Raw genomic sequence first — 144,179 nt, 5'->3', positions numbered from 1 at the left:
TAGTATTTCCCCAATGAGAGGCTATACGTGTATAAAATGCACATTTGGGAATATTTTGGATCGCAAAGCAACATGTGCCCAGAGTAAATAATCACTACGATACGTATAATGATGTGATTCAGTGTGGAATAGACAGGAGAGGCAGTATGAGATAGATAAAGAGCTTTTTGAACATTAAAGCATGGAAACATGTCACACTAGAGACACAAAATACTCATTAAACCTTGAAAATTAGCAGAATATCCTTTTTAAGTGAAAAATGTGTTATCAATGTTGCCGAAATGAAAACAAATGTGTCCAGGTGTTAAAAGCTTTAGTTTAAATCACACATAATGCTCCTAAAATGTGTCTAGACCTGTTTCCTACCATCACTGCGCAGGAACATTTGAATGACCTATTAAGCCATATTGATCCCATGTGTTTTTAGATCAAACTTAATGAACCTGTAATCCAATAAGATCTGATAATCACATTACTTTCATGTTAAATCAATTAAGGCAAAGTGCAACAACCATTTAAGGATATCTTCTTGATGAAATCATTATTTATGTTATATTAAAACCCCCAAAAAAGATATGTTTTGTCCAACAACACCCGAGTACATCCAGTTTACGACATAATACAGGGACAATTCAAACTGGTACTTTAAAGGAATGGTATGCTCATGACACTCATTTTTAAATAATTATCATCCGATAAAACAGACCAGTCTCTGTCAGTCTTTTCTTTTTTATCCGATGACATTATCAGTGATTTTAAACTGATTAATTACCGAAATAACATCAACACTGTGGGCGGCGCCATTTTACCGGACGTGACGTAAACCATGTTTCGAGGACACGTTGATGTTCATGTTCTTTACTGTAGTTACTCTCTTCAAATATGCCTCATTGTATCGCGAAACATTGCCACAATTCTGATAGGAACAATCCACGGAATGCTCGGTTCCATCTGTTGCCAAAAGGTAAGCGTAGGAAGTACGTTCGGAGGCAGTGGCTAGCGAAATGTGGCCGGCCCGAACCGAAAGATCCACAGGCGCATGTATGCAGCGAACATTTCAAGTTTCCGGACGACTACTCTGAGAGTATGATAAAACATAACATGGGATTTATTGAACAACCATTACTTAATGGAGATGCAGTACCATCGGTCTTTCTGGTGTCATCACCGACCAGGACACCAGTTCGGCCAGTTGAGAAATCGCCCTCTGCAAGTGTGAAGCGACGGAGGACCAGAAGTAGTGCTCGGAGTAAGAATAAGGTATGTTATAGCGCATTTCCATTACAGCGGGTAGCCCCGTTTAAACGTCCTTTATCGTCCAGGCCAGTTTTTGGTGGCCTTTCCATATAGCGTAGTACCGGCTAGTGGGTATTTCCCCCCAGTTTTTCCGGCCCCATAAAATCGTGGTTCTAGGGCCAGGGACAACGAGGTTGAGTATGCTAAACTAGAGAGGGAATCGCTAGCAAGGGTGGTACTACATGCATACATATCTAGTAATCAAAATCATTGTATCTACTAAGTAGTACTAAGTAGGCTCGAACCTGTATGGCTGAATTCCCCCTTCCAATCTCTTCATATTGCTCAAAACTTCTTCCTCGGCCGACGAGTCCGAACTCAAATACTCCATGTTTTCGTGTGTTTACAAAGTGAACGCATGGATGACGTCACGACCATCACGTGACTACTGAAAATGGGCAAAATGGGCAGCGGCCCTGACGGAATATACAGGTTTTGATAAAAAAGAGCTATAAAATCATTATTTACCGGGAATATCGCTGATTTCTTCAGGGTATGGTTTAAACATAATGTTTCACTAAATACTGAAGTTTTGATTAATTATCTAATGAGTGGAGCATTCCTTTAACTTGAAAGATGACTTAAATATTATAATTGAATATCACAATTACTTTAATGGATCCATTGGCTCATTATCTCTAGACATTTCTGCACCCTATTTACAAAATGAAAGCCATGCCACCACCTGTTGACTACATATGAAGCTATTTGTATCCGCCCGTGCACACGCCTGTTTGGACGTGGTTTGAGGACAATCTAGGGTTGCATTCAGGGTGTTGATGTGGACATTTTCCGACAACAGCCGTCCGACCACTTCTCCACTTCCTCCCGCTCCACTCCTCAGCGATCAGGAGAGCGAGAGGAATTAGTGTTCAGCAGGCCCGAGGGAGAGGAGGGAAAAAAACTATTTTCATTAGGAGTCGCCTCGTGGAGAGTCGCCTCCCTTCTCTTCGTGCCGACAGAGTGGGAGAGTTCCGAAAGTTGACCCTTAATGTCAAGTCATGTAGCCGAGTGAAATGCCTTAATGTGGTGACAATAAGATGCTTATTCACAACATTAGCAGGATTAGTGTCGTAAAGGATCTGATGTTATCTCTTCTCCGTGAGCTGATCTGTAGGAGAATACTTTCAGAGTGAATCTTCTCCTGCCTGAATCTGCTTCATGGTTTTCACTTTCTTTGCTCCGTGTGTTCTGGTTTAATTCAGCAGGTGAACCTATATGTTCATAAAGTAGTGTGTGTGAGCTTCACTGTGTGTGTTCAAACTAAAATGTCTATTTCTGCTTAAACTGTAATATTTAAACTAGTCTGTCCTCATGTGTTTCACGGTTGGTGTATAGGCTGAATATGCTTCTTGAAAGGCAGGTTTTCCTATCAATAAAACCATGTTTGATCCTCAATATCTTGGCGTCTTCTTTCTAAGGTCACACTGCTCTGTTGTCTTACATAATACACAAACACATCTCCATTTTGTCTCTATTTGCATGTTGGATATTGAGGTACAGCCCCAGTGAAGCGGTGCGTCTGTAATGTTTCTCTCTTTGGCGTTGATTGGCATGAGATTCCCCGCTGCTGTGGTTATTTCCTCCAGCTCTCCTCCTCCACTCTGAGCGGGGGGGGTCTGACCTCAGTGGAGAGCACCCATGGGGCCGCTGGAATGCCTCTGTGATTATCGGGGGGGGGGAATCAAAAACTATATGCATGTTATGACCAATTTTGGAGGCCTTGGGACTCCCTTCCATGAAAATGGTATGAAAATATTGAAGCACACCATTTTATTTTTGGACTCTTATTAGCAAAACTATTTAGACATAACACTACAGCCAACAAACCAATCACAAATTGAAAGTAAAACACTGCAGGGATGTGGAAGGACTCTTACTTTCGCAATATGCTATTAAATCGTTGTGTTTTAGACATTTGGAAATATGTTTGTTGTTGCCAGGGAAAACATGCCGGGCCACTTTGGCTTCAGTTTGGGAATGCCTTGACTTGGCTGATTGAATTGGAGTGACGAAATACAATGTGTTCATTCATTAAGCGGCTTTACTTTTGTCAAGTACGTCAGATAATGAGCCCTTATGTTTAGATCAACATTGTTCTCTTTCATTTTCCTTTCTCCGATAAATTCTGGGACATTTTCATTCATTAAAATGCAATTAGAGGCGACCCTCACATTATGTAAAACCGACTTTAGTTGTGTGTAAGCGGCAGTATAAAGCCAAGCAATATCATGGACTAGAGGTGCGTGTGTGCAATAATAAAGTATCTGTGTGTTTATAGCTGTTTCTAGGAACAGAAACACTGACTTAAGGAATCGTACAAACGAGATTAACAGCGTACATTTTTGATGGTCTCTCCCTCGTGAGTAAAGTGTGGGAGGAGGCGAATACAGGATTAATATGAATCTCTCTTTCTCTCCCGAGACTCATGTTCCCTGTGTTACGCCACCATTTCAGCTACCAAACTAAATCCCTGAACGATGCACTCATATTCCTCCTGAAATGATCCCGTGCACACATATTCCAATGCGCTTGGAAACATTACAGAAGCTGGAAATGCTCCAGCTGTCATTTCTGTGTCTCCAAGTTTCCATATACAGAAAACAGGACTGAGAACAAACATTTTAAGCTCCTCCTCTCCTGGGATTATGATCCGATTACAAGCCCTCGGTGCCATCATCCATCGTTTAAAAACAGTGCCAGGACAAACTCCTAAAGCAAGGCCACCACGGCAAAAAGAAACTGGGAATGGGCATTAAACGATTATCAGTATATGCAGACACACCAGGGAATCCCAACTGACGAGTGGTCAATCAAAAACAGATCATTTTGATAGGATTGATAATCTCACAAAATGCTTTTTTAATGTGCCTGTTCTGCAGATCAGAGCAACAGGACTTATGGGCAGACAGGAGGCGAGTCATGTTGGCTGGACCAAAGTTGTTGCTTGCTTTGGGTCAAGTGAACTCAGCGTCCCAGAATATGCATCAAACGGTCCCAAACCGAGAGGCAGATGACTGGAATATACAACTCAAGGCCATTTGGAGTCCGTCTTCCCATTATAAACTGTTGTTTACACTTTGTCTGCAGTAGAGTTCAGCTGCAATGCATGTTCTTGTAAAAGGTTACAGCATCCATTTACTGACTCACGTCTCTTATGACTCACAAGGGGTAGATTTCAAGAGGAATTACAGGAAAATATAGCATTTGCAGACTTTATTGCTGCAAAGAGAATTGAAGCAGAAGATGTTGAATCCGAATCCTTCCTTTTAGGGCGATATTCACATGGCCTCTTGTGCATTTGCGGTTTTCCTAAGCTTCCCATGCTGTCCTCTACCAGGTCTTCGGACTGACTGGCCGGCTCTGTTGTGATTGGTCAACCGCTTGGATGTACCCCCCCCCTACTGTATATGATGCACTACAGGAGAAGGAAAACCCTAAAAAGCAAAAAAGGTCTTCTCTAACCTACAAACACTGAGTCACGCTTGAGCCTTACTTGTTTGATCCTACACATATTTATCTAATATATCCATTTGATATTGTTTATAAGTAATAAAGTTCACCAGGATTTGTTTTTGAAAGCATTCTACACTGCGGCAATTAAATTAAAGCCTGTTATTTGTGATGAGGGTCAATCAAAATTATTTGTATAGCCCCAATATCACAAAAGTGGCCTTCACAAACAACAACATTGTATAGATGGAGTTACAGCAAAATGAGAAGACAAGACCGTGTGTGGAATACAAAGAGAAATATAAGAAAAAGAAAAATCCCCCAAAAACATTCAAATTAATTACCATAAGAATAAAAGAAATACCATAAAATGCCAGGTCTAACCGAAGGCTAAACCATTATCTCCAAACACATCCGTCGAAGACTCATATGTTTGTTACTGCAGAGATGAGGACATGACGAAACACAGCCAGAGTGGCGCGAGTCACCCTCTTCTCGGGGTGTTTATACGGTGTGAGGCCCCCGGGTTATTGAATCAGCTCTGCAGCAGCCGGAGAGCAACAACATGGAGAAGGAACAGGAAGTGGGTTCCAGATACTGTACAAGACACCTTGGGTATATTGGAGGCAACGTAGAAAACACAACTTAGATGGGATTTAATTGATGTTACTATTTGTATTATTGCATTTAATTGGGGTTAATTTGTTTCCCTTCCTGGTTGTGGCACTTTTTTTTTAAAGACCGAGGGTCATGGGTGAGAAACATAACTCAATGCGTTTCCCATGCTGTTTTACGTAAGGAAAGCCTGTCTTGGGATAAGAACAGGTTCCAGGAACCAGTGTGTGTGTGTGTGTGTGTGTGTGTGGTGTGTGGTGTGTGTGTGTGTGTGTGTGTGTGTGTGGTGTGTGTGTGTGTGTGTGTGTGTGTGTGTGTGTGTGTGTGTGTGTGTGGTGTGTGTGTGTGTGTGTGTGTGTGTGTGTGTGTAACTGTCTTTTGCACACCACCCCGAGTTTCACAAGAACAAAACAATGCAGCCGTACGCACAAAGAATTCACTTGACATTTAATGGAGAATGACACCGCAAGAGCAGTAAAATGCATTTCACTTAACAGACCTATACTGACGCCGCGCTGCTACCACACAAGACACTTAGAATAAACAACATTAGACACATTTATTTGTTTACGCCTCTTGTAATCTCTGTCGGATTTTCATGACAAACATCTTTAATACACAGACTAAACCGTCACAGCAACATATTTACTGCCTTGCTTGGAGGCAGCATTACCTCTTCCTCTGTTATCTCGTCAATAAACTGAACCGTAAGAAAAGCAAATGGGTTCTATATGACAGCCTAAGTGTTTTATTAAATTAAAATGCATCCAGATAAACCTCATAGGACTGGAAGGAAGTACAATTGACTCCTTCTACCCTCCAAAGATCTAATAAAAGAGCTCAAAATATTCATGGGAGAGGTTACACTAAAGGAAAGGCCTCCCTCAGCATCCCCCTCAGTGTTTTCCCATCCCTCTCTGTGTGTCGATGTAAAAGGCAACCTTGGGCTCAGACTTTTAAACAATGTGACTCTTAGGAGGCCCGTTGCAGGCCTTCCTCCCCAATCTCTCGGACGCTTCCTGTTTGTATAAAAGATGTTGTTGTCTTTGCCATATCTGCTCTGTTAGCTCCGATCAAGAGGAGTGTGGCGGCTACATCATTTTACATCTTGACGGTCACCCTGTGGGTCACTGATTTCCGTGACAGTAAACAGGAATTAAAGGACAAAGGTCAATCTATAACCAGTGTTGCTTACAGGTTGTGCTACACGTATTCCTGACTTCTTCCACAAAACAGTTTATGTGAGAAAAAAAAACACGCCTTTGTCCTGCTGCCACACTCTAGTTTTTTTTAGTCAGGCTGGCAACCACGCTAACAAGGCAGGTCCATTCAGTGTGAGGGACTGCAGTAAATATTTTCAGAGCCTTGACGGCCACGGTTGGAGCTAGAGCTGTCCTTGACACCTACGCAGCACACTGAGAAAATACAAAAGCTTGTTAAAGTCACATTGAGCGGGGTCCCTGCGGGGGCCATCTGAGGTGATTGGACTGTCAGGAAACAAAGGAATAAGTCCTGTATGTTTGTTATGTCAACATAAAGCGTTGAGAGTCCATTCATTTTCACATGTTATATTATTTAACATCCTGAACCCACTATGCTCCCCTTAATGAAAAAATCTTTACTACGAGGCTCATATACTGTATGTATTCTAACATTATTGTATAATAAATGCAATATCTTAAGCATAGCTATTTTATTTAATTAGGCGCCTAATTCAATTGATAAATGTCTTCATAAACATACAGTTCAGCAGGGTTGATTGGTATACTGTATTATGCTTTTTAAGTACAGTTCAGTTTTTCATTAATATCAGGGTTTTTTTATGGAAAAGAGCTTCAGATCCTTAATGTACAAGAATGTATCCACACATATCTGATACACATGATAATATAGTGGTTTGCACATTAGCCTACATTAGCCTACTACTGCATATATGTCAGGCCATTAATCATTATTATTCTGGGGAAGGTTCATATGATATTGAGTTGATATTTGTAGCAGCAGCAGAAACCACAAAGCAGGACTTCAGCTATAAAATTAAGAATAATTCAGCAAGCTGACACATAAGAGAGTTATAACAAATTAATATAACACAGGCCCTGTTTAATCCTCAATGAAACCAACACTACAATGTATGAAATAGCAAGTCCCTGGTTACATCGCAAACTATCCACAATCCTCCCTACAGCAAGAGGATATAGCCAATATCCAAAATACCAAAAAAGTAAACACAAGATTATTCATATTTTACAAAAACATAATTTTAAGCATCACAATTAGCATGCAAATATACCTAATAGATCAGCCACATCTAAATATTATAGCATTTCACAACTTGCAAACACTGCATGTCATCAAGAGCCAAGGCCACGAACACATCTGAAGGGAAGCAACCGAGAGCCTGTCAGCCAAACAGCTTACAATTAAGCACAAGAAGCTAGCTCCTACCTTAATGCAGCTTCGCGGGGATACACACAGACATGAAGAAGTTCCAATGGCCCTGAAGCAGCAGTTATTTTCTTTTGAAGACGTCCCTGAAGCAACGGAAAGACGGCGGTTAGTAAACGTTAGCTCATGAGATGCTTCATTAGCATTAAGTGTTGTGGCAGCTTGGAGTTAGCTTCATTGCTCCACATTGTTTTTATTGACCACATTATTGTGAAAAGGGAGATGTTCAATATATAAACATAAACTGTATGTTTAAATTATGTTACGGCAAAAAATAATGCACCCGTTAACTTGTTAGAGCCAGTATTCTTGTTTATAAAAAGGGCCACCTCACCGTGATTTCTGTAGTCAAGTACGTATAAAAGACTACAATTCCCAAGGCGCCTTCTCTAAAGAGACAGAGTGAGATGGGCAAACTGTCAGAAAAGACGCCCTCGAGGCACAGTTTTTAACCGTTAGTTACCGTGAAGTAGTGATGGGAATTCAGGCTCTTCTTGGTGAGCCGGATCATTTGGCTCGGCTCACCAAGAAGAGCCGGCTCTTTCGGCTCCCAAACGGCTCTCCAGTTTACCACATATTATACCTTTTAATTCAATCAAATGTAGCTCTGTTTTGACTAATGATTTATATGTGTACACATATATCACTTAAATTATTCAATACATCCTTTGTACTGAAGTATTCAAAAGTAAAAATTACATGTTTAATATAAATGATTTGCTGTGGCCAATTGTTTTCATTGCATTTACAGACCCGTGTAACTCTCTGATACCACCCAATGAATGCATTGACTTGCTTGTATAACCACGCTACACAAAACAGATAGCAACACCTATAAAAACTATTTTTAAAAAAGGGGCTACTGTATCGACCTATATAAAGTATATAAATATAGTTTTTTTTTCAAAATACCAAAAAGATCCTGCATTTTAGTCATGCCTCATTTCGCTCTATTTCCTCTTTCCAGCGCTGTTTTTGCAGGGGCTGATTCTGTGAGCTGCAGCTGACCACGCCGCCCTGCAGGAGAGGGGAGCGTGCTTTAGATCAGCTGCTGGGCTGTCAGAAGAGGGGGACAAAAAGAGATCTCCGTCCTCCGTGTTTTATTCTTATAGAAGTAAGAAGAGAAGTAATGGGGCAGAAACCCTCCTTTTTACGCAGCGGTCCAGACATAGACATCAAACGGCGACACATATGCAGTGTGCAGTTACTTTGGCATTAGGGCAGGGATATCTAGATACTTTCCAAGGTTTGACAAAATGAATTGTGCTACTTTTAAAGCAAGCAACGATGTTTTCAAATCTGTAATCAAAAAGCTCCTAAAAAACACTATCGAAGCAGTTCCTGCCGTTGGCAGTGCTTGAATTGGAATGAAAAAGGGTGCCAGTACTCTAAAATCAGCAACTTTTTCAAGTCAATTTTATATATACAGCCCACAAACAAGAATTTGGCTACTATAATGCTGGTGGGTTTGTCTCTTTACTACTGTATATTTTAGAAAGGTTCACTGTACTTAACATTTTTTATGATAGGCAGCGGATATGGCTAAAGCTCAGTAAGGTCAATATTAACTGAAAATATAGCAATCAAAGTCTAGATCTTCTGCTGAAGACACATGAAGCAGAGACCTTTCAGGTGAGAGCCCCTCTGGTGGTGTTCAACATTAATGACAAGGAAACAAAGCTCTGGTCAGAAGCATTTTTTATAAAAAGCTTTAACAAAATTAAGTATTTCTGTACATTTTGAATGCAATCTAACTTTCCAACTCAGAAAACGAAAAAACGAAAAAGTGCCAAAAGTCTTCTCACATGGCTGAGCTGCTTTGCAATATACTTCACCACTGAAGAATACAAATATGTATAAAGTAAACTATGATGCATCTAACTTTCCAACTCAGAAAAATGATAAAGAGCATGAACAAAGAACATGTAAAAACAAATGCAAAATTTGCACAATCTAAAATGAGAAACTGTAACTGCAAGTAACAAAGTCTGAGCCATGGTAAAGAGTTACATGAACACCAAGCTGATCAGATAAACTCCCTGGTTGGTCTGAAGTCCTTCTATCTCCAGGATCTGTACAAATCGGCACATTATGCCAAAAGTCTTCTCACTGGGTGAGCTGCTTTGCAATATACTTCACATTGTTAGAAAAGGCTCCAGAAGGCCTTGGGGACATCAGTATCAGGGGCTGGAGCTGGACAGGCTCTTTCATCAGCACTTCTCCTTCCCTTTGCCAGCCAGGACCTCACATACTGTTCCGGATTGAACTGTCCTAGTGATGGTCCATTACATTTAATGAAAACCAGGCTGGACAGTCGGCTGACAGAGAGAGCATTCCTTTTTGCAGTAAGGATATCGTTCTTTCAGTAGAGGCTCCATGGCAGCAGGTGTACGGGATGCCCTGGTTTCCTTGTATTCGCGAAAGCCCTGAACAGTCTCTCTTCTGTCCACTTTCAGCACTTCGCACAAACGTAGCACCTCTACGTCCCCATACTGTACGTCTAACTCCTCTTCAGGCCAACTTCCAGGATGGATAACTTTCATGTCCTGGATTAGCTGATTGTCCCGGGCCTCCCGGCCATGTAATGGGATTTCTCTTGTGCTGACATGAGAGGAGGTTGTGGAAGTCATTCTGTGTCTCAGATTCTCTACCATACTGCGGAAAAACTGACCTGCATGAATCTGTACAAGCCTGCCATTCTCACGCAGGGCAACACCCTTGAAGGACTTCTCAGCTAGAGCTGTATGAACTGTAATCATGTGTGGGCCAGGCATGGTGACCATGGATTCAAAAACTCGTATTTCTCGAGTTAAGAGCCTATCTGCTGTAGGCAGTGTCATCTCTCTTTTTTGGAGTTGCCGAGAGAGGTCGCTGAGCTCTGTGAGCGCATCGTACATCAGTCCCAGATTGCTGACAAACGTTTCAGATGTGAGCACATCATCCAGGCCCTTGTACTTTGCTCTGTCTCTGGAATCCCTGCTCGTGTCGTTTGCAGCATTGTGAAGTGATCATGAAGCACTCGGTAGTTTTCCCAGACTGCTCTGACGCTCCTTTCACTTGAAGCCACCCAGCGGATGGACAAAACACGCCCTATCACCAGGAGACGCTGTCCGACTGCTTGCGCACACTGCGCTAACTGCCTCTGATTTTTGGGGGAGGCATGGAACAAGGAATGGAGTTTGTCAAAAAAGATCTGGAAATGATTGAGCCCTGAGACCTCCTTGATCACATCCCCAACTGCCAGCTCTAGACGATGATTGGAGCAGTGCCACACAAACAGGCTTGGGAATTTACTACACAACTGGGGTAGCAAACGCCTGTTCTCTTCCCTAGCATGACTGAAGCCCCATCACATGCAAAAGAAACGAAACACTGACCTAAAAAGTCCTCGTTAAAATCTCTTCCAAGACACTCCATTAGCGCCTTGTGATGTCATCAGCCGTTGTTCCATCCAACTCGATCAGCTCCCAAAAAAACGTTTCGGGCTCAGCATCAGCTAATGCTGAGCGTAGACACACAACAAGCACCGTACCACTAATAGTGGTAGGTTCATCGACCAAAACACAGAGTTTTTCTTTGGTTTTCTGTAATGTCTTTTGCCATTTTTTTCTTCAGCTCATGAGCTATGTGGTCGATGATTTCGCCACAGGTTTTATTGGAGTGCAAAACCCTGCCCACGTTCAGCCCATTCAGTTTCTGTACATTCAAATCAATTGGCATGTCTGTGAATGGCCGGCTATGTTTGCCAATTTTATATGCCGTTCGAAAAACTCTGATAGTGGTGTCTAATTCAGATTTATGCATAGACTGCACTTGATGTTGAATAGTTTCACGTGAAGCAGATGTAAGGATGTCAGCAGCTTTTACATGGGCTTGTGATTCTTTATGTTCTTTGATTTTTTTTCTCAGGCTAGCTTGTTGTTTGCCCTTGTCAACACCGAAATGAGACACTGCACACTCACCCCATTCAGTTGACAGTTTCAGTCCATGTCCAGTGTGTATTCCCAAAGATTTGACATCTCTGCATATCCGACATCCTAGCTTCTTATCTTTAAGAAGGAGCCATGCATTGGTCTTGCAAAAATATTGCACCTGGTCCGTTGTCCAGCAGTCAGGTGCATCGGCTTTGCCCGGTGTTGGTGGTGGCAGTTGCGCCAGCAGCAGCTAACGTTAGAGGCTCTGGAGGAGGCGGCGGAGCTAGTGCTAATGCTAATGCACTAGAACTTGGAGCAGGGAGGATCAACCAAAGAAAGCTCCCCATCAGACACAATTTCCAACACAGGCACAGCATTCTCTGTATTTGAAGTTTCTTCCGGCGACAACCGCTGTCTTTTTGCACTTTTATTAATCCACGCTAACATTTTAGAAATGCTAATTTGTGACGTGACTTGCTTTCCTTCTCTCGGGGGCGTGCCTGCTCTGTTCTATCACTCTACATAGCCACCCACTGGGTGGGAGTTGCACTGCATAAACACAACACACGTGCATCTAGGTATGTAAATTGTAAAGCATTAAAACATGGTTTTACTAACAGTTTTCAGTATGTTGTTACTTCGGCATTATTATTATTATTATTATTTTGAAACGTGTATTACTATTAAATCACGGTCAAATAGGTTAATTTTGACATAGTCGTTTCCACGACAGTATTTACATGGAGAAGATAAGCCCCGCCCCCTCTCCAGCACGTTCTGTTTGAATGACAGGAGTAAACAGCTGACAGCCGCTGTGAAACTCCAGCGGTTAGAGCGATGAGAATGTCCGTTCGGCACCTCATGACGCATCTGAGTACCGGGCGGCTGTATATATATATATATGGATGTATAATAAGAACGGCGGGAGAGTGTTGAGTACTGGCACGGTGCATGAGTACCGGAGTACCGCCAGCATGCCGGTACTGAGCAAGAAGTGCCGGTACTCCTTGGCTGCTTCTCAGGTCGATTAAATGAAATCCTTGCTTCCCTCACTTGCGTCGTTTCCCTGCGTTTAGTCCCTCCCACCAGGGAAGCATGGAGGGACGCAAGGAAACCACGAGAAGCAGGGAAATTAGTTTTAAGAGCAATGGGACGTCCTTTCCTCCGGAGCGTCACGTGAAGCGACGTCCGTTTGTGATGACGCTGCACAGCTGATCGTCTGACAGCAGCCAGCTCTGTCCCCGTTATTTCCACACACACCCCCGCCTCTGTTAGTACACATTTACTGACACAAACATTTGTATCATCTGTTGTAGATCCCAATAAATAAAATAAAATAAGAACTCATTCTCAAAAAAGATAAACGCCATTCTTAAAATGTATAAACGAACAATAGTTAGATTAATATTGATTAGAGTGCACAAAAGAAATAAAATAATTGAGAGAAGAAAAATAGATATGTTATCTATCAAAACCCAGTTAGATTAACATTCATTGGATTGCACACTTTGTTTGTTTGGTTTGTTTGTTTGTTTGGATATGTAGCACATTAACATTTTAATAGCACTTAATGACTGACTGAATGGAAATGACAATAAATGAAAATGTAAAACGAAAAAAGCGATCATGAAAATGTTTCCAATAAATGAATAAAATGATTTTTGACCACTTTGTTGTTCAGATATATCACATATGTGTAACTAAATGAAACAGGGATTGAAACAAAACACGGTATAAACTGAGGAGTGAGTCCCGTGAGGTTCATGTGTTTTCTTCACTCCGCTGGGAAACGGCTCTCATGTCAAGAAGCATGAGATCAGTGCATGCACTGCATCGTCCAATCAGTGAGCGATACACAGTAAGGGGGCGGGGCGAGTATCTGAGGATTTCATCGGAGGATGGTCTGGTGGTTCCTCGATTATCGCTCCTCCATTATCGCTCCTCGCTCCTCGCTCCTCGATCCTCGGTCCTCCGGCAGAAATAAGAGCCATGGGACGGTACTCAAGATGGCGCAGGCAAATCAACTTCCGGTGAGGCCGAGGACCGAGGAGCGAGGAAATGAAAATAGTCGACCTGAGAAGCAGCCCATGGGTCAGAACCAGAAGTGCAGGTACTGCGTACCGGTGAGTACCGGCCCAATTCCAGCACTGTTGGTACGTTAGTTCAAACAGTAACAACGGACTATTTTTCTTAGCGGATGCATGTCAATTTAAATCAATACATAAAACTATTTTTAAAATCAATAAAATCATTTTCTAAATCCATAAAAGCATTTCAATCAGTGGCGGCTGGTGGGAAATATTTTTGTTGGGGCTGTTGATATAGTGAGTTAAAAAAAAATGTGTTGGGAGAAATGACCCCTTAAATTAGGACTTCTGTTGATGTAATGGTATGGAGGTTATTCCCTATCTTTATTCAAGAGCGTGGTATTTAAATTTGAGAGCATACTTTATGTATTTATTTCCCTCAAACCCTGTCCTCACACTCAAATAGTGCCTGCTTGCACTTAGATGTGCTCTGCTTCTGCTCAAACTGTACGCTTGCACTCAGATATATTGCTGCTTACATAATTGTTCTGCTCTCAGATTTATTCTGTGCGCGCTCGAAACTTTTGTGCAACAATCCTGTCAAAATCCCTCAACCAATAGGAGGCCAGGTGTCCTTGCGGGTGCGTTCGCTTTACTTATTACAGCGTCCCGTAAGGGCGGTTACTCTTTGGTTTATAAACTCCCGCCCTCCACGGCTTTATAACATAACATGTACTTCACTTCGCTGTACAACTTTTTTTGGGGGGGGGGGGTAAGCACACTTAGTATATGTTTATAAAACGGACAAGTCAAATCAAGCAATCTGATGTTTCTTAGCCGTGATATAATGAGCGTATATTCCGGGTATAATTGTAGTTACTTTTCACAAATCAGTATCCCTCCGCGTCTGAGAACCGTTACAACTGTTACATTACGTCCGTTATGAAACTAACTAACTAGGCTAACTAACAAAGCTTAAGATGGAAACATTTAAGGTTAACTTCGACCTCCGGGTGGCCTTACTATGGAGGAGTGGATTGAGAAGTGCCTATCTCCACAAAAAAAAAGCACCTAAACGACGTCTAATATGTTCTCTAGCTGTTATTGTTGTTGCATAGCAACCACCTCGCACTATGTTCTGTGCAGAAGGCAACGGAGGGACTATTTTATTTTGAACATCATTATTTAATAATAAAAACTATTAAATTGGAGTGTGTATTTTTCTTTCACATTGTCAGCCACACGTGGTAACCGTTTTATAAATGCAATAGCTCACTTCAGGCCGTGATATACGAATATCTATACAATATGGAGTTGTCGACACTCCGCTTCGCGTCGGGCCGAACCAAGCCGTAGCACAACAGTGCTGGAGCAGAACAACAGTCTGGAGGAAGAAGTGGGCCGGTCGGAAAATTCACTAGCAATCCCCCCTCCCCCCGTTGACAATTTACTAGCAATAACGAGGGCCGGTCGAGATTCCCGGGCTGATTTTTAGTCCCAGTACGCCACTGAACGTAGCTATTATGTAAGGTGCTGGTATATATATTAGGGCCGGGACTTTAACGCGTTAATTAATCACAAAAAAATTAACGCATTTTAATCGCACTTATTTTTGCACCGCGGAACGTTTCTCACTGGATGAGTTTCAGGCGTACCGATTATACTGGAGCACCAACTAACGTTCATGACTTCAGACAACAACACACCACAGTGAACAACAGTGGGAAATGTTGTTTTAAAAAACGGACGGATGGAAGCGTCGATAAGAGCACGGTTGTGTGCAAATTATGCAAAAAGGAATTCGCATATCACCGCAGCACATCAAGCCTCAAGTATCACCTCAATGCAAAACATATAGCAGCTAGCGTGGACATTAGCCTCTTTTATCGCGTTCACACCAAAAAGAGCCGGTACTAAAATTAGTTCATGAGAACCTTTTTACCCCCACGAAGTCCCTGCTAGAGAGCAGAGAGCTGCTAGAGAGCAGGGACTTTCGTACCGCTCTCTTGTGAGAAAAGAGCTATATTTCTGATTGGCTGGGTGGATTGCAAACCACGCCCCGTAAAACTCCCAAAAAGTTTTGTGAAGCCGCCATTTTATTATCCTCGCATTAGCATTATTAGCATTAGCCCAGCGCAAAAACGCAGAGAGACTAACTTATGGCAACACAAAATAAAACATGGGAGCGGTGGAGATGAGGAGGTGTCAGCGTTCTGGCGATTTACTCGGAAGGCTGCTGGGAGTCCCAGCAGCTTCTACTGAAGCCAGTCCCCAACTCCGGGGACTTTGGGCGGCAGTATACGCCGTGAAGTGGTTTGCGGCCTGCCAGTAAACCCAAAGCAGAAGAAGAAGAAGTGACGTCAGCGGCTTCATTTGCCTAATCCTCCCCCAGGTTCAAAGAGTTCTCATTAACTAAATTCTCATGAACCTTTGTGGGAAAAGTACTGCGGTGTGAATGCGCCTAATGGTATACTAAAATCCATGTGAAAAAAATTGCTTCTCACTGTTCTCAGTTCAAATATTTATATGTGATTAAAAATGCGATTAATTTCGATTAATTCATTACAAAGCCTCTAATTAATTAGATTAATTGTTTTAATCGAGTCCCGGCCCTAATATATATACTAACTGTGCTTCCCCCCCCCCCCCCCCCAAAAAAAGTTGTAAATCAAACAAGTGAAGTACATGCTATGTTATAAAGCCGTGGAGGGCTGGAGTTTATAAACCAAAGAGTAACCGCCCTTACGGGACGCTGTAATAAGTAAAGTGAACGCACCCGCAAGGACACCTGGCCTCCTATTGGTTGAGGGATTTTGACAGGATTGTAGCACAAAAGTTTCGAGCGCGCACAGAATAAATTTGAGAGCAGAAAAAATATGTAAGCAGCAATATATCTGAGTGCAAGCGTGCAGTTTGAGCACAAGCAGAGCACATCTAAGTGCAAGCAGGCACTATTTGAGTGTGAGGACAGGGTTTGAGGGAAATAAATACATAAAGTATGCTCTCAAATTTAAATACCACGCTCTTGAATAAAGATAGGGAATAACCCCCATATAATGGCGCGTTTCCAGTGCAGCGCGGAGCTCGCTTTAATGCTGCGTTCAGACCGGACGCGATGCGCATATTCGCTTCGCTCTAAACGCTCCTATCGCATCGCTCTTGTCGCTCGAGTTTCATCGCGGCTGCCAGCTGTGTTTACTCGCATCATTCAAACAAGACGCGCTGGCTCGGGAGCTACAACTACAACAAAATGAACATATTTTACCGTGATTAAATTGTAATACACGTTTCTAAATGATGCCGACGTAACAACATACTGATACCGGTTAGTAAAAACCATGAATTAATGCTTTGACAAGTCTGCAGACAGACGGCAGGCGAAAAACCCTTTTAAAATGCTTGTTTTCTGAATGGAGCTTGGCTAAGCTAACGTTGTATATGCTCCGACCGTCCACACTCACAACAACGGCCTATACAGACATAAATAAACCAGCGACTGTATTCTCCATGACACAGACAGTCTGTGGTTTGTACTTGTTTCACTTTGTCTAGTTTCTGAACAGATCGTATCTGTCCCCGGCTGTTTGAAGAGCAAGCATGGGAAACAAAAGATAGCATTTACCTGTTTGCTGTAGCAGCTACGGTGAGAAGCCTCGTTGATACGTTTTGTCTTTTTCACGAGCTTGCTGTGATATATACAAATCGGGTTGGTCCGGTCCAAGGTCTTTAAGTATCAATTTATCTCCCACACTTCTCCTTTCGAAAGGATTGGAGAGTAGCTCTTGCACGGAATTGGGTGCGGACAGAGGTCCGGCGACTCCACCTGCACACCATTCTCATCCAAATACTGCGTCACCTTGGTCACTCACGAGTCTAAAAAAACAACTCACGTCAACGCACGTAAGCAACGTGGGCGCCAACGTGAGCGCCCTCGTGACCAAAATATTTGACGGCGCTGATTGGCTGAAATTATGACTTATCAGTAACTTTAGACATCGTAACACAATTTTAAACGAGATTTTATTGTAGATTATACATTTTACTGATACCAATTGTATGATATTTACCTTGTTCATTAAAAATAAAAATATAAAATATATATTTTTTTTAAATATATATTTTTTTTAAATATGTTTTTAAATATATTTTTTTTGTATGTGGGAAGAGGTGGGGCGGCGCCCCTAGCGCCCCTATGGGCCGGCCGCCACTGATTTCAATTAATATTGGGAGTCATGTCGTTACTTTTTTGAGAATGTGGCCATGTAATAAGCGGGGAAATGTGCACATTGCACATTGCATAATGTTCCTTCATGCCGATCTAGATCCCTCCGCAAAAAAAACAAAAAAAACGGCTCGTTCGCGGGCGAGAGCCGGCTCCCGTCGTTCACTTAAAAGAGCCGGCTCTTTGAGCCGGCTCGTTCGCCACCGACACATCACTACCGTGAAGTTACCTTTTAAAGCTACAGAAGCGTATACGTAGAAAGAAATAAAGACTACCTAAGTTGTTTATTATTCTATTTGAGTTTTGCCTCCGTTTGATTTATTTTGATTATTGTAAAGGCCTGTTTGATTTGTTTTAGTGTAAAGGCCTGTTTTCTATGAATGTGTAAAAGGTTTATTATTTTATTTTCTGTAAATGCAAACACACATAAGTGGCTTGGATAGAAAGCAAGGAAGGAAACCACGACATAACTAATGTAGTAATGCTAGTAGTAAGCTAGCTTGACTGCATTATTTTTCAACGTATCTTTTCAAATTAGCATCATTGCTCACCTAGCCCCGGTTTGTGCCTCTCATGTAGTATCTTTACACTCTTATCAGACAGTCAAAAACCTCAGTAATACCCTAAAAGGTAAAGTTGGACTGCTAACATCTTTGTCCTGTCAAACACAGGTGTATCTAATGTCGCTAATTGCTGCATTTCATTACAGTGATTGCTGGAACATAATGGTTTTTAATCAGTTCCACCTGTGAGTTTCCTGCTATGACAAGAACAAATGTCTGCTGTTGAGAAATAATTCATTTGGGAGAAATTAAGCAATGTTTTATTTTATATTAGATATAAACATGTAAAAGATTGACATATTGTAGAGAGAAAACTGATGCTCATTAAAAACAACATGTCAAGCCTGCCTGCAGGTCACTGTCTTTTTACATTTGTGTCTTCTTATGTAAGAAGTTTGGCTACTTGCATTTCAAACAGTTACTAATGAATAACATGTGGGGAAGGAAACATGCACATCGTGTTCTTGATCATTTGTTTTAATTAAGTTGGCGCCTAGTTAAAAAATGTACATGTGGATTTTGATGTGAACCACACAGCGACATGTTGTTTATGTATAAGATATGACTCTCAATCAATACAGGTGAGCAGTTTACAGTCAAAGCTCAGCCATCTGACCTCACAGGGTATTGTCTTTCTTCAGCAGGTGGCTGTGTGATCGTGTGGCATTTAAGTGCCTGTTTTGCTGTGGTGTAAAAGGTCCGACGTTCCCTGCAGTGTTCTGTGCTGCCAGTAATTACCCCGCTCATCAATTCATTCTAACACAGCTTAAGTGCTAACAGCTTATCTTGTTAGAGTGATTTGATTAGAGGAAGCATTGCCCACTATCACATCTCCAGGGAATTAACACTTGAGATAAAGCCTTGTACTATTTCTCCTAACTCACCCAGAAATGATGTATTAGCCAATAGATGATACATGATTGTATTCCTTGGATTGTTACTACAGCTGCATAAGATTTCTAAGTATTGCATAACACTAAGAATGATCTTTTTTAATGTGTTTTGAATTTATTGCCAGGATATAAAGTTTTACTCTCTAAACTCCGCCGACCAGCAACCTGAATTAAACCTCACCCTGTCCATTTTAAAAAGCTCCCATAGGAAAACTTTATTTCCCATCTGCAGATCTCCATTTAAAAATAATCAACATCTGCTTTAGCTTGTTCTCGAGGAGTGTAAATCAACGTTTGCCGTGCGGGGTGTTGCAACAACATCCTGTCCCTACTGAGAATTATTTGTTTTGTGGAAAATGCAGTGCAGATTCGCCGCTTCATACATAACTCTCTCCTAACTTCCTGAGAGTTCCCGAGAGTCAGATATAGATTGTTGATAATTCTTGTAGCAGCGAGATCAAGACGATACAAGTGTCACCGTACGGGGGCTCGTTTGCTGTGACAGGATCACGCAACGAGATAACATTTGCCTAATGGATGATTCTTATCATTCACAGAAATTGAAGACATAATGGAGTCTGATCATAATCCCCTGGAGGGTGTAAATGACTCTGTTGCCTGAGCTTCAGGCAGAGAGAGATACTGTCCTTCTCCCTGCAACCCTCCCTTCCTGAAAAATGACAGGTTTAAAGTAGGGGTGTAACAGTAAACAAACATCTCGGTACCAGTTAGAACAGCGGGAAAACATTTCTGTTTATTTTCCTTTGTTTTGGACAAAGTGTAGTGTCAATCCTCTTGCTAGGGAATGGAGGTAGCATTTGGCTCACTGGCAACTTGTTAAATACAGAACAAAAATAATAATTAGCGGGTATAAGAAGTTGGACTTTGTGTTTTTGTCCCAGTGATATCTTTTTGGGGCAGCAGTAGCTCAGTCTGCAGGGACTCGGCTTGGGAACCGTAGGGTCGCCGGTTCAAGTCCCGAGTGTAGACTGGTTAGCCTCCACTGCTATCCAAAGGCGCCAAATGCTCCTGGGTGCAGGAATATTGCATGTCTATAGTTCATGTTTTGTGCATATTTTAAAAAAGGGCTCCTAATATTTGCAGTCAAATTTATTTCCTCAACCTACAATGGTGGAGCCTAACGAACACACCGTCCTTTTTCTTTACACAACTTCCTCTTCGTTGTTTTTGTTGCTTATCGGAAACACATAGGCAGGTTTTCTAGCTCCTGAGTTACCGTGCATAGTGTGACTGCATGTACTCCAATCAGCTAATTGTGCTAATCTTGAAACTTGCTGCTAACAGCATAAAAGTTATCAGGGAGATTGTGTGCTTGTGAAATACTATGTAACCAATGAACAGTGATACCCAAATGAAGATGGCCCGAATACACCTACCTTTACTAGAATAAAAACATAAGAGCATTTTCATGTCATGTATTTTCAGAAATGTTTTCCACGTTGTTCCTTTTGACCCCGTGTGACCGATATTCAGCTCAGTAAATGTGGGTGAAAGGACTGCGTGACACCTGAGTGGGTGAAAGCCACCAAACAGGACTCATCCCTACGTGTTTTGTTTTCCTTTCTTTCCTTGTTTGTCTTCTGTAACAGGTGATGGCTTTCTTTACCGTCAACACTGTGGACACAGAAACTGAGGGGGATTTAGAGAAGACAGCCACACCGACTCATCCATCACTATCCATGAGGCGGAGAGGTGAGGATGTGACCCACTTCTCAACACCTGTCAACACCTTGGGAAACAGAAGAATGGTGAGAAAGATATATCTTTAGCGCCAAGGAGTGTGTGATGGATGTTGCTAAAAATAGAAATCTATTACACAATATCAGGCTTCAAATTCCTCCCTTTCACACCAATCAAACTCTTTTATCGCACCTCTTTGGAGTACAGTTTGACCAAGAATTGATCATCCCTCACACACTGAAACAATGCCAGCTTGACTAGTGGAGCTGGGTCACCGTGACATACCTTCACAACAATACATCCAACGCAACAAAAGTTTGACAAAACAACTAAATCTGATTAGAAAACGGTAAATGTTCTCAACTGTCCGGCTCCACCACGCCAATCTCCCCTCTCTCCAAGCCCCTGATACTCCCAGGCCAAGGGCCAACTTCTGGCGGCTATTAATACAGCGTGTCAGCGACAGGTCTAATCACAATCAAAAGCCCTTTCATGCTGTGCAAAGGACAACAGACGAGGGATGAGAAGAGCAGAAGAAGAAGGGAGGTGGTTGAGATATTAAAGTTTAACCAAAGTGCTGCGTGGTTAATTAAACGGTAATGCTAAATTAAACGCCCTCGAAAGATTATGCAACAGGCCCCAGATTTGGCACTTTAATCAGCTCTACCTGTCAGATAATATCATATCAAAGATAGAGCGAGTGATTAAAAGGAGACATTAAGGAGAGAGGGTGGTGCTCGGGGAGTAAAGAGGAGTAAAGAGGAGGAGGGGTGGTATTGTGTAACATCTTGTGTGTGTGTGTGTGTGTGTGTGTGTGTGTGTGTGTGTGTGTGTGTGTGTGTGTGTGTGTGTGTGTGTGTGTGTGTGTGCGCACGGAGAGATGGGCCAGGACAATCTGACGATGTCATTCATTCATCATTGCAGTGTGTGTGTGTGAGAGAGAGAGTTGGGGGGGGTGTGTTTGTGTGTCAGATGGTATTCCTGCTCGTCTCGCTCCACCAGTTAAGTTAAATCAGAGGCAGCCTCTGGCACACCGCGGTGGTCTCTCTATCTCTGCGTCTGTCCCGCTCCGAAAGCATCGACAGCTTCCTGATTCAGCACCACAGGTAAGAGCTCACATTACCTCTCCCTCAGGAAGATGTTTTAACAACTTTTTAAACACATTTGTAAGTCTTTAAACTCTTAAAATGTGACTTTTTGTTATAGCTTCTCTCTCAGATTTGAGGGGTTTCCTATATTCAGTGTCTGTTATAATATCCCTTTTGTTGAGAATTGCTGATATAACCTCAGAAATACGCACACGAACAAATGCATGGAACAAAACGTCATATTATATTTTTTCACTGGCTTGATCTGTGCCACATGTTTGCCCAACTTGTTCATGTGAAAGTCCTGTGTGTGCAGAGCCTTTTAAACAAATCCTGCAGCACTGTGACTGGTAGAAAAGTCCAGAAGTTCATGTTTTTAAGACTATTCAAAAGAGAAGGATGGATTCCTTGGTGAAGTTTACTTTGTCTCATTTCCCCATAGAGGACTTCCTGATAAACAGTAGCTGTTTGCTCGCTTCATGAAGAATTTAATCTGGAGGTAGAGAGGAAAATGAGGAGATGGTGGAGAAAATGGTGGAAAAGCAGAGGAAGAAAAACAGTTGAGGTTTTAATGATCAGTCTTGGGGCTAACCATAGAAGAAGAAATAGAGTTATACTGCAGAATGGATGTTAGGAAAGGAGTAGTGGCTGCTCAACATCAGGGTCTTAAACCATAGGCTTTGTATAGGTTCTTACTTGACCCACTTAAGTTTGAGATAAATGTTCCTCTTGAGAGGCAGTAAACATGTTATTTAATATGACCTCAGGTTGTAGAGAACAAACTATCTCCATGATTGAAAATAAACGGGAGATCAAAGGATTTATCATTTGTGATTTTATGTCAACGCCGGCAGTGTGTTTCCTAAAATACAGTGCAGGAAGTTAGGTTAAAGGTTGTGCTGTTTAATTGTGGAAGGCACATCAGAGAGCAGTTTTATAAACAGATAAATACAGACATGGTTACTGATGCCAATGCTTCCATTAGCCCGTCTCTGGGAAGAATAAGTCTCCATTTAGACCATGGGCACTGTCACTGTCACACACACACACACACACACACACACATGCTTAATCACAATGTTATGCTTTTCTCTGAACATATTTGTTTAAAAAAACGTCAAGTTTGTTTGATTGATGCAATTTCACCTGGCACTATCAAATGTAAGAGTCATTTACAGAGAGTTTGCTCTTTGTCAAGTTGCCTACTTTAAAAACTCTTCATCTGAAGTGAGACGCCGTAAGATGAGACTGAGGAGGAAGTGAGTTGTAAGAGGCTACGTCCAAGATGCACTAAACCCATAGTATCACTCTATACATGAAGTATAACTGCACATTAGTCTTAGATTGCCACTTGTTGGTGGTAGCTAGGAATTAAACTGATATTCTTGAACTTATTCAAAGACGGAGTAGGGCGTACTTTTATTAGAGATGTGTATGTTGTCTGTTTTTGTTTTTAGAGTGTGTCAGGATGGATTTATCTGCAAACTAAATCTACATACGGGTACAAATAAAGAACCTGAACCTAAAGAGACTGGATATTAAGCATGCGCACATCGTTAAAGCGTTGTTTACATATCACTCCTGAAACGAGAGGATGATCACAAGGTGGGTGGCAGAGGTGATGTGTTCCCATTAAAATGAACCTCCCTTCATAATGGGTTGAGATAAATCATTAACTCCATCAAGAAGACATTTTAGTGGCTCTCTCTATGGGCAGCCAGATGGTGGTGCTCATTCCTCAGATAGCTCTGTTGATGGGGACTCCATCCAGTTCAACTCTGCTGTGGTTTAAGCTTTTAAAGAAATTCCCATGATTCCAGAAATGGGGTTGCATTCAAATACCCAGAGATAGGATTAGAAATAGAATGTCGCTAGCGTAGTATTCATAAAGGAGCCAGAATTGTCCCCAGATGTTATTGTACTATGTGTTTGCAAACAGTCCATTGTCTTGTGGGAGGATGCAGCTTGCACCTTGTGAAGTAGCTGTTTACCTTCCTGTCTGCAGTCACCCGGGGTTTATGGCTGTCATTCAGTAATGTGCCATCTTACTCCCGAGGCTGTAGCTCACTAAATCACCTGCGTCCGACTCACCTTCTGTCCGTGCCACCTCACCTTTATGACCGGGGCTCACTTACATATATAGGCCGCAATAACTTTCAGCCTTGTTTATATACACTCCCCACACACGTCCCCTCGCCATCATGGAAAAATACTGCTGTTTTACATGCCAGCCTTTCCAGTTATGGTAAAAGGCATGTGGTTCCCATTTGTGGTCATGAAAAATCTTCTTGAAAACAAGATTTAAAACTCTTATCTGCAGAATTGTCACATGAAAACACATGTACAGTATGCAATGACTGCTTTACCTACTTCTACGCACAGATATTTCATTACTCTGTTGCCCTTGGCTCTTACACGTCCTCCGAACTCACAATCCCCACATCTGCAAACGATAGGGTGGTTACTTTAGTTCACGCAGGGGTTTTCAAAGTCTTCATCCCTCTGAATCCTGCTGGAAAATGAGGAGATCTCGGACGGAGAGATAAAATACTTCTCTGGTCTCAAGACCGTCTTAACGCCGGCCTCAAGACCGTCTTAACGCCGGCCTCAAGACCGTCTTAACGCCGGCCTCAAGACCGTCTTAACGCCGGCCTCAAGACCGTCTTAACGCCGGCCTCAAGACAGTCTTAACGCCGGCCTCAAGACCGTCTTAACGCCGGCCTCAAGACCGTCTTAACGCCGGCCTCAAGACCGTCTTAACGCCGGCCTCAAGACCGTCTTAACGCCGGCCTCAAGACCGTCTTAACGCCGGCCTCAAGACCGTCTTAACGCCGGCCTCAAGACCGTCTTAACGCCGGCCTCAAGACCGTCTTAACGCCGGCCTCAAGACCGTCTTAACGCCGGCCTCAAGACCGTCTTAACGCCGGCCTCAAGACCGTCTTAACGCCGGCCTTAGGGCAATATGAATGCAGATAAGGAAGGATTTATAAAGTGCGTTCAAATATTAGTGCTGGATCTGTAACAGAAACAGCATGGCATGTTTTTTCAAATATGTTTTATAATTTCCAACATGATGTGTCAATTGAGAGTAAAGACCTTGAAGCTTGAATGCCATCTTGTGGCAAGACATCAGCTTTTGAGTGAAATTCCTAATCTGAGGATTTTCACATTTATTGTGAGAATTCTCATCTGTATTATAGGAAAAAAAGTCTGTTTTCTAAAAATACGTTTTTCTATCTGTATTTGTATGCGTTTGGGCTCCAAATTCAGTTTCCCCCCAAGCATCTGTGTGGTTTTAATGCTACCACAAACATGGTGTCATGTAATTAGTAACATAATTGTGCAGCTATAGTCATAGAATATGAGGATTATGCTAATATTACTTCATCAGGGCCACTAATGACACTCACTAAGCCGATTTGTTTTTATTCCCGTTTCACATTCTGCTGGTTCAAATGAAGCAAAAACTAGCCCGAGGCAAATTTCTCCCCAGCACGCAGGTTTGATTTTCTCACAGAGCAAAGTTTCCACCGAGCCGAATCCCTGCTGTCCTGTTTGTTTAGGTGTGTGCTGATTAGAATTTCTCATGCTGGGTACAATGTATCTCCGCACACCGAGGGTTTGAAACATGACATGTCTTTTACAGTGACTGGAGCCTCAACCCGCTCTTAGTACCTCAGTGTTTTAATGGCGCTGGTATCCAAGCTCGCACTCTACCATGCACTCTTCATTAACACAGGTCGTAACACGAGGCATAAACGTTCTCCTTCCGGGTCTGACGGTCCACCCAGATGGACGGGCCATTTCATAAACACTGTACTGTTTTACTGTTGCCGTTCATTAGCCCGGAGACAGTTTAAAGGAGGGCAGAATGCAGACTGTCTGATTAATGATGTACAAAGGGCATTTTTGGAATATTGAATAACATACAACATCTGTTTTTCATGGCTCCTTATTTTACAGAAATAACATAAAGCGTCAGGATGGCTTTAATGTGCAGGTCTTTAATGAGCTGGTGTAGGGTGAGCACTTTCATTGGTGCTTGTGTGGATTAGCGTTTATGGAGCGTGCCAGCGGTAATGACGGCTCTTCCAATAGACTGCCTGTGACATTTTTGTGTTTTTCTTTTATAGGACTCGCTGAGGCCCTCGCCCAAGGCCTGTATCAGTCACCACAGACGCCCCCTGCCGTCAGGGCCCCTCTGTTTAAAAAGTCCCAGGATCTGGCACTAAAAAGGGAAAATGAAGAATATAACAGCAGGGATAGATCTGACATGCGGCATGTCTGGAATCCGTCCATTCATCTTCACCCTGATACCCATCGTCTACGGCTGTAACTTTGTCATCGGCATCGTGGGGAACAGTATGGTTGTGGCTGTAATCTACTCCTACATGAAGCTCAAGACGGTGGCCAACATATTGGTGCTCAATCTCGCAATTTCTGACCTCATGTTCCTCATCACACTGCCCATGTGGGCCACCTACACCGCCACAGGCTACAACTGGCCCTTTGGGGGATTCCTGTGCAAGGCCATTGCCGGGCTGGCGACCTTTAACCTCTACACCAGCATCTTCATCCTCACGGCGCTCAGCATCGACCGCTACCTCGCCATCGTCCACCCGATGCGATCACGTATGCTGCGCACCGTAGTGTACGCTCGCATCACCTGTGTGGTGATCTGGCTCGTTGCCTTTCTGCTCAGCGTTCCCACGGCGCTGACCAGGGAGGTCCACGACTTCACAAACCACAGCCAAGTGTGTGGCGTTCTGCATCCTACGGAAAGGTCCTTGAGTATACAAGAGGCCCTGCTGGCCATCAGCCTGACGAAGAGCCTGCTGGGCTTCCTGGTGCCCTTCATCATCATCATCACGTGTTACTGCCTCATTGGCCGGGCGCTGGTGGGGGCGAGACACATCCAGAAGAGCTCCCGTTCCCGTGACGACGAGGTACTGCGCATGCTCGCTGCCGCTGTCCTGGCCTTCTTCCTGTGCTGGATGCCCCATCAGGTGTTTCACTTGATGCAGGTAATCAGCCAGCTGGCCCTGGTGGAGAACTGCACCATCCTGGAGATCATCGACACCGCCATACCCTTCACCATCTGCATCGCCTTCTTCAACAGCTGCGTTAACCCCATCGTGTACGGCTTTGTCGGGCGCAACTTCCGCAAAAACTTACTGCGTCTGCTGCGCTGCTCGCCCAGCGTCTCCACCGGGCAGCACCCCAGCATCAGCTCCAAGATGAGCGCCCTCTCTTTCCGGGCCTCCGAAAGACTGAGCCTCACGTCCAAAAGCAAGTCCTCCTCTGACGTTAAGTGACAAAAAGAAAAGAAAGTGGGTTCAAGTTCGCTCTCCCCGCTCTTCTGGTCTGTGGTTAAGGGGCCGGGGATGGAGACGTTCCATACTTCTCCAACCCCAACTGTACTCAAAAGCACTGAACCACGCAGAATGCTTTAAATGTTGTTTTCATGTCCCTCTGTAAGACATTTACTACTCGTCACATGTCACACAACACTCAAATGCTTCTCTACAAGCCTGTAAAACAAATGACACAGAAATCCAGGCATTCACTCTATGAAGGCTAGAAAAGACTATACATAATTACAGATGGCTTATCCCATTATTTATATAAGATATTCATGCACTGCAACATTTTGCCGCCTAACATATTTTAGTTTCTGTGTGCTCAGCAGGTTCACACGTTGGAGCAGTGATCAAGAGCTCAGCACAGATGCAAAAGCTTACAAAGAATAACCACCTTGCATACTCTGCCAGTAGCTGTGTATGGAACCATTGGTGTACAAAAATGTGATGTAAGTTTGATTACATACTGATTATGATAACTAAGTGTTTGCATAATGCTGAGATGTGGTCTAGCTTGGGAGAAATATGCTGTATAAAAACACAAACATTCCAGGCAATGTGATCATTGTCAATTTATTTTGGTGGTTGTCTTTGTGGTATTTAAACATGTTGAGTGTACAGTTTGTGAATATATGAATACAATGAAATAAATCCACAGTGCTCAGTTGTTGTTTTTCATTTCTAAACTAAGTATTTAGTAGGAATTCAATTCAAGTAACCCCCTAATCAGCACCTATTAATGATTGACTGTGCGTGATGCGGGCCCTCGTTCCTCCACGTAGCTCCTAACAGCAGCAGGTAGCTTTTTTGGGGTGGACGTGCTTCATCACAGATGGGGATTGGTGGATTGGCGGCAGGTCGGGGATATAAAATGCTGTGAAGCGACCTGTTCAACTTCACTGACAACATGAAGGTCCTCCTGCTTCTCGGATTGGTGGCTTTTGCCTTGGCTGACAACACTCGCTTCGAGGGGTAAATCGCTAGTGTTTTTTAAAGACAGAATATACTTTATGTCAGTTGTGTGTTACACTATTGCTATAAAAGGCTTATATGATAATGCCTTTCCATTAATCACGATGGCATACTGTCACGACCTGCTTTATAAGAGGATTTTAGCTAATCTCAACAAAGTAATGTAGACTCAATTATTTTTGAAAGTGTGCAAATTTCAGTTTTTTGGCCATTTGTAAAACATTAGATTTTTTATATTAAGAACGTTTTTCCTCACGCTAAATGACATATGCATTTCCCCCAAAGACACTTCAGCAGTTTTGTTTAAACAAGTAACCCTTAAAGTGCTTTAAGGCCTCCCAGAAACCCTTGGACTACTGTAGCTTCACGCTGGAGCAATTCAATGAACACAAACCAATTAGTGACATTTTTTGAAAATAGAAAGTGATTATGTGAAAATATTCACCCTCAAAGTGCCAGTTAATAAACCACTTACCAACAACCTCGTTCGTTCTTTTGGAAGGCCATTACCTTTTAGTTTCTACAGGTACAATGTCGTAAAGAGACTGCCCAGTGAAGTGAATCACATCTATGTATTTATTTCTCTCCCTTTTTGATCTGCAGAGAGAAAGTCTTCCGTCTGAAGCCCGTGCTTGACGAACATGTGACCCTCATTAAGGACCTGGCTAACAGCATCGAGGTGCACTTCCTCTCACACACCTCACACCTTACACCACTATCTTTACTCACTACAGGGGTTTAATTGGTTTTATAATGGCGCAAGAGGCTAAAGTGGACCTATTTTTGGGTCGATTCCACTTCAATCAAATACTGTCTGCCTTTAATGTCCCTTTACAATAAGAATGTCTTTCAATTTATCACAGTTGGTCAAAAGAAAGACTGACTGTTGAACCTTTTATCTGAATATCTCAACATACTCAAGTGTTTGACTTTGGCGCCATCTGCAGGTTGACTTCTGGAGGCCTGAGAACGCCGAGCTGGTGACCATCGACATCGATGTGGACATCCATGTTCCTGCCATGTACCTCGACATCGTGTCCACCATCCTGCACCAGAACGACATGGAGCACGAGTAGGTCACCGGATAGAGATGCAAAATACATTCATATCTGATTTCCATTGGACACATGTTTTAAAGGTCTCCTATTATATACTGTTTACATCAATATATCACAGGTCTCAGATATATACAGAACCTGTCTCTGATTGGCTGAAACACCAAACAGATGATTGCAGCATTACCCATAATCCCCTCTGTTTCAGCCCTGCTTCAAAAGTGCTGATTCTCTGTCTGTTACTTCAGATGAAAATAAGGAGCCCCTCCCCACGCCCCTCTGAGAGAGATTTGGTTACAAAGAACTCAATGGTGCTCTAGGAGGAGATTCAGGTGATAGGGGGGGGGGTTACCTTGGTTGCTGATTGGCTAATGGTTACACAAGACAAAACATCGTTATGACATCATAAAGTGGCCAAAATCTGATCAGCTCATTTTCAGACAGGTTTTTATAGAAATGGATCAAAAAGAGAGAGAATCTTTGTTCCTGAAACTTTCAGAGTCTCTTTCCACAGAGGGGACACATGTTGATGTAGAAGAGACTTGAAGAAGAGGGGACACATGTTGATGTAGAAGAGACATGAAGAAGAGGGGACACATGTTGATGTAGAAGAGACATGAAGAAGAGGGGACACATGTTGATGTAGAAGAGACATGAAGAAGAGGGGACACATGTTGATGTAGAAGAGACATGAAGAAGAGGGGACACATATGATGTAGAAGAGACATGAGAAGAGGGGACACATGTGATGTAGAAGAGACATGAAGAAGAGGGGGACACATGTTGATGTAGAAGAGACATGAAGAAGAGGGGACACATGTTGATGTAGAAGAGACATGAAGAAGAGGGGACACATGTTGATGTAGAAGAGACATGAAGAAGAGGGGACACATGTTGATGTAGAAGAGACGTGAAGAAGAGGGGACACATGTTGATGTAGAAGAGACGTGAAGAAGAGGGGACACATGTTGATGTAGAAGAGACATGAAGAAGAGGGGGACACATGTTGATGTAGAAGAGACATGAAGAAGAGGGGACACATGTTGATGTAGAAGAGACGTGAAGAAGAGGGGGACACATGTTGATGTAGAAGAGACGTGAAGAAGAGGGGACACATGTTGATGTAGAAGAGACATGAAGAAGAGGGGACACATGTTGATGTAGAAGAGACATGAAGAAGAGGGGACACATGTTGATGTAGAAGAGACATGAAGAAGAGGGGACACATGTTGATGTAGAAGAGACATGAAGAAGAGGGAATGATAGAAGAGACATGAAGAAGAGGGGACACATGTTGATGTAGAAGAGACATGAAGAAGAGGGGACACATGTTGATGTAGAGAGACATGAAGAAGAGGGGACACATGTGATGTAGAGAGAGACATGGAGAAGAGGGGACACATGTTGATGTAGAGAGAGACATGGAGAAGAGGGGGACACATGTTTGATGTAGAAGAGACATGAAGAAGAGAGGACACATGTTGATGTAGAAGAGACATGAAGAAGAGGGGACACATGTTGATGTAGAAGAGACATGGATAAGAGGGGACACATGTTGATGTAGAAGAGACGTGAAGAAGAGGGGACACATGTTGATGTAGAAGAGACATGAAGAAGAGGGACACATGTTGATGTAGAAGAGACATGAAGAAGAGGGGACACATGTTGATGTAGAAGAGACATGAAGAAGAGGGGACACATGTTGATGTAGAAGAGACATGGAGAGGAGGGGGACACATGTGATGTAGAAGAGACGTGAAGAAGAGGGGACACATGTTGATGTAGAAGAGACATGAAGAAGAGGGGACACATGTTGATGTAGAAGAGACATGAAGAAGAGGGGACACATGTTGATGTAGAAGAGACATGGAGAAGAGGGGACACATGTTGATGTAGAAGAGACATGAAGAAGAGGGGACACATGTTGATGTAGAAGAGACATGGAGAAGAGGGGACCATGTTGATGTAGAAGAGACATGAAGAAGAGGGGACACATGTTGATGTAGAAGAGACGTGAAGAAGAGGGGACACATGTTGATGTAGAAGAGACGTGAAGAAGAGGGGACACATGTTGATGTAGAAGAGACGTGGGTTTTGTATAATAAGTGACCTTAAACACATTTTATTTTTAGGGTCCTGATTGAGGATCTTCAGTCTGCTATTGAAGGCCAGATCGACAACAGACCTTCTCCCAGAACCCACAGCTACACCAAGTACAACAGCTTTGACAAAGTACGAGGACAAAATGATTAACCGTCCCAATCTCCACCACAACTAGACTTCCTGTTCTTATTTGCTTCCTCTTTTGATTTCAGGTCCAGTCCTGGATCAACTCCATGGCCTCCTCCAACTCTGATCTGATCAGCAAGCAGACGATTGGAAACAGCTACGAGGGACGTCCCATGACCCTCCTCAAGGTATTTCAGGACTTATCTGCTATATAAGTCTGTATGTAGTGTGCCAAGATATGAGTTATATTCGTATATTATAAAGTTTAGGGATGTATCAAGCTTGATAGCATTTAAAATTCAATGCCTACAAATAAATACCATGTTAAAAAAAAGGCTATTTTACAGGACCACATTTCCTTTGTGTTAGAACATGTCTAACACATATTGTACCATTACTTTTAACACCAACAGCTCGGTAAGAAGTCCAGCTCCGTCAAGCCCGCTATCTTCATGGATTGTGGTATCCACGCTAGAGAGTGGATCTCTCCTGCTTTCTGCCAGTGGTTCGTCAAGGAGGTAAGGAGGACACCTGGACGCACTATTGTGTCACTTGTACTACTTTCTTGCACCATTTTACATCTTCTTATGTCATGAATATATTGTATGTTGCATTGAAGGAGGACTTAAAGGTCACCTATTATGCAAAATCCTCTTCTTCATGTCTCTTCTACATCAACATGTGTCCCCTCTTCTTCATGTCTCTTCTACATCAACATGTGTCCCCTCTTCTTCATGTCTCTTCTACATCAACATGTGTCCCCTCTTCTTCATGTCTCTTCTACATCAACATGTGTCCCCTCTTCTTCATGTCTCTTCTACATCAGCATGTGTCCCCTCTTCTTCATGTCTCTTCTACATCAACATGTGTACCCTCTTCTTCATGTCTCTTCTACATCAACATGTGTCCCCTCTTCTTCATGTCTCTACATCAACATGTGTCCCCTCTTCTTCATGTCTCTTCTACATCAACATGTGTCCCCTCTTCTTCATGTCTCTTCTACATCAACATGTGTCCCCTCTTCTTCATGTCTCTTCTACATCAACATGTGTCCCCTCTTCTTCATGTCTCTTCTACATCAACATGTGTCCCCTCTTCTTCATGTCTCTTCTACATCAACATGTCCCCCCTCTTCTTCATGTCTCTTCTACATCAACATGTGTCCCCTCTTCTTCATGTCTCTTCCACATCAACATGTGTCCCCTCTTCTTCATGTCTCTTCTACATCAACATGTGTCCCCTCTTCTTCATGTCTCTTCTACATCAACATGTAGAAGAGGGGAATGCATGTTGATGTAGAAGAGACATGAAGAAGACCATTAGCCAATCACCAACCAAGGTAACCCCACCTCCCCCCTTATCACCTGAATCTCCTCCTAGAGCTCCATTGAGTTCTTTGTAACCAGATCTCTCTCAGAGGGGCGTGGGGAGGGGCTCCTTATCTTCATCTAAAGTAACAGACAGAGAATCAGCACTTTGGAAACAGGGCTGAAACAGAGGGGATTATGGGTAATGCTGCAATGATCTGTTTGGTGTTTCAGCCAATCAGAGTCAGGTTCTGGATATATCTGACACCTATAATATATTGATGAAAAACAGTATAATAGGATGTCTTTCATGTCTTTTATTGTTATCATTTAGGGTGTAGCTATTGTGAACATGTCAATAAAGCTTTTGAATATTGGATAACAGCATATATGTGTTCCACTCAGGCTCTGTCCACCTACGGCAGTGACTCTCAGATGACCAGCTTGCTGAACGAGATGGACGTCTATGTCCTGCCCGTCTTGAACGTCGATGGCTACGACTACACCCACAAGAGCGTAAGTTCCAAATCACGCTGCCTTGTTTATCTTAAGTAATTCCCTAATTTGTTAACTGCTTGTTTAACTAATGTATCTGTGTCCTCTGGTGGGCGATTTAGAACAGGATGTGGAGAAAGACTCGCTCCAGGAGATCTGGATCCAGCTGCATTGGTGCCGATCCCAACAGGAACTTCAATGCTGGCTGGTGCAGTAAGTGAAGCAAACACATGGATATACTGTATCTTAAAAGGGGCACTCATGTGACTTTTAATTCATATTTCATAACATAAGGTTAAGGGGTGTTTGTGGAACAGATTTATGTTTAAATGGCCGAAATCAAAGCACCACAGGCACAAGATATTTTGAATTGAAGCACCACACAATCAATACCTTTGAATCCTACATTTCCCATAATGCAACTCGGGAGAATCTTTAAGAAAACACCCACGTCTTTCAAATTCACAATTTGTAACGCAGTCATTTTGTTATAAATATGTGATCTCAAGCTGACACACCCTGATGACATGACTATGACAGACATTAACCAACAGGCTGTAAAATACTTCTCACGTAAATTCAACTTGTTGGGCCCTTTTTTAAATCACAATGCATTTATCTGAACACAGACTTGTAGGAATTTATTTTTGTATTTGTTTGACTTAATTCGTTTATTTTCACCCTGGAAATGGGTGTATGTATATGTGTACATAGAATTGTGTCTCCCACTACTCATTTAGGATGTATAAACTGTCTAATTGTTGAACTAGTTGAATAAATGTCCACATGTCATTTCTTTCACAGCCGTTGGAGCCTCCAGCAACCCCTGCAGCGACACCTACTGCGGGTCCAGAGCCGAGTCTGAGATCGAGGCCAAGAACGTGGCCGACTTCATCCGCAGGAACAAGTCCATCATCAAGGCGTACATCACGGTGCACTCCTACTCCCAGCTGCTGCTCTTCCCCTACTCCTACACCTTCGAGCTGGCTGCCACCCACAACGAGCTGGTGAGTCTCTATCTGCTTTAACTTCTCAAACTGCTTCTGTCATCCTGGTTATTTGAAAAGCATCACTTACTGATGGCAGTGATACTGATTGATGAAGTTGTTTGGCTTACTCTGCGTCATTTACTTAGAGTTCGCCAAACCGCAGATGGATACCATGTCGCTCTTCATTCTCATAGTTTCCAACCTCCTCTGTGTTCATAGGATCTATTTCTCTTTATACACACAATCTGTACTTCATAATACTTCACTGCTGAATAAGGGTTGACTATATTTACATGCTTGGTCAGTCGCAATGGCTCTATAATTATCCATCATGATAGTGTCACATGCATCGCTGTAGTGCGACAGCCTTTGCGTGTACAGTCTCTAGGAAAGCATTGGTAGTCCAATAGAGATCAGACACACTTTTAAAAGTAAAGTATGTATATTAATATTGACAACAAGTTATATATTACTTTATGTTACATCTATACACCCAATAGATTATGCATTAAAACATGTATTTGTGACCAGGATTTCCAGGAAGGTCTTAAAAAGAAAACATCATATCAAAAGAACAACAGGTGTTGTATGATATGAATATAATAGAAAATGTTTATTATACATCTTGTAAAGTGTTTCCAAAAGCTTAAAGAGTACATATTCAGGTGTATATCAGTATTTAGTGTCTCTACTTTAAAGAGTCCTCTCCTGCTGGTGTTCAGGTGTATATCAGTATGTAGTGTCTCTACTTTAAAGAGTCCTCTCCTGCTGGTGTTCAGGTGTATATCAGTATGTAGTGTCTCTACTTTAAAGAGTCCTCTCCTGCTGATGTTCAGGTGTATATCAGTATGTACTGTCTCTACTTTAAAGAGTCCTCTCCTGCTGATGTTCAGGTGTATATCAGTATGTAGTGTCTCTACTTTAAAGAGTCCTCTCCTGCTGATGTTCAGGTGTATATCAGTATGTAGTGTCTCTACTTTAAAGAGTCCTCTCCTGCTGATGTTCAGGTGTATATCAGTATTTAGTGTCTCTACTTTAAAGAGTCCTCTCCTGCTGATGTTCAGGTGTATATTAGTATGTAGTGTCTACTTTAAAGAGTCCTCTCCTGCTGATGTTCAGGTGTATATTAGTATGTAGTGTCTACTTTAAAGAGTCCTCTCCTGCTGATGTTCAGGTGTATATTAGTATGTAGTGTCTACTTTAAAGAGTCCTCTCCTGCTGATGTTCAGGTGTATATCAGTATGTAGTGTCTCTACTTTAAAGAGTCCTCCTGCTGATGTTCAGGTGTATATCAGTGTGTAGTGTCTCTACTTTAAAGAGTCCTCTCCTGCTGACGTTCAGGTGTATATCAGTATGTAGTGTCTCTACTTTAAAGAGTCCTCTCCTGCTGATGTTCAGGTGTACATCAGTATGTAGTGTCTCTACTTTAAAGAGTCCTCTCCTGCTGATGTTCAGGTGTATATCAGTATGTAGTGTCTCTACTTTAAAGAGTCCTCTCCTGCTGATGTTCAGGTGTATATCAGTATGTAGTGTCTCTACTTTAAAGAGTCCTCTCCTGCTGATGTTCTGGTGTATATCAGTATGTAGTGTCTCTACTTTAAAGAGTCCTCTCCTGCTGATGTTCTGGTGTATATCAGTATGTAGTGTCTCTACTTTAAAGAGTCCTCTCCTGCTGATGTTCAGGTGTATATCAGTATGTAGTGTCTCTACTTAAAGAGTCCTCTCCTGCTGATGTTCAGGTGTATATCAGTATGTAGTGTCTCTACTTTAAAGAGTCTCTCCTGCTGATGTTCAGGTGATATCAGTATGTAGTGTCTCTACTTTAAAGAGTCCTCTCCTGCTGATGTTCAGGTGTATATCAGTATGTAGTATCTCTACTTTAAAGAGTCCTCTCCTGCTGATGTTCAGGTGTATATCAGTATGTAGTGTCTCTACTTTAAAGAGTCCTCTCCTGCTGATGTTCAGGTTGTATATCAGTATGTAGTGTCTCTACCTTAAAGAGTTCTCTCCTGCTGATGTTCAGGTGTATATCAGTATGTAGTGTCTCTACTTTAAAGAGTCCTCTCCTGCTGATGTTCAGGTGTATATCAGTATGTAGTGTCTCTACTTTAAAGAGTCACTCTCCTTGCTGATGTTCAGGTGTATATCAGTAGTGTAGTGTCTCTACTTTAAAGAGTCCTCTCCTGCTGATGTTCAGTGTATATCAGTGTGTAGTGTCTCTACTTAAAGAGTCCTCTCCTGCTGATGTTCAGGTGTATATCAGTATGTAGTGTCTCTACTTTAAAGAGTCCTCTCCTGCTGATGTTCAGGTGTATATCAGTATGTAGTGTCTCTGCTTTAAAGAGTCCTCTCCTGCTGATGTTCAGGTGTATATCAGTATGTAGTGTCTCTACTTTAAAGAGTCCTCTCCTGCTGATGTTCAGGTGTATATCAGTATGTAGTGTCTCTACTTTAAAGAGTCCTCTCCTGCTGATGTTCAGGTGTATATCAGTATGTAGTGTCTCTACTTTAAAGAGTCCTCTCCTGCTGATGTTCAGGTGTATATCAGTATGTAGTGTCTCTACTTTAAAGAGTCCTCTCCTGCTGATGTTCAGGTGTATATCAGTATGTAGTGTCTCTACTTTAAAGAGTCCTCTCCTGCTGATGTTCAGGTGTATATCAGTATGTAGTGTCTCTACTTTAAAGAGTCCTCTCCTGCTGATGTTCAGGTGTATATCAGTATGTAGTGTCTCTACTTTAAAGAGTCCTCTCCTGCTGATGTTCAGGTATATCAGTATGTAGTGTCTCTACTTTAAAGAGTCCTCTCCTGCTGATGTTCAGGTGTATATCAGTATGTAGTGTCTCTACTTTAAAGAGTCCTCTCCTGCTGATGTGCAGCTGTATATCAGTATGTAGTGTCTCTACTTTAAAGAGTCCTCTCCTGCTGATGTTCAGGTATATCAGTATGTAGTGTCTCTACTTTAAAGAGTCCTCTCCTGCTGATGTTCAGGTGTATATCAGTATGTAGTCTCTACTTTAAAGAGTCCTCTCCTGCTGATGTTCAGGTGTATATCAGTATGTAGTGTCTCTACTTTAAAGAGTCCTCTCCTGCTGATGTTCAGGTGTATATCAGTATGTAGTGTCTCTACTTTAAAGAGTCCTCTCCTGCTGATGTTCAGGTGTATATCAGTATGTAGTGTCTCTACTTTAAAGAGTCCTCTACTGCTGATGTTCAGGTGTATATCAGTATGTAGTGTCTCTACTTTAAAGAGTCCTCTCCTGCTGATGTTCAGGTGTATATCAGTATGTAGTGTCTCTACTTTAAAGAGTTCTCTCCTGCTGATGTTCAGGTGTATATCAGTATGTAGTGTCTCTACTTTAAAGAGTCCTCTCCTGCTGATGTTCAAGTGTATATCAGTATGTTGTGTCTCTACTTTAAAGAGTCCTCTCCTGCTGATGTTCAGGTGTATATCAGTATGTAGTGTCTCTACTTTAAAGAGTCCCTCTCCTGCTGATGTTCAGGTATATCAGTATGTAGTGTCTCTACTTTAAAGAGTCCTCTCCTGCTGATGTTCAGGTGTATATCAGTATGTAGTGTCTCTACTTTAAAGAGTCCTCTCCTGCTGATGTGCAGCTGTATATCAGTATGTAGTGTCTCTACTTTAAAGAGTCCTCTCCTGCTGATGTTCAGGTATATCAGTATGTAGTGTCTCTACTTTAAAGAGTCCTCTCCTGCTGATGTTCAGGTGTATATCAGTATGTAGTCTCTACTTTAAGAGTCCTCTCCTGCTGATGTTCAGGTGTATATCAGTATGTAGTGTCTCTACTTTAAAGAGTCCTCTCCTGCTGATGTTCAGGTGTATATCAGTATGTAGTGTCTCTACTTTAAAGAGTCCTCTCTTGCTGATGTTCAGGTATATCAGTATGTAGTGTCTCTACTTTAAAGAGTCCTCTCCTGCTGATGTTCAGGTGTATATCAGTATGTAGTGTCTCTACTTTTAAAGAGTCCTCTCCTGCTGATGTTCAGGTATATCAGTATGTAGTGTCTCTACTTTAAAGAGTCCTCTCCTGCTGATGTTCAGGTGTATATCAGTATGTAGTGTCTCTACTTTAAAGAGTCCTCTCCTGCTGATGTGCAGCTGTATATCAGTATGTAGTGTCTCTACTTTAAAGAGTCCTCTCCTGCTGATGTTCAGGTATATCAGTATGTAGTGTCTCTACTTTAAAGAGTCCTCTCCTGCTGATGTTCAGGTGTATATCAGTATGTAGTCTCTACTTTAAAGAGTCCTCTCCTGCTGATGTTCAGGTGTATATCAGTATGTAGTGTCTCTACTTTAAAGAGTCCTCTCCTGCTGATGTTCAGGTGTATATCAGTATGTAGTGTCTCTACTTTAAAGAGTCCTCTCCTGCTGATGTTCAGGTGTATATCAGTATGTAGTGTCTCTACTTTAAAGAGTCCTCTACTGCTGATGTTCAGGTGTATATCAGTATGTAGTGTCTCTACTTTAAAGAGTCCTCTCCTGCTGATGTTCAGGTGTATATCAGTATGTAGTGTCTCTACTTTAAAGAGTTCTCTCCTGCTGATGTTCAGGTGTATATCAGTATGTAGTGTCTCTACTTTAAAGAGTCCTCTCCTGCTGATGTTCAAGTGTATATCAGTATGTTGTGTCTCTACTTTAAAGAGTCCTCTCCTGCTGATGTTCAGGTGTATATCAGTATGTAGTGTCTCTACTTTAAAGAGTCCTCTCCTGCTGATGTTCAGGTGTTTATCAGTATGCAGTGTCTCTACTTTAAAGAGTCCTCTCCTGCTGATGTTCAGGTGTATATCAGTATGTAGTGTCTCTACTTTAAAGAGTCCTCTCCTGCTGATGTTCAGGTGTATATCAGTATGTAGTGTCTCTACTTTAAAGAGTCCTCTCCTGCTGATGTTCAGGTGTATATCAGTATGTAGTGTCTCTACTTTAAAGAGTCCTCTCCTGCTGATGTTCAGGTGTATATCAGTATGTAGTGTCTCTACTTTAAAGAGTCCTCTCCTGCTGATGTTCAGGTGTATATCAGTATGTAGTGTCTGTACTTTAAAGAGTCCTCTCCTGCTGATGTTCAGGTGTATATCAGTATGTAGTGTCTCTACTTTAAAGAGTCCTCTCCTGCTGATGTTCAGGTGTATATCAGTATGTAGTGTCCTCTACTTTAAAGAGTCCTCTCCTGCTGATGTTCAGGTGTATATCAGTATGTAGTGTCTCTACTTTAAAGAGTCCTCTCCTGCTGATGTTCAGGTGTATATCAGTATGTAGTGTCTCTACTTTAAAGAGTCCTCTCCTGCTGATATTCAAGTGTATATCAGTGTGTAGTGTCTCTACTTTAAAGAGTCCTCTCCTGCTAATGTTCAGGTGTATATTAGTATGTAGTGTCTCTACTTTAAAGAGTCCTCTCCTGCTGATGTTCAGGTGTATATCAGTATGTAGTGTCTCTACTTTAAAGAGTCCTCTCCTGCTGATGTTCAGGTGTATATCAGTATGTAGTGTCTCTACTTTAAAGAGTCCTCTCCTGATGATGTTCAGGTGTATATCAGTATGTAGTGTCTCTACTTTAAAGAGTCCTCTCCTGCTGATGTTCAGGTGTATATCAGTATGTAGTGTCTCTACTTTAAAGAGTCCTCTCCTGCTGATGTTCAGGTGTATATCAGTATGTAGTGTCTCTACTTTAAAGAGTCCTCTCCTGATGATGTTCAGGTATATCAGTATGTAGTGTCTCTACTTTAAAGAGTCCTCTCCTGCTGATGTTCAGGTGTATATCAGTATGTAGTGTCTCTACTTTAAAGAGTCCTCTCCTGCTGATGTGCAGCTGTATATCAGTATGTAGTGTCTCTACTTTAAAGAGTCCTCTCCTGCTGATGTTCAGGTATATCAGTATGTAGTGTCTCTACTTTAAAGAGTCCTCTCCTGCTGATGTTCAGGTGTATATCAGTATGTAGTCTCTACTTTAAAGAGTCCTCTCCTGCTGATGTTCAGGTGTATATCAGTATGTAGTGTCTCTACTTTAAAGAGTCCTCTCCTGCTGATGTTCAGGTGTATATCAGTATGTAGTGTCTCTACTTTAAAGAGTCCTCTCCTGCTGATGTTCAGGTGTATATCAGTATGTAGTTGTCTCTACTTTAAAGAGTCCTCTACTGCTGATGTTCAGGTGTATATCAGTATGTAGTGTCTCTACTTGTAAAGAGTCCTCTCCTGCTGATGTTCAGGTGTATATCAGTATGTAGTGTCTCTACTTTAAAGAGTTCTCTCCTGCTGATGTTCAGGTGTATATCAGTATGTAGTGTCTCTACTTTAAAGAGTCCTCTCCTGCTGATGTTCAAGTGTATATCAGTATGTTGTGTCTCTACTTTAAAGAGTCCTCTCCTGCTGATGTTCAGGTGTATATCAGTATGTAGTGTCTCTACTTTAAAGAGTCCTCTCCTGCTGATGTTCAGGTATATCAGTATGTAGTGTCTCTACTTTAAAGAGTCCTCTCCTGCTGATGTTCAGGTGTATATCAGTATGTAGTGTCTCTACTTTAAAGAGTCCTCTCCTGCTGATGTGCAGCTGTATATCAGTATGTAGTGTCTCTACTTTAAAGAGTCCTCTCCTGCTGATGTTCAGGTATATCAGTATGTAGTGTCTCTACTTTAAAGAGTCCTCTCCTGCTGATGTTCAGGTGTATATCAGTATGTAGTCTCTACTTTAAAGAGTCCTCTCCTGCTGATGTTCAGGTGTATATCAGTATGTAGTGTCTCTACTTTAAAGAGTCCTCTCCTGCTGATGTTCAGGTGTATATCAGTATGTAGTGTCTCTACTTTAAAGAGTCCTCTCTTGCTGATGTTCAGGTATATCAGTATGTAGTGTCTCTACTTTAAAGAGTCCTCTCCTGCTGATGTTCAGGTGTATATCAGTATGTAGTGGTCTCTACTTTAAAGAGTCCTCTCCTGCTGATGTTCAGGTATATCAGTATGTAGTGTCTCTACTTTAAAGAGTCCTCTCCTGCTGATGTTCAGGTGTATATCAGTATGTAGTGTCTCTACTTTAAAGAGTCCTCTCCTGCTGATGTGCAGCTGTATATCAGTATGTAGTGTCTCTACTTTAAAGAGTCCTCTCCTGCTGATGTTCAGGTATATCAGTATGTAGTGTCTCTACTTTAAAGAGTCCTCTCCTGCTGATGTTCAGGTGTATATCAGTATGTAGTGTCTCTACTTTAAAGAGTCCTCTCCTGCTGATGTTCAGGTGTATATCAGTATGTAGTGTCTCTACTTTAAAGAGTCCTCTCCTGCTGATGTTCAGGTGTATATCAGTATGTAGTGTCTCTACTTTAAAGAGTCCTCTCCTGCTGATGTTCAGGTGTATATCAGTATGTAGTGTCTCTACTTTAAAGAGTCCTCTACTGCTGATGTTCAGGTGTATATCAGTATGTAGTGTCTCTACTTTAAAGAGTCCTCTCCTGCTGATGTTCAGGTGTATATCATTATGTAGTGTCTCTACTTTAAAGAGTTCTCTCCTGCTGATGTTCAGGTGTATATCAGTATGTAGTGTCTCTACTTTAAAGAGTCCTCTCCTGCTGATGTTCAAGTGTATATCAGTATGTTGTGTCTCTACTTTAAAGAGTCCTCTCCTGCTGATATTCAGGTGTATATCAGTATGTAGTGTCTCTACTTTAAAGAGTCCTCTCCTGCTGATGTTCAGGTGTTTATCAGTATGCAGTGTCTCTACTTTAAAGAGTCCTCTCCTGCTGATGTTCAGGTGTATATCAGTATGTAGTGTCTCTACTTTAAAGAGTCCTCTCCTGCTGATGTTCAGGTGTATATCAGTATGTAGTGTCTCTACTTTAAAGAGTCCTCTCCTGCTGATGTTCAGGTGATAATCAGTATGTAGTGTCTCTACTTTAAAGAGTCCTCTCCTGCTGATGTTCAGGTGTATATCAGTATGTAGTGTCTGTACTTTAAAGAGTCCTCTCCTGCTGATGTTCAGGTGTATATCAGTATGTAGTGTCTCTACTTTAAAGAGTCCTCTCCTGCTGATGTTCAGGTGTTTATCAGTATGCAGTGTCTCTACTTTAAAGAGTCCTCTCCTGCTGATGTTCAGGTGTATATCAGTATGTAGTGTCTCTACTTTAAAGAGTCCTCTCCTGCTGATGTTCAGCTTAGAGATGTCCCGCCCCTTTAGCCTATCACGTACAATGTGTTGGAGAGCTAGCCGATAGAAGCGCACGTGTTACATAGAGATGTCACTATGTTCTGAAAGTAAACAAAGGAGACCAATGGAGGCTTTTTAGGGAGGGGGAGCCTTAGCAGACAATTTGCATGCACCAAAACCGATATAACACACTACAAAAAGCATAATAGGGCCTCTTTAAGCACGGATATAAGTGACATTCTGACTCTCACCTAAAGGCCACACTTAGCTGCTGCAAATCCCCCCTCCCCTCCACATGCCTGGTTCTCATGGCTCTTTTAGCTCTCACAGTTAACACTCACACCCCAGCTCCAGCTCTCACACTATCACACATCTCTGCCTCTCTATTACTCGCTCATAATTTAAAGCTGTCTTCTGACACTTCACAGAACAAAGGAACTCCGGGGATCTGTCATAACTCATCTGTTCCTCCAGAGATATCATTTCCTGCCTGGGCATTTCTCTGGGGGTTTCATTTCCTGTTCAAACTCACCGAAGCTTTTTACTATTTTCTGTAATATCAGCGTGTTTTGATCAAGACATGGATAGTGGATGCTGCAGGGCAAAAAACATATATGTAATGTTCTTATACCAGCTGTATTTTAATAGTTGTTTGGTCCTTTATTAGATCTATCATTCCACTTAAATCCGGACCTTTAATTGAAACGATATGAAACGTACTTTTTCTCAATTTATTACCTTACTTGGTCATGTTGGAGCATCTGCTTAACCAATCCAATCAGACTTTATTTATATAATAATAATAGATTTAATTTGTTAGCGCTTTTACAGGTGCTCAAAGACGCTTTACAGATATAGTGAAGAGAAAAGAAAAGGAAGGAATAACAAATAAATATATAGTTAAAGTTAAAGTCAAATAATACAAAAACAATCACGCATTAAAAGCCAGATTGAAGAGGTGAGTTTTTGTGAGTGTTTTGAAGGTGGTGAGGTCAGTGCCGTCTCTGATGGGTTGGGGGAGTGAGTTCCAGAGGGAGGGGGCAGCGACGGAGAAGGCTCTGTCCCCCCAGGTCCGGTGATTGGTGCAATATATAGAAAAGCAGCATAAATACATTTAGACAAAACCGATAAAAGAAACTAATGTAAAAGCACGAGACAATAAAACCATACTTATAGCCACAGACTGAAAACTCTCATACATGATGTCAAAACATTTTAAAACACAACAAAATAGTAAATAGAAAACCCCAATTTAGAAACACAGACTGATACGTCTTATACGTGGTCTGCAAAAGCACGGGAGAACAAGTAGGTCTTTAAACGAGATTTAAAAACAGGCTTGTGGTGGCTAATGTTAGCTAACATTAGAGTTCAATATGTTCCATGTGATCTGATGCTGTCTGAGTGTAGTTCAGAGCTTTATCAAAGTATTCCGCAACATATTAGGTTCATATCTAAGCTTTTAAACCTTCTCATGATCTATTTTAAACATCTGTTCCTTCTCTGTGTTGTAGATGAAGGTTGCTGAGGGAGCTTCTGCGGCTCTGCGCAGTCTGTACGGGACGCGCTACACCAGCGGACCTGGTGCTACAACCATCTGTAAGTCCTGCACACGCGCCAGCTGCATGGGGGAACAGGGCATCAGTAGGGCTGCTCAATTAATCGTATTTTAATCGCAATTACGATTTTGGCTTGCAACGATTATCAAAACAACATAATCGAAATAAAACGATTTTTTTATTGGTTTTTCAGTTTAATTATAATGGGTTTCATTTATAAAGCACTTCATATTTGATTTCAAATCCCGAAGTGCTACAAGCAGTGAGCATGAACAGTATAAATAAACATTACACAGCACGGTAGAATTAATAAAAGGGTGGTAAAAAGGTAAAAAAGGTCTACTCATCTAGTCACCTACTGAAAAGAGTGTGTGTGGTGTGTGTGTGTGTGTGTGTGTGTGTGTGTGTGTGTGTGTGTGTGTGTGTGTGTGTGTGTGTGTGTGTGTGTGTGTGTGTGTGTGTGTGTGTGTGTGTGTGTGTGTTTTCAATAAATGGATGTTTTCAAAGTAAATGGATAATCGTTTATAATAATCGTGATATCAATTATTGACCCAAATAATCGAGATTATGATTTTTGCCATAATCGAGCAGCCCTAGGTATCAGTAACATATTCTATTTCTCACCTATAATGATATGCATTATGACATCTTCAGGATGCACAAACCTCTTTCTGGTGAGAGGCCTCTTAAGGCAATCGTGAGAGAAACTAGCAAACAAAGGATTTCATGTTTGGCAGTATTTGTATTAAAACACATCCTAACCTGGAACCCCTTACTGTTGTTTATAAATGACCTCACTGACCCTGACACTGACGCGGAGAGAGAGTCCCATACTTTTATTTATTCCGGTTTCATATTGACCAATACTCTGTGTATCAAATCAAATCAAGTTTTATTTATATAGCACATTTTAAAAACGATTTTTGGTCGAGCCAGAGTGCTGTACATGCAATAAAAATCACTTTACTGCGATAGCAAATAGAAGACAATAAGTTACAAATATAAAAATCAAACACAGGGAAATGTCAGGAGTCGTGCTCCGCTCTGACTAGAAGGCCAGGGAGAAGAAGTGAGTCTTTAGAGTAGATTTAAAAACCCCTAGGGTCTGGGCCGACCTCACATGGAGGGGCAGAGTGTTCCAGAGCCTGGGGCCAGCTGCTGCGAAGGCTCGTGACCTCGGCTTTTGAGCCTGGTCTTGGGCAGCAGCTGGTCAGCCGACCTTAAAGCTCTGGCTGGGGTGTAGCGCTGGAGGAGTTCTGCTATATAGGCCGGAGCCAGCCCATTTAGTGCTTTGAAAACAAATTGTATTCCTGCTACCTGTGACTTTGTGATGTGAGTTATTTATTGTATTGTATTTATTATTTTATTTATTTGTATTATTATAATTGTTTCTGTGACCATGACCTAATGGGGATAGGCGATATTTCTTTCCTTTAGCTGACAAATTGTTCTGTGCTTTGTTTCATGTGCTGAAAGTGCCATGTCTGCAAACAACCAAATAAAAAGATTTTGAAAACACATCCTAAATCATCATCCCTCTAAATAATCCCCTTCTCTGTGTCTGCCCTCAGACCCCGCTGCCGGCGGCTCTGACGACTGGGCCTACGACCTGGGAGTGAAGTATTCCTACACCTTCGAGTTGCGCGACACCGGTCGTTACGGCTTCCTGCTGCCCGAGTCTCAGATCAAGCCCACATGCGAGGAGACCATGCTGGCCGTCAAGTACATCGCCGCCTACGTGCAGAAGAACCTCTATTAGAGCGGGACCCCTGCCAACAAGCAGCAGCCCCCAACCCTGCAACCTCTCAGCCATCCCCAGCCTGTATCCATGGATACGGCCACCTCCCGCCATGTTTCCTCGCTGTGCCTGACAGAATGTCAAGATGAGTGCAAACAATAAAATCAATGATCCATTCCCACATGCTGAATCCTTTTTTTTTTATGTGTGTATGATTATATAGGGTCTGATGAAAGAGGAAATTGTATTTATGGTGAGTAAAATAATGCTTTGCAATCTACAATTTGCTCATTCATGGACCAAGAAAACCTCTTAAGAGACCACATGTTAACATTTCAAATCATCCAAGTAACACAAGTAACCAAACCATTGTCTGATCCAATGTGTCTGATTGACTCAGCATTTGAAACAGAACATTTTATATATGGTGTGTAAAATAATGCTTACACTTTGCAGCCTATTAATGACAAGAAAAACTACAATTTGCTCATTCATGGACCAAGAAAACCTCTTAAGAGACCATGTGTTAACATTTCAAAGCATCCAGAATGTTGCACACAAGAAACCAAACCATTGTCTGATCCAATGTGTCAGACCCCTTGAACCTTGGTGGTACTTCTTGCTCTGCTGGCACTGATCCAGAGAGGGAGGCGGGGGAGGGATGGGGTCTCAGTCAGATTTGAGTCCAGCAGCACAGCACGTGACTCCCACAGAGAAACTCCTTGGCAGCGTCTCCACTCTGCCAAGCATTTGCCTGAGTGGAGAAAATAAAGGAGCCAAAGATCAGCAGGGAGTGTAACTGCACTGGCACACATCTCTGAAGCAGAAGGCGTTATTTCACTCATCGCTTTTGTTACATTATGACAATTGTGAAAGAAAGGATTAATATTATCAGTGTTGCAGTTCAAGAGGACATATTCTGCATTTTAAAGTTAATATCGGTAGTGTCTCTACTGTGACATGTCTCCATGCTTTAGTGTTCAAAAAGCTCTTTATTTTTCTCATACCTCACCCTCTGTCTGAAACCAGAGCCCAGTCTGCTCTGATTGGTTAGCTGGTCGGCTCTGTTGTGATTGGTCAACTGCTCAGAGATGTCCCGCCTCTTAGACTATTGCATAAAATGTGTTTGAAAGTTAAAAAAAAGAAATAACTTTGGGATTGTAGCCTTTGCAGACCATTTACATGCACTAAAACCTATAGAACACACTACAGGACAGGGAAGCCCCAACATGTATAATAGGGCCTCTTTAAGAGAACATCCCATATGTGAATCACCTCAATTGTCTTCGGTTGAACTCAGATAATATACTTGATTCTCCTCTTAGTATAACATCCATGTCCAGCACACCACTTGATCCCAGATTAACTTTAGAGCTCTGCTGGGACCACTAAAAATAATTCTCTGTTGTGTAACACAGCACAAAGAGCTGCTGCCCCCGTTTGTCCCCTCGCTGTCCTGCTGTTCTGCCTTTTCTCCACAAGATGGCAACAAAACACCAAATCTAAAATATGGAACATGTTGTTTCTGATCTCAGCCTCTCGTTACAGCATCACCAACATCTCATCATTGTCATCGAGAGTAAAGATGACACCAGGCAAGGGAGCAGTTGTCTGAAAGGTTAAGGCTGCAGAAAGAAAGGAATGTTAATTATGTAAAAGCAAAGGTTAGTTTTAGGGGATTTTTTTCCACTTTTACTCCACTTGAAAACACTACTTACACTTCCAACACGTGCTCAAGAAGAATTTAAAGTGTTTTAACTCTTAAAAAATGATGCATGTGTCTGAATACTTTGTGAATCTGTGAATAGTTGAACCCCCTGACCTGCCGGGGGGCGAGCAGGCTTGTTTTGGAGCAGGTGGGTGTGTCACATGACGCTGCTCCATGCTGGTATAAATCCACCTCTGTGTATTCACTCTGCCTTTTTTCCTCCACGTTAAGCAGCTGTGTGCTCGAGTCCAGGCTACAAAGTAGCTTCGACCTCTCCGTCATGGCTGGTATGTAACATTTAAACATTTCAGAGCCGCTACTGTGTGTTTTCGTGAAGCTAACTTGATGCTAAAACGTGTTTCTGTGAAGTTGTTCAAAGCCTGTCCCACTTTGGTTGTGTTTAAAATCAGCGTGTAGCTTTGTGGAAAAGTCTGTCGGTCGATAAATGTGTGTTTGGTTGTAATGTTTGTGCAGCAGCTGCCCATGGAAGTTGGCAGAGTTTCAATGTGCAAAAGTACATTGTGTCTCCATCTGTGTGTCAAAGCGACCAGCTGACTGCCAGGCGTGAAGCTGTCGGCCATATATGAAACATGTAATCAGATATGACAGCTATTAATGACTAATTGTGTTGTCATGTCAGATAAAAAGAGTAGCATGTTTTAAAGTCATATGAAACGTGTCTGAAAACGAACAAAACTGTTGGCTTGCATCTTTAACTTTGAATGAATGACAACAAGTAAAGATAACTCATGTTGTCGGGGTCTATTTGGATCCATTTCAGTCCCTGGACATCAGTTTTGGAAACCCTGTGCTCCTGTGTCGGGATTCTGCCCGTGGTGTAAACTTCTAGCCCACTACCATTACATCATGTTCTTTTACTCCACTACATGTACGTTTCTAAAAGTAAATTCACAAGCTAGCCTGCAGTGTACAGTCATTCAAACTAGCTGCACCTTTGAGAACACTTTAATGATCAATCACTATAAAACATATCATATATATTATTCTGAAATGGACCAATCTGCACAATGACTACTTTTACTTTAACTATACTTTGATGCTAATCATTTTCTACTTTTACTTTAGTAACATTTTGAATGCAGGACTTTTACTATAACAGAGTATTCATACACCTTACTTCTACTTTAACTCAAGTAGAAGATCTGAGTACTCTGTAGCCTAAATCCCATTCGTGGCGTTACTGCAGGAAATGGAGGGGTGTGTGCATCCACTCATCCTATAGGCTATGGTTGAGCTTTTTGTTTAATGATTCATGTCAGGCTACAGGCATTTACACTGCAGCCTGTTGTGCCAATTGAAAAGGGGGTGTGAGAGAAAGGGGGTGTGGTGCTGTGTACAGAGCAACATTTGTATACTGTACATACTGTCTTACTTACTTTGCCCGTTATTGGCAGTACAATAACTGATCCATGGTTGATATACAATCCAAGTGGGATTGATGTTGGCTCGCATGCTAAAGTCACACAAGCTCTCCAGCTGCCGAGCACATTTCATCATTGGATTTTAATATGTCGTCTCACAGGCGAGTCATTGTTCTGAGTTGGCAGGTAGCTGACACATTTCTTTCCTCCCAGCCGAGGTGGAGGCACTGAGTCGGGAACACACTGCAAATAAAATTCACCGAATGAGACTTTTAATCTGGGACTGTTTGTACTGAAAAAAAATCTTTCAAGAAGTGAGAAATCTCACATTTAGGGGAGAATATGTCAAGCTTGTTTTTGAGTCCTTGAAATGGTAGTTGTCATTAATCTTGTGAACCTTTTGGGAATTTAAATTTCAGGCCAAACATTGAAGATGTGAAATAATTGCTATTTGCTCAACTGGATCTCGATATATCTCAATTTGGGACTTGCATGCTGTACCTTTTGAATCTTGTTTGTTGGGTTTTGTAAAAATATTTGCAAATTCCCCAAGAAGACAGCGCAAAAACATCAGTAGTTAGAAAATCCTTAAACTGGACCCACTTTTCTAAGATGAGAGAATTCTACCATCTGAATATCTTGTAATATTTAAATGACCGTCAAAAGATGCAGCCAAAACTATATTTCAAACCTTTTTTGAACATTTAATCTAACATTTATTTTTACTTCAATAACCATCAGTTGCTTATGATAATAACCCCCTCCTCTTCTTGCCTCTGCAGACCAGGCTTTTGTGACGTTGGCTACCAATGACAACTATGCTCGTGGAGCCATGGTTTTGGGAAAGTCCCTCCGCAACCACAACACATCCAAGAAGCTGGTGGCTCTCATCGGTCCACAGATGTCAGAGCCTTGCAAGTGAGAAACTTAACCTCTAGCCATTGGTGCAATATCTCTAAATCCCACGCAGTGCCTTGTTTCCCACCTGGACCTTTGATGGAGATTAATTCTGTTGTGTTGTGAATCATCAGGGCGGTGCTGAAGAGGATCTATGACGAGGTGAGGGAGGTGGACGTTCTGGACAGCGGAGACACGGCACACCTGGCCATGATGAAGAGGCCCGACCTGGGCGTCACCTTGACCAAACTGCACTGCTGGACCCTCACACACTACTCCAAGTGTGTGTTCATGGACGCAGACACACTGGTGAGGCTCACACTGAACCTTCCTTAAAGGTCCCCTATTATACTGTTTACCATCAATATAGGCTAGGTCTCAGATATATACAAAACATGTCTCTGAAGTGTTTGACCCCAAATACCAAACAGGTCATTGCAGCATTACCCATAATCCCCTCTGTTTCAGCCCTGTTTCCAAAGTGCTGATTCTCTGTCTGTTACTTTAGATGAAAATAAGGAGCCCCTCCCCACGCCCCTCTGAGAGACATTTGGTTACAAAGAACTCAATGGTGCTCTAGGAGGAGATTCAGGTGATAAGGGGGGGGGGGGGTACCTTGGTTGCTGATTGGCTAATGGTTACACAAGACAAAACATCGTTATGACATCATAAAGTGGCCAAAATCTGATCAGCTCATTTTCAGGTTTTTATAGAAATGAATCAAAAAGAGAGAAAGTCTTTGTTCCTGAAACTTTCAGAGTCTCTTTCCACAGAGGGGACACATGTTGATGAAGAAGAGACATGAAGAAGAGGGGACACATGTTGATGTAGAAGAGACATGAAGAAGAGGGGACACATGTTGATGTAGAAGAGACATGAAGAAGAGGGGACACATGTTGATGTAGAAGAGACATGTTGATGTAGAAGAGACATGGAGAAGAGGGGACACATGTTGATGTAGAAGAGACATGAAGAAGAGGGGACACATGTTGATGTAGAAGAGACATGAAGAAGAGGGGACACATGTTGATGTAGAAGAGACATGTTGATGTAGAAGAGACATGAAGAAGAGGGGACACATGTTGATGTAGAAGAGACATGAAGAAGAGGGGACACATGTTGATGTAGAAGAGACATGAAGAAGAGGGGACACATGTTGATGTAGAAGAGACATGAAGAAGAGGGGACACATGTTGATGTAGAAGAGACATGGAGAAGAGGGGACACATGTTGATGTAGAAGAGACATGAAGAAGAGGGGACACATGTTGATGTAGAAGAGGGGACACGTGTTGATGAAGAAGAGACATGAAGAAGAGGGGACACATGTTGATGTAGAAGAGGGGACACGTGTTGATGAAGAAGAGACATGAAGAAGAGAGGACACATGTTGATGGAGAAGAGACATGAAGAAGAGGGGACACATGTTGATGTGGAAGAGACATGGAGAAGAGGGGACACATGTTGTTGTAGAAGAGACATGAAGAAGAGGGGACACATGTTGATGTAGAAGAGACATGAAGAAGAGGGGACACATGTTGATGTAGAAGAGGGGACACATGTTGATGTAGAAGAGACATGAAGAAGAGGGGACACATGTTGATGTAGAAGAGACATGAAGAAGAGGGGACACATGTTGATGTAGAAGAGACATGAAGAAGAGGGGACACATGTTGATGTAGAAGAGACATGAAGAAGAGGGGACACATGTTGATATAGAAGAGACATGAAGAAGAGGATTTTGTATAATAGGTGACCTTTAAGCGAGACGAATTCAAGGTGTTGTACTGCTACTATTTATTGTCTGTTTGCATCCTAGGTGCTCTCAAATATCGATGAGCTGTTCAACAGAGAGGAGCTGTCGGCGGCTCCTGACCCCGGCTGGCCCGACTGCTTCAACTCCGGTGTGTTTGTTTTCCGTCCTTCTCTGGAGACCTACGGCAAACTGCTCCAGCACTGTACAGACCACGGCAGCTTCGACGGTGAGTCCAGAAGACTTTTCACATGACGCGATGTTTGGGAAAAACGGCTCATTAAAGAGGCCATTTCTGCTTTTAAGGGGGTTTCACATTTCCTGTAGTGTGTTTTTTATATAGGTTTTACTGCAAAGGCTTAAATTCAAAGGTTTCTTTCTCTCACACTCCCCCCTGCCTGAAACACCTCCATTTGACTTTGTTTACTTCCATAACAGTGACATCACTATGTAACACACGCTTCTATTGGCTAGCAACACGTGATAGGCTAAGGGGCGGGACATCTCTAAGCGGTCGACCAATCACAGACTGAACTAGGAATTGAAAATACTCGGTATATGTAGTTTAATCAGTTATATGGAGAAGTTGCATCCCTACTTCACTTTAAATTAGGATCGATTATAATATCCATGAAAGTGCTGACTAAAAATCCCCCCTTAGAAAAGGATAACCTGACTTTTCTATTGGCTTTTGTATGAATTTAACTAACAAAATGTATGTGTGCTGATTGGTCGGTTTAATTTTAACCTTGGCTAACTACGCTCGCTGTTTCCAGCCATTTTCAAAAGATATTTCCAACCTCTTTTTAAATGGATCTACCCATTTTCAGTTATCCTTAAAACTTGTTCTGCTTGTTGGTATTGGGTAAGACAAATATTTGTGGCATTTCAAGTTTCTCTTAAAAAAGACTAATCGCATTTTTTGCTTGGAATGGCAGCTATTTCTGGTTTACCACCACTTTGAAGTCTTTTTTCAGTGCTCACACATTGAGGGTCTGACCAGCCTTGGGTAACATTGAGTTCTTGGTATCATGAAGTTAAACGGAGCTTATTTATCTTGCTTTAAGTACGTCTTTTTATCGAGCCCAGACACAAGGCCCTCCTGTCACTGACTGTCCCTCTCGGAGTTATTCTCAGGGGCTCGGTGAGGGGTGGGGGTGCAAGCTAAATTTGAGAGGCCTGGTTTTGCACAGGGACTGTTTGACATTCAGCAGCTCCTCTCCAAGAGGCGTACTGTAACTGAATTGTGGTCTTCCCCTTGGCTTCATGTCAGGTTCACTGTTCAGCCCCTGGAAAGATAATTAGGTCATACGTGTGGGGCTGCTGTTCTTATATAATGCAGATTTATCACCTTGGATTAACAGGAAAAGTCCAACTCGTTTTTGCACTTTACATAAAACAGCTGGAATCTTCACACTTGATTCAGCCATTGCCAGTTTTGGAAGAAGAATCTTTTTCCATGAGGACATGTATTCACATTAAGCTTCATTAAACACTTCTAATAATTACGTCACCTTAGCTGAGAATAGTAAGAACTTCAGTACGAAGCTCAACCAAAAATTGGGACATGATAACTCCACGAATAGATATTAGATTTATTATGTTTGTAAAAGTATGAATAGTTTACTACTCTGCCTGAACTCTAAGCGCAGCTCTGCTTCTGTAATGCCATTTTAACAAAGTGTTTTTAAAGGAGAAATGTAGTAAATTACTTTTTGTTTTAAAGAGTTTAACCACAAATTAAGGGCATGATTTTGTTACCAAACCGTCGTACTTGATGCTGATTGGACGAGAACAACGGATAACTCCATTCAGCGTTAGAGAGCGTGAGATGTGGACGTCTGGACTCGGACCAAAGTCATTGTTTGCTCAGGGCGCTGAAACAAAGGAAATGAATGGAACAGGATGAGACTCAAAGCGGGCTCGTCCTTGTTGGAGGCTGTGAAGCTTTTTTAACATTAAATGACAAGCTGTTTTGTTTACTGACACTTTTAAAAGCAAGCCGTCAGCGAGAGTCCATCGGAGAACCAATTAGTTTGCGCAATCGTTGCCAACGCTTTCAAGTGCCGAATTATCCTGGCTAACATAAGCGTTGTTTTTTTTCAAACACAACCCCAGACAAAAGACATTGTTTGTAGTTCTTTGGCAATTACAAAATACACACTCTTTTTTTATATTTAAATTCATTTATATCTCCATTTCCTATATTTTGAATCCAGACCGATAAGGATGTAACTTATAATACACACAATCGCAGACAAAAGACATTGTTGCATCATTTTTTTTTTCAGGATAGAGAAGCATCAAACACTCAAACCAGTGTCATTATAACTATTGGAACTCTTTGGCATTCTGTTTTCCAACTCTCTGTACCAAACATGTCCAGATAATGACTTCCATTTCCCCAAAATACACACTTAATACCTCTTCCTTTAATCTCCATTTCCTATTATGAGTCTAGGGTACAGATAAGGATGTCAACTTAACTGGATCCAGTAACCATCCGTGAGGCGGTAATTGTGGTTTAATTTCAGTTTTAGCATCCAGAATGTCTGTAGGATGTAAGCGTCTGCGCCTGTGGCATGCGAGCTGTCTTATTTATAGCCGTGACGGTCTTTCATGTGCACTGGGCCATGAGTTGAAGTCGCTCTGACCTTTAGCATTTCATTTCCACTCTGCCATAAGGAAGACACGGGCAGCTCTCTCGATGATATTGAAAAATAGTTGAGGAAAGACAACAGGAAAATAATTTCAGAGGTTGAACCCGGAGGCTCTGGAGTTCGCCGCTGCCAACACAAGCTGGCTCGGTCACATGCACATTCTTTCAGAGCCCTGCTCATCCCCTCAAAACGAAGCCTCGTTTAAAGTCTGAAATCTCCCCGCAGAGGTTGTGGGTTCAGAGAAACACCATCTATGAGTGTTATTTAAAACTGCTGCAGCGTGCGGTTTCGCAAACTGCAGTTCTGTGCTTTTTAGGAACTACATGTTTTATCAAAGGACAGCGTCTCGTCGTGTGCCAGTATCAATCCAAGGACTTTAGGACCAATGAATGAGTCTGTTTCTTAGTCGGTTCCAGATTTGAAACTCTATTCAATCTGGATTTAACTCGCTTAAACTTCATTACAACTGGCAATATACAAGTCCCAACCTTCAGGGTCCACCGCCCCAGAACAGGGGTTTCACTGCTTAGTAATGGAGGAGAATAATAACATTAATTCCACACATTGTGAGTATTGACTTCCAACAGCAGAGGGCAGAATTGTCTTCATTATTTCTTTTATCTAGGAGACATGCTGTACCAGGATCACATACTTTCCAGCCCTAGTGCGTCCTCTGCTACAGCTCTTCATAGAGGTTTTGACTACTAGACCATGTAGTATGTATGTTGGTGATACATTTAATGTGCAAATCCACAGTTCTCTTACTGTACTGCATGTTGAGCAACACATTTGAGCTGTGTTGCTATAAAGGTAGGGTAGGTAAGAGTGGAGAAACCAGCTCGAGTGCGCTAGAAGTACGCAGCCGAAAGAAATCTGCCCCTTCCTTCAGACTTCCTCACAGAGCCCCTCCTCCAACACACGAACGCGCACATGACCAATGAGGGCACTAGGTAAGTTTGTGCACAGATGGAAGGCTGACAGGCAGGTAGGCCATCCAGTTACTTTAGCCGGGCCGGCTCAGTTGATTGGTCGTGCTTTTTACAGCGCCACGGCTTCCACAGATGAGATATTTTGTATTTATTGTCAAAGCATTTAATGTATTCCTTGCTATCGGGATGTTAAGAGCATTCCATGGAATATAACAAAAGTGTTTCTGAGGTGAATTACCTAGCCCACCTTTAGGATGTATGTGCACAATAGAGGATGTGACACTACAACTGTAAAGGTTTTTGGTGTCTCTTTGCAGACTTTGACTTTGAGCACATAGCAGGCATCAATCTTTGTCAAATATAAGATAACCCCTCACCCCTGTGGTGGATCAGCCAGAGAACCTACGCTTTCTATATACATGCGTTATATACAGGCACTCCACCAACACGATGATCCGTGGTATTTTTCCTCCAGAGGAGTGTCAACACTAACTCACATGTGTCAGGCGTGTTCAGCACATCCTGCCCTTAACGCTCTGTACAGACACTACGATCAATGTACCTACACTGTACTGGAAGGCGTCATATGATAGGGTTGTGAAGGGAAACGTATTCAGTTCTTACTCTACTACTAAGTCAGATACTTTTTAAATGACCCCAGCAGTAGTAGACCTATATGTTCTGAATGTGTGGGAGCATTTCTCTCCCAGCATGTCTGGACTGGTTTTAGAAATCTGCTGACTAATGGCGCGGCGTCGGCGGAAGCTCTAATGAATCTGGCCGTCGAAGGAGCACAGATAATTTCACTAAAGTCTCTCACAGCTTTTCAAAGGAGCCATCCAGTCATGTGCTAAAACCTGTCAGACACTTGAGATGCATTTCTAAAGAGACCTGTTGCCACCATCGTAGACTTTTCCCAACATGTTCACACTACGGATAAAGACTTGCAGTATTTGGGATGTGAAACCTTCCTGAAACTGCTCACTGAGTTTGTGCATAGGAACAAGCGTCGCATGCAGCCCAATATCTGCGTCTCAAATAGCACATAATGCTTTAATGTGCTCTACATATTTGAAACTCATTTGAAACTGCAGATTGAACGGATTACTCCTGTTGGTTTCACTAGCTTTTGACTGTTAGCGGATGTTTTCTGTGAAAAAGCTCTGATAAACGGACTGTATGCTACCTGTCCAGCAATGTGTGCAGTGACAGAAAGTTAGCAAGTTAAAGGAGACCTACCATGCTATATTTGAATAATATATTGTTGGGCCATACGAATATACGGTGTATTTATAAGTTCTTTTTCAAAATACCAAACAGATCATGCCTTTTAGCCATGCCTCATTTTGCTCTCCTCCACCCTGTCTTTGCATGCGCTGCAGCTGACCACGCCCCCCTGCAAACGAGGGGGCGAGTGAGCGTCATGTTACCATGCTGTTACCATGCCACGGCAACCTCTCATTCCCCTGATTGGTGGAGAGTTGGCCATATAGGCGGAGCTCCTCGTCACTGACGTCACACTATTTATCAGATCCATTAAAGCCCCGTTTTTAGAGATGTGGGTATGGAGGAAAAGAGAGGGTTGTGTTTTCTGGCACTTGGTGAGTTCCCTGGAACACCGGGGACACATATTCAAGTATAAAAGATGTACAAAGGTGCATTTTGCATGATAGGTCCCCTTTATGGTGATTCATTTAGCTGCTGCTGTGCAGAGAGACTAAAACTACACTAACGAAAAAGCTGATGTACTTGTATTTTAGAGGTTTTTACATTAGTTGTGCAAATCCATTTTATGTCACTGTACAGTTTGAACATTTAACTGCATTACTTGACACAACTATGATGGAGCAATTAAACTACATTAGCCATATATTTACAGGCTATGACACCACAGCCTGTTGAAAGGCTTCTGGTGTTACAAAGCAGAGTTTGTCTTTGCAACAAGCATAGTATCAGTCAGTGAGAAAATGGTAGGCATCAATCTTTGTCTATGAGAGGAATAACTCGTCACCCCTGTGGGGATTAGCCAGGGAAGTGTTAAGTACTCTCTGCATACTGTGTGTTGATGTTCCCCTCTCTCTCTCTCTCTCTCTCTCTCTCTCTCAGGAGGAGACCAGGGGGTTTTGAACAGCTTCTTCAACGACTGGTCAACAGCTGACATATCCAAACACCTCCCCTTCATCTACAACCTGAGCAGCATCGCCATCTACACCTACCTTCCAGCATTCAAGCAGTGAGTGTGTGTCTGCAGAGGCTGTGTTTGTAGTAAGAGCTGCTCCAGTGAGACGGCAGAGTCCGTCTGTGGCTGAAATCATGCTTAATGGATGCAAAGCCAATCGGTAAGTAGACACTGGATCACATGACGTCACATCATGACGTCATCAGCGAGATGAGCAGCGTCGCCCAGCAGGGCGCTGGGTCTGATATCCCCTCTGAGCTCCAACAGCTGAAACTAAATCCTAAAATAGAGCGGTGTATTTGGAGACCCTTTTTATGTCCCCCTCCTTCAGGATTGTGCACATTGTGCCTCTAAACCCTCCTTAGCAACAAACCTCACCAACAAGCTCTGAGTTTGACATGTCCTGGCATCCAAATGAAGGGCTGGTGAGCGTGTGCTTGTTTGTTGTCAACGATGGTAGTTAAAGGTCTGGCAAACGCAACAAAACAACCCTCCCAGGGCCTGATTCTGATGTATTCCTGTGCATGTGCAGTTTGCCAATCTATGAAGAAATGTGTATCTGTAAGTGTTGCGGGGTTTATAATAACAAGCAGGATAATACCAATACAAAAATACAACCTTAAAGGGTCGCTATTATGCTCTTAGTGTCTCTCCTGGGACATGTCTCCATGCTTTAATGTTCAAAAAGCTCTTTATTTTTCTCACCCTCTGTCTGAAACCAGAGCCCAGTCTGCTCTGATTGGTTAGCTGGCTGGCTCTGTTGTGATTGGTCAACCTGCCTCCTTAGACATCGTACAATGTGTAGTTTAAAAAAGAGTTTATCGTGTGTTGTTGAATTTCAGTTTCCAGAGTTAGAGAGAAAATGGTCTCTTTGCTAATTATCAGTAGATGTATTCATTTTAAGTTAGAGAATGCCAAGGTCAGAAGAAGTACAGAAAGGGCCTCAGGTTATAAATCAGTTAAGCCTTTGTTGGTTAAAGGTAGGGTATGTAAGTTTGAGAAACCGCTAATTGAAGTCAAAGGCGGTTCGAAAAGTTAGTCTTGTTTTAAGTGTGGGGCTGTTTTATTTGAAGTGACTGGATAATGTTTTCTGAATCAGAATTACTTGTATAGCTATCATCCAAACGTAATCCACAATAAAGAAACATCTCATTTCAGATATGGTGGCAATGCCAAGGTGGTGCATTTCCTGGGGAAGACCAAGCCGTGGAGCTACACGTACGACACCACATCCAGACAGATCACAGGCAGTGCGCACGACGCCACCACACACCCCACCTTCCTGCTGGACTGGTGGAGCCTGTACTCCCGCACCGTGGTGCCCATGCTGAAGGAGCAGCACGGAGACCAGCCCTTCTACTCCGGATGTGTGGAGGTGAAGGAAAATATACGTTTTAATGCTGTGTTGATGATGGGTGATGTGATGAGAAGTTGCCTTCACTTACACTGGAAAACATACTGCTCCAAAAACAAGTTAAACAATATTGAAATGAAGAAGTTTTCACTTGAAATGAGTCCAAAAATCTGCCAGTAGAACAAGTGAACATGTGCTTGGTAAGATGTCTTGAAATAAGAAGGGGTATTTAGATAAATCACATCTTGTGATTAGCTGGGAGAACTCATTTTGAACTATTTGACCAGAATCAGGAAATGTCGTAACAAAAATAAGCCACAAATACTCAGGTGTTCTGGGTCTGATGTTCGTTGGGGATTTCCTAATAAATATGCGTTTCATCTGAGAAACGACTCAAAATAAGATGTTTCTACATTGTCTAAAAACAAGACTTGATGTCTCTCTGCAGTGCTACTTCTGAAGTCAGTGTGTCTTATATCAGGAGTAGAGACACATTCTGATACTAGACACAGATACTTGGCAAGAGTTCGAGTTTTGTAGTGGAATCAGAATCAGGTTGATCACCAGGTCGGTCGACACGTACGAGGAATTTGACTTGGTGTCGTGGTGCATACATAAAAGTTAAACAAATAAAAAAAACACAGATGGGGAACTATAATAAGAACACTATAATAACATTACAAAAAATGAGTAAAATGAAGCAGTAATTTACATTGAAATAGAATGCAATGACATATCAAATATGTGCAGTAAGCAAACCAGATATTGTCAACATTGTAATGATCTTGATCTGAAACTGATTCTTATCAGCTTTAGATTATTTTCTGTAACAGCTTTCCACTTGGTTTCAATGTTATTAATTGTGACGCATTGTTTAAGGTTTTTACAATTTAGGGAAAGATGTATACTTAGTCTGCTGAGGTAAAGTGTGAGTCTCCGTATGGCTAGCTTGCAGGAAAATGAATAGATCTGTTATGTGTTGTTCAATGCGTGACCAAGTACACGCTAATAAGAACCAGAAAACAAAGGGATTGGGGATTTCCAAAGTGTTGCGTATCCAAATCTAACAGTTCAGCCCTTCTACCACGGTTTCCTGTTTGTCCAGCTCTATTGGAAACATGTGTTGCTTGCATAAAGGAAAAAGTGATACTATATTTGTTATGAGTTTTGTGTCATTTCCCCCCGTTTGATGTTAACTTTTGTATTTTGTTCTGGATGGTATACGTCTTCATCTCATAGTCCCAGCCCTGTGACATGATCACTATTGAGAGTGTGCAGGTATGGTGCTACTGATGGGTTTCTTCTTATGGACTAGCAGCCGATAACAGCTTTGGCTCCTGGTTGTAATGCCATTACCGTTCCTCCTCTAGAATCCCAGCCTCGTGTGTTTGGCTTTGGCTTTAATGTCGAAGCGCTTCAGTGCGTTTCAAAAGCTGCAAAGGTGGTGTTCTGTGCATGACATTTCATGCTCTTGGTTTCACTATTGTCTGTTTCTTTCTCAGGATGCGAGTCGCCCCGTAGTTGATCAAGCAATCCCACCGGGACTGTCCTCAGAAGAGCGGAAGCAGAAATGGGAGCAAGGCCAGGCGGACTACTTGGGAATGGACTCATTTGACAATATCAAGAAAAAGCTTGATTCTTTTCTCAAATAAAGAATAGAGCACTTGCAGTTTACTGTCAGCACAGGTCATTAAAAAAAACAAAAAAATACTGTAAAAGACCTCATCTGTTACGCATAGCTGTTTGTCGACCTGAATGAGTCTCTCGCTCCACCAGCATTACTACAACTGGGGGGGGGGGGGGTGAAATATGATTTACTGTCCATTTCCCTGCGACATGTATCTGTGCTGTTACACTGAAGAGAGGCAGGAAGGATCTACAGCTAAACATCCATTTGAAGGTACTTGCAATGTACATTTAGCAAAGTCTGTTGTCATGCTATTGTAGGACATGTTAACACTAGTTGAACTCGGCGTTTTGTATCTCAGCAGTCACTTATTCGTAATGATTTTCGTTCTTTTTTTACACCACGCAGACTCCTATTAATCTCCAGAGCATTAATTTCTCCTTCTCTCCCATTTGTTTTACCATGGAGGCATGGAAACACAAAGATATGTTTACAGCACGTCTGAAGGCCACAGGACGGTGGTTTAACCGTAGACTACTGTCTAATTACATCTGTTAAAAACACCTTTAAGATGAAACAATTGTATTAAATCTCATCTGGAATAAATAAAAACATTAAAGTTATGGCTTTGCTCAGGTGATAGGTTTCTACGGTGTGCATACCAAACATGTTCTGACACAGATTCTCTCTTAACCCTCAAATAGGCAAGCGCATGAAAGTACTTTGGAAAATGTATCGTTATACATGTATTAATGTATTTAGGCTAAAAAGACAATGTTATTTCTACTGATCCTCAGTGCCTTGTGTTTTGCTCTCTAATGCCGTCATCTCATCTTTTCTTGACTTTCAGCTTTTCTGTAGGACATAATGTTTTTTTAACTTTCCTGTGTTTTACTTGACCAGGGTGTTGGTTGTACCAATTAAAATCTCATCTGGAATAAATAAAAACATTACAAGTTATGGCTTTGCTCAGGTGATGTGTTTTACTCCTGGAGGTTTTGGGGGAACTGGAACCACAGCAGACGATCATTTGTTAGGGAATGGGCTTTTAGACCAGTGATTCTCAAATGGGGGTACGCGGACCCCTAGGGGTACGTTGGGGTACTGCAGGGGGTATGTGAAATGTAAAAAATAAATAAAAGTTAATAAAAAAAATACCATGCATGATTACAAAAATAATCTTGGTACAATAAGTTAAATAGAAAACACAATTGTATATAAAATATTCCTAGAACCACCAAGGGGGTCCTCATATAAACATGTCAAATGTGTGTATTTTATAGTTTTGCATAATATATAATTGTGTTCATTGGTTTGTTAAACAGATATTACTTCAGTTGAAAAACTCCTTGGAAAAATCAGTTTACATTTGTTTTCATGTTATTTTTTTTCATGCATAAAATGAAAATATCCTTAGTTTGTTGTAATGCATGCATGAAGGAGTTAATACATCACACACTGAGGGAACAACACTATATTGGAATTATTTGTATAGGCTTTTTCGATCAAAAATGTTCGGGGTAGGTCAGGGGGTACTCGGCTGAGAAAATGTTTCAAAGGGGGTACATGACTGAAAAAAGTTTGAGAAACACTGTTTTAGACACATACTAAACCCCTACGGTGTGCATACCAAACATGTTCTGACACAGATTCTCTCTTAACGCTCAAATAGGCAAGCAACTGAAAATACTTTGGAAAATATATTATCTTTTATACATGTATTTAGACTAAAACCACAAGTTTTAAAGCTTTTTTCTTTTTCTTATGTGACTTTTTTCAATCTTACACGCTGTATCTCACCATTTAGTGTCAACTTTTGTATTGAACCTATGAAACACCTATGTTACACCAATGGTACACACATTGTACTACCATATTGACATTACGTGCCTGTTGCTCACATATTTACACATATATTGCATCCACAGTACACCCATGTTAACTCTGTTACACCCATGTATTGCACTGCCATTACACCTTTTTATCTGTAGAGTATAGGCCTCAAAACACAAGTATATCTGTGAGATTATACCTGTTTTATACTTTATTTGGGCAATGTGTTCTCCAGGATACAGAAACTATTCAATGAGCTGCAGGCAGAGGCTGATTCAGAGGAAAGATTAAACGGTGTTTGTGCCCACTTTTAATCACATTTTGATCATTGGTAAGCATAAAGATGCTTGTATTAGCTGCAGTGCAAGATCATCTCGATAGGGGGCGATGCAGAGTCATTTAACGTTGCTATAGAAACGCATACACAACTGCCAGCTGTAGTTCACGACATTCCGGAAACAGCTGTTTCCACGTCTTTATGCAAATTTTAACCGAATTGCATATATTTTCAAAACAAACCCAGTATAGCTTCTTCTGTCAGAGTTCAGGTTATAAATATGTATGATTTTATTTAGCAAAGGAAGCCAAAAGGCTGCTATTCTGCAGCGTACAGGAGGGAACATAATTAATGCATAAAATCATTTGTAGATGTGTTTTTAAATGATGAATACACAGACACACGTACTTAACATAACAGGGAGTATGGAACTGATTTATTAAATCACATTATTTGTAGTCAGATCAGACACATTATTGCACAGTATTATGACTCAGATAGTTTCTGAGAGATGTTTCCATGCTGCGCACTTCCTGTTTGGCTCCAAATCCCATCAGTGAGACTTGTGCTTGCAAGTCTGGAATGTATACTATTACATCACACGGCTTATTTAGCAATATAAAGCATTTCCCTAATCGTCTTTCTTGCACACAGCTTACCCTATCTTAAGCAAGTTTCCTTTTTGTGTAGCGTTAGGCATTTTCTTGCATGCTTTTAAACTTTTTTTCCAAACACATTTTCCGGGAACGTAAACGCACCACCGGGTGACGTCACACAGGGGGCGTGGCCTGTCTGCATACATGGACTGCACTTCTTCCTCAGAAAGCATTAATTAAACCCATAGACTGTGGAACGATGGCTCCTCTCCCTGTGCTCAGAGCGGCTCTCCTGGTCTCGTTCTCCGTGCTCCTGACGGTGCTGCTGGGCTTCGGGCTGCCGGCTCTGCTGAACACCGGGACCCGGGTGCTGGGACTACCGGAGAGCAGCGTGACCGAGTGCATCGTGGGGCTCTATTTACTTTTTGTGTTGTACATGGCGACGCCTCGGATTCCAAGAGGATTGGTGGAGGTGATGTATAGAGTTATATTCCCAACAAGAAAATGAATGCTTGTCTTGTTGTAGGCAATAGATTCAAAACAATAATGCTCACACAGGTTTAATGATGTCAGATGTCACGGTAGGCTATGTCAAAACCTTTTTTAAAGTCATAGAATAGTATGTCGAAATACTTAAAGAAAGTAGTCCTGGTATGATGAAATATTATATAAAAAAATAATATATTGTGTGTTATCAGAGCTGCCCCTGGCCAACTTGGGGCCCTAAGCGAAATTGTGCCATGAGGCCCCCCGGGTCTGCACACAAGTAGTTAAGGGAGACCTATTATGCAAACACCACTTTTTCATGTATTTTATAAACACATGTTAAAAAATTACATCTGTTAAAAACACCTTTTTAAGGTGAAACAATTGTGTTAAATTTCATCTGGAATAAATAAAAACATTAAAGTTATGGCTTTGCTCAGGTGATAGGTTTCTACGGTGTGCATACCAAACATGTTCTGACACAGATTCTCTCTTAACCCTCAAATAGGCAAGCGCATGAAAGTACTTTGGAAAATGTATTAACGTTATATGTATTAATGTATTTAGGCTAAAAAGACAATGTTATTTTTTTTTTTTTTAGGTGACTTTCTTCCGTCTTACACTTTGTATCTCGTCCATTTAATGTCAACATTTGTATTGAACCTATGTAACACCCATGTTACACATGATATAGCTTACCATGTGATTACATGGTAAGCTATATCATGTGTGTTATTGCATTTCAGTTTCCAGAGTTAGAGAGAAAATGGTCTCTTTGCTAATTATCAGTAGATGTATTCATTTTAAGTGAGCGGATGCCAAGGTCAGAAGAAGTACAGAAAGGGCCTAAGGCAAGTAAGTTTGGCCGTGGGCCAAAAATTTTCTGAGCCGCAAGATGGCGGGCCAGAACATAATCAAAGCCTAATTCAAGGAATTGATTTTGGTAAGAGGGCGCAGCGCCCCTGTTCCCCGGTTCAGAAAAAACTCTGATATCGCTGATGACCCTCCCCATCAACACTCTGATGCGCAGTCAGATCCGCTGATTGGTTCACTGGTGATATAAGCGCCCAATCCAGAACCTCTGGCTAGAGCCGCCCAAAGGGAGGCTCGTCCTCTCTAGCCCCATTTCAGCCCCAAAGCCAAGGCTATTATCTGTATTTTAACAGACTTATCTTTTAAATTGAGGTGTATTTATTGTTCTCTTCAAAGTTTATTTTTCTCTGAAATTGTAGGGAGGATGGTCCTCCCTTTCCTCAATGGACGAGCCTCCACTGAGTAAAGTAGAGTTATTAACTAGATAGCAGTGTTATTTAACATACTTTTATAAGTATTGTCAAGTTCTCTGGGGTTTTGGCATTTATTTGAGTGTTTGCCCACATTTGAGAGGCTTGAGGGACAACTGGAATCCTTTTTCCTTTTCTTTATTTCAACTTTTCAAGGACACATTAGGATTCTTTCAGGTTGAAAACCTTTAAAAAAATACCAAAGGACAAAATAAATCAATTACAGCAGTTTTGCTTTGCAATTTCATATATTATAACCTAAATTAATCAGTAACCAAGTATTTTACTCAAACTCAATGTATTTAATAGTTAAATAAGTACTTGAATTGACCTGGTTCCCCACAACCACACATTTGCCATATGTGACCCGCTCTATCGAAATCAGTCGAAAGTCGCAACGGCTCATTTCAAAATAAACGTGGATTTGCGTAAAAAAATTGTTTTTCGGGGATCGGGTGTTTTGTTTGATTTTAAATAAACAAAGTCTTGGCTTTCAGAATATGATTTTTTTTTCCTCCAAAATCACACGATAAATACATGTTTGAAGCTTGTAAAGGGAAGATGACAGCTCTCCCTCCACTCTGCTCTTCCACAGCGCCGCTTCCCCTCCCTCCGCTGACATTATGAATGTAAGCGGATATGTCGGGACAGAATTTATTTTACCGGACAAATTTGAAACTTACCGGTCATGTTTCAATAATAATAATAATAATAAGAATGGTGTAGCAAAGTTTCCGTTAGCAGGTAATCACCGGACTAGGACCGGATATGCTGATGTTTAAAACTCAGTTAATGGGGCTCGTTTTTATATTGCTTCAGTTTATAATCGTTACAGATCGAAAAGTTCAGATTCATTTTTCTATAAATGATTCAACAAACATAATTATTACATTCAAACAAACTACTTGTAGTAGATGAAGTACATTATTCAAAAGTTTACATTAACTTTGAATACTAACACGGGAGAAACGGATGCTCTCTTTTCCCCTCTCCCTCCCTCTCTCTCCTGACAGCCCGTCAGTTTCTCATGCAGCTCCTGCAGCTCGCTAAACAGTGGGCGGGGCTTCAGGTGATCATGCAGAGCTGCGTGTCTCCATCAGACTCAGCAGCTGATCTGATCTCTCTCTCGGGTCCGGTTACACTTCACTCGCGTTTATGTCCATATCGATCAGATCCAGCTCTCCTGATCGGCCTTTATAGAGAGCACCGATCAAGCTATTAAGAGTGAATATCGGCCGATAATGACCGGCGGCCGATAATGACCGGCGGCTAACGGAAACCCTGATGTGTTGGTCCTATGTTGTAAAAAAAAAAATCAAAAAAAAAAAAAATCAAAATAATATTTTATTTTTGATTCTCAAAATTACGGGCCAAATATTATTGCTGGCGGGACAACAATGGCCCGCGGGCCGCCTGTTGCCGACCCATGGCCTAAGGTATATAACAGTTAAGCCTTTTGTTGGAGCTATATATCTCTTTATATTATTTAATAGTTTAACATTTATTTTCTTGCTGTTTTATAGTGTTTATTGTAAATGTATTCTTAGTCAGTGTCATAAGTTAAAGTAGTTTCTATGCTTTTATTTTTGAAGGCATGTTTTGGGCACTGGGTGATTAGAGCACCTGGTGTAATTGGAGACAGGTGGAAGTGGGAGCCAGAGCACTAGTTGGCAAACGGTTTTTTTATCAGGGTGTTTCAAGCCACACAAAGGAAAGGCTTAAGGAAAGGAGATATAGGAAACCTGTTCGTTGTACTTTGTTATCGGAATAAACTGCACAAATGGAGAATCTTGTCTGGACCTGGATCATTGCCCTGCGTAAGATCTGCTAACTATGTGCCTCAGCGGCTGTATTATATAAAGTTAATTATCTGTTTTATTTCTATATGATTTTGGCCGCTACAAAGTAAAAAACCGTGCCGTGAAAGCGGACTTGTTTTTTGAAGTTATTTTTCCTGGATTTTTGGATTGCCCGCGTTTGAAGTGGAGTATTGGATTTCACTTTAAAAGACACATCGGGCTCTGGACGGACTTCAACAATGGCACAGGAACATGGGCGGTATGTGAACATTTTCTCCAGTGGCTGTATAGGAAAACGGCCTCACTATTGGAGTGCTGGAGTCATTGTTTCGCCGCATATTAATGAACAGTGGAAAAAGTTTAAAGAATAGTTGGACCGTGGAACAGGTGCACACAGTAGGCTTGTTTGAGACAAGCAAGACCTGCGCAGTTGCGATCAACGTCTTGCTAGTGCGTTGCATGATGGTTAGTCATTTTTGTCCGACTTGCTCTGGAGGCCCGCCCACATGAGACTTTGAAATTTCGCGGGACAAAGACGCCCGCAGCCTTGAGAGCGAGGCGAGTTGGCGCAGTTCCTCTCCACGGGCTGCAGAAGCGAAATGCTTGATGGGGAAACGTCTCGCTGGTATCTCGAGCTGAGCGCTCATTGGTGGTTTTTACCACGTGCTGCTGATGAAACTCTCCAATTGGCTGGCAAAAGTTTGTTGTTGTTTTGTGTCAGTTTTACGTCGCCACATCCATTCCCATTTTTCATCATTGTTCCACAATATTTATCATCATTAAATTAATATCTATATATTTTATACTATACTGCTTACCGTTTTCATACTTTATATATCTTAGTATATTCATACACACTGTTCATACTGCTCACAGGCTGATATCTAGTGTATTCATACCCCTCACTGTTTATTCATCATTCAATTCATTTTTATTCTGTAGGTTGTGTACATTACTTTTCACTTTACTGCTTGTTGCACCTGGTTAGAAGCTAAACTGCATTTCGTTGTCTCAGTACCTGTAATATGTGCAATAACAATAAAGTTGAATCTAATCTTGAGCAGGAACACATGCATTTACTTAGTACATATCTGACATTAACGAATATACACATTTGTGCATTCTTTATAAATGCAAACTTGTCAAGACCACTGACGGAAGTAGTTTTGAAAAGTAATAAGTGGTTCTGTCTTTTACATGTATTCAACCCCCTTGTACTGATTTGTTTCAAAATGAACTGACACTTGAGTCATTCATTTGTAGTGATATAATTGTGGGATTTCTATTGCATCCACTTCATCTGCAACGAAAAACGCCAACGCAATTTCCGCCATTGCAAACCCAGCCAGTCAAGCCGACTCCGACTCCGAGCTGTCCGACTTAAGACGAGCTTTTTGACACCTCCCCCGGCTGCGATCGGCTACTCGTCTACTTTCGAGGCGAGCCGCAATGTGTCTCAAACAAGCCTACTGATTACGCACTCTGACGCGCAGGCACGCGCATGCATCTGCGTTTTCTCCTGTGGATTAAAATAACAAATTTGGATATTTAAATAACACCAATCAAAGAAAAACGATGCAAGACGCCACATCACAGGACAGAAGTGGATCTTCTGACGAGGTAAATCCTAAGGACATTGCACCACACATGTTATGTTTAAAGGACAATAATTCCAGACCACAGAAAGTAGTCAGATCATCTGCAATAATCGAAGCTGAAGCAGCAGTCCTTAAAGAACGCATGGCTGCATTGAAGAGGAAGCATGCATTGGAAGCCCAAGAGGAGGAGCTTAGAAAATAAAAGACAAAACTTGCTTTTGACCTAAAACTGACTGCACTCAATGCCAAACTTGACATCCTGAGAATCCACTCGAGGCGTGGATCGAAAGGATCTGTGGAAAATGTTAACAAACAGAAATCTGAAAAGATAAAGTTTCCTTCTGCCCCAAACTACAACTGTTTCTCTCCAACACAACCATCACTCACAGGATACATGTTCAAGCTTCAATATGAAAATACATAATGAGGAAACAAATTCCATAAAGGTGGATGGATCTAGTTGTTTGCCCTGCTGGTCACATAATCAAAGACTATTGGAGATATTTGAAGTGCAGTGTGTGTCACCAGAAGCAACGGTCAGCGCTTCACATTGAAGATGAGGACACGGGCACATCCTTCAACAAAGCACATGTCTCACCTGGACAGTCAGAGGCAAGTGTTCATACTGGGGCCGGTGGACAGGACAATGGATTCAGCTCTGGCTGCTCTGTTGTAGTAACCTCCCAGCTTGCAGTGGAACAACAAGAGAAGATGCTCATCAGCAGTGCCATGGGGAAAGCACACAGAGAGGAGCAGGGAAGAAACCACAAAGAGGAGACCAGCTCCAAGACATCAGTCAACAAAGTCATACACATCAGACCGAAACACAGGTTGAAGAAATGCTTTCCAACCTCCAGATAGATTGTGTGAACAGTGATGGAGACACAGAGGAGGAGCCTCCTTATGAAGAGGATTTGGATGACGGAGCGAGTGGAGAAGGCTCAGAAAATAATTTCCAACGGGAGATATGTTCTTCATTGCAAATACAAGTGGACCCTGGATGAAGGGAAGGACGGAAAAGGATTGGTCAGCTCTGTGAGCCCCAAATGAAGACCAGTGTCATGGAGAGACCTGTTTGAAGATCCGCCTGCTCCGGATGCAGCAGCGTAGCATCATGAACATGAATTCTTTGTTTCTTTAGACTATTTTTCTTTCTCTCCATTTCTTTTCCAGGAAGCTGTTGCCTGAAAACTATGCAGATGATTATTTGTATGTAGTATGGATAGGATAAAGATAGAGTATAGCTCCATTTATTTATATATATATATATATATATATATATATATATATATATATGTAATTGTGTGTTTACACTGGCCACAATTAGGGGCCGGAATGTTGGAGCTATATATCTCTTTATATTATTTAATAGTTTAACATTTATTTTCTTGCTGTTTTATAGTGTTTATTGTAAATGTATTCTTAGTTAATGTCATAAGTTAAAGTAGTTTCTATGCTTTTATTTTGAAGGCATGTTTGGGCACTGGGTGATTAGAGCACCTGGTGTAATTGTATATATTGGAGACAGACAGGTGGGAGCAGGGGCCACATGTCCGGCCACATGAAATGTCAAATGTTAGAAATCCGCTGTTTATTATTTAAAGTTTCTGATTCACTCCTTTTTTCCTCGCTGTACACAGCTCCAGTTTGATCATTGGCCTGTCATCACATTTCATTTTTAGTTGCTGCTGTAGCGGAAGTTTAGTACAATTATTTTTGATGAAATACTCCAAATCTCCACCCTCCAAAATTGCACTTGCTTGCTACTTTTTAAGGGCAGTGATGACCGTTACCAGGGGCGGACTGGCCATCGGGAATACCGGGAGTTTCCCCGGTGGGCCGGTGCTGTGGGTGGGCCGGAGGGCCAAAAATAAATAAAAGTTTATTTAAAAAAAATGAAAAACATTTTTTTTGCCTAAATCCTACCGGCCCACATTTGTAAGTGTTCCGGCCACTCCCTTTTTTTTTTGCTTACCTAAATCCTACCGGCCCACATTTGTAAGTGTTCCGGCCCAGCCCAGCACAGCCCAGTGGGATGTGGCCAGGGTTGGGTTGTAACGGAATACATGTAACGGTGTTACGTAATCAGAATACAAAAATCAAGTAACTGTATTCAGCTCGCGTTACATTTGAAAAACGAGTAATCTGATTACAGTTACTTTCGTAAACCTGAAGTGAATACATTTTGGATTACTTATTGGAATTATTGGTGGAAAGATTTCCTCACAACATTTAATATTCATTACTAAAGGTACAGCCGAATCATCACAGCGCACAAAACCGCAGATGGACCAAAAAGGGGAGCGTTTGAAAAAAATGTGCGGGTCCGCTCAGTGAAACAATAACAACGTAACATGGAGGAACAAAAGTCTGCGCTTAAATTGTGTGTGTGTGTGTGTGTGTGTGGTTAAAAAACATCAGCCACACTGCTCTTTGGCCTTTCTAATGATTCTGAAGGTAAACACAGTGAAGGCGGTGCGTGACAGGCACTGCGCGCTCCTCTTCTCAGAGGCTGAGTTAACCCTCCCGCTGCCGGTGCTGCAGAGATTTCATGAAGTGAAGGAGGTTTTCCTTCTATAAAACAGCTGCGGGCAGCAGATAATGTGAGAGTCACAGACATGAATACATAGATCAAGGCAGACTGGTGCACACACTCTCCTGTTTTTCCAATCCGGTGCTTAAACAAATATAGCTCTACACCCCTGGCCAAAATGTCCTTAAAATGAAGTCCGAGTTCGACATTTTAATTAATGTCCTGCCAACACTGGCAGGACAGAAGGCGACACGCCCTTTCTAAGCCATGTCCTCACATCCCAAGCTGCATCCCCAAAAAGTGTATTATGTTGTTACAACAGGGTTCAGGGGGAGTGGCTGTACGGCTATACCCGTAGGATAGAAAAGGGGGAAGTGACGTCTGACTCAGAGGTTGTGCGGCTGTGGAGAAGACCGTGTTGCCCACATTCTGTTACTGAGTTTAGGCTAGTTAGCTAACAGGTTTATTGTTTTGGGTGCAGTCACTTTTGCCTCCACTTGCTGTTCAAATAATTGTTGAAAGAAAAAGTTAATCTGTTTAAAGTTCTGTTTTATATGGGTGTTGAAGAAGAAGAAGAAGAATTGGGAGGGATGAAACCCTCTTTAATGGTCACACATGCAGAGCACACAGCACACACAGTGAAATGTGTTCTCTGCTTTTAACCCATCTTAGTACCAGGAGTCTAGTACTAGGAGCAGTGGGCAGCTATTGTACAGCGCCCGCGGAGCAATGGGAGTGAGGGGGGAAGGGGGATGTCCGGTGCCTTGCTCAAGGGCACCACGGCAGGAGGTGAACTGGGACCTCTCCAAGTAGAAGTCCACACTCCAAATGTAGGTCTGGTGGGGGACTTGAACCGGCGACCCTACGGCTCACAGTCCAAGCCCCTACTGACTGCCATAGATTTAGTCCCTAATTTTGCTCTCAAAATGGACCAGATTGATGCATTTAACTTCAACATTTAAAAAAAATCTTCCCGGGGGAGCTTGCCCCTGGACCCCCCTAGAGGAGGTGAGGTCCACCACCTGCCCACACCCCCTGTTAAATTGTCTCACCCACATTGAGGATGCTTCCTACGCCCATGTTTTATTCCATGTGTCAAGTCAGGCAAATTGGGTCAAAACGTTATTGCATCAATGATCTGTTAACATTAAAATCACTAAATATATGCCGTAACTATTTTGCTCTAGGCAACTCAAGGGCTCAGGTAATGTGATTACTATATGAATAATTGTCCAAAATAACATAAAATGCATAGGGTTTTTTGTTAAGTTACATACTTTCGTCGCCGGCCGGCCGATACATGCCGCGCATTAAGTGGGCCTGTCTGTCAATTAATCCCCGGGCCACTTGTTCCCCCCAGTCCGCCCCTGACCGTTACAGTACGAACTGAAGTTGATGCGATTTGATTGGATTGTGAGGCATGACGTGAGCCTCATCTGATTGGTCAATCCCTCCATTTTTTTTCACCAAAGGGAAGCTAATTTCGGCTGGCCTCCTCTCGCAACAGAGTGCAATCTACTGTTTCACCATAACATCTAGAGGGGCGCTGTTTCACTCTTTGTAAAATACTCAATGAGAATGGGGGAGAGACGGGCCGACAGAATAATTACCGAAACTAAACAAAGTGTTTTTATTTATTTATTAATATTATAACTACAATGCAAAAAAACAGGGGAAGACTGGCTTCCCTTGGCCTCCAGGAGAAAACGACACTGAGTTCAAGGGATAATTCTCACCCACCTCTTGCTCTTGCCCTGCACGTGTGCCGGTTGAGCTGGTTCTTCCAGCAGCTCAACTCTGTCCCTCATCATGAACGCTGGCTGTATATCTGAACTCGCGCCCACATCATTCTCTTCATCATCTTGCACTTGTTTTAAGCTGCTGATGATGATAGAGCTTGTAGCTGCGCTGCTGCCAAAAAGGTCTGTCAATTTGCGACATTTATATGCTCCACCTGCGAGTGACTTCACCTTTTTTTCTCTTGCCTTCTCGGCCCACCTTTTTCTTTTCGTTTTCTTTGATTTTTATTTTTTTAACCATGTTTTTTCATTCTCCCTGTCTGCCGCGGCGTCTAATCCCTTCTCTTCATGTGGCCGGTATTTTTTCTTCTTCGTGTGTGATTATTTGACATAAGAACCACACAACCGCATTATCGGCCGCTGTCGCCCTCTGTCGGCCGTCAGCGCAATTTAAATGATGACGTTAAACCTTTTTTTTTATGTAAGTGCCGGCCGCCAACGGCCCTTGACGACCGGCCGTTCTGTGGTTCTCCAGATTCTACAGATGGCCAGTCCGCCCCTGGGTGGGAGCCAGAGCACTAGCAGGCAAACGGTTTCTTACCAGGGTGTTTCAAGCCAGCAAAGGGAAAGCCATAGGAACGGCTTAAGGAAAAGGGATATAGGAAACGAGATATAGGAAACCTGTTCGTTGTACTTTGTTATCGGAATAAACTGCACAAATGGAGAATCTTGTCTGGACCTGGATCATTGCCCTGCGTAAGATCTGCTAACTAGTGCCTCAGCGGCTGTATTATTTTAAGTTAATTATCTGTTTTATTTCTATATGATTTTGGCCGCTACACATTTGTTAGTTGGTGGTACCTTTAATTACTCCTAAAGACGTCATGAGATGATGACCTTCTGATATCTAAAAACATATACAATACAAGTATGGCATTCAGAGGGAAGAATAAGTAGTGTGTGTGTTAGTTAATGTAAGAAAATGAGGGTGCGTCATTTTAGAATCCTATATATGTCTGTGTAAAACTTCTACTGGGTTGGAGCATTACTGTATTGTATGCAAGGTAATGTTTCCTCGTTATTATTGATTGTTGTACAACAAAATAATAATTGATCAACTCTTCTGTGTTTGTGTTTCATTCTCTTCCTGTTGTGAGTGCTAAATTACCACAACATTTGTTTTAAACATTGATACCAGCTGTTGTGACCTACTGAAATCACATCAACTCTTAAGTCCAACGTTACAATCTTTTCAATAAAAACAGTCCACTTCATCAGGGAGGATTGTTCAATATGTACAATGGCAATTTGACTCAAATTCATTAATTTCTAAGTTGTGATATGTTTACAACGTTTGTGTTTTCGAGATTATACCCATTCTCATTTTCCAGTATGTATTTTTTAACAGATCAAACCAAAATTACAATATAATTATTCCCTCCTGAGTAGTTTCTTTTTATTACATGATATACCAATTTAACTTCAGTGTTCATTGTGTCTTTTTGAATATTGTTATGGAAATCTTAGACCTAGCAAATACTGTGGAGATACACAAGTCAGAAAGATCAATCAATAAATGGTGAAACAGACAGAGTTGTCTTTTGGGTTATTTATTTGAGGCCTCAAAGACACAGGTCTCACAGAACACAAGGTATCCTGAGAGAGCGCGCCCCGAGTGAAAGATGCATGCAGGTTATATAGGATCTTGCCAGTTCAACAACATTCCGTCACTTATCAGGAGAGATAAGCTTTCCAAAGGAACTGAAACTGTCAATCACTAATAGATTGAACCAGGAACCCATTCAGCAAAAAGGGGAAGTGGGGAAACTTGTCAGCAACACATGGAGGGCTAAGAAATGGAGAACTTGATTATAAGACAGGGAAACTAACAGGAACTTGCCCATTGCCCTGTGCTTGGCACACAGCCCCCTCCTGAAGTTCAGACCTTAGGTGACCTTGAAATGTCACTCACAAAGCAGGCAAAGGACATGAACTGGAACACATCACCCAGACCTTACTCCGACGTTTTAAAAGGTCATGAGTCTCAATACATCATTACAGACACTGTTGATAATGCTGACAGAGGTTATAAGCTAAAATACATTATTATAGGAACTGCTGCAATTGATGTGTCCATGTAAGGTAACATATAAAGTCTGCACTATAAGAATGATAAACTACATGTATATAAAGTTTGCCATTACAATATCTTTATGTACCTCTTGTAGGGAAAATAACATAAGCCTTTTCATATTGTCTCCCTCTCTGCAGGTGAAGGGGAGAGCTGTGTTCGTCACAGGCTGTGATAGTGGATTCGGTCTTGCTCTTTCAAAACACCTGCACAAGCTTGGCTTCACAGTATATGCTGGATGTTTGCTTAAGGTACAAGGTTCAATGTTTTTTATTTTGCATACGAACATAGCTACAGTGTGTGTATTAGGGATGGGAATTCCGGCTTTAGTTTAGTGAGCCAGATCATTTTGCTCGGCTCACCAAGAAGAGAAACGGCTCTTCATTTGACCACATATACCTTTTTATAATTCAATCAAATGTAGCCCTGTTTTGACTCATGATTTATGTACAGTATACACATATCACTTCAATTATTCAATACATCCTTTGTACTGAAGTATTCAAAAGTAAAAATTACATTTTTAATATAAATGATTTGCTCTGGCCAATTGTTTCCATTGCATTTACAGACCCTTGTGACTCTCTGATACCACCCAATGAATGCACTGACTTGCTTGGAGAACAGATACAGATAGCCTGGTTCTCTATCGTCTGTCGGTGGGCTGTTGTCCACAAAGTTTCTGATGTGAAGAAGTTCCTCTCTGATGTATTGTATAGCAGAGTTGGTGCAAACGGCAAAAAGTTAATAAATACTAAAAAAATTGGGAAAAATGCAAAGTTGGAGAGGAGCCAAAAGACAAGGCGGCCATCTTCACCGGCGCAGTTGTTGTAACAAATAAAATAAAACATTCAGTGAGTACTCAAACAACGAAAGGGTTGCACTGAGGTACCATTGTTTCTCTGCAGGACAAAGGAGGAGAGGGTGCAAAGGAACTGGAGGAGTTTCATTCTGATCGCATGAAGGTGGTCCAGCTGGATGTCTGCAGCGAGGAGCAGGTGAACCAGGCCGTGGAATACATCAGAGAGAACCTGGAGGATGCCGACAGAGGTACTGGAAATCATTCAATAAGTCCTCTTTATACTGTTCTTCATCAATACCCTCCTGGGACCCAGCCCATTGAAAATGTCCACTGTAGTGGACATTTTGTTAACATGCATCTCCTTTTACTCTTTTGAGCTACTCTATCGATCCCTGATGTACTGCACAGAGGACATCCTGGGCTTTCCAGTGATATGTCACTGGTTAAAATTGCATGCTGGGAAGTTCCTCTTTCTTTTCATCCAATATGGCTGGCATACCAAGAACAAAATGTAATAGAAGCAGGAGGAGAAGTCAAATATTGTTGAATAATTGTAATTTTTACCATGAAAATCATATATTTTCTTGTTAACATGTGAGGAGCTATATAATTAGTTCTGAAAGCAATTCAATAATTCAAGTTTTCAAATAACAGCCCTTTTATAAATGTCCATTCTAGTGGACATCAGGACCGTCTTCATGGACTTTATGACTCAATATTGTTGCAGGAGACGGAACTGAAGCAGACATTTTCTGTACCAGAAAGTTCAGGGAGATTCAGATGTTGAGCTCTCAGATGATGAGAGAGATGAGGCTTTCACACCTGGGATAGAAGAGGGGCCAGAAGAAGAAGAGACAGATAGGGACGAGCTGGAAAGACATGGCTCCCTGTGGGCCAAGAGTAGCACGTATGTCTTGTTGTTTTTATTTTAAGTGGAGCCATGAAAAATGAGAATTGCCTCAGGAATGCAAGCTTTGTTTCTATGAGCAGGTCAAATGGAGACCACATCCATCAAACTAGTCAAGATGACCCTACAGCCCATGCTGACTGGAGTCAGTGAGGTACTTTTCCACTACATCAACTACAAAGTCTTTGAAGATCTGGAAAGATTCACCAAAAACAAGCTAGTTTTGTATTGACCAAATAAACGGCAATGTTCAGATCAATTACTTATTTAAATAAAGGTGAATGTATTATTGTATTAATATCACTCTATAACCATAATACGTTACATAGTCCATCTGTTAATTTTGGCTGTCTTTTCAAACTAATATGGTCCCGACGTCCTCTACAGTGGACATACTGTAACATTTTAAAATAAAATAGGTAGGTAGGTAGGAAATCACAAAAAAAAGAAAATTGGAAGACACTTTTTTTCCTCGGGTCCCATTATAGATCTCATATATCCAGAACCTGTCTCTGATTGGCTGAAACACCAGCATCCCATAATCCCCTCTGTTTCAGCCCTGTTTCCAAAGTGCTGATTCTCTGTCTGTTACTTTAGATGAAGGGTACCTTGGTTGCTGATTGGCTAATGGTTACACGAGCCAAAAAATCGTTATGACATCATAAAGTGGCCAAAATCTGATAAGCTCATTTTCAGACAGGTTTTTATATAAATGGATCAAAAAGAGAGAGAATCTTTGTTCCTGAAACTTTCAGAGTCTCTTTCCACACATGTTGATGTAGAAGAGACATGAAGAAGAGGGGACACATGTTGATGTAGAAGAGACATGAAGAAGAGGGGACACATGTTGATGTAGAGGAGACATGAAGAAGAGGGGACACATGTTGATGTAGAAGAGACATGAAGAAGAGGGGACACATGGTGATGTAGAAGAGACATGGAGAAGAGGGGACACATGTTGATGAAGAAGAGACATGAAGAAGAGCGGACACATGTTGATGTAGAAGAGACATGGAGAAGAGGGGACACATGTTGATGTAGAAGAGACATGAAGAAGAGGGGACACATGTTGATGTAGAAGAGACATGGAGAAGAGGGGACACATGTTGATGTAGAAGAGACATGGAGAAGAGGGGACACATGTTGATGTAGAAGAGACATGAAGAAGAGGGGACACATGTTGATGTAGAAGAGACATGAAGAAGAGGGGACACATGTTGATGTAGAAGAGACATGAAGAAGAGGGGACACATGTTGATGTAGAAGAGACATGGAGAAGAGGGGACACATGTTGATGTAGAAGAGACATGAAGAAGAGGGGACACATGTTGATGTAGAAGAGACATGGAGAAGAGGGGACACATGTTGATGTAGAAGAGACATGGAGAAGAGGGGACACATGTTGATGTAGAAGAGACATGAAGAAGAGGGGACACATGTTGATGTAGAAGAGACATGAAGAAGAGGGGACACATGTTGATGTAGAAGAGACATGAAGAAGAGGGGACACATGTTGATGTAGAAGAGACATGGAGAAGAGGGGACACATGTTGATGTAGAAGAGACATGGAGAAGAGGGGACACATGTTGATGTAGAAGAGACATGGAGAAGAGGGGACACATGTTGATGTAGAAGAGACATGAAGAAGAGGGGACACATGTTGATGTAGAAGAGACATGAAGAAGAGGGGACACATGTTGATGTAGAAGAGACATGAAGAAGAGGGGACACATGTTGATGTAGAAGAGACATGAAGAAGAGGGGACACATGTTGATGTAGAAGAGACATGAAGAAGAGGGGACACATGTTGATGTAGAAGAGACATGGAGAAGAGGGGACACATGTTGATGTAGAAGAGACATGAACGAGTGGATTTTGCATAATAGGTGACCTTTAAATCCTCTTTAACACCCTGTCTCCTGATCCAGGTCTGTGGGCTGTGGTCAACAACGCTGGTCTGTCAACATTTGGAGAAGTCGAGTTCACCTCCATGGACACCTACAGGAAGTTGTCAGAGGTCAACCTGTGGGGCTCCATCAGGGTCACCAAGGCTGTTCTGCCGCTGATCCGCAAGGCCAAAGGTCAGGGGAGACAACATCAGAGTGTACACTGACTGTATGGCACATTAACATGAGTTTTAAAACTGTCCAAAATGTTTGTTTAGCTGCCAACCAAACCATTTTCTCTATGGAGCATTATGAGCATTCTTAGAATTCCCCTTGGAAAGTAAACGGTGCGTAAGTTGTGTCCCGTGATTTCTGTGAGAAATCTAAGCCTGAGATGGAAAACAAAATGTTAAGGCAAGTTTATTTATATAGCACCTTTCAACACAAGGCAATTCAAAGTGCTTTACAAAAAACGAAAGACATTAAGAAAATGGTATTTAAAATCAGTCATTAAAAAGAAAAGATAATAAAATAAACATTAAAAGAAAAAATACATGGATAAAAGTTACAGTGCAGTTTAAGATGTGAATAGTTCAATTAAAAGCAGCGACAAAAAGAAAAGTCTTCAGTCTGGATTTAAAAGTAGTCAGAGTTGCAGCGGACCTGCAGGTTTCTGGGAGTTTGTTCCAGATATTTGGAGCATAATAACTAGGGATTCAACGACTGCATGATCGACTAACACACATCCTGGAGAGGACACCTGTAGACATCGAAGGGTTAGAGTTTGCGTGCCGTCAGGATTGTGTTCTATTAAGTGCTCTGGGCGACATAGTTGATGTAGGAGAGAACATTCTGTCTGCACTTGCAGACCTTAATACTCTCATCCAGCAGGAGAGAGAGAATGAACAGACATTTGTAACCCTGGAGTTGCAAAGAGGTTCTGGACGTGGGCGTCCACGATTTACATTGTCAGTAGAGACTCTGACAAATCTTATAGAACTAGGACTGTCATCACATTGCATTGCCAGACTTCTGGGTGTTTCTAGAGCAGGGGTAGCCAACACGGTGCCCTTAGCACTTAGTCGCCCGCAGGGGCAACGTGAGTCGCCCGCTGGGCATGTTCTAAAAATAGCTCGCCAAGCAAATCCAAAATGTAAAATACACAAAACAAAAAAGGAAATGTAATTGAAAGGATCTACCCAATGCATAAACGAAACCTAAATCATAGCGAACTCTATCTACTTACTACAACTCTATATCTATCTAACACCCCTCCTCCCCCCACCCCCACAATGAATATCGACCAATGACGTTCTTGCTTGATTTGCGAGCCGTCATCGCTCGGAGGAGCACACAGCCTCTAAGCAGTGGTTCTCAATTGGTCAGGCCTCAGTCAGGACCCACTTTTTCCTTAGTCAATAGATCGCGACCCGAAATTTTGAACCACTCAAATCTATTCAACAAAAAATCATGCAGTAAAATATACTCTTTTCAGCATACATTATTAATTAAAGTGAAGTACAGTGCATATATCCCTTATATCCCTTCACAGAACTAAAGTATGCTTTTAAATAAGGTTTAATGAGAGGATGGAATCAAAGCTGAACCGCATGCCCACATACTGAAAACCAAACCCTAGAAGGGGGGTCTGGGGGGATTCTCCCCCAGGAGATTTTTTGAAATACTAACATATAAACTACGCATTCTGGTACTCTGAGGAGAAAATAAATCTATTACTACCCGACATATTAATAATATTTTATGCCATTGTTTGTTTTTCACTTTGTTCTGACAGCTTGCTGCTCCTCACAGAGAGAAGAGCAAAGAGGAGATAGTCTGTGTGAATTACTTTGTGGGTAAGGGTAGATAGCCCCCATTGTTCTGTGACCTGTCAATCATCAAACTGGGGGTCATATTTCATTATGTGTTCATTTTTATCTGAAGTCGTACCCATGGATGTATAAAGAAGAGTTCTACCGCAAAGTTATTTTTCGTGGGGACTTCCGGCAACAATCTTGATTCTGATCAAAGGCCAGAAGACTTGGAAAAACATCAGCAAAGATGTTTTATTGAGAAGATGATCACTGCGTGACAGAAGTTTTCAAAACCGTTCATGGTCTCCGGTACTTCCAGTCCAACGCCTACTGCATGCACAGCGTTAGAAAATCGGGCCTTCAAAATAAAAATAAATGTTCTGGGTCATTCTAGAAAAGGTGGAATCTGGGTGATACAAATCTGCTGAAATATATTCCTTCTAAAAACATCTCAAACCTGTTAAATAGCAATAACTAACTCTTAACTTGATGAATCCACAACAAGTAGAGCTTAAAATATTTGTATTATTTGTATACTTTATACAAAGCTTATTTGTATAGGAATGTCACTGGTGTTACGTGTTACCAGGAAGAAGAGTAACACCAGTGACAATTTGGAGAAAACATGCATTTTAACAAAATGGCTGCCATGTGTCAGACCAAATACGGCTTCAGTCAATATCAAAATCGTTTAACTCTTCAATACAATACATTTTCCCATTCAAATGTTCACCCCTAGGGCTATGCAATGAGTAACACTAATGACAGACTTGAAAGACGCACGTACAATTTGAAGATAAAAGGACACCTTTAACAAACAAAGTAAGAAGTATCTGACTTTCCTTATGTCCACTGCACTGTCTCAAATGATCTCTTGTTACAGGAGGCACTTCAGAGACAGTACATTATTTCAAAAATAAAAGCGTTTTGTGTAGCAGTATAACACCAATGACGTAATTTTGGGTGACTGACATTTATTTGATATTATTAATAATAATTTGCGTTTTTTTTACCATTTCAGTGTTATATTTAATGCTTGTAATGTTATGTAAATATAAATTAGATTTATTTATTGAAAAAAAAATCTTTTAAATTAAAACCATAGGCTCCAATTCCATGTATGATCAAAGTGACAAGGCAGTTCCTTGAACTTGACATTTTAAATAAATTGCAATTTACGTATAAAACCATTTTTTATTTACTACCATTGCAAAGACAATCTCTATTTATTCAACATATATAATGAATGTGAGTATTAGGTCAACGTCATGTATTTTGGTGTCTGCAAAAGTAAGTGACAGCACTTCCACCTTTTCTGTAGAATGACCCTTCTAAAAAAAAAAAAAAATCTTCACTCACACATCTGCGACCCACTTGAAACGGGTCCGCGACCCACTTTTGGGTCGCGACCCACCACTGCTCTAGAGACTTCTCAATTCTTAAATTTCCCCTCCTCAACTCCCCTCCTCAAGACTTAGTCCCGCCCACAGAAGATACGAGCGGAGGACCGAGGAGGGGAACCGAGGAGAGAGGAGGGGAAGCAGCAGACGTTTAAAGAAATGAGAACTCCTCTTCTCTGAGCGGTCATATTAAAGCGACGTCCGTTCATTAATAATTAATAATAATTCCTTACATTTATTATAGGGCTTTTCCAGATGCTCAAAGCGCTTTACACAATACCCACAGGAGCAAGTTCAGGTGAAATGTCTTGCCCAAGGACACAACGGCTTTACAGACGCAGCAGCGGCGGGTTTCACCCCTTGATCTGATGATCATTGCACTGCGCCACACCGTTTACGCCTCGAAGTCCTCGAGGCGCTTTTACAAGTACACATTAGTATCATACATGTACTGTGGACATTACCCACAGGAGCAAATCCGGGTGAAGTGTCTTGCCCAAGGACACAATGGCCTGACGCAGTGGCGGCAGGAGCGGGTTGCGAACTGGAGTTCCCCAGCACTCCCCAGCTGCATCAGCTGTCGAGTGTTTTGTCATAGCCTGTATCTCTGTTAGATCAGCTGAACATTGTTCCCCCACATATTTACTTTGAATTCATTGAGAGTGCGGTATAATGAGACAATAACAGGCTACAGATGCGGACACACACACACAAATATATTTATATAAATATATACAATTTAAAGTATGAGAGCACTCTCATAATAACGTAACACTATCAGAGACTGGATATATCCCCCCCTCTCTCTGGTCGCTGAAATGGGGAATTGAAATTACCGGCCAAAAGTTGTATTTACAAGTATTAAAAGTAAGGACACCGTTAACTGAGACCCGTCTGTCCACCGCATCTACACACTGTACCACACACACACCTACACACTGTACCACACACACACACACCTACACACACACACACACACACACACACACACACACACACACACACACACACACACACACACACACACACACACACACACAGACACACACAGAGCTCCTAAAGCATAATCAGGCTACAGCCGTTGTGTATTTTATTATGTGGAGGACTAAATGGTTTTAGAAAAATATGGACTCTTTGTTTGTAGATATCTACTAAACTAAAGCAAATAAAGAGAGTAGGCCTGTTCTACTGAGTGACATATATTATACACACTGCTCTGCTTTCTGCACGGACCGTACAGCTGTTCTCTCTGGAAACATCACATAGCAGTTTCTAAAATAATAGAAGCCGTGGAGGAACCAGAGAGAGAGAATTCCAATGTGTATAGGAAAGTAAAAAAAACTGTTTAAAATGGGAGTGATTAGGTAACATAAGATAAGCATAAACCAGTTTAAATGATTTGTTGTTGGTTGTGATCATATTCTAAAGATGTTTGGATTATTGAAAAGTATACAGCTCCCTTTCATCCGAGTATTGAGAGCTGTATCCATAAATTCATGTTGTGCTCAAAGTGCACCAGATTGATGCTTTTCACTTCAACATTTAAAAACAAATCTTCCCGGGGGTGCATTCCCCCGGACCCCCAGAGGAGGTGAGGTCGCCCACCAAATAAAGCAGGATACAATTATTAAATTGCATACATGTTATTTTAGTACAGTAAACACTGAAAACGGGTCCCACGGACCCAAAGAGCACACAAAGGTTAAAGGTCAGCATAATAATGTTAAAATGTGCCAAATATATACAGTGCAAAAAAAAGAGTAAAAGTAGCTCACGACTTGTTTTATTTTTTGAAAGTAGCTCTCATCCTAAAAAAGGTTGGTGACCCCTGGTCTAGAGCAACACTATTTAGGCGGATGGCCGAAAATAATGTATCTATATCAGCTTCATATAGTGGCTGCAGTGACGATGAATTAGATTGATTGATCACAAACATTAAAAGCACCATGCTGGCTGCAGTATAGTCCGAGGTGCTCTACTTGCAAAGGGACAGAGTGCAATGGGACCGAGTGTATGCATTAGGGATGCACGATATTGTTTTTTTGATACCGATAACTTCCTGCTTCTCAAGACCGATACCGATAACCAAATGTACCTGTAGTTTTTGCACACCTGGTGGTAAAACAAAGACTAGTAGTGAGCAAATGACATGAGCATTACTACTATGAACAAAACAAAGCCAAGAACAGTTTTGACTCTCGTCAAGCGCCATCATTTCTATGATGAAGTTAGAGATCGCTTTAGCCCTGGGGTCGTCTCTGGCAAACTTCTTGCCTTTTCCAAAAGCCTCGTGGATAGCTAAAAGCCCCGGTGCCTTTGCAGCTGGCTTTGGATTCGCCGCTAGTTTAGCAGCGCAGGCGTCTTCGTACGCTTTTAACACACCATCGTATCGATGGCGATGTTTCAGGTGACTGATCAGGTTGGAAGTATTATAGCTCGTTGCCTTTTTCCCTCCTCGTGGAACTTCTGCATTTGTTAATACAAATAGCAAGCGAACTATCTAACTCTGAAGCTTTGAAATAGTCCCATACTACCGACGACATGTTTGTTTACTGTCCTGGCTTCACGGCCGCACACCATTTACGTCACAGCCAGGCATGAGTTAGGGAGCGCTGGATTTGTGAAGAACTCCCCTCTTCCTAAACCACTAATACCACAGTACTGGCAAAACGGGAGGAGCTGAGTGAAAAACAAGCGCCCCTCATCCCAATCCACCCACACCGCAGTATTTCTTTCTTTCTTTTTACCCAAAAAATATATTGTATATTATCGGGGCTATTAATACTGGTATCGGGTTTATCGGGATGACGTCATAATTCCTAATATCGGGCCGATAATTATCGGAGGATTAGAGGAGGATTTCAGAAGTTGAATAATGTCCTCTAGGTTTTTATCATTAATCTGATGGAATTGTGTCATGATGTCTGAATTGATGTTAGGTGGACATAGGGACAACACATTTGCTGTTCCTGAGGCACTGACTGCTTGTCTGATTTTCTGAATGTTGTCAGTGAAAAAGGCAAAATCATTGCACATTGCATTGTGGATAGAAATTCAGAGGCTACTGACACTGGGGGGTTAGTTAGTCTGTCGACGGTAGCAAACAAGGCACGTGCATTGTGCACAGAGAAGAAAGACTATCGTGCGTTTTTCAATTCCAAATTATAAAGGCCAAGTCTCTCTTTATAGATTTCAAAGTGAACCTGGAGATTTGTTTTTCGCCACCTGCGTTCAGCTTTTCGACACTCTTTTTTCTGCTCTCACGGTCATGGCCTTTCTCCATGGAGATATGTTCTTGCCAGACACTTCCTTTACCTTAGTTGGAGCAATGGCATCTATAACATTTTTAATTTTTGAATTAAAATGATCTACTAGCTCATTTACTGAGATGTTAGCAGGGGCAAGTGTGGAAGAAAAATTCTGAGTAAACATTTCCCTAGTATTTTCAGTTAAATATCGCTTTGTGGTTACCTCTTTTTGAACATTTTTGTGAACAGAAATAGAGCTCTCAAAGAAAACACAGGAATGGTCAGAGAGTGCAACATCAGTCACCACAACCTTAGAGATATTCACACCCTTTGAGATAATTAAGTCCAGAGTGTGCCCCTTATTGTGCGTGGGCTCCGTCACATGCTGAGTCAGTCCATAGCTATCAAGAACACAAAACAGTTCTTTAGCCCCTCTGTCCTGGGGGTTGTCAACATGGATGTTAAAATCACCAACAATGACTAGACGGTCAAAGTCAATACACACTATAGACAGCAGTTCAGTAAAGTCATCAAAAAAGCTTGCACAGTATTTGGGTGGTCTATAGATATTTAGGAACAGAGCTCGAGAGGAGCATTTCAGCTGAAGGGCCACATATTCAAAAGAAGCAAAGTTCCCATAAGATGTCTTCCTGCATTGAAGGGAATCATTGAACAGAATAGCAACTCCACCTCCTTTCTTATGCATTCTTTCCTGACTCATAAAACTAAAGTTGGGAGGGGTTGATTGGATAAGAACAGCTGCACTGTTATTTTGTTCAATCCAAGTTTCTGTTAAAAACATAAAATCAAGATTGTGCTCAGTGATAAAATCATTGATTAAAAATGTGTTTCCTGCCAAAGACCTGACATTTAATAAAGCTAGTTTAAGTTTGTTCGATACACTATCAGTAAGATTTGTTGTGACAAGCTGTGGCTGACATGGAATCACTGCTAAATTAGATAAACTCACACGAACGTTTGAGCACTTCCTGTATCTGAGCTGATTCACCGCTCTTAATCTATTACCTATCAACACAGATATCGGCAAAGCTACTGGCAGGCAGGGCCCCGGCATGTTCTGGAAAGAGTTGAGAGTGCCATACGCCCTTGAGCCTGGACCCAGCCCATATCAGTAAGAGTTTGTTGCGTTTTGTACACACACATCCTTATCAGGCTTCGGAGACTGCAGATGCTTTCTTGAAGGGAGGGGAGGTGGTTGACGTAGGCACGGTGATGGACACGGGGGAGATGGTGCGGGGGTAGAGGACATGCTGCCGGGGGGGGGGGGTGGTTGACGTAGGCGCGGTGATGAGGACGGGGGAGATGGTGCCGGGGTAGAGGACATGCTGCCAGGGGGGGGGGGGTGGTTGACGTAGGCACTGTGATGAAGACGGGGGAGATGGTGCCGGGGTAGAGGACATGCTGCCGGGGGGGGGGGGGGGGGGGGGGTGGTTGACGTAGGCGCGGTGATGAGGACGGTTGACGTAGGCGCGGCGATGAGGACGGGGGAGATGGTGCCGGGGTAGAGGACATGCTGCCAGGGGGGGAGGTGGTTGACGTAGGCACGGTGATGGAGACGGGGGAGATGGTGCCGGGGTAGAGGACATGCTGCCAGGGGGGGGGGGGTGGTTGACGTAGGCACTGTGATGAAGACGGGGGAGATGGTGCGCGTCTCTGCAGTGATTTTGGTGGGCGTCGTTGAGGAGCGGGGGTAAAGGACATGCTGCCAGCCCTGCGTATCGCCTTAGTTTGGTCTTTGAACTCCAGGAAGGAATCGGTGCCAACCCTCTGTATCTCCTTCGTGTGTTCAGCGATCTCCAGGAGGGTGGGCGAGGGTGAACGGAGAGTAGAGAGAGCTGTGGGGTGAAGGAGGAGTATCCTCAGAGGTGATAGGGGGGTGAAGGGCGGTGGAGACTCCTCCATTTGTCTCCCATAATCAAGACATTCCTCAGGCGGGTGCAGTGATAGCTTTTCAAGGTTTTCTGAGCGATGTGTTGTGTCTTTCTCTTGTTTTGATTCCTCTTGTTGCTTGTCCTTGGCAGAGGGAACAGATTGATGACGTAGGCAGTTGAACACGTTAGAGATAAACAATTTCACTCCTGATTTGTTCAGACAAACTCCATTTGCCTTAAAAAGATGTCTGCGGTCCCAGAAAAAGTTAAAGTTGTCAATATAATTGACAGAATGGTCAATACAGACAGTTGAAAGCCACGTGTTCAGTGCAAACAATCTGCTGAATCTCTCTTAAATATGTTCTGCTTAGAGAAGTCCCGCCCCTTAGCCTATCACCTACAATGTGTTGGAGCGATAGCACTTAATATGGCTAAGAAAGTGCTTCAATTAAGTATGAATGCTTGTTGTTTGTATGTTGTCTTCTCCTGAATGTTGTCCGTCTCGTTTGTTTTTTGGATGGCAACTTAAAAAAGGCTCTACTCATCTCATTGTACTGCATAAGGACAATAAAGGATTCTATTCTATTCCAACACAAAAGACAGTAATACAAACACATAAAGAACATTAACTGGATAAAACAGTGAATGAGAAGAACTCCAATATTATAATGTAGAAACCAATGAATGCTAGTCTTCTGTGTTTTGAATGTGTAAGACTTTAATTAGTAAGGAAACAGTGATGTATTAAAGTCGAGCATAGTCCCAGGACATGTTAAAAACGTCTTATGACAGTTAGGGTTCTCCCTAACCCTAACCCTTTTGAACTGAATGCTTAACAAGCTACAAGGTTTGAAGATGCACTATTTTACATAATCTTATTACTGGTGGTGCTGCGTTCAGAGAAACATCCAGAAAGAAATCCTGAGTGTTTCTGTATCTGTCAAAGTGATTGATTTTGATAGAGCACATACAGTATAGTATAAGTGGTAACTACTTAAAACACATACACAACCAGTACTCAAGTTGTAAAAAGAAATCAGGGGGGATGGTGGATTTGATCATATGGGGACATAATGTGTGCTGATAACCCGCCGAGGGTGGGAGACCAACCAGCATAAAGATAATTATTATACTCCTAAAACAACATGGATGCTCAGATACTCCTTTCATTGCTCTTGACCAAGGCACCTCAGAATTAGAGTCGGTCCCCGGCTGCCATGGCACCACTAACATTTAGGGTCAAATGCAGAGGACAGTTAGTGCAAAATCTTTTTTTCACTTTAATTTAAAGAGGGGGAGGGGATACAGAAATGTGGTTATAATGGAAGTCTATGGTACAAATCTTATAGGTTAACAGTCCCTCCTTTATTATTCAGATGATCAACTGATTATACTAATAATAAAGTCAAAATAGTTTTTAGAATATTGAATTATAGTGTATTTTTTTCAAAAAAGCAGTAACTGGTATACGATCAAAACTGGTATCTAAAGGGTTACATTTGTATCGTAATTAATTAAATCATTATGTAAATTCTTCATGAAAAATTTGAGGAAAACAATTAGAAAACAATTGATCCGTCATCATTTTATTGCAGTTCAAATGCAAATATTTTATGTTAACATTCCCAATGTTACTTTTTTTAACAGGGCATTAAGTGCAAATTGAAATTGTTTACAAAATATGAAAATATATTAAAAGATTATACAGATAATACAAAATAGGACCAATGTTGTCAATGGCTGCCTATACTCCACTCTCCCCCATCTCCACTCTCCCCCATCTCCACTCTCCCCCATCTCCACTCTCCCCCATCTCCACTCTCCCCCATCTCCACCATCTCCACTCTCCCCCATCTCCACTCTCCCCCATCTCCACTTTCCCCCATCTCCACTCTCCCCCATCTCCACTCTCCCCCATCTCCACTCTCCCCCATCTCCACTCTCCCCCATCTCCACTCTCCCCCATCTCCACTCTCCCCCATCTCCACTCTCCCCCATCTCCACTCTCCCCCATCTCCACTCTCCCCCATCTCCACTCTCCCCCATCTCATAGAAGTTTCCAAAGATTTTCATAATCATGCTTTTTGGTCTCAATTTTTCTGGCTCTTGCTTTCGGATTGTTAGCTAAGCAATGGCTTTGAAGCCAAGTCTTGACATATACCTCTGGTCTGAACTTGTTCAGTGGAGGGCCAACACACTTGATGAAAAGCAACCTGACATGCTTTTTACCTCTAGGGAGCTTCTAGTTGTGGTTCAAATGTTCATCTGACTAAACCCACGTTCACACTCAGCTGTGGAGATGACCAGAGTGTTCACTGCTTGAAGGAGGGGTTTCAGCTCTTCTGGTGCTGGTGGTATCATTTCATCAACAGTTGTGAATCTGACCAGCTAGCTAACACGAGAGAGAAACGTGCTCACTCGCCCACAGTATTTTACTCAAAATGCGTAAAATTAATGCTGAAATAGCAGTAGGCCTAATACCAGTTCATCGATAAAATTACATAAGGGGGAATGGCAGTTTTAGAAGGGGGATGATTTTGACCGTTTTTATTTCAGGGGGGATGCCATCCCCCCTCAACTCGAGTACTGTACATAGTAAATACTTATCATGTAGTACTTTTGCTCACTGTGGGATCACTTTAAAAACAAGATTGTTTGTTCCCCACATATATACACTTTCCCCTGATATTTATTTCTGTTTCTCTCCAGGTCGAGTGGTGAACATCTCTAGCATGATGGGGAGGATGGGGAGCGCCTTGAGTTCTCCGTACTGCATTTCCAAATACGGCGTGGAGGCCTTTTCCGATTGCCTTCGCTACGAGATGAAGACCTGGGGGGTGAAAGTGTCTATCGTGGAGCCGGGGAACTTCATGGCAGCCACGGGCATCATGACCCGAGAGAGCATGAACAACACGGCCAACAAGCTGTGGAGCGAGGCGCCGGCGCACGTCCAGGAGGATTATGGGAAAGCTCGATTTGAGATGCTCATGGCTCACGTGCGCTCGAACAGCAACAGCGGTCAGAAGGACATATCTCCGGTTCTGGAGGACATCACTGACGCCATTATGTCCAAACGCCCGTACACTCGGTACCATCCGATGGAGCCGCACTGGTGGATCAGAGTCCAGCTGATGACACATCTGCCGGCCGCCATGTCCGACTTCCTGTACTTCTAGAAGCTCTTCCTGTACAACACAGACTCTCAAGAGGGCTCTCTGGACTTTAAACATTCACTGATCAAGCCTTAAAGGTCTCCTATCATATTGTGTTTCATCAATATATCACAGGTCTCAGATAACATGTCTCTGATTGGCTGAAACACCAGACATGTTGATGTAGAAGAGACATGAGGAAGGGGACTTTGCACAATAAATAACTTTATGTATCAAAGTATACGCTCTATCAAATTAAACAGATTTGTCAACAAGTCGTGTTTTGCTCACTTTTGTCGCCATATTCAGATGAAGCCTGATGCATGTTTCAGGCTTGAAAAGACAGTGAAAATGTGAACGGTCTGAAAATAACTACGGCTAAAAATGTCAGCAAACGTTAAAGGCCTTTTTCTCATTGTGTGATCATGTTATGTTAAATACTTCTTTTTCCCACAGTGTATAGAACTCAACATGGGGTCAAAGTGACTGATTTCGATAGCGCAGGTATACTATAAGTGGTACACATACAGAGTAAACACTTGTAATCATGTAGTACTTTTGCTCGCTGTGGGATCACTTTAAAAACAAGATTGTTTGTTCCCCACATATATACACACTTTGTAATGTTTTTGCTTTATTCTCTGAAATGGGGAGTGAAGCTGAAGGCTCCTGCTGTTGTGTTTGGGGTCAGATACTGTAAGACCGGCGGGGGGGGGCTTTGGCTCGAATCAGCCCAAAGTTACGTAACAACAACACAGGCCTGCTTTGTCTCAAGTAGGCCTGAGATCCTGGGACAGCGAGGGGGATTTATGAGATTAATGGGCAACGTTTATCATAATGAAAAAGTATGAGCATCCAATGTGAATGATGATGAAGAGGATTTTATTTTTGAAATGTCATGGTCTTCTAAAGAGTGATTTGGAATAGGGGACTAAAATGAAGGAAAAGTTTGTTTTTTTAAATTGGCCTGGGTGGTGTTGGCCACGTGTGTCATTACACCTCCCACCAGATGGCGCACATGCAACACACAAAACCACAGCTGTGAAAAGTCCCCGTTTAAACTGCAATATTATCACATCATAGCGACGGAACAAAGGAGACCCACGCAGTTTTCAGAAAGTTCGGCTAGTTTGCATAACAATTTTAGTTTGTATCCAATAAACACACCTTTAGGAAAGAAGGGAAGTTAAAGTACCGACATTCGACACTTAAAGGGGCCTATTCTGCTCGTTTTCAGATTCACTTGTTTGTTTTTGCCCCTGATGTTATCACATTTGAGCCTCAGCAGACCATTTACATACACCTATAAAAACACACATTTAAGGAAAACCCCAAAAAGCAGAATAGGGCCCCTTTAAGGAAAAGTGGATATACCAACATTTAACAACAGATCAAAACAAGACATGATCATTTTTATGCCGTTTATTACGTCTTTCGAACACTCTAATAAACTCTTCTAAATTATTACACCTGAAGACGATCTCCCCCCCCCCCTCCCCCGCCATAAAAACAGTATTAAGAGCATGACATTAAATTTCACAGCACTGCCTTTATCATTCCACAGCATGGATCTGTTTTGCTTCACTCTCTCATACAGGGAAAAAAAAGCTTTGTGGGACAGAACACCAAGAAAGCAGCACACAAAGCACCAACGGTTTAAAAAGCACGGGTCGATTGTTCTGGATATCATCGAGAAATCAGTCAAGATTATCTCAGGCTTGGTTAGCAGACAAGAAATACGTTTCCAGCTGCTCCGTAGTTTCTTGATTTGATAAACGATAGTATCCGTCACGACTGACCTGTGTCTTCACAAGCAAACCCATTTCTGTACAGCTACAAGGCTCTGCTCATGCGGCCTCCATTGGTGTCAAATGAAAAGTAAAATCCCAATTTATAACAATATCAAGGAGATACTGCGGCTCTGTATTCCAATAACATTGAGGATGTTTTTGTACATATTTAAGTGGCTAAAAGTGAATGTCTTATATGAAACGCATACAGACTATTTCCTTGGAAACATGGAGGACGCCGGTACATGAGATTCAGGTCACACCTGCAGGTTCTGAATGAACATCAGCACATATGTACATGTAGGCGTTTAAGAAGTTATACTTGATGAGATCAGCAAAGGTAAGGTCACTTGAAACTACACACAATATCACCAAATGGGCATTTAATGCGTGACAAAGACACGTTTTTAGGAGGAAACGCCCCTTCTCGATAAGGATGACATCCCCCAACACATCGCAGACACATGCAAAGCTTTAACCAAATAACACGACAAGAAGTGGGAGGAAAAGATTCAAATAATAAGACTTTAACCTTTGGTTGACAGAAATCTGTGAAGGCACATTCAAATCTCCTAAATCCTTCAAGCTGTCGCACTGTTGGCGGTTGCTGCGAAATATTGCAGATGCTTTCAATCTGGAGGGAGGGGATTTCACAAATGATAGCGTTCGGTTAACACTAAAGACTGAAAACTGGATTTCTGTAACCAAAATACTGCTCTGCAAAACAGAGAAGAAAGGAGGCAAAAACATCATGACTTTTTTACAGATTTTGGACCCAAAAGAAACAATTCTTCATCACGTCGAACAAGAGCTCTTTCGAGTCCAAACGGGAACTTTTTTTTTCATTCCTGGAATGTTGTTTTCGTCCCGCTTAATGCGAACTTAAACTCACTGCAGGTGCATAATTAGAACTTGCCATGAATCAAAGTGAAAGGTAATGGTTTGCAGCGTCCATCTCGTACGGCTCCAAAACAGAGAGAAAGAGCAGCTCGATGTTCGCACCCATGTGTTCTTTGTGGCATGGCTGACTTTCTCATGCTTGGATTAATTAGAAGTTACAAACCCATCCAACATGTGTTATCCTCAAACTATGACACATCAGCTTTGGCCTCAGTTCACTTCCCCGCCCGTCAGTGCCTGGGAATCTCTAATCCAGATCCTCCGTGGAAACACACTCCCAGATCTCTGCTTTTGTTTTTTTAGGGTCTATTTTTCCACTGCTCCTCTATGATATCCCTCCTCCTCCATCTCTCTCCGAGCTCGGGTCCAACAGCTGGAGAACTCATCACCCCGAGCATCATCGTCTGCTAGCTGCCCCTCGACATTCAAACAAATACTTGGTCCATTTTCACTCCACGACTAACCCGCTCACTGTAAATACAAACCAGGGGCTCTGCTGGGTTTGAAACAAGCTGGATTCCCCCCCGAATAATCTACCAGCTGTGAAGACCCGGAAATGTTGAGTACCCCAACGTTTTGCGTTATAGTATGGGTCCCCAGCACATAGAAACTACCGGATGCTAACTTGCAAATGCTGGGGAATTTGCACAAATAGCATACGTTGCATTAAATAGCACATGCTAGGTAAACAATGGCTTTTGCCGATTTGGACAATTTGTGTGTTTTTTTTAAGGTTATTGAGGATGTTGAATCCATTTCTGACATGTTTAGGATTAAAAAAATGGCAGTTTTGAGTCCCCTAAAACTTTAAAACCGACTCAAAATTCACATAAAGTTCAAAACATGGCAACTTTCTGGTTAAAACTGCCATTGTTGATTTTCCAACATCCTCCAAAACCACTGGAAAATGTTTCAAATCGGCAAAGTCATTTTAAAACTGTTAATTGTACAAATTGCAAGATAGCATCGGTCAGTTTCTATGTACTGGGGACCCGTACTAAACATCTCCACGTTCACAACAGGACTCTCTGATCTGCAAACAGACCGATAGGAGACTTCTTAAGACATTTTGAAATGAAATGCCCAGATAACCATCAAGCATCTCCTTCACCTCCTGAAACCCTCAGAGGAGGAAGAGGAGGAGGAGGAGGAGGAGGAAGAGGAGGGCGTCTCCTCTCCCAGCTTGATGTATATTCGTTGCGACCGCACTAACTCGACCCCTGGGTGACCCCCTAACTCCTCCAGTGATCACTAATTCAGGAGCGGTGACATCATCCTTCGCTCGTTCCCCCTCCCAGCGTTCACCCCCCCCCCCCGCCCCCCCGCTCTCAACATGTGCAGAGACACGTCCCCTTTGGCAACTTTACAGGACGCATCAGCTGTCACTCACACTCCATGTTCACTCTTCCGTGACCTCTATGGACACACTGTTTTCGGAGATAACAGAGCGGGGGTGAGGACACTTTTCTGTTTGCATGCACCATGCAGCGTCACACCCCCCCCCCACACACACACTGCGATGCCTCGGCTTTGTAACATTCACATGATATGGATACAGCAATATGTGAGACACGCAAAGACAACTAGTTTGCACGAGAAGAGCAATCCTCCTAAAATGCGCAGATCTGTGACTCGCCGCCGCCGCCTAACAGGTATCAATAAATATATTTTGGTCACTTGTTTTTTTTTGTATTCATGATTAGCAGAAGCCGTGGATTAGGGTGTCCACAATCATAAAATAACTAATTAAGACAGACAACACAAAAATGAGCTCTGCGGGATAGTTGGCTTAAAAAATACGGGTTTGGTGGATGTTGTGTTGGATACAAAAAAATCACATTTAAAAAAAAGAAAACTGTTAAAAGATTATATATTATCAACAAAAACAAAACAAAATAAACTAAATGCAACTCTAATAGATATCAAGGTGGAAATACATGGCATTGCCTATGACCTAACGCATCTGGATAATTTAAAATAGGCGACCAAGAGGTCTGTAGTCAACTCTCAGGAGTCCATATCGTCTCTTTGTCTCCCCCTTTTCCTCCGTGTCTCTCCCATGCTTTTCCCATACCTCCTCTTGGAATGCTCACAAATCGGGCATTGCAGTCCTGACGATGTGTCGAGTCCTCAGGCTTGGAGTTGACATGTTAGTGTGCCGTAGGTTATCTGTGTATATATGGATGCAGTTAATGTAAAATGTGTGTGTTCCTGTGTGTGAGAGGGATCAGGAGGCGGCCAGGGCCTTGATCAGGTACAGTTTGTCTCCCTGCTCGCTGGTGAAGATGGGAGCCTTTTTATAGTGTTCCACAAGCTCCTCCATGGAGTTGAACTTGCGCTGTCCGATGCAGTAAAGGGTTTCCTTCAGCTGCACCTTGAAATGCTTGTTCTTGCTCTGCGCTTTCAGGGAGATGGAGAAGTCGTTTGGCTGCGGAAAGAAAGAGAAATGTGACGTTACATAATCAGACGGACAGAGTCCTACCTCCTGAGGACAGTGACACAACTGCTCGTAGCATCTACTGCTGCAGTCGCATTGCAAGGATATGACCTTGACCTTTTATTTGTTTATTGAGATGTAAAAGCTAAGAGAGATGTGGAACGTAGCAAATAGGGCTGTACCCGAATATCCGAATATTTGTTCGTTGGAGTACTATTCGGGTTTCAATTTCGTTATTCGGATATTCGTTTTGTTTGTTTTCCCCCCGTTTTTTTTCCAAATTGAATTTATTGAAATCTCCAATATCAACGTAAGAGCTTGTGCCTCTTCGGGGGGTGCTAACACTTAACCATAAACGTTATCGTTTACTTTCTCCGTCTTTATATGTAGATATTACTTTTCTCCGTTAATCTCCGTGACGTTGTTTCCATAGCAACAACAACTTCCTGTCAACAGCGCTACCTCTCCTTCAAAATAAAAGCATGTCCATAAATAGGAGACATATACAACTGCAACGCAAGTAACAAACACAATGCCATATCCTTTTCAATTTCAAAGAACACAAATTGGGTTACATTAACAAATAACTATAAAACAACAATACTGTAGAATAACAAAATGAATGCGGTGAATAAACCGAAATACACGTGTTGAAGCGGTTCGCTGCTGATTACTATGCATCCCCCCCCCACCATTAAGAAACATATTGTAACGTTCCACAATAGGAGTCGGAAACAGGCGTCAAGTTATTAGGTTTAATAACTCCTTTGATCGCATACAGATATAGGTTCATAGGTCACAGGTTCAACATCACTCCACTCCATAACTCACACACACACAGCAGGGTCAACGTCACCACTCTCCAGCCCTCCCCCCCTCTGCTCCCTCAACCGCACACCGACCAGCATTACTGTGCAGCTCTGTGATTGGCAGAGAGACGGGGGATGCTTGAGTGACCCACACAGCACCCTATACCGGGTCGCGACAATATTATGAAATGACCTTTAAAAACACTCATTTAAAAAGCAAAGATACATGAATAAAAGTGACAGTGCCGTGTGAGATACACACATCTGTAATGTTTAGCTCTCAATCATTGCTCACTTTTTAGCAGACAAAGTTTTCTATGACCTCACTTTCTTTCTACTTTCTTGTTTAACTTATCCTTTAGTTCTTTCAAGTGTTTCATGCTAAACGAACATAAATGAATGAGTGTGTTGTGCAGGTGAAGCTACTGACCAGTGTTCATTTCGTCAACGAAAACTATAACAATCGTCAACGACCTTTTTTACATGACTAAGACGAGACGATGACGAGCTAAAAGTAGATGATTGATAATAAAAACTATGACGAAATGTATATTTAGTTTTCGTTGACGAGACTAAGGTGTTAATGGTGGACTATCGGATATTCAAAATGCAGCATATTTTCCCCCAAGTGTCCGTCTTGTCTGTCAAAAGGCATCTCACGTTTCTAACTTGCAATATCATTATTTCTGCTCTATTCGCTCCAGAAGAGCGATCTCCCTGTGTCTCTCTGTGTGCGGGGGGCGGGGCCTAACTCTCTCTCTCTCTGTCTGTCTGTGTGGGGGGCGGGGCCTAACTATCTCTCTCTCTGTCTGTCTGTGTGGGGGGCGGGGCCTAACTATCTCTCTGTCTGTCTGTGTCTGTGTGTGTGGGGGGCGGGGCCTAACAGACACGCTGCAGCGGTGCGCACACAGATTTTTAAGAGTAGTAGTACCGTTAAAAACCTTAACGATACCCATCCCTAGATATTACACACGTAAAGTGTTAAGAGAGTGAAATGTTGCTTTAGGAATTCCAACTCTTGATGCTGTGACATTGATTCCAATTTCAGATACCTGTGTTTGTAACTGAATTAGTTTAAAGACAGAAAACATTTTGACTAAAACTATGAAGGATAAAAAGGACTAAAACTAATAACCATTTTCGTCTAAAGACTAAATAAAAAATAGCTGCCAAAATGAACACTGCTACTGACCGATGACTCGCTGTCCCGGATGAGGAAGTCCCCCTCGACGCCCCTCTGGTTGAGCGCGACCTCCGCCTGGTGGCGCGTCACCTTCCCGTAGTACCACTCCTTCCCCGCGAAGCGCCCCACGGTGGAGGGCGTGATGTAGTCGCAGTCGGGCGTGGGCGGCCCCGCGGGTCCCGCTCCAGGTTTAAACGAACCGGAGTCCAGCACCGTGACGTAGTTTTTAGGCACCAAGCCCAGCTGTCCGTCCGCTTTGCGACACTTCCACCACTCGGGGTCATTCTCCGGCTTCTCCACCACCTCCATCACCTCGCCCTTCTCAAAGTTCAGCTCCTCGTCGTTCCCGGAGCCGAAGGGGTAGAGCGCCTGGACCGTGTGCAGCACGCGGTTCCCGTTGGCGGTGCTGTTCACCACGGCCGCCAACTTTTCCGTCAGCGATCCGGCGGGGTCTCCCAGCCCGCCCCCCGCCGTGCCGTCCATGTCCTCCGTCACGTAGTTGGAGGGGAACCACCCGGAGCGCCCGCTGTAGCTGCCGCGCCACCATCCGTCGCTGCACTTCTCCATCACCACCACCCGCGTGCCCTTCACCAGAGACAGCTCGTCCTCGCGCTCCGCCGTGTAGCTGAACTTCACCAGCGCAGGCAGGTTGAGGTCGTACAGGCGCTCGCCGTTATCGTACCCGTCTGCGTCCGCGTTGGAGGCCGTGTCCCTCATCCCGCCCTTCCTGCTCTTCACCTTCCCAATCCCTAGAAGAAGGAGAGAAATCAAGGTGGAAGAGTTTAGAAAACATCATAGGTCTGTAACCATTACTAATAGTGAAAACCACCCTTGAATGATGGGATGGTAGACTAAAAGCTTTAGGAATCCAAACTATAACATATAAGAAGTACCCTGTATCAAGATTGATGCAAAACAAGTGAAGTTTGACCTTTTTAGAGAGGTTTAGAAAAAAAAACACTTCTTGGTTCATTTGGGTGCATTTTCCATATCTCTGGCCCCCCTTGGTCGATTTTGATGATTGACACCTCTTTTTAACCGTTAGAGCCAATAGGATCGAGGGGAAGTTCCTAAAATCCAACATTACCCATTGGTGAATGAGTGATGCCAGAATGCCCCGGAACAGGAAGCTGTCATACACTCTAGTAGCTATCGTAGCAGCTAATATGAAAACTCTGTTATTGACATAAAAATGGAATTATGGATTATCAGGAATCATTTCAAAGTGACACACACATTGCATCAACCTATGGATTAACCTTCAGCAGCGTGTTTATCGTTGTAATGCCATTGAACACAACTTTTGATCAGAAACAGCAAGACTTATTTTCAGATTTGGTCCCGTAAAGCTAATTTTGTTGTCGTGTCGCCGCGGGTTCTGATCGCTCAGTGATGATACTTATATGTCTGGAATCTGTGGAATCTCAGCTTGCTAATCGATATCTTGTTTGTGCAGATCCGATAAGTAAGAAGGGTATTTTACCATGAGTTCTGTGCTAAGTGTGTTAGCATTTTTTCACTCAGGGCTAATTAAGAGCCTTTGTTATTACCCTTGTGTTTCGTTTTGCTAAAAATTGTCAATATTGTCTGAAAGCTGAGTTTCTTCCCGTTAAGTGGGTATGACACATTCATAGTTTGTTAAATGTTAAGAAGCCCTCAGTTTCTTGCAAGATGTTGCGTTTTGCCCCCAGAAATATTGACATGAAACATAGATATACTAAAAAACGTCTAAAATGACAAAAACAATCTGAATAATAAAATAAAATAACTGCAGTATTGTTATGAAAAGTGGAAGCTGTGCAGATACTAAAGGAGGTATTTTTATGAACAACTGTGCAAAATATTCAGAGGGTTGTGCAGGACTGACCGTACTTGAAATAAATGAAAACTGTTCGATATTCTTAAAGTCATAATTTCCTAGAAAGCAGTCCTCTAATACAGTTTAAACTCCTCCACTGATGTGGGACGAGTCTCACACACGGTATAAATAAAAGAAAGCTCTGAAAATTGAAGGGAGGAATAAAAAGCTCCCAGACCAGGCGGCGATAATAAGCATTAAGGGCTGTGCTCAAGTACAGGGAGGGTGGGTAAGCAGGGCTGAAATCATTCTTTTTCCATATTTACAGTGGCCTAAACCCCCCACACTCCAGATCCAGAAACATTCTTGGGGATTAGTCGGAGAGTGTACATGTACAGATGTAGTTTATCCAAGTTCTGCTTCCTGACATTTAAAAGGTGGGGTGGGTCATTTCGGAGAAACCAGCTCGAGTGCGCTAGAGCAGTGCTTCTCAAACTTTTTTCAGTAATGTACCCCCCTTTGAAACATTTTCTCAGCCAAGTACCCCCTGACCGACCCCGAAAATGTTTGATTGAAAAAGCCTATACAAGTGATTCCAATATAGTGATGTTCCCTCAGTGATTTATTAACTCCTTCACAACAAACGAAGGATATTTTCATTTTATGCATGAAAAAAGAAAAATTGATTGATTTTTCCAAGGAGTTTTTCAACTGAAGTAATATCTGTTTAACAAACCAATGAACAACATTATATATTATGCAAAACTATAAAATACAATACACCAATTTGACATGTTTATATGAGGTTCTAGGTTTTCTATTTAACTTATTGTACTAAGATTATTTTTGGTATTTTTTTAAATCTCACGTACCCCCTGCAGTACCCCAACGTACCCCTAGGGGTCCGCGTACCCCCATTTGAGAATCACTGCGCTAGGATTTGAAAATACACAGCCGGAACAAATCTGCCACTTCCTTACAGAGCCCCTCCTCCAACACACAGGAACATGACCAATGAGGGCACGAGAAAAGTTGGCTAAGGCTGTAGGCTATCCAGTTACTTTAGTCGGGCACTTCAGATATGCATTGCTATCGGGATGTTAAGAGCATTCCATGGAATATAACAACAAGTGTATCTCGAGCCGGTTTCTCAAACTTACCTACCCCACCTTTAAGTGAACTCTTGAACTCGAAGTCACATTTCATTGCTGCTAAACACATCGTGCTAATCACCCTTACACCTGCTGCCATTTTCTTCACAGCAGCTGGATACAACAATCTGTCCCACAATGCTCTACTTCCTCCCTCTTGCTTCCAAACAAATCCAACGCCTCTTAACCTCATCACGCTCTGAGCTGATTCAAACTGTGGCCGAGTGGAAACAAGCTTTTCCTTTTGGGTTTGCGGGGTAAATGTCAGGCAGTCACACAGGGACTGGGTGAATTTGAACGGTCAACTCATTGGCAGCTCTTTAGCTAACAGAAGGGGGGATTACCGAGCCCTTTAGCCTGGTCCTGGAGGCTTTGGAAGAGCTGTGGTCAAGAATGTCCACTTGGCAGCATGCCAACAGTTGTCTGAAACACATGAGGATAGCAGTGGAGACGTCACAGCTTCACGGCTTCACCTGCATTTGCATTACTTGTGTAAACAACCATCCACCACGTTGTTAGTTCTTGCAAAGCTTACATAAAGTAACTGTTATCGTCACAGCAGACATTGATACCAGACACAGTGAGCAAAGCAGTGACTCTTTCTGATTACGTTTGCACGGCGATTGCTTACATAATCAAAAGTCAAAGGTGTACAATTATATAGGAAAACAGGGTGTTGTCACCAGTACAGTGTGTGTGTTTTCTGAGCGAGGGACATGACTAATTTGTCACAACGCCACCACAGATACAGCAGTCCTGGAACATGTCGGTGACTCGAGGAGAGCAGACACATTTCATGGTAGTGCTGAGAGTCCAACGTCAAATTGCTTCCAGGTAGACGCTGTTATTAGTCACACCACTGCAGATAACTACAGCCTGCAGACAGGGTGTTAAGAGACGTCTGTAGAGGTGGAGGTGCAGTCGACTCAGGCCTCCATGCAATATCAAAATGGAGCACCACAAAAGAGAAATACAAAACTAAAGTATACGTTTATACTTTGCACATTCATAAAATAGGTAAACTGGAGAAGGCCACACAAGCTGGATATGATGACACATGTAAATGCTATCAAAGCCTCGTCCACACTGCCTAAAACGATGCAATTGGAGTCTTTTGTTTACTTTTCTGAACATGGTGACATCCCTATGTTAGACTCTTGCTTCTATAGAGTGCCGCGTCCTAAAACCCGGAAGTAAGTTAGCATTTCACCACGTCCGGTTCCTTCGACAAAAAAGCAATGAGATTTCTCCATAGGGTTTTGGAAGATAGCTGGAAATCAGGTCTGTGGTTGAGACACATTGAGAGAGACGGATCACGTTTTGTTCTACGACATTAAATCCATCAGCAGTGACCCCGCTGGTGATTTCTGAAGAGTTGACGTGTCTGAAAAACGATGGTTGTTACCAAGTGGCTGAATAGGACTACAGAAGTTGTCCAGGCCGTTGTACGTCATTACGCCGAACACGTAAACACTCCTCTAAGTTTGCCCTGTTCTGCTTGAAAGCAAGTCCTCCTGCAGACTGTTCAAACAAACACTTCAACTTGAACCATTTAGAATCTGTATGTTTGAATATGGATCTTAAGTCGTCGTGACGTTGAAGCAGCGACCCTGCTGTAGTTCCTTTATAGCAGGGGTAGGCAAGTAAGTTTGGCCGTGGGCCAATTTTTTGCTGAGCCGCAAGATGGCGGGCCAGAACATAATCAAAGCCTAATTCAAGGAATTGATTTTGGTAAGAGGGCGCAGCGCCCCTGTTCCCCGGTTCAGAAAAAACTCTGATATCGCTGATGACCCTCCCCATCAACACTCTGATGCGCAGTCAGATCCGCTGATTGGTTCACTGATGATATAAGCGCCCAATCCAGGGCCTCTGGCTAGGCCCGCCCAGGCTCGTCCTCTCTAGCCCCATTTCAGTCCCAAAGCCAGGCTATTATCTGTATTTTAACAGACTTATCTTTTAAATTGAGGTGTATTTATTGTTCTCTTCAAAGTTTATTTTTCTCTGAAATTGTAGGGATGATGGTCCTCCCTTTCCTCGATGGACGAGCCTCCACTGAGTAAAGTAACTAGCAGTGTTATTTAACATACTTTTATTCTGATAAGTATTGTCAAGTTCTCTGGGGTTTTGGCATTTATTTGAGTGTTTGCCCACATTTGAGAGGCTTGAGGGACAACTGGAATCCTTTTTCCTTTTCTTTATTTCAACTTTTCAAGGACACATTAGGATTCTTTCAGGTTGAAAACCTTTAAAAAAATACCAAAGGACAAAATAAATCAATTACAGCAGTTTTGCTTTGCAATTTCATATATTATAACCTAAATTAATCAGTAACCAAGTATTTTACTCAAACTCAATGTATTTAATAGTTAAATAAGTACTTGAATTGACCTGGTTCCCCCCAACCACACATTTGCCATATGTGACCCGCTCTATCGAAATCAGTCGAAAGTCGCAACGGCTCATTTCAAAATAAACGTGGATTTGCGTAAAAAAATAGTTTTTCGGGGATCGGGTGTTTTGTTTGATTTTAAATAAACAAAGTCTTGGCTTTCAGAATATGACATTTTTATTTCCAAAATCACACGATAAATACATGTTTGAAGCTTGGAAAGGGAAGATGACAGCTCGCCACTCTGCTCTTCCACAGCGCCGCTTCCCCTCCCTCCGCTGACATTATGAATGTAAGCGGATATGTCGGGACAGAATTTATTTTACAGGACAAATTTGAAACTTACCGGTCATGTTTCAATAATAATAATAATAAGAATGGTGTAGCAGAGTTTCCGTTAGCAGGTAATCACCGGACTAGGACCGGATATGCTGATGTTTAAAACTCAGTTAATGGGGCTCGTTTTTATATTGCTTCAGTTTATAATCGTTACAGATCAAAAAATTCAGATTCATTTTTCAATAAATGATTCCACAAACAACAAACAACATAATTATTACATTCAAACAAACTACTTGTAGTAGATGAAGTACATTATTCAAAAGTTTACATTAACTTTGAATAATAACACGGGAGAAACGGATGCTCTCTTTTCCCCTCTCCCTCCCTCTCTCTCCTGACAGCCCGTCAGTTTCTCATGCAGCTCGCTAAACAGTGGGCGGGGCTTCAGGTGATTATGCAGCAGCTGATCTGATCTCTCTCGCGTGTCCGGTTACACTTCACTCGCGTTTATGTCCATATCGATCAGATCCAGCTCTCCTGATCGGCCTTTATAGAGAGCACCGATCAAACTATTAAGAGTGAATATCGGCCGATAATGACCGGCGGCCGATCGATCGGCGGCTAACGGAAACCCTGATGTGCGACTGTCGGTACTATGTTGTAAAAAAAAAAAAAAAATTTTTTTATTTTTGATTCTCAAAATTACGGGCCAAATATTATTGCTGGCGGGCCAACAATGGCCCGCGGGCCGCCTGTTGCCGACCCATGCTTTATAGCATAGCGTTAGCATTTAGCTTCTGGCGACTAGATTTATGATTAGAAAATGATAAAAGTAGGATAGACATGTGGAGATTATCCGGCTGAACAAAACGTGATCCGTTTCTTAAATGTTTGTCAACCACAGACCTGATTTCCAGCTATTTTCAAAAATCCTATGAAGAAATTGCATTGCGTTTTAGTTGAAGGAGTTTACTTCCTGGTTTTAGGACGAGTCACTGTGGCACTCTATTGGCTAGCAGTCCAACACATTGTATGTGATAAGGCTAAGGGGCGGGACATCTCTAAGAGGTTGACTAATCACAACAGAGCCGGCCAGCTAACCAATCAGAGCAGACTGGGCTCTGGTTTCAGACAGAGGGTGAAAAGAGGTGCTGCAGCAGTATGAGAAAAATAAAGAGCTTTTAAAACATTAAAAAAGGACATTTGAGGAAATGTTTAACTATTTTCTGAGAGCGAACAACTAATCAAAGAAATAACTGACCACGAAAAAAGTCCCATCCCTGCTAAAGCAGCAAAGTGAGGAGTTGAGGAAGAATAACATGTTCGTGCATGTGCAAGCCCCAGGACGTTTAGTGCACAGTTGGAAATGACCTAGTTAGCTGGAAACAAGGGTTAAAGGTCAAACCTGCATAAATAAATAATATTTCAGCTCCAGCAGAGTCGACTCAAAGCTTATATTTTGTTATCTCTCTGACCAGCTCTTATCAGTATGTCAGTGATTTCATGTGTTGCTTCCTGCTACACTCACACAAGCACTTTGCATTAGAAAGGCACAAAGCCAAGACCCACAGCATTTGACTAGATGCTCCATCTAAGCCGAGGCAATGAAGGGCAGTTGGGATTTGCCTTTAGTGATGAGAGAGGAGATAAGGTGTTACTGAGGGCATCTGCTGTACTGACACTGTGGGTTAATTGATGAGAATGTAATGGCGATGCAGCAAAGAATAACTGTGAGTTTGTGCTTCATTTTTACGATGTATCAGAGGGTCTTATCTTACCACACTAAGAGCAAAGCTTCAATGGTGGACACAGCTGCCTTCTGATCAGCTGGCACCTACTTGATCTTCGGCCATGTTTTTATGCCAGGTTCAATGGAGCTGAAACTAGGGGACAATATTAGGACCGTCAAATATTTTCCCTTCAGTAAAACAAGTACAGAGGGCATTCTGGTACGATGACTGAATGTGGGAAAAACATCTGGTTTATTGAATGCAAAGAGTACTAAGCATTAACTGCCATAACTTCTTTCTTTTATCCTTTATATTGATACAAAGAACCAGCTGATATTAGTGTTACCTTAGGCCATATTCATGCTTGTGCTCTGGGCAACCCAGACCCTGCAAATGGTATTAAAGTTACACAATGACTGGGCAATTTGAGGTCAAGCTCTTCAGACAGCTGTTGTGACGGACTGTTTGTTATCAGGACGCGGGACATCTTTAAAGGGGACCTATCATGCAAAATGGACTTTTGTACGTCTTTCATACATGAAGATGTGTCCCCGGTGTGTCAGGGAACACAACCCTCTCTCTTTTCCTCCATACCCAAATCTCTAAAAACGGGGCTGCAACGGATCTGATACAGACGGATCCAGATTTGAAAATAGTTTGACGTCAGTGACGAGGAGCTCCGTCTATATGGCCAACTCTCCACCAATCAGGGGAATGAGAGGTTGCCGTGGCATGGTAACAGCATGGTAACATGACGCTCGTAACTCGGCCCCTCCTTTGCAGGGGGGCGTGGTCAGCTGCAGCGCTTGCAAAGACAGGGTTGGAGGAGAGCAAAATAGGGCGAAATGAGGCATGGCTAAAATGCATGATCTGTTTGGTATTTTGAAAAAGAAAACGTATAAATATACCTTATATAGGTATGGCCCTACAATATATTAATCTCCTTTAAGTATGGGACAGCAGCCGGCCACATTACTGTCCAGACCTGCCAAGTATAATTGATTCAAAGTGAAAGTAGTCAATAACTAGAATAATGTGCCAATTTAGAGCTCAAACACTGACTCATGTAAAGAGGCCTTCACAGTAGATATGGAACAATCGATTGGCCACCAGTTACCGGATGATGCGTTTCATTTGTCAGATGTTTCCCCAGACAAACTCACATGATGCTGGAGACGGATATCACTGGTGTTTCAACATGAACATGCAATGGAATATCTATTTTAACGAAAGAAAAACATGTTTGCTGTCGATTAAAGTTTCTACGAATAAAGAAAATCTTCAGGATTCAAGCCTAGATTTCATTTCTCCACCTGAACAAAAAGGGAATATTCCTAACTTGAACTTGGCATGTCTTTACACAGATGTTGCAGCGTCCCTGAATCTTATCTGCTGCTACCTGGGAAACGTCTCCGACACAGATAAGACGTTTCCAGGACTTTGCACTGAGTCGACGTCAGATGCTTTTTCCTGTGCATTTCTTGCGGGGAGGATGCGGAGGAAGGAAGTGGTGTTGCGTGAGATGGCAGTAAATCACAGCAAACAATGACAACATTTATGTTAAACCACTCTAAAAACTTCACTTTTTGTTTACAGATGAGGTGCCTCAGCGGGAGGAGAAGAAAGTGCCGGGGGGGGTTTTTGGCAACCACTGACGGACAGGAAGTAGTTTTGTTTTTTAACTCTGGCCTCCCTACGCTGGCTGGCTGTCCATTGTCTGCCGGAGCCCTTTCGACCTCTCGGCTTCCCTCCTTTTCAGGGCTCTTCCTCTGTGGACGACAACACCCCGCGTCAGGCTGTCTGACAGCGGCTGAACATCCCTGCACTTGAACACACCACGACCGCTGGGACACAGCTGCTGAAAAGAAACCTTTAAAAAGGTCCCTTATTATACTGTGTTTCATCAATATATTATAGGTCTCAGATATATACAGAGCCTGTCTCTGATTGGCTGAAACACCAAACAGATCATTGCAGCATTACCCATAATCCCCTCTGTTTCAGCCCTGTTTCCAAATGTGCTGATTCTCTGTCTGTTACTTTAGATGAAATAAGGAGCCCCTCCCCACGCCCCTCTGAGAGACATTTGGTTACAAAGAACTCAATGGTGCTCTAGGAGGAGATTCAGGTGATAAGGGGGGGGGGGGGGGGGGGGGGGGGTGGGGGGGGGTGGGGTGGGGGTTGGTTACCTTGGTTGGTGATTGGCTAATGGTTACACAAGACAACACATCGTTATGACATCATAAGGTGGCCAAAAATCTGATCAGCTCATTTTCAGACAGGTTTTTATAGAAATGGATCAAAAAGAGAGAGAATCTTTGTTCCCCTGAGACTTTGAGAGTCTCTTTCCACAGAGGGGACACATGTTGATGTAGAAGAGACATGAAGAAGAGGGGACACATGTTTGATGTAGAAGAGACATGAAGAAGAGGGGGACACATGGTTGATGAAGAAGAGGACATGAAGAAGAGGGGACACATGTTGATGTAGAAGAGACATGGAGAGAACGGGACACATGTTGATGAAGAGAGATGAAGAAGAGGGGACACATGTTGATGTAGAAGACATGAAGAAGAGGGGACACATGTTGATGTAGAAGAGACATGAAGAAGAAGGGGACACATGTTGATGTAGAAGAGCATGAAGGAGGGGACACATGTTGATGTATAAGAGACATGAAGAAGAGGGGACACATGTTGATGTAGAGAGACATGAAGAAGAGGGGACACTGTTTAGAAGAAGAAGAAGAAGAGGGGACACATGTTTATGTAGAAGAGACATGAAGAAAGAGGGGACACATTTGATGTAAAGAGACATGAAGAAGAGGGACACTGTTGATGTAGAAGATACATGAAGAAGAGGGGACACATTGTTGATGTAGAAATGGAGAAGAGGGACACATGTTGATGTAGAGAGACATGAAAGAAGAGGGGACACATGTTGATGTAGAAGAGACATGAAGAAGAGGGGACACATGTTGATGTAGAAGAGGACATGAAGAAGAGGGGACACATGTTGATGTAGAAGAGACATGAAGAAGAGGGGACACATGTTGATGTAGAAGAGACATGAAGAAGAGGGGACACATGTTGATGTAGAAGAGACATGAAGAAGAGGGGACACATGTTGATGTAGAAGAGACATGAAGAAGAGGGGACACATGTTGATGTAGAAGAGACATGAAGAAGAGGGGACACATGTTGATGTAGAAGAGACATGAAGAAGAGGGGGACACATGTTGATGTAGAAGAGACATGAGGAAGAGGGGAACACATGTTGATGAAGAAGGACATGAAGAAGAGGGGACACATGTTATGTAGAAGAGACTGAAGAAGAGGGGACACATGTTGATGTAGAAGAGACATGAAGAAGAGGGGACACATGTTGATGTAGAAGAGACATGAAGAAGAGGGACACATGTTGATGTAGAAGAGACATGGAAGAAGAGGGGGACACATGTTGATGAAGAAGAGACATGAAGAAGAGGGGACACATGTTGATGTAGAAGAGACATGAAAGAAGAGGGGACCACATTTGATGTAGAAGAGACATGAAGAAGAGGGACACATGTTGATGTAGAAGAGACATGAAGAAGAGGGGACACATGTTGATGAAGAAGAGACGTGAAGAAGAGGGACACATGTTGATGAAGAAGAGACATGAAGAAGAGGGGACACATGTTGATGTAGAAGAGACATGAAGAAGAGGGGACACATGTTGATGTAGAAGAGACATGAAGAAGAGGGGACACATGTTTGACGTAGAAGAGACATGAAGAAGAGGGGACACATTGTTGATGTAGAAGAGACATGAAGAAGAGGGGACACATGTTGATGTAGAAGAGACATGAAGAAGAGGGGACACAAGTTGATGTAGAAGAGAATGAAGAAGAGGGGACACATGTTGATGTAGAAGAGACATGAGAAGAGGGGACACATGTTGATGTAGAAGAGACATGAAGAAGAGGGGGACACATGTTGATGTAGAAGAGACATGGAAGAAGAGGGGACACATGTTGATGTAGAAGAGACATGAAGAAGAGGGGACACATGTTGATGTAGAAGAGACATGAAGAAGAGAGGGACACATGTTGATGTAGAAGAGACATGAGAAGAGGGGGACACATGTTGATGTAGAAGAGACATGAAGAAGAGGGGACACATGTTGATGTAGAAGAGACATGAAGAGAGGGGACACCATGTTGATGTAGAAGAGACATGAAGAAGAGAGGACACATGTTGATGAAGAAGAGACATGAAGAAGAGGGGACACATGTTGATGTAGAAGAGACATGAAGAAGAGGGGACACATGTTGATGTAGAAGAAACATGAAGAAGAGGGGACACATGTTGATGTAGAAGAGACATGAAGAAGAGGGGACACGTGTTGATGTAGAAGAGACATGAAGAAGAGGGGACACATGTTGATGAATAAGAGACATGAAGAAGAGGGGACACATGTTGATGTAGAAGAGACATGAAGAAGAGGGGACACATGTTGATGTAGAAGAGACATGAAGAAGAGGGGACACATGTTGACGTAGAAGAGACATGAAGAAGAGGGGACACATGTTGATGTAGAAGAGACATGAAGAAGAGGGGACACATGTTGATGTAGAAGAGACATGAAGAAGAGGGGACACATGTTGATGTAGAAGAGACATGAAGAAGAGGGGACACATGTTGATGTAGAAGAGACATGAAGAAGAGGATTCTGCATACCAGGTGACCTGTAAAACCCCTAAGTGTGCAGGTAATAGGATACAAACACTAGAAACACTAATGTCTGTCCTCTCTGTGTGTACAGCAATTTAAACTCTGACAACAATGTGTCACTGGCGTTCACCAGACGTGTGACGCAACACCGCAGCCCTCAGCCATATGGTTTAGTATGAGACTCGCACATTAAATGTAATGACAGCGTGTGCGCAGTCAGAAAGAGCGAGTCAAAGTAACTAAAGGGAATGTGTGGGCATTTGTCCTCACTTGGGGAAGGAGTCTTTGGACACCTTTTAAGATGACAGCTTCAATCAAAGTGGCTGCACAGGAAACATCCAGAGCTCTTTGAACTTCAGCTGAGAGACTTCAAACACAGCCATGAGTCTCTGTGATGGGAGGGAGGGAGGCACGGAGCTCCATTTGGTTTTTACTGCTCTGGACAGTGCAGCGTTTACCGTCAGGGGCCAATCAGAACCCTTCCCTGACAGAGAAACAACGTGGTTGCCTTTCTATCTGTGAAAATGTCTTTTAAAAACTCTAATTTTCCAACTTTTTCTTAATATGTATCCTAACCTCAATGCTAGTGACCCTTATACAAAGGACATCATATCTTACAGATGCCTAAACTTTGATATCAAATCAGAAACTAACTGATTTTCTGGCTGAAGTTCCTGAAATCGTCTTTTTTAAATTGATGTATAAATCATTTTCTTCTATCTTTCTTGATCGTTTTGTCAATAAAAAGTCACAAAACTGTGGCTGACACTTCTTCAAATATTCTGAAATCAGTTTACTGGCAAGAAAAGCAAGAAACACTGAAAATATGTAGCAAATATTTGCCATTTTGCTTATAAAACACACCAAAAGAAGAGGGGTGTTTTCACAGTTCTCTGACAATTAGTTTACAACACTTGCTACTAGTGTTCAACATGTCCAAACCACTGCTCACTTCCTGTTGAGCAAGTCTTAAGTCACGGGAAAGCAAAGATGAGTGGACGGCTTAACAAGAGAAAAACATCTTACGGCCTGAGTGACGTCGAGGCCACTCTCTTAATTATGATGTCTTTTTGTTTTTCTGGTGTGGAAGCAGTGACGGGAGGTTACGAGAAAACAATTTGGAAACGAAGCAACGAGGGACTGCCAGAATGTCAAACGGACAGACCACCGCTCAATGATTCAACTTCCTTTCTGACTTCTCACTTCCTCTCTCTCCAATGCTCGGGGAGAAATGTGGCTCAAATTAGAGTTTCCGCTCGCTGGGGAGGCTGAGGAACAGGAAAACGAAAGGGAGGGGAACCAGGAGGCTAACGGCTCTCAGTTTACACAAGCAGAAGGTTTGTTAGCTCATCTCCATGTTCCTCTCAGCCCTTTACACCCTCTGGATTCTTTACAAGCAGCAAGTAGGGCAGATAGAGAGGCAGGAGATACCACTCAACAGTTACAAGGTGAGATTACAGCATGGCTGTGCGCCGCGGCCTTTTGAAAAAGCGTGTCAGCTTAGGTTGTAAAGTATCCACGCCGGGCAGTGGCATTCCTCTGATAACCGAGCGAGGTGCGGGAGACGGGAGCCCGGTTTCCCATCAATCAGCAGAGACCCCCGGCTCCCTCGCAGCACAATGCCTACAGTGTTCAACGTTAGCACCCCTCCACTGTAGCTCATGACTAGCGGTGGGCTGGAGGAGTGGAGCGACCCTCCCAGAAACAGCCAGCTCGCCCTCAGGGCAGCATAAAAGACAACAGACTTTGGCCATGTCTTGAGATATTCCACTTAACATTGTGGATAGGGGGGTCTTCAAGCATGATAATGTAATCCAGTGAGTTGCAGCCCACTCACTAGGACGAATGCTTGGGAAAAGGGAGTAGGATTACTGTGTGTGTGTTTAAAAGAAAGAGACAGAGAAGGATTGCTGAGGCAATTACAGGCTTGGGCTCAGCCGAAGCCTTTTCAAAAAGCATATCCACCCAGTCGCTGCTGCACAGACACGGCCTCAAAGCGCTGCTCAGACAACCCCTCTCTGCCAGCACTGCATGTTAGCACAGACATCTTTCGTCCTGCTCTAATTATGACACATTCCCTCGCTGACCTGACGCTGAAAGTGACTAGAAATCAAAGTGAAAAACCAGAAAGGGAACATGAAAGGAGAAGAAACCTGACAACCACTCCTGCACAGCAAGACAGAGAGTAGACAGAAGCTCTCAAACTTCACGTCAAAGCTCTCCACATCAAGTCAAAACAACAAACAAGCAGCTTAAAGTTAAAAAAACTCACGAAAGAAATGTTTGAATAGGTTAGCCATGTCCATTTTGGGCTCGCCGTCTCTCCCTGGCTTTTTCCCGGCCCCTGCTCTCTTCCCACTGCAGCTGTAGAGTTATTCCATGTGAACACCCAGAAAGCTGGGCGGATAGCGGAGCAGGGCAGCCCACTCTGTGACCATGTGGTGCGGCTCAGCCAATCAGAGAGCAGGACAGAGAGGCCTCCGGTCTAGCTCTGGAAGGCAGAGTACAGAGGCCTCATGGAAAGGGGAAGACGTGGGAAGGGAGGGGGGTTGGAGCTCAGATTCAGAAAGAAAAAGAGATAAAAGAAAGGGGATATAGGGAAGGAGCCGTTTCATCCACATTAAGCAGCATTTTGTTGTTGTTGTTGTTGTGATCTGATTAAATCCACTCAGAAAGAAAAGTGCCGGGACGCTGTAATGGCTGAGTGAGTCAGAGAGTGCTCCGTGTCACATGACTGCAGTTGTTTGCAGAGACACACTCATAACTTTACAACAAACCCAGGAAACATGAGTGCTCGCAGAAACACCGCGGACGGATCAAACCCCGACGCATTCTTCCAACCGATGACACCGCCGCTCCACACCCCGCAACAGTTTTTTTATAAAAGAAGGAAAAAAGATAGACATTTTTCTTCCCACATAACATATGAAAGTCACCAGGCTGGGCTTCTCTTATTGTTCTCAAACACAACCGCCCACACTCCTAGTTACAACGTCTTGAATCTACTTCATCCACTGAAGGGGAAGTATTTACAAGCTTTCGATGATTGTATTAGTGTTTAACGAGGCCCAGTTTTGCATTACGTTTTTATGAGTGTGTGTGTGTGTGTGTGTGTGTGTGTGTGTGTGTGTGTCAATGCAGCTGTTCACCTGGGGTTATCTGATCAATGGACGTAATAACAGCTGGGACACACACACACACACACACACACACACACACACACACACACACACACACACACACACACACACACACACACACACACACACACACACACACACACACACACACACACACACACACACACACACACACACACACACACACACACACACACACACACACACACACACACACACACACACACACACACACACACACACACACACACACACACACACACACACACACACACACACACACACACACACACACACACACACACACACACACACACACACACACACACACACACACACACACACACACCTCACTGCTTGTTCGAAGTAACCAAGAATACCAAGTAAGCAACATGAAGGATAGACGATACACTGAGGGTCAGTTAAAGGGGATTCATGTCACAAAACAACATGTAGCATTATTTTTTTTATATTGTAAACATCAAGCAAGTGTGCCTGTGGCTCTGGCTGGTGTTATCCCATCGTGTATTAACTGTCTGAGACACTGACGCCCTGCAGAGCATCCCGGAGAGTAGGGCGTGTGAAGCATCAGATCTACAAATGAAACCCGAGGCTATCTGGGCTGAGACCTGAAGAACACAGAGTGCGTATCCCACATGATCGTGAATACCTGTCATCGAGCAGAATTAAGCGAGGACGAATTGTAACCTTGGCTTACATACACCGTCGCATTCACTCCTGGCAGTACAAGGCGCTGAGCAACTTGCACAGGCCAGAACTATTACTGCCGTGTTGACAGAGCAGAAAACACCTGTGCCGTTACAATCCTGGCCATGATGAACTGTTAGCATCCACAGAAATATATATGAATAGAAAAACTGCCTTACCTGCAGCAACGCTTCAAATATCAACTTCAGTAGCGACACCACAGACACCTCGATCCGGCACTAAAGCTTCAGTCTAAGTGCTTTGTTATAAAAAGGTAGCTCTTCTCCTATTCAACCAATCAGCCTGCGACCCTCTTCCTGTGGAGGCTGTACATTACACACCACAATGTGGCCAACAACAAAAACCAAAGTAGTTCTAGATAAAGGGTGTTCGCTGAGGCTACAGTATGTTGGTTAACAACGTGGTCTCTGAAAAAAGATGGAACCGATTCTAGAAGTGCAAAAAAGAAGAATCAGCTCCTGCAATAAAAGAATACATCACTTTCAGATTGAAGTAAGAAAGCATGACTTTACCGAGTGTGTCCTTGAGGTTCTTGACGATGGACGCCTTCCTGGCGCTGTTTTTTCTCTCCACATAGTTGGACGGCACGAAGCCCGTTTTGTTGGTGGCGTTTCGGACCCTCCACCAGGACTTGGAGTCGTCGAGGAGCCAGAGGCGCTCGCTCTTCTTGATGTCCAGCTCCTGGTCCTGCTGGGCCATGTAGTCGAACTTGGCGATGACAATCACCTCTTCCGTCATCTTGCACCCAGTACACTGGAGACCAAAGATATGAATGTCAGAATGGCTAGAATCTACATTACTACATTTTACATTTGTATTTTGTGTCTGGAGGAGCAGTCGTGATAGTGAAGTGAGAATGAAGTTGGCACAGTTTCGTTTAGAGTAAACCAATACAGGGTTTCCCCAGGAAATTGATATGCAGAGGTGAGGATTGCGTCAACGTGCATTTAAATTACACAAAATGAAGAGAACAAATTATTTAAAACGTATTTAGAACCGACTGGCTTCCTCTCCATCTACCCAGCCTTCACACACATTACTCTCAGTCTGTGCCGTTTCTCCACGCAGAATGATTTGCAAAGAAGCGAGCTGTACCTGTACTGCATCAAAGCTGAGAACTTCAAGGGCTCAGGTACTTCTCTGTCGACCTAGGAGAAGAACCGAGACAAGAGAAATAAGAAATGGATTCTCAAAAATGTCTCAAACTTGAATCTGTATTAGACTTTGTTCATGTAGTATTGGTATAAGCGTCGTATCCAAATAACTAGGTCACACTCCTGCAGAAACGCCAGCTTCCACTTCCACCGTGTATTCTCTGCAGACATCATTTCCCCCTCCATCAATTGTACTCTTTAAATAACAGATATGACTGACTATTCTTCTCAGTGTTCAACACTCACTGCTGCCAGAGAGCATAGAGCCAATCTCTCAGTATCCACATTTACAGAGGGGATGATTTCCGCTCAGAAGCAGTCTAGTCTAACGATTGAGTATTTTGTGTCAAACATCGAACATGATGCTGTGCGCCTGGGAGATGGACAGATGACTGGAATAGGGAAGTATAGAGGAGGTGCGCTGTGTGTCAGTGAGCACTTGTGATGTCAGATATTGCTTTCAATTTAGCACAGGCCTAAAATATATTCCTACGTGTGCAGACTATGCAAATGCTGTGATTATGTGCACCGCATCACAAGTGAGGCTGCATTGTTTTGCAGTGCTGCTTATCACAAGGACTTTAAAAGATCCCCAGGGCGTTTTAAAATGATGATTCGAGGGTGCTGCGATGCACAATCAAAACTTGTTTGTGCTCAACAACGAGGACATTCACAACAACTGGTCTTATGACCCGGGTAGCCATCAGCAAATCTACGCTGGGGTTCATTCTTCAGCGCTGGAGGAGGGAGGCTGTGTTCAATCGCTGCTCTGATGTCATGGGAGTGGATGGAGTTTCACCTTTCCCCCCCCCACCCGACTGACTTCAGGTACCAGACACTGACCTCATTGATCGAGAAGTTTTTATATTTGTAGCCGTAGCGTCTGGGTTTCAGAGCTGCAGCTGGCCTTGAGATCCAGAAACTGATATCAGGCAAACATACGGAGCCGAGCTTCAGCGTGATTAGGCATGGGGAGTGAAACAGAGAATAAGCCAGATTCAAGGCTTTTATTGTCATTCGTACAGAGCTACGGTGTCGTTACGTCGATGGAAATCTTAGGTCACGGGCTCCTCCAACAGTGCAACACAATAAACAGATAAAAGTGCAAGTAAATACAAATAAAATAGTGAAATTAGAGTCTATATACAAGTAATTGGAATATATTATATAAATCACCCCAAACCGTCTCTGCATTAAATATAATTAGCTTTAGGGGGACACCTGTGGTCTAAACGATTCCCCCCCACATGTAGGGTGTTACCGTCTTAGTTTACCAACGCATTCGGGTGTATACTGTGGTTTTTATCTCACGGCATGTTATTGCCTGCCCCTTTTCCATGCCTAATTAAATTAATGAAGACTGGGAGACATGTTGGGGAGCGGCACTCAAAAACAAAGCGCTGATTTACTCTCGTCGAGTGCTGCCTCGAGACAAAGGCAACAATCCCTCCACTCCCTGGGCTGGGTAACTGTGTGTGCTCCATTTACAATCCATCCCTCACTTACTTACTTTGTGCCTGCCAGTGCGTTGGACGAGCAGTTTCCCAGCGATCTCCCGCTTTCAGAGAGCTCACTGCACTCCGTTTTTTTTTACTGCCATCACCCCCCACGTTTAGGGCAGGCGGCGCACTAAGTGCACATTTACACCGCAGTGACTTACGATGGTGCAGATGTGAGGGAGGATCACAAAGTCGGGCGACAGATGCTCTCGGCGAGTCGTTCAGATGCAGACTGGGCAGAGCTCGCCTCTCCAAACACTAAACCCGGGGTCAGACGGGTCAAACTGCTCAAACGGTGTCATGTCCACAGTGGAGCTCCGTTTACACCGCTGCCCGGCACAATTAGGACGGCAACATCCCTCACCAAACACACGCTGCATATTAAATACGACGAATCGCAATGTTATTAAACTCTCAATCGGGACGAGTGCAATCTCCAAATCGCATTAAACGCAATATTTGGTAAAGAAAGAATATGATGTCACTGCTTCCCATCAAATAGCATTTTACATTTGTACCGAGTGACTGGTCGCATAGATGTTTTAAGATCTTTTAATAACTTGGATACCAGACATAAAGCAACAACAGAATGTGTATGCAGGAGCTTTGTGGCTGTCGACAAGGGCGGACACAACACATGGACTGGCGCAGGTGGTGATTCCAGGGTTTTCCCAGCTAACTGTAACTACTTCTATTCCTCCGTCACAATGTGCAGAACTGAAGTGCTGACCCCCAGCTCGGTGACAGCTATCCAAGATATCACTTCCTGGAGCTGCTTCACAATAAGAGCGTCCACTCGTTCACCAGCAGACACAGAAGGCGTTGCATCAATACTATGTTAAAGGTCTCCTATCAGGCTATTTTTAGGCAATAGCATAGGTCTCATATATCAAAATATATCAAAAAACATGGCTATTAAGTGTTTTGCTCAAAATACCAAAGAGATCACCCATTCTAGCCATGCCTCATATCCCTCTGTTTCACTTCCTGTTTCTAAAGTGCTGATTTGGGTATAAAGCTTTAAAGAGGAGGGTCTGAGCTCATGCGGGACCCGGCAGCTATACCACAAGGTGAGTTCCTTTTTACTTCCTGCTTCTTCACACACATGCTCTCCAGTACAGGTTAGCTCTGAGTGTTAGCGATGCTAATGTAAACACCGACCATATTACGTCCAAAACAGTCGGGCATTGTTTCTGATAGCAACGTTTCTGATTGGGCCGTGGGTCCACATTTCAGATATTACGTCATATCGGACGCAAATCTGGATCAGCTCCGTTGTACCCCCGTTTTTAGAGATTTGGGTACGGAGGAAAAGAGAGAGGGTTTTATTTTCTGACGCTGCGTGAGTTCCCCGACACACCGGGGACACGTTGATGTATACAAGACATCAAAAAGTGCATTTAGCATGATAGGTCCCCTTTAATATTTAAACTGTCTTGTTATGACGGATCAAGAGGGCACAAGTTGATTACATATTATCAAATAGATTAATTAAATGTATACGACAGTGCCATTTTAAAATATATTAAGAAAAATATGGAATTAGTAATTAGCATTTCCACTAATGAGGAAACTCTAGATGCAACTTAATATTTAAAGTGTCTTGTTATGACGGATCAAGAGGCCACAAGAAGGGCAAATACATTTTGATCCCAAAAACGTTGCTATATTTGCTTAAAAAACATGTTAATCAATTGATAAAAAAATCGGCGAGATGGTTAAAACACCGGATGAGCTCTTCGTGTCATGACAGCACAACATGAACGATTTAGACTTACAAAACTAGAGGCCAGTTGACTTGTGGCATGTAAATACAGTACGGTTAACAACTGAATACCAAGCTGATAGAGGCGGACAATCTTATCTCCTGCCATAGCAGCAGCTGTGGGTCAGTGACAGGACAACCACTTATCAGACAACCACTCGTGTTCTCAAGAGCGCCAACACCGGTCAACACTGTGTCCCATCAGCATTATCTGTTCTGTTTTAAAGGCATGAAGGTAGGTAGGAAACACCATTCACCACACGCCACAAAGACTGCACTTCAGTGGCGGAGAAGAGATGCAGCGTGCAGCTCTGCGATGTTACTATGAAACAACACCGACACGAGGAGACCACATCCTGCAGACTATAGCTGCCGCCACAGTGTGTGTGTGTGTGTGTGTGTGTGTGTGTGTGTGTGTGTGTGTGTGTGTGTGTGTGTGTTAAACAAACGGGAGATCTTGTCAAAGAGCGCACCCAGTGGCTTATGTGGTAATTCATGATATGAGGAAACCATACTGGAGATAAGCATGAGAAGAAAAGTAATCGATACCGATACCGATAACTTCCTGCTTCTCAAGACCGATAACGATACTCGATAATAAAAAAAAAAATTACGCCACTAATTATTTTAACGCGATTAACGCATGTGAATTTTTTTCCTTGGCCGCCCCGTAGTTTCAGAGCGCATCGAGTTTAAAATACCATCTACAAGCTGATGCTGACAGCCCCGCTCCTGCCGCCCGCTTGTGGCAGACCACACTTCCACGCTCACCGGCAGGCACCGACCATAGACTGTATATATAAAGGCACCGACTGGCTATCGGGAGGACCGGGAGGGTGTGTGTATGTGTGGCCCGAGCGAGCGAGAGACCTTATGTGTATTGTTGTTGTTAGCATCTGGTGCTAGCTAGCTGCGCTAACGGATATAAGGAGCTATTTAAATGAAAACAGAGGAGCGACATTTCGCCACAACTGCGCCGAGCACTTGACTTTATGCAGGAAGCCAGACAGTGGGACATTGTACGAAAAGTCAGCACACTCAGCACGGATAGTGCGCAACATGATTGCAGCGTCCAGGCAGCTCCGGTTCGAGCATATGCCTTGAGTTGCACATAGCTCCAACGCCCATACCACCGACGACATGTTTGTTTACTGTCCTGGCTTCACGGCCGCACACCATTTACGTCACAGCCAGGCACGAGTTAGGGAGCGCTGGATTTGTGAAGAACTCCCCTCTTCCTAAACCACTAATACCACAGTACTGGCAAAACGGGAGGAGCCGAGTGAAAAACAAGCGCCCCTCATCCCAATCCACCCACACCGCAGTATTTCTTTCTTTTTTTCTACCCAAAAAATATATTGTATATTATCGGGGCTATTAATACTGTTATCGGGTTTATCGGGATGACGTCATAATTCCTAATATCGGACCGATAATTATCGTGCATCCCTAGTTTCTAGCGATGGCTGTGAGTTGATCTACTGTACATACTGTATCATCTAAAAAAAAGGGTGTCGAAGTAACTTAAGCTCAAATGTGATCTCAAGTAGGCCGGACCAGTCAAATCACAGCATAATAAACTATACATAACAACAACTCTAAATTGTTTCCTTTGTTTAGTGCAAAAAAGTGTATTCTGAAAATGTTCACATTCAATGAAATATCCTTTTAATAAACATTATGAAACACCTGACATTTCTTAAGAAAAATAATGGCAATTCTAAGAAATGTATGCCTCAGTTTATTATTTACACATGTGCATTACAGGCCCATTAAGTCACAGGTATCTGGAGCTGAACACGATATAGTATTTTACTTCATGATCAAAACAACTTGTCAAGATGTGGAAATTATTTTACATTCATTTCCACATCTGTGTCGTTCAGATTTTGGCCACTTTATGATGTCATAACGATGTTTTGGCTTGTGTAACCATTAGCCAATCAGCAACCAAGGTAACCAAGGTAACCCCCCCCCCCCCCTTATCACCTGAATCTCCTCCTAGAGCTCCATTGAGTTCTTTGTAACCAAATCTCTCTCAGAGGGGCGTGGGGAGGGGCTCCTTATTTTCATCTGAAGTAACAGACAGAGAATCAGCACTTTGGAAACAGGGCTGAAACAGAGGGGATTATGGGTAATGCTGCAATGATCTGTTTGGTGTTTCAGCCAATCAAATCAAATCAAGTTTTATTTATATAGCACTTTTATAAATGATTTTTGGTGGAGCCAAAGTGCTGTACATTTAATAAAACTAGCCTACAGTAGAGACACTTTAAAGCAAATAATCAGAGACATGTTCTGGATATATCTGAGACCTGTGATATATTGATGAAAAGCAGTATAATAGCGGACCTTTAAGTTATCCCCCTGCCTTGTAAATGTACACAAAATAAATTGTGAAAAATGTCATTTTTACACTTTGCAAAGTCATCTGTAGTTTGGACACCGGTGATCTAAGGGACCCTCTATGGACCCTCGTCTCCTCGCAGCGGGACAGGACCGCTGAGGCACAGAGCAGCAGCATGAGCTCACAGAGGCACACAGAGTAACATAATCCCTGTGACAGCCTGCTAAAACCACAGCCTCCATGCCTTGTGGAATGTTCTGTGTGTGCTCTCTGCTCACTCAGCCCTCTGGCACCGAGCACTTCCTCCGACTTACACCAAACTTCACATTGTGGCCACGGGGCAGGTCTGGCTTCCCGATCGGACGTGAATATGCATTGTACTACGTTTTTTAGTTCTTTTGGCCATTTAAATGTTGTGTAAAAACTTGTCTTTATTATTTTGTGATGCTAAATTTAAAAAAAAATCACAATCGTTATATTTTTCCCTTCTCTTACAACTTATTTTCTTATGTTTGCACCATCACTGTCATATTTCCATTGTACTACGTTTTTTTTAATTTCTTTTGTATATATATATTTTTTTTAATGCTATTTTATTTCTATTTCAGAGATATTTTGGACTGTTTATTTCTAGTGTCTTAATTTCTCTTAAGTGCATTGCTAGTTTTTTATACTGATGCAACGCAAACATTTCCCAAATTCAGATCAATAAAGTATCTATCAATCAATCTCTCTATATCTCTCCACCTACCTACCTACCTACCTACCTACCTACCTACCTACCTACCTACCTACCCATCTAACTAAATGTTGTGTAAATACTAGGGCTGTCAGTCGATTAAAATAGTTAATCGCGATTAATCGCAAATTAATCGCACATTTTTTATCTGTTCTAAATGTACCTTAGAGGAATATTTTTCAAGTTTTTAATACTCTTATCAACATATGAGTGGACAGATATGCTTTATGCTAATGTTTATTATCATTTGAACAATGACAAATATTCTCATGAATATTAAACACAACAACCTGGAACCTCTCTCATACAATAATACAATACAAATGGTGTGTGTGTGTGTGTGTGTGTGTGTGTGTGTGTGTGTGTGTGTGTGTGTGTGTGTGTGTGTGTGTGTGTGTGTGTGTGTGTGTTAGGGCTGTGCAATTAATTGTATTTTAATCACGATTACGATTATGGCTTGCGACGATTATGAAAACAGCATAATTGACAAAATACGATTATTTTGCTGGGTGCGCTTTCGCCCCTCCCTAAAAGCCCACTCGGCCACGTGGGAGTGACATGTGTTGTGAGTGTTCAGCGCAAGCGAAGATGTCAGAACAAGAGCAGCAACTAGTTAAAAAGAAGGGTCGCGGGGAGATTCCCAGTCGATCGCGAGATGTGTCTAAAAATAGAGCAACAATATTCTGTTTTATCGTTAATGTCCTGTAACATAATGTTCCCGTGCCAGAATAATGCACTTGAACGCATCAAAGCTTTGTGATTGGCCGGCCTCACCCCATGTGTCCGGGCGTGGCTGGTGAGCAGTGCACTAGTTCGTTGTCCGTGTCAACAGCATGGATGGTCAACAGGAGTGACAGTCCGCACACACACAAGACCGCAATTATGGCAGAAGCAAAAAAGCCCAAAATATATAATTTTCACTCCGAGTGGGAGGATCATTATTTTTGTATCTATTCCAATTCAAAGTCCATCTGTCTCATCTGCAATGCGAGCGTGGCTTTATCGAAGAAGGGTCATTTAGGAGCGGCATTTCAAAACAGTGCACAAACGCTACGAGACGGAACTCCCTCCTAATTCTGCCCTACGCTCCAAAAGGGGAGGGGCCTGAAAGGACCGCTAAATGCACAGCAGTCCATTTTCACCAGGCCCAACAACAAGAGCAAGGCTGCTACCAGAGCATCTTATCGTGTCAGGCACGTTCTTGCGAAACACATGAAGTCTTTCGAAGACGGCGAAGTTGTGAAAGAAGCTTTCCTGGAGGCTGCGACGCGCTTTTGTGGACAGTAAAAATAACAGCAGCATTTCAACAGGTTTTTGATATAATAAAAACTCAAATTAGATATCGTTATTAATCAGCTGAGTTTTAGTTTGTTTGAACTTATTCATTATAATTATTGTACAAAATGGTATAAGAATGCAAACATTAAGATCTGTTCTGTTTAAATTGATTATAGTCTATCAGTTCAGAAACTAGTGTTGCTTGCATCCTATTTTAAAGGCATTTATTTTTATACTCTAATAAAATGCAACAAAAAATGAGTTTGATTCTATTAATGTTGTCTTTTTTATTGCACTGTTGCTGCAGCAGATTCCTGTGTAGCTTCAGATCTGAGTTGTCTTATTAGTAAGCCTAATTTATACTTTTGTAGCAACACTATTTTTATATAATGGCAAAGAAAGGGTTCTTCAGAGTCTTTTCTTTTTTTCCTGTGTCATATGTGGCAGCACTGCCACAAGTTCCTCTTCAGAGAGGGTCTTCAGTACAGGTGGCAATATTGTCACCTGCCTGCGCTCATCTCTGAAACCAGACCATGTAAACAGGCTGGTATTTCTTGCAAACAATCTTTAAGAGATGACACGAGCAGCCCTACCAGCATTTGCCATGGTGGCCTAAACATTTTTATTTGGTCTTAAATTGTAGTTCAACATACATTCTTACTTACTTCTGGACCATGACGGTTGGCCAGTCTTCAACGTTTAACTGAGTGGAATATGTTGAATATGTTGAACCAAAACGTTGGCTATATGTTAAGGAGTGTTCAGTAGGTTGTGACAGTGCACTGCAACATGTTTGATTTCATTTATTTTGGTCTAATTTATTTGTATTTATCATATTAATAATATATGTTTAGTATTGTTTTGGAAGTGCGCTCCAACATATTTGTTGATCTTGTTTATTGGTAAAATATTATTTGTTTTAAAGTTCAATAAATGGTCAATGAATAATCGTCAAAATAATCGTGATATCAATTATTGACCAAATAATCGTGATTATGATTTTTGCCATAATCGCACAGCCCTAGTGTGTGTGTGCGTGTGTGTGCGTGTGTGTGTGTGATGGATCGTTGGAGCTATGTGCAACTCAAGGCATATGCTCGAACCGGAGCTGCCTGGACGCTGCAATCATGTTGCGCACTATCCGTGCTGACTTTTCGTACAATGTCCCACTGTCTGGCTTCCTGCATAAAGTCAAGTGCTCGGCGCAGTGGTGGCGAAATGTCGCTCCTCTGTTTTCATTTAAACAGCTCCTTATATCCGTTAGCGCAGCACAATACACACACACACACCCTCCCGGTCCTCCAGATGGCCAGTCGGTGCCTGCCGGTGAGCGTGGAAGTGTGGTCTGCCACAAGCGGGCGGCAGGAGCGGGGCTGTCAGCATCAGCTTGTAGATGGTATTTTAAACTCGATGCGCTCTGAAACTACGGGGCGGCCGAGGAAAAAAAATACACATGCGTTAATCGCGTTAAAATAATTAGTAGCGTTTATTTTTTTTTGCGTTAACGCGTTAAATCGACAGCCCTAGTAAATACTTGTCTTTATCATTTGTTGATAATCGATATATTTTTCCCTTCTCTTACAACTCATTTTCTTATGTTTGCACCATCATACGCAAAAAAAAACAATTCCTTGTATGTGTAAACCTCGCAATACACTCGATTCTCTTTTTAAATTAAATAATAATTGATTAAATGTATATAGCGCCTTTCAAGAGACCCGAGGCCGCTTTACACAGTGAACAAACAAACGGGGCAAAATAATAAAGTGGTCTACGCCAGCGTCCTCTGACATTTTTTCCACATCAAACTAAAACCCAAGAGACTGCCTCTCATCCCAGCTGTCCTAAATTCTCTCCAAACAAAGCAGCACAGCAGCAAAGGGTCATGGGAGACTTGGCCGTCCAGCTGTGAGACAGGAAGTGCGGACACAAGGGTGACCGGATGGTGGGAAAGTGATGCAATCTGATGCTTAACCTCTGAGTGTAGATAACTTATCTCAGCGGTGCATTGATGCGTGTAATTCACCTCAATTAGGAGACATTAGGACACTGGGAGACAATATGATGTTCCTCGTTAGAAGCTGCATTGTTCATATCATATTAAAAGTCCATTAAAAAGGACAGAGGGATCTCCAGTGTCCCGGGATAAGCGTATAGGCTCATGACTGTGTGAAAGCAGTTGGTTATCACCCCTCGGGATCACCCTCAGCATGTTGGGAATAGCCTAAAATAGACCGGGGCTCATGTCCTCTGAGAATTGCCAGAGATTTACTCTCATAGCAACAACCAACACCAAAAGTTTCAAGCTTTTTTAGAAGCCAACTTCACATCAAACGGCTCGCTAATGCTCCCGAAAAAAACAGTCAGAAGCGTAACCAGATGCAACTGTTTGACACATGTTGTCGAGCAACTGAGCCTCAAAGTGAGAAGTCTTGAGCAAAAGCCTTGACAGACTGAGCTAAGAGGAGTCTCATTTTATTATTTAAATATATAATACAATATAATATATTCATCAACCACACACTTCTGATGGATTAGGCACTGATTCAGAGATACTCAGTTAACTTGCAAGTCATGCACTTGATTAAAATAGAGATATGGCTAATAAACAAGCAGCTATAAAAGTGTCACTTCGCTTTGTTCACTTCCCTTTTACTATTGTATATTCTCCACTCCATAAGGCGTGAGGCTGGACGAGCCCACAGCGAGATGGCATTGGTGAACTTGTGGCGCGTTTGCTAAACTAGCGACATAAACACTCGACTGCTGATTGGTCAGAGAGAATCGCTGGCAAGGGGGCTACAACTACAACAAGATGAACATATTTGACCGTGATTTAATTGTAATACACGTTTCAAAATGATGCCGAAGTAACAACATACTGATACCGGTTAGTAAAAACCATGAATTAATGCTTTGACAAGTCTGCAGACAGACGGCAGGCGAAAAACCCTTTTAAAATGCGTGTTTTCTGAATGGAGATCGGCTAAGCTAACGTTATATATGCTCCGACCGTCCACACTCACAACAACGGCCTATACAGACATAAATAAAGCAGCGACTGTATTCGCCATGACACAGGCAGTCTGTGGTTTGTACTTGTTTAACTTTTGTCTAGTTTCTGAACAGATATGAGGAGCTGTGAGCTCTGAGTGCTAAGAGCTAACGGCTGATATTGGTTTTGTGTTTCGCATTGAAGATGACGTCACGGCTCCGCCTACACTGCGTTACTATAGTTACTGCCCCAGCTACTAAACTGTAATGGAGACGCAGCATAAAGTGAGCCTGGCCTAACTATACCGTGCGAGGCCCTGCGCCATTGGTTGCTGTTTTTGTGGGGGGGAAGAGTGGAAAACTGGATGAAATGTCCTTTTATTTTGGACTAACGAGACCAGCTTATCAATGTAAAAAAGGGAGGACACAAACATCAGATAAAAGCGGTGGCTCTTGTGATTGTGGCTAAAAAAAAAAGAAAAAACCCCATGATCTTCACAAGTAAGTCAATCAGTGGTCTGCATCAGCGCTGTTTGCCCTGATCAAAGGCCCCTATCACACACCGCAACCAAAGCGCTTTGAAACCATTTGCTGTAGAAGCGGCTAAATTAAGAAAGAAAAGGCCACTGCATTAGTGTTTGCAGATATAAACGGATTAGTAGCCAGACTCATCTAATTATTATCTGCCAGCATTTCCTCTGAATAAATGTAATCAGTATCAGCAAGAAAACACTTCTGTGTAAGCTAATACACACGAGAACATAATACCGCCATGTAAGAAAGGATCTATTTCTTCAGGCCATACACATCATACACGTCCGCTCACGCCCTGCTATAGCTGGTTGTTGTTCTGGGGGGCAAGTTTGCGTATAGCTACCAGGTCCAATGCAATCTGGGATCAAGGCAACAGCTAAATAAACCTTTACAGTTATATTACCTCACCAACTACGGAGAGCTCCAGGGGATTTCCCAATGACTAATCCAAGTTCACAAAGCAGGAGGATTCCTAACATCGAGCACTACAATACATTAAATCTGTTTTTTGTTTGGTTTTCTGTGGTGTCGGCTTTACTTTGGCGCATTAAGGAGTCAGTAAAAGGCACAAGCACACAAAGAACTATAGCTGTACAACTGCAGCCTTCTGTAAAAAAGCTTTTGTTGCAGTCAAAATAGCAGATAATTTGTAAACCGCAAGATAATAATCCCAGGCAGCCTGTGTCACAGAGAGATGAAATGGATACTCTGGCTTCCTCTTCCTCTTCGTACATCTTGGCAAATATGAGCCCTAGGGCGCTGTCACAATAGGACTAAACAAGCCACTTGGGACACTCGTCTGGGAGGGCCACGTGTTGGGACTTGTGTGTGTGAGCATCCAGAGAGCGGGAGGCATTCCAGGTTGCATGGTGATGCCACGAAAAGAAAATAACTGGGGTCTGCACAAATCAAGATGTTTGATAGGAACAACTTTTTCCACTGACATCCTCACCTCTGTGCCGTATGTTTTATGTACAATGCCATTTCTTTTTATGCTGCTACAACACAAACATTTCCCAAATTGGGATCAATAAGGAACATCTTATCTTACGCATTTGGATAGACTTTGCCTTATAAAACTGGGATATCTTTTAAAACATTGGCCTTTTAATTAAAGGGATAGTGGAAATCCGCGAATTTTGGGTTTAACTTATGTATTTTTATTAAAAATAAGCATAATAAACAATTTTTTTTTATTTCATGCGCCTAGTTTCATTTTATTTTCAATTTTACTGCGCTCTCTCAATGAAACGAAATACTTCGGGAATCTTCGGGTGATGACGAGAGCAGAGGAAGACGGGCACAAACAATGGCGGACATTCAATAGCATTTGCATGTGAACAGCCGACCTTTATTATGGTACCGAGTATATTGCCATAAATATGATGATTGATTATCAGTAAAAAATTCTACGTGACACAACGACATTGGATTAACCTTGAGATGCGTTTTTATTCCGTTGAACACAACTTTTGATCACAAATCAAAAAAGGTAAGACGTAATTATTGTAATATTTTTGGAACCGGATGTTGTTTACTTTCTCTTTTCTGGCTGATAGCTCCAGGAATTCGAGGTCTTACAGTGATGACATTACATCTGTGGAGTCTCAGCTTTAAATCGTATATCTTGTTTGTGCAGTTAGGATAGTAATAAGGGCATTTCTACCGTGTGTTGTGTGTAAAAAAGCGTTAGCATTAGTTAGCATTGTTTCGCTCAATGCTAATTCAAAGGCTTGGTATTACTCTTGTGTTTTTTCTAGCTAACAATTGTTCTTATTGTCAGTTAGCGGAGTTTCTTACCTTTAAAAGGGTATGAAACATTAATAGTTTCATAAATGTTAAGAAGCCCTGAGACATGTGAGAGAGAAAAAAACGGTGGGAGGGGTCCACTGGGGGGACCTTCGGGCTTAACTGGTTAACAATGATTAATATTTGTAAAGGCTACAGGTGATCTTAAGATGCGTGAGCTATGCTTAGGGACCTACCAGTCAAGATTATTTGTGCGTAGGGGTGCATCATCTGGCGCCTGGTCCTGGTCGTCCTCGCCATTGCCCATGCCGTGAACCATCACCTCGGGCTCGGGCTCGAACAAATAAGGACGTAATGGTCCATCGTCTGGCTCAATATTGTCACCATCGTCGCTTACTGAACCGGATTCAGATTCAGTTCCTAAAACGACATTTTCGTAGGAAAGCCGAGAGGATGTTTCTGACTCGCTATCATCACTGGATACCTCGTACAATCCTTCTTCTTTGTCTGGTATATTTGCCCTTCCACGTTCATTCTGCATAGACGCCATGGTTTGTTATCGTATCGTCTTCCTAAGTTTTCGTCACTTCCGGTTTGGCTGAGTCGAACATTTCGTTTCTAAAAAACTTCGGGGAAGCTGCAATAAAGTGCTTCTAACATGCGTAAGGCAATTATTATATATTTTTTAATCAGGTGTGATTGTTTTGGTACGTAATTATGCTTGTATATAAGTTAAAACGAAACTATTTGAGGTTCCATTTCCACTATCCCTTTAAAGACACCATTTGGACGGTTAGAAAACGACAACATGCATGTATGTACCCCTCCCAAAGAACGACGGGGATGCTAAACAATGACAAAACCAATATTTACCAGGATGATCATATTGTTCATAATGCAAAAACGTAAAAAAAATAAGTTAAAAGACTCAGTAATCACAATTTTTTTTTTTTAAAGTACACTAATGGCGCGTTTCCACTACACGGCCTCGCTTGTTAGGACTGGCTCACTTCGTTAGGACTGCCTCGCTCGTTAGGACTGCCTCACTTCGTTAGGACTGCCTCACTTCGTTAGGACTGGCTCACTTCGTTAGGACTGGCTCACTTCGTTAGGACTGGCTCACTTCGTTAGGACTGCCTCACTTCGTTAGGACTGCCTCACTTCGTTAGGACTGCCTCACTTCGTTAGGACTGCCTCACTTCGTTAGGACTGCCTCACTTCGTTAGGACTGCCTCACTTCGTTAGGACTGGCTCACTTCGTTAGGACTGGCTCACTTCGTTAGGACTGGCTCACTTCGTTAGGACTGGCTCACTTCGTTAGGACTGGCTCACTTCGTTAGGACTGGCTCACCTCGTTAGGACTGGCTCACCTCGTTAGGACTGGCTCACCTCGTTAGGACTGGCTCACTTCGTTAGGACTGGCTCACTTCGTTAGGACTGGCTCACTTCGTCAGGACTGGCTCACTTCGTTAGGACTGGCTCACTTATGGCGCGTCTCCATTACAGTTTAGGAACTGGGGTAGTATCTATAGTAACGCAGTGTAGGCGGAGCGATCGGCTTGTTGTTGTCCTTCACTACTCGATACTCACTCTTCATCTTTTTCAGTTTTTCCCTACACTGCAAGACAGTCCTCGAGTAACCGCTTCCGCACATCAGTGTAGAGACCTCCTGAAATACTTTCATATTGGGAGTTGTCCCGTCGAGCTCCCGCTGGATCTTGTCATCTGCAATAAAGTGTAGGAACGTCGTAACTTCCTCGGCGGACCACGGCGTGCTTTTCTTTGCCATTTTTGTTGATCCTCTGTTAACAAAAATGCTGTTTATAAAAATGCTGCAAGCTTCGCTATATATTTATATGCAACGCGTCGCATATATTGCGACGATTCTCTCTGACCAATCAGCAGTCGAGAGTGACGTCACAGCCTGGTTGTTCCTGGCCCTAGAACCCCGATTTTATGGGGCCAGAAAAACTGTGAATTAGGACCCGCTAGCCGGTACTAGGCCAAGTGGAAACGCAACCAAAAACGGGCCGCTGACGTCACAGCCCTCTTAAACGGGGCTCCGCGCTGTAGTGGAAACGCGTTATTAGTGGCTTCAAAAATCAATCAAATATTGCTTTTAAAATCCAGAACCGTGTTCCATAAGGGCAAATAGATCAAATCTTTAACGAGGCAGACAGTGTAGGGATTAAGCCCAATTTTGCCCAATTGAATTCGTTGCCCAGGTCTAATTTTAGAACTATGACACATTTCTGCGACATTGGTTTGTTGTCAGTTTTAGGAGCCTGATTTGTTGCGAGGCATCAGCTGTCCTGCAGTCTGAACTGTTCCACAAGAAGTCAAAATATCCTTTATTAAATAAAAAGGCAGTGAACTTGTTTTAAAGCAACCTAATTACTGGAGAAATACTTGGCTAAAACTGCAGTGTAACAAAGTAATGCTGCCTTTCTCTTTATTTGTTAACAGTGCTTGAAGATGTGTTTCTCTTTATTTGTTTGACTACACTTTATTGGACTCGTCACTGGACAAGCCTGTTAAAGGTAGGGGTAGGTAAGAGTGGAGAAACCAGCTCGAGTGTGCTAGGAAGTACGCAGCTTTCCTTCAGACTTCCTTACAGAGCCCCTCCTCCAACACACACGAACGCGCACATGACCAATGAGGGCACGAGATAAGTGTGTGCACAGACAGAAGGCTGACAGGCAGGTAGGCCATCCAGTTACTTTAGCCGGGCCGGCTCAAATGATTGGTCGTGCTTTTTACAGCGCCACGGCTTCCAGAGATGAAATATTTGTATATATTTATTGTCAAAGCATTTAATGTATTCCTTGCTATCGGGATGTTAAGAGCATTCCATGGAATATAACAAGTGTTTCTGAAGTGAATTACCTACCCCACCTTTAAGTGGGGGCATAATATTAATGCATTTAAAATGATATTAAGATAATTGTAGCTTTAAAAATGCTTCTGCTAAACAGGGCCCACCCCACGCTCATCACAGAAATCGAGTTTAGCATCTCACGAAGAAAAGAGTATAATTATAATATGCAGACCAATGAATTCGACAAATCATAGCTATTAAGAGGATTTCATTCTAACAACATCTTATAAAAGAGCTATTGAAAAGGGACGTCCAATGTTAATGATGGACCGTGGATTAAAGGCCCTGACACACCTACCCCATTTTGGGAGTCGGAGGCCGTCAGAGGTAGTGTTCATTTCGTTGACTAAAACTATGATATGTCAACGACCTTTTTTTCCATGACGAAAATGAGACGATGACGAGACGACACCGACGGCAGTAAACAATAACTAACGAAATCATCATGCAATATCGTTGACGAAAAGTGACGAGACGAAAATGTAGTTTTCTAAATAAAAACGCTGTTAAAATCTCTCTTTACTTTCGTTGACGAAAAATGAGGAGACGAAATATTATCAAAGATAACGTTACATTTCTGATAGTCAGTTTTTCTCCCAGCAGTTCCATTTCCGGTGCTGCGGCAGGGCAGCCGCTGTGTGTCTGCGGTGCGCGCGGCGGTACATTTGAATTACACCGGGCAGCGGCACACTGAACTGACAGGAAGACTCGGGTCTAACTCGTGGTCTAACTCGTGGTCTAACTCATGGTCTAACTAACTTTATTTAACAGAAAATAAAATGGCAACAGGGCTTGGGAGCAGTGGTCGCACTCGCGTTAACCGAATACCCCCCCGTCAGCGCGAGTGAAAGATAAATTGTGCACTCGACGGATAATAATGGATTATGACAGAAATGTTACAATCCTGTCCGTCAAAATGACTGACAACGAAAAAGTCTAAAGCCACCACTGCTTGGGAGAAAGAAACGATGTGATATTTGGGCCCATTGTCGCTACAATGAGGCGGAGAAAAAAAGCGAATGCATTGTTTTATCAGAAGGGAAGCAATGTGGCCAAAACACAGAAAACACCACAAACCTGAGCAGATACTCTCTGCAAAGCTTCTTAATCATTCAACCTGTGGTTTTCATCAAATAAGGACAAGATATAAACTTATTGTGAAATACGTTTGACTAAAATGACAAATTATTGGTTTTGGCTAGACTAGTTTGACTGAAATGTTCTATATAATCTGATGACTAAAAAAAGTCGCAAAAAAATAGCTGACGAAATTAACACTAGTCAGAGGCAGTCGGGCATTCGCGGCGCCCTACTCAGGTTGGCGTGTCCCGCACCGTCGTTGCTTTACGGCACATTTTCACGCCTCCTCAGGCGACGTAGCGGACGTAGAAGTCGGGACGCCTTCGGTACGCGTTCTTTGGTCTCAGGTTGGTGTGTAGCGGCCTTTACAGTCCTTAAATAAAGTAGACAGGTAGGCTACAGCTATTTGTGGTTTGACAAATTCACATAAAAAAAGGGTAGTAAGAGCTTCATTTGATCATAACAAAAATGCGGATGTGCTTCAAAGTAAACTCATCATGGAAACATTTGTATTTCTTACAACATCAATACACAAGAATTTCTGTCTGCAGTTGTGAGTGCACACATCCTCATCTTAACACTAAAAAACACTGATAGAAAACCCCCGAAACATAGTGGACTAATGAAGAAGATCACCACTGAAACTGCACACTTCTCTCTGACATGAGGAAGTCAAATCCCTCACTCCACATGAGAAATGAAAGCAAATATTACAACCGCAAATATACTAGATTTACAGAAGTGGAGGGAGATGTCCTCACAACTAACGCAATCCCCGACTGCTTCATGACTTTGCTTCCACTTATTGCTGAGCAGAGCTTTTTAATCCTAGATGTACCTGATAAAGATCCTTCTTCAAATGTTACAAACAAAAGGATGAGTTTGTTTTTCAGCAGGTGACACTGGATAACATGTAGAAGTGTTGTTTCTCACCGACTGTTTAAACATGACAGACACAGGAAAACAGATCGGTTAATACGAAATTATGAAAGAAAAAGAGGAAGTGAAATAAAGTGTTTGTATGCAATGACTGAGATTAGGCCGATAGCAAGAGAGAAGAGACGCAATTACGGAGGAAAATAAACCCCTGCCTGCGTTACTCAACTTCAATAGAAAGCCACTTAGTACATGAGGTCCCTGGGTTCGTCATTAGACCGGGGACATTTTCAGCCACATTACATTTTTGGCCATCACCAAAATGCACAGTTGGTGTTTTCCCCTCGGCTGTGAGGACAGACTTCGCTGCTTGAGGCCACTGGCAGCTTATAGAAAGAGGCAGGAAAAAGAGCTCATCAGTTCATATCCACGAGATGAAACCGTCATAACATTCATACAAGGACGTTGTTAGAGGGTATCCGAGTTAACAGGCGCTATATATAGAACGCAGATGAAGTAAAGTGGACCACATGACTGCAATATTAACATGAATAGTTAATGCTTCAGTCCAGGATCTTGAAAGTGAGCTCATGACTTGGCATGTTCTTCATAGGTCTCCTAATAGCCATTTTCACGTCTTGCAAATTGGCCTCGAGAGAATATAATATCAGCTTTGGGGTAAATCACGCTGTGAGGCAGGTCTCCACCATCTTTGGCGCTCTGACTCCCACTGAGAACACACAGACCAAATGTCTCTCCCCCCCCTCACCTCCCTGAAACCTTAATGAGAGGCTGTGAAGAGGTCTGTCAGTGCGACAATAATTACAGAAACTATACTATCAGCAGCTGCAAAAACCCCCTACGGCGCTTGGAAAGACACACATGCTCGCCCCTTGAATCATAAACATCTAACTAACCACATATCTCCAAATGATCCTCCGTGAGGTACAACACCCAGGCAATATGAACCAGCTGATTATTCTGTTGTATAAGTGTTGGATCATGCCACACAAACAAAAGCAACAAGAGCTAGCCAACAATTACACAGTCTTATCGGCCATTGTGCTGGTGATGCATGACATTTAGTCTGGCTTTGATAATGTAAGGTAGACACAATGTGAGGAGAGCAATTATCTCAAATGTTGCCACAAAACAGAAATGGTTTCACTTACTCCGTGCATTTTCCTGCGTATTCACGGTCTTCCTCGCTACAAGAAAGTCATCAGACATTTTCCTACGCAGTTGTTAGTTTCTGTCTTTAAAATAGGACTTGAAATTGTTACCTTGGTGAAGTGATTTTCAAATCGCGCCCCCCCTTAGTTTACTTGTTTAGTGTCTCTCACTTCCTGAATAGGGTTATGATTATGTAACTGGACCCCGTTGACACTCAAATGTAAACCACAAAAGCCTAATATTGATGTTTAGCATAACTGTAGTCGAAACGCAACAAATACAATTCTGGGAAATTGGGCATTATTACTGCATCTCAGCTGAGGATCCCCTGGCTCTAGAAAAGGTGTCATTTATGTAGTAAAAACCATAGACTGTATACATGGTTAAATTAAAAAACCCTATCAGTGTCTGGTCCAAGCTTCCCCAAAGTGTCTAGCTTATATTCTGTGCCTTATATCATTGTGATCAGGATTTATTTGGGGCCAAACAAAAAAGGATATCTGAAGACAACTGTACAGTCTAAAGTATTACAAAATAGATTGGATGTTAAATAGGGAAATGGATAATGAAAGCAATGGTTTTCTCCACCTTTAATAAGCACATTAATGCATCAATAATTATGATCAAAACACGTAATATAATATTCTGAAATGGACCAATCTGCATAATGAGTACTTTAAGTATATTGATGCCAATACTTTTACTTGAGTACTGTTTTGAATGCAGGACTTTTACTTGTAACAGAGTATTCATAGCCTGTTGTACTTCTACTTCTGAGTATTTCTTCAACCTCTGGTCTAAAACACCAATGCATCAAAGAAAAGCGAAATGACTAGGCAAGCAAAAGGTGACAGTAACCATGTATGTGAATAAAATCACAGCTTTTAAACAAGGATTGATAAGTTATGACCAAGCTGTGTCCAATCCCTGCACAACAACTTAAACACAACATGACATTAAACATACAAGGGAAAACGATAGTGAATGCAGTAAATTAGAAGATGCTATTTGCACTGTGGCTACCACAGAGGCGTCCTCTCCATTTCCAATCTCAGCAATAAAAGCTTTTACGTGGAGCACTGTGTGGCCAGAATCTGAGGTTTTGCAGCAGTTTCATCTGAGGTTTTTATCTCATAATTTAGGCTTGACGTTACAACCTTAAAATAGCTAAGAAAATTCACAAAATCGCTTCGAAATGCCCCAAAAATCTCGGTTACAGACAAACTGACCGCTATAGCCAGCTGGTTAGCAGTATGTTGGCCATGTTGGCAGGGCGACAGACTGGTTTTGTCTGGGTTAGCACATAGCTGTTAGCCTACGTGACTTATAACGTGAATTCAAGGATAGCAGGAGCTAGCATGTAGCTAATGAGAAAAGATAGCTTCGGGCTGATATTCACACCGAGTCTTACCTGGATTCTTCTTTATCTCCTGTAGAGGGAATATTCAATGTCTAGAAACGATATCCAGAATCGTCAGAAGTAGCCGTTTCCACTCCAACAAGCTAGCCTAGCAGATGAGACGCTGTGCCCCGTTGGAATAGCATTTCTATATCAAAGCATGTCATTGCTCAGAAGCAGAGCTAGGCTAGCTTAGCGGCAGCAGCCTCCTCACAAGCTGTTCAGATTCCAAGGTTCCACCCACTCGCATCCGATTGGCTGCAGGAGAATAGGCTCTGCGCTGATTGGACCGTAGCACTGTCAGTCAATCCCACTGCAGCTGCTGATGTTTCGCGTTCCTGTAAGCATCCATCATGTTTTTCGCATTAAGGGCTAAAAAGTCAACAGAAATAACAACTATAAAAGAAACTTGTGTATGATGACACGGATATAGCTTATTTTTACATATGTATGATTAATGTATTAAAGCACTTAGTGGGGCTTATCTCTCTTGTACATTTACTGATAAAGAAAAATAAGTTGACAATAAACTCGTTGCAAAAACATAATTGCACCCTGTTTCTCTAATGTATTATAGCCTAAATGTTGCTAGTAGCAGGCCAAATGTTATCTGTTCTTTGAGTATGGCATTATATAAAGAATATATACAAGATGCACTGTGCAGCACAAGTGGAAAAACAAAGAAAGAAAGTAGTACAACAAATACTAAAGTACTGCACTTACAATTACTTACCTATTACCGATTTCTGCTTCTTCTCAGAGGATAATATTATACTTTTACATTTATCTGGCAGCTATAGTTACTTTGCAGATTTATAATAAGAAATTATTATGAATAAAGGATCATGTGGATTATGGATTAAATTTGCCAGCTATATATAAAGTATTAAGAATAAAGTCCGCCCCGTTTACATCATATCAGTTTTGAAAACATTAATGCATCACTAATCATGATCCAATCATCCATTCTACTGAGTACTTTTGGTACTTGAAGTATATTTTAATGCTAATACTTGCTGCTAACTCTAATCCAAAAATGTATTTCACCACTGTGACACACAAATCCAGACACACACACACACACACACACACACACACACACACACACACACACACACACACTTAATAACAATAACTCATTATCAGATACCATTAATGCCCCTGCTGGGGAGCGATGCTTCTCATAAACATGTCTGCGGTGAGGAGCATTGCAGAGTCATTTGGAAGGTGTGCAGCTCTCTGCAGGATGCAATCTGTTTCCTGCTCAAACAGATGCGCCTCCCCTCTGTGTTCAGATGTCTGCACCCACAATCCCATCTCAAAACAAGACTGTGATACAGCACGAATAATAGACACTAAACCCATGTTATCTGTTGATTCACCTTTGTTTAGTTTGGAAAATAAACTTTAAACTGTTTACCATAGTCTTTGAAAAAATGTACATGACAGAGAAAGGGTTTTTCAGCATTATTATGTGTTAACGATTGTGGTTGTTCAACTTTTGGTCATAAATTAATTGAGCTTGTAGAGTACTCGAGATGTATTGACTGTGGCATTACTGAGATTGTTTGTCATCACACACACACAAAGATTTCAGCAACACTTCTTGTGTGTGTGTGTGTGTGTGTGTGTGTGTGTGTGTGTGTGTGTGTGTGTGTGGTGTGTGTGTGTGTGTGTGTGTGTGTGTGTGTGTGTGTGTGTGGACGCGCTACACCAGCGGACCTGCTGCTGCAACCATCAGTCCTGCACACAAACCAGCTGCAATCGCAATTACGATTTTGGCTTGCAACGATTATGAAAACAACATAATCGAACTAAAACGATTATTTATTTATTTGTATTGGTTTTTCAGTTGAATTATACTTAATAAAAAACTGTGTGTGTGTGTGTGTGTGTGATTATAACCACTAGGCTGATTACTTTCCATTTGTTGGAAACATGTTAAACATTCAACACTGTCATACATTCATAACACTTTAAACTCTTATTATTTGACATGAAGCTAAATAATTAGGGTTTAAATCAAATGTTTGAGGTGTTGGGTTGATGCAATAGCTTTCCTCTGCAAACTATCATTAACCACAGGATAGCATGACTGATAACTCACTGAGTAGAGGAGTGTGAATGCCACCTGCTGGGCCTTTAGTGAAGCACCCATCCTGTGTCACTTTTCAACCACAACATGTCTGCTTTCATCTGCTCTGCATCTCATTCCTTCACTGCTGTGTTGCCTCGGGGGAAATTACGCAGAAGTATTGCCCCGGCTTGGTGCTCTACGCAGAGAAAAGGAAACAGCGCTGGTGAGCCACTTATTTGTCCAAAGCATGTTGTTAGAGGGGATTTAATTCAATAAAGTGTACCTGCCTCTGGGAGTTTGATTTGGGGGAAAGTAAACTACCAGAGATGCAAATACTAGTGTTAAATACCAAGCAGCTGCTGCCACATCATATGTAAAGGAGTAGTTTGATAATACAAGAAAATCATATTTAATCTCCCTATAAACCTATAGCGACCCCTGTGATACGGTTTCCTCTATAATGGCATTACAGTATATTCGTAGAAATGACACCATCCCGGTCTAAGAAAAGCAATACCAGTTATTTTATGAAACGTGGGTGGTATTTATTTTTATTCTTTCATTCTTTGTATGTAGTATGAATCATTTCTGGGCTGACATTTATACAGCGTGACAACCGTGGCAGTGTGACAACAGAGGGATACACGGCACCTTGGTGATGTTTTTTTTTAAAGAAGGTGCATACCATTAAAATGTTCATCTTATACTGCCACTCACAAGACCAGATTTAATGTGTTTTTAAATGTCAGAGCAAAAATAAATCACAAAAACGAATTAGTTTTTGCTCACATTTTGGACACTTTGACATTAAAGCAGTACTATCAGGGGGACATAGTCACCATATCACATTTGTCTTTTATTTCACACACAAATATTAAGACATTACACACAAACTGGCACCCTTCCGACAACACAACAATACAAAAATCATCAGATGAAGATCCAGACATTCTTTAAATTGCACAACCAAGCAACATTGTAAACAAACAGACTCATTTGATGGGCGAGTCCAGGATCTCTTGGTAATCCTGCCGCACGGCCCGGCTCACGCGGTACAGCTTGAGCCCCGTGAGAGTGAACACACTGACCATGACCACCAGCGCTCCCATCACGTCATACACGGTCGGCACCATCCTCAGGACGATGAGCTGGAGGAGCATGGCCACCACGAACTCCAGGTGCTGCACCGTGCTCACTAAGGCTGGATGAAACTTGTTTAGAGCATAGTAGACTCCGAGGAACGCCACGGTGGAGCAGATACAGATCCCAATTAAGTAGCCCCAGGTCTCCCCGTCCAGAGGAATGATTGGCTCCTGCATGACGAACATAGTGGAGGCTCCCCACACCGTGCCCGTCCAGCCGAAGGTAAAGAGCGCCGTCCACATGCTCACGCGCTCCTTGATGGATCTGTAGACGATCATGGAGAGGGCAGCGGTCAAGCCGGCCACCACTGTCATTGTGTAGCCAAAGGCCTCCTTCCAGAAGCTCAGCCTGGACTTCTCCTCGTCCGCCACGTTGGGCACCATGACCAGGCACAGGCCGAACACGCTGCCCACCACCGTGACCACATCGGTGTAGCCCAGCCTCTCGTCCAGCAGCAGGAAGGCCAGGATGGCGCTGAACACCGTGGTGGAGGCCCGCCACATGATGGTGCCGTTACTGGGCGGTACTATCGCGAAGGAGGTGTAGGCGCAGGTGATTGAGATTACATTGCACACCCCGTAGAAGAAGAGTCGCAACCGGTAGCCCTTAGGGCCAAAGGGCGCCTCGTGGTAGTAGAAGACCACCAGGATGGAGAGCAATTGGATCACGGAGCGGATGAAGAGCAGCTCCAGGGAGGGCACTTTGGAGCGGTCGGCTGCTAGACGAGTGATCAGAGCCACGCAGCCGTGAGCCACCGCTGCCCCGAACAGAGCCATCCAGGTCACTCTGGAGGCCAACACATTCGCCTCCCCGAAGCTCGCCAGCTGGCCCCCGACCCCCTTGTCTCTTTGCACACTTGGCTGCTTGGGCTGGGTCTCCATGGTGCCAAACAAAGTCCTGCTACCTTTGCTCTCCGACACCAGTCTCTTTCCCGTGTTAGCCTCCGCGAAGGCGCCAAACTCCTCAAAAGACGGCGCGTCATCGTAGCCCTCGTCGCCGGGCTGGGGGAAGTGTGTGGCGTATTTGACCGTCACCGTGTTGGGGTGGATCTTAACACGCTTTTTGGATCCATACTGCAGCGAGGATGAAGATCCATCCATGTTTCCTTACGCGTCAGAGCGGGTAACCTGGGAAAAAAGACATCAAAGTAATTTTGTATTGTGCGGAAATAATATTCAAATATGTTCCAGAGGTGTGATTTTATTCTCTTATCAACACAGAGCTTTTCTGAGTGTGTTTGCATAATTCACAAGTTATTTTTTCAGAATCCACCCCTCACACCCCCCCACGCACAGATAAAGCACACACTCACTGTAACACCCCTCTCCCTCTTACCTTTTTCACTCTGCCAAGCCTCACACTTGTGTTGTGTTACTTCTATAAATAGGCTTTCCCATGTGAGCAAGCCAAGCAGCAAACACTGTGAGGATGATGCAGTCTGATGGGGATGATATTACATAACAGGAAACCACAGAGGGGACGATACATGAATGTGGGTCATCTATGAGATGAATGGACTTGCACACTATAAATTAACAAACACTGGGAGTGGGAAACGGGTAAATCCATGGTTTGAAGGAGAGATTTCGCATGCTTTCAATGGGATTTGGTTTAAGGGTTAGATTATAATGCTGTCAAATAAAATACAGGGGGTAAAGATATTAGGACTAAATAACATTGCTGCAACAAAATCGTTTCAAGATTATTTAAACTACTACATTCATTCTGTCAATTTATTTTCCACACAGCATGATGTGAAACCACAAGGGGGCAGACGGGGACCCTTACATGCCTCCTCTCCTCTCTCATGCGATTGCTCCTCCTTTTTTGAAATATGCAACTTGAACCTTAATAAGAAACGATGTTAATACAAATATTAAGTCGAGGGGAATTGGTAGAACATAATACATGTTATCATTTTGTTTGACAAGAATCCTTAAAAACCATGCATTTGGCGCGAATACTGTAACGATGGTTTAGTATCTTAATCTTGCAAAACATGAAATTCGACGGGGTTAATAAATGGACGATCGGGTCACGTGAACTATTCAAACCTAGTTTAATTAAGCTTCTGTCTTGCAAAGAGCGTCTTTCCGACCTAGATTTTGAAAAATCGTAATCAACTATTTCCCCCATGTTAAGCGTTTGCATAGTATTAATTGAGCTCAGAAAGAAACATCGTCTTACCTTTTTGATATCTGAATAGTTCCTAATGAAGCATGAACCCGGGTTTGTCTCATATATGAAGACCTCGTTCTTGATCCTTACATTTGCTCAAGTGCCATTTCCCCATCTTCCCTCCTGGAGATGCTTATTTGTTCTCGACGCTGCTACTGCTGCTTGAAACTGCTGTTGCTGAGGGCGATGATGATGTGGTGGTGGTGATGAAGCTGAAGCAGGGGGGGAGAAGCAACTGTCACTGTCACAGCCAGTGGTTTCTCCTCCTCCTCCTCCTCCTCCTCCTCCTCCTCCTCCTCCTCCTCCTCCCAGAGACTGATTCCCACCCCATTCGTCATCTCTCAGAAGGGAAAGGGAAGTGCGTCTGCAGCTCATCATCACAATCATGTCTCATGTTTATGGGATTTATGGGAAGGGGGAGATCTGATTTGTGTATGATTCACTCTGTACTCAGATACTTGAGTACAAGTAGAAGTAGAGTGTAGGAATACTCTGTTACAGTAAAAGTCATGCATCAAAATGTTCCTCAGGCTCTTACCTCTTCTGTATTTGCTTTTGCCCGTTTAAATACAAATGCAATTAATGTTATTTGGTGTTGCAGCTTCAAGTGATTGGAAATCCTCTCTGGTATCCTCTCATTTGCTCCAAGGAGACTGCCATTAGGCCGGTGTGAGAGATCATTTCACTTACACAGCCAAGAGCAATAAGTCTTACTCCAGGAGGATCGCTTTGACCATCACTTTCTAAATACAATGATCTATTACCAGGCTTGGGGAGTAACGGATCACATGTGACGAGAGATTACAGTTACATTTAAAAAAAGAATTGGGGATTACTAACAGAATTTCAATGTTAGTATGAATAAAATCTCTGAGCACAGGACACATTTTTTATCCTAAATATCTTGGTTTCTTATTTTCTAAGGTCACGGATCTGTTGTCTTACATAACACACTAAGTTCAAAACATCTGATATTTCTTATCTCTTGTATTTATTTGCAATGCATTTAATATTGAAGTAATCGAAAAGTAATGAGGTTACGTTACTTTTATATTGGGATACTCAGATTAGATTAAATTTTCTTACAGGTAAAGTTCTTGTAACAGAATACATATTGAAAGTAACCCGGCTTCAAGTGCATTGCAACCAGGAAGCCAAACGTACTGAATACTGGTGGAGAACATCAAATTAAAGACGAGCTGACTGCTAGCTGATGAAAGGCAGACGAACATCTATCACTTCAAGACGGGAGAAATTGAAGGCACTAAAATTAGATTGTTCAGGTTTACCCCCCAGGCAAGGCAACAGGAAACTCGGCTGCTAATTGAGATAATTCGTGCTGACTGTGATTTCGATTGTCGCGGAGCACAGAGGAAGGTGATTTGTGATGTTGCTGCAATTATTCCTGTGTCAACATTTGCACTGAGCTTTTAACAGTGAACACATCAGGGAATATGAACTTTAGAGCACATTAGTCATTACAGGGGGCAATAAATGTAGTATTTAACTATACCCTAACCCTAATGAGTCTTTAGTGTCATGACTGAAGCTAATTATTAAAGGGGCCCTATTCTGCTCTTCTTCAGGTGTATATCAGTATGTAGTGTATCTACTTTAAAGAGTCCTCTCCTGCTGATGTTCAGGTGTATATCAGTATGTAATGTCTCTACTTTAAAGAGTCCTCTCCTGCTGATGTTCAGGTGTATATCAGTATGTAGTGTCTCTACTTTAAAGAGTCCTCTCCTGCTGATGTTCAGGTGTATATCAGTATGTAGTGTCTCTACTTTAAAGAGTCCTCTCCTGCTGATGTTCAGGTGTATATCAGTATGTAGTGTCTCTACTTTAAAGAGTCCTCTCCTGCTGATGTTCAGGTGTATATCAGTAGGCCTATGTAGTGTCTCTACTTTAAAGAGTCCTCTCCTGCTGATGTTCAGGTGTATATCAGTATGTAGTGTCTCTACTTTAAAGAGTCCTCTCCTGCTGATGTTCAGGTGTATATCAGTATGTAGTGTCTCTACTTTAAAGAGTCCTCTCCTGCTGATGTTCAGGTGTATATCAGTATGTAGTGTCTCTACTTTAAAGAGTCCTCTCCTGCTGATGTTCAGGTGTATATCAGTATGTAGCGTCTCTACTTTAAAGAGTCCTCTCCTGCTGATGTTCAGGTGTATATCAGTATGTAGTGTCTCTACTTTAAAGAGTCCTCTCCTGCTGATGTTCAGGTGTATATCAGTATATAGCGTCTCTACGTTAAAGAGTCCTCTCCTGCTGATGTTCAGGTGTATATCAGTATGTAGTGTCTCTACTTTAAAGAGTCCTCTCCTGCTGATGTTCAGGTGTATATCAGTATATAGTGTCTCTACTTTAAAGAGTCCTCTCCTGCTGATGTTCAGGTGTATATCAGTATGTAGTGTCTCTACTTTAAAGAGTCCTCTCCTGCTGATGTTCAGGTGTATATCAGTATGTAGTGTCTCTACTTTAAAGAGTCCTCTCCTGCTGATGTTCAGGTGTATATCAGTATGTAGTGTCTCTACTTTAAAGAGTCCTCTCCTGCTGATGTTCAGGTGTATATCAGTATATAGCGTCTCTACTTTAAAGAGTCCTCTCCTGCTGATATTCAGGTGTATATCAGTATGTAGTGTCTCTACTTTAAAGAGTCCTCTCCTGCTGATGTTCAGGTGTATATCAGTATGTAGTGTCTCTACTTTAAAGAGTCCTCTCCTGCTGATGTTCAGGTGTATATCAGTATATAGTGTCTCTACTTTAAAGAGTCCTCTCCTGCTGATGTTCAGGTGTATATCAGTATGTAGTGTCTCTACTTTAAAGAGTCCTCTCCTGCTGATGTTCAGGTGTATATCAGTATGTAGTGTCTCTACTTTAAAGAGTCCTCTCCTGCTGATGTTCAGGTGTATATCAGTATGTAGTGTCTCTACTTTAAAGAGTCCTCTCCTGCTGATGTCCAGGTGTATATCAGTATATAGCGTCTCTACTTTAAAGAGTCCTCTCCTGCTGATATTCAGGTGTATATCAGTATGTAGTGTCTCTACTTTAAAGAGTCCTCTCCTGCTGATGTTCAGGTGTATATCAGTATGTAGTGTCTCTACTTTAAAGAGTCCTCTCCTGCTGATGTTCAGGTGTATATCAGTATATAGTGTCTCTACTTTAAAGAGTCCTCTCCTGCTGATGTTCAGGTGTATATCAGTATGTAGTGTCTCTACTTTAAAGAGTCCTCTCCTGCTGATGTTCAGGTGTATATCAGTATGTAGTGTCTCTACTTTAAAGAGTCCTCTCCTGCTGATGTTCAGGTGTATATCAGTATGTAGTGTCTCTACTTTAAAGAGTCCTCTCCTGCTGATGTCCAGGTGTATATCAGTATGTAGTGTCTCTACTTTAAAGAGTCCTCTCCTGCTGATGTTCAGGTGTATATCAGTATGTAGTGTCTCTACTTTAAAGAGTCCTCTCCTGCTGATGTTCAGGTGTATATCAGTATGTAGTGTCTCTACTTTAAAGAGTCCTCTCCTGCTGATGTTCAGGTGTATATCAGTATGTAGTGTCTCTACTTTAAAGAGTCCTCTCCTGCTGATGTCCAGGTGTATATCAGTATGTAGTGTCTCTACTTTAAAGAGTCCTCTCCTGCTGATGTCCAGGTGTATATCAGTATGTAGTGTCTCTACTTTAAAGAGTCCTCTCCTGCTGATGTTCAGGTGTATATCAGTATGTAGTGTCTCTACTTTAAGGAGTCCAATAGAGGCGTTTCAGGTAGGGAAAACCTTAGAAATCACTATTGGGCCTCTTGGCTCTGATGGAGGATGAATATTAAAGATATTTGGCATATAACTACTTGGGCTTGTCATATTTATGTGTTATCCAGATTTTTTTGGAAATGTCAATGAATAATTTAAAGCAATACATATATATCTCACCGAATGTGTTGCTGTGACTGATGTAAAATGAGGCCAAATCTGTTACATTAAAGTAAAAAGTGCTAATATATGTGTATATGTTATGAATATATGAATTTGAAACTGCCTAAGCATCCAGTGCCTGTGCCACAGAATTAAGTCAAGTGATTACAAAAGAAACCACTTCCCCAAACTGCCTCACACAGCTCATTTAACCACTGTAAAACTGGGAAGCAATATCACCGTCTCCTTTCATTTTACCATCCGGGTTGCATAATCACGACATATCAAATTCAAGGATAGTTCTTATTATTCTACTGAACAAAAATTCAGACTATTGCAGTTCAAGGATTCTGGAGGTGTTTTAATATCTCACTTTACAGAGGGACAAGTCTATTGAATATCTCTAGGAGCATGTTAAGCGTCCCTAATC

The 144,179-nt window shown here is 42.4% G+C and overlaps 6 protein-coding genes across 8 annotated transcripts; 4 read left to right on the top strand and 2 right to left on the bottom strand.

Annotated features, from left to right (window-relative positions):
- The first annotated feature begins 13,826 nt into the window (after positions 1-13,826).
- On the top strand, positions 13,827-28,244 carry agtr1b (angiotensin II receptor, type 1b). The gene is made up of 4 exons (XM_034222022.1): positions 13,827-13,849; positions 21,042-21,200; positions 22,022-22,238; positions 26,354-28,244. Exon 4 carries the CDS (start codon positions 26,462-26,464, stop codon positions 27,533-27,535), a length of 1,074 nt encoding a protein of 357 aa, XP_034077913.1. The 5' UTR covers positions 13,827-13,849; positions 21,042-21,200; positions 22,022-22,238; positions 26,354-26,461; the 3' UTR covers positions 27,536-28,244.
- A 225-nt stretch (positions 28,245-28,469) lies between these two features.
- cpb1 (carboxypeptidase B1 (tissue)) lies at positions 28,470-46,246 on the top strand. The gene is made up of 11 exons (XM_034222033.1): positions 28,470-28,552; positions 29,156-29,231; positions 29,500-29,624; positions 31,740-31,839; positions 31,923-32,024; positions 32,250-32,354; positions 33,549-33,659; positions 33,761-33,851; positions 34,443-34,645; positions 44,283-44,367; positions 45,899-46,246. The coding sequence occupies exons 1-11, from the start codon at positions 28,488-28,490 to the stop codon at positions 46,084-46,086; spliced, it is 1,251 nt and encodes a 416-aa protein (XP_034077924.1). The 5' UTR covers positions 28,470-28,487; the 3' UTR covers positions 46,087-46,246.
- A 1,683-nt stretch (positions 46,247-47,929) lies between these two features.
- LOC117549923 (glycogenin-1-like) lies at positions 47,930-61,513 on the top strand. Its single transcript, XM_034222083.1, has 7 exons — positions 47,930-48,060; positions 49,938-50,073; positions 50,187-50,361; positions 51,871-52,033; positions 57,500-57,626; positions 58,731-58,947; positions 60,429-61,513. The coding sequence occupies exons 1-7, from the start codon at positions 48,054-48,056 to the stop codon at positions 60,576-60,578; spliced, it is 975 nt and encodes a 324-aa protein (XP_034077974.1). The 5' UTR covers positions 47,930-48,053; the 3' UTR covers positions 60,579-61,513.
- Positions 61,514-63,458: 1,945 nt separating this feature from the next.
- Positions 63,459-90,206, top strand: bdh1 (3-hydroxybutyrate dehydrogenase, type 1). The gene is made up of 5 exons (XM_034222070.1): positions 63,459-63,731; positions 74,969-75,079; positions 75,737-75,878; positions 78,468-78,620; positions 89,489-90,206. The coding sequence occupies exons 1-5, from the start codon at positions 63,519-63,521 to the stop codon at positions 89,953-89,955; spliced, it is 1,086 nt and encodes a 361-aa protein (XP_034077961.1). The 5' UTR covers positions 63,459-63,518; the 3' UTR covers positions 89,956-90,206.
- A 586-nt stretch (positions 90,207-90,792) lies between these two features.
- On the bottom strand, positions 90,793-134,673 carry nck1b (NCK adaptor protein 1b). Of its 2 annotated transcripts, XM_034222047.1 has the most exons (5): positions 134,462-134,673; positions 114,080-114,132; positions 113,497-113,737; positions 97,060-97,799; positions 90,793-95,049 (listed from the first exon to the last, which is right to left on the bottom strand). In XM_034222047.1, exons 3-5 carry the CDS (start codon positions 113,720-113,722, stop codon positions 94,849-94,851), a joined length of 1,167 nt encoding a protein of 388 aa, XP_034077938.1. In that variant the 5' UTR covers positions 113,723-113,737; positions 114,080-114,132; positions 134,462-134,673; the 3' UTR covers positions 90,793-94,848. The 2 variants fall into 2 exon arrangements, with proteins under 2 accessions (XP_034077938.1, XP_034077948.1); XM_034222057.1 differs by lacking the exons at positions 113,497-113,737; positions 114,080-114,132; positions 134,462-134,673 and adding an exon at positions 111,388-112,213.
- Positions 134,674-137,046: 2,373 nt separating this feature from the next.
- Positions 137,047-140,121, bottom strand: slc35g2b (solute carrier family 35 member G2b). Of its 2 annotated transcripts, none has more exons than XM_034222008.1 (2): positions 139,938-140,121; positions 137,047-138,796 (listed from the first exon to the last, which is right to left on the bottom strand). In XM_034222008.1, exon 2 carries the CDS (start codon positions 138,767-138,769, stop codon positions 137,519-137,521), a length of 1,251 nt encoding a protein of 416 aa, XP_034077899.1. In that variant the 5' UTR covers positions 138,770-138,796; positions 139,938-140,121; the 3' UTR covers positions 137,047-137,518. The 2 variants fall into 2 exon arrangements, with proteins under 2 accessions (XP_034077899.1, XP_034077891.1); XM_034222000.1 differs by having other exon boundaries at positions 139,857-140,120.
- Positions 140,122-144,179: the final 4,058 nt, after the last annotated feature.

The sequence above is a fragment of the Gymnodraco acuticeps genome, unplaced genomic scaffold (assembly GCF_902827175.1).
Source record: "Gymnodraco acuticeps unplaced genomic scaffold, fGymAcu1.1, whole genome shotgun sequence".
In the NCBI taxonomy this organism is placed as follows: domain Eukaryota; kingdom Metazoa; phylum Chordata; class Actinopteri; order Perciformes; family Bathydraconidae; genus Gymnodraco; species Gymnodraco acuticeps.
The sequence above is the reverse complement of the archived record's forward strand: the minus strand, read 5'-3'. Positions and strand labels throughout refer to the sequence as shown.

Coding starts and splice junctions, on each gene's coding strand:
- nck1b (XM_034222047.1), bottom strand. CDS start 113,722: ATGACGGAAGAGGTGATTGTCATCGCCAAGTTCGACTACATGGCCCAG. Junction 97,800..113,496: donor GAACCTCAAGGACACACTCG/GTAAAGTCATGC, acceptor TCCTTCTTCTAG/GGATTGGGAAGGTGAAGAGC. Junction 95,050..97,059: donor TCCGGGACAGCGAGTCATCG/GTCAGTAGCAGT, acceptor TTCTTTCCGCAG/CCAAACGACTTCTCCATCTC.
- slc35g2b (XM_034222008.1), bottom strand. CDS start 138,769: ATGGATGGATCTTCATCCTCGCTGCAGTATGGATCCAAAAAGCGTGTT.
- bdh1 (XM_034222070.1), top strand. CDS start 63,519: ATGGCTCCTCTCCCTGTGCTCAGAGCGGCTCTCCTGGTCTCGTTCTCC. Junction 75,080..75,736: donor ATGCTGGATGTTTGCTTAAG/GTACAAGGTTCA, acceptor GTTTCTCTGCAG/GACAAAGGAGGAGAGGGTGC. Junction 78,621..89,488: donor GCTGATCCGCAAGGCCAAAG/GTCAGGGGAGAC, acceptor GTTTCTCTCCAG/GTCGAGTGGTGAACATCTCT.
- LOC117549923 (XM_034222083.1), top strand. Junction 50,362..51,870: donor TCATGGACGCAGACACACTG/GTGAGGCTCACA, acceptor TTTGCATCCTAG/GTGCTCTCAAATATCGATGA. Junction 52,034..57,499: donor AGACCACGGCAGCTTCGACG/GTGAGTCCAGAA, acceptor TCTCTCTCTCAG/GAGGAGACCAGGGGGTTTTG.
- cpb1 (XM_034222033.1), top strand. CDS start 28,488: ATGAAGGTCCTCCTGCTTCTCGGATTGGTGGCTTTTGCCTTGGCTGAC. Junction 33,852..34,442: donor CTTCAATGCTGGCTGGTGCA/GTAAGTGAAGCA, acceptor TTTCTTTCACAG/CCGTTGGAGCCTCCAGCAAC. Junction 44,368..45,898: donor ACCTGGTGCTACAACCATCT/GTAAGTCCTGCA, acceptor GTCTGCCCTCAG/ACCCCGCTGCCGGCGGCTCT.
- agtr1b (XM_034222022.1), top strand. CDS start 26,462: ATGAAGAATATAACAGCAGGGATAGATCTGACATGCGGCATGTCTGGA.